General features: G+C 36.6%; 1 protein-coding gene and 1 long non-coding RNA gene across 3 annotated transcripts; one reads left to right on the forward strand and one right to left on the reverse strand.

Annotated features, from left to right (window-relative positions):
• Positions 1-5,822: 5,822 nt before the first annotated feature.
• On the reverse strand, positions 5,823-85,241 carry LOC123253024. Of its 2 annotated transcripts, none has more exons than XR_006506535.1 (9): positions 84,743-85,241; positions 83,984-84,208; positions 79,112-79,181; positions 75,787-75,882; positions 46,497-46,554; positions 25,028-25,154; positions 13,448-13,524; positions 6,639-6,716; positions 5,823-5,980 (listed from the first exon to the last, which is right to left on the reverse strand). It is a non-coding gene; the product is annotated as an uncharacterized LOC123253024 (long non-coding RNA). The 2 variants fall into 2 exon arrangements; XR_006506534.1 differs by having other exon boundaries at positions 25,023-25,154.
• A 214-nt stretch (positions 85,242-85,455) lies between these two features.
• On the forward strand, positions 85,456-106,642 carry NAF1 (nuclear assembly factor 1 ribonucleoprotein). The gene is made up of 10 exons (XM_044681687.1): positions 85,456-86,031; positions 89,655-89,817; positions 94,820-94,913; positions 96,392-96,474; positions 96,638-96,795; positions 96,987-97,038; positions 97,488-98,356; positions 98,388-98,523; positions 99,160-99,379; positions 104,816-106,642. Exons 1-10 carry the CDS (start codon positions 85,529-85,531, stop codon positions 104,863-104,865), a joined length of 2,328 nt encoding a protein of 775 aa, XP_044537622.1. The 5' UTR covers positions 85,456-85,528; the 3' UTR covers positions 104,866-106,642.
• Positions 106,643-144,179: the final 37,537 nt, after the last annotated feature.

A 144,179-nucleotide genomic window follows, 5' to 3' on the forward strand; every position in this document is an offset into this window, starting at 1 on the left:
CTAGTAAAAAAAAAAAAAAGGAAAATAGATTCTATTTTCTTGAAGATTAAGTTGCCAAGTATATGTCACTTTGTTCTTAAAGTCAATTTAAAATTTAAATAAGGTGCAAAACCGGAAAACTGAGGTAGGTGCCATGTCAAAAATATCATCTAAATATCAAGAGCAGGGCAGCACAATCCAGATGAAAGAATGTTGGACTTGGAATCCAGTAGTCAGAGCTAGTACCTGGCTCTGATGTTTGCAGAATTTCTGTTTCCTCTTCTGGAAAATCAGGCTAATCAGAATTATAATACTTATAATATATGCTTATCATAATATATGCTTATCAGATTTATAATGTAAAGAAAGAGTTTGCTAATTTTTTTAAAACCCACAGTCACACCTAAATCACAAGTATATAAATTTGTAGTATGGAAAGCTAAAAAGATATTCTAGATAGTTGCTCTCCATCCCCCTTTGTCCTTCTTAAAATCATGCCATGTCAACATCAGTTGAGGGAATTAGGCAAGTTTAGAGTGGAGAAGGAAAGTCTTTATAGGGGCAAATGACAACTATCTCTAAGTATTTGAAGAGGGGTTGAACTTTTTCTAGTTGGCTCCAAAGGGAAGAATAAGGAGAAATTAGTGGAAGTTTCAGAGGTGTGGATTCGGGCATGGCTTAAAGAAATAATTCCTAAGAATTAGGGCTATTCCAAAAAAGGAATGTGTTGTGTCAAAGGGAGGTAGGGGGTTCCCTCTCTTTGAAGGTCTTCAATCAAAGACTGGATAACAATTTGTCAGTTATAAAAAAAATATGCCTCATTAGATATGGGCTGGACCAAATTGCCTCTGAAATAACTTCCATCTTAGAGAATCTATGAAGTCAGTGAAGATACTGGAGCCCAAAGAAGTTTAATTAAAAGTATATATAGTAATATTATAACAATCTCTGTCCTCCCCAAGGATTTGGTGGGAGGGAGGTTACAGAAAGCCTTTATGAGTTTGTCAAAGAAAACTCACATTAATGATGGAATTTTAAAAATAAAAGTAGATCATCAAATTCCTTTACAATATCTAAAACTTTTTCAAAACAAATTACATTTTTTATCTATAAATGTAAGGATTCAAAGATCCTAAAATTCTAAGATCAAGGGTAAGATCCCTTTGTTTGGTATTTAAAACTCTTTATCATTTGGCCTTTTTCTGCATCTCCAGGTTCCTTACACACCAAATACTCTGAAGACTAGTCATACTGTCCTATTTGCTCTCTCTAATAAGAGGAAAGTCAATCTCTAGGCCAGATGTTCCTTTGTACTGGCTGCCACTTATGCCTTTACATGCCATACTTTCCCTCTTCATTTTCACTTCCTGGAGTCCCTGGCTTCCTTTAGAACTTGGCTCAAGTGTTACCTTATGCAGAAGGACTATTCTGGTACCCTTAAGTGCCTTCCTATCCAAGGTTCTCTTGTCTTGGCTTTGTACAGGGTAAGCTTGTGTTGTTTTATCTGAGAGAATATAAACTACTTGAAGGCAGGGACTTTTTCATTTTTTGAATTTGTAATTCTAGCACTTAGCACAATGACTAGCACATAGCAGGTGCTTAGCAAATGCTTAATGATCAGATGAATGGGGAAACAAGAAAACAAAACAAAATTAAATTAATGAAAAAAGAGGAACCATAAATGACTGACATATGTCCACTTACTTCTGCTATTTACAGATGCAGAGTAGTGACCAAAGTTCCTGCTTTAGTCTTTAACTTTCACCAAAAATAAGAATACTAATCCAAAGTATAGCAAGTATATGCACCCAGCAGTACATAAATGATACAAAGAAGAAAGTTAACATTAAACACTTTGGATCTGATTTAGGGCAGTTAACCATAAAATGGTTAGAATTAATCCTCCAGTCTATCTATAGATTAGGTTTTCTCATCCGTAAAATGGGGACAATATCTGAATTGATGATGTTTAAAAATCATCATCAAAAATAGTCCTCCTACACATAGTAGTATATAGGAGCTGTCCAAAGGTTTCTTTGAATATGCTTTTCTAAAATATGTGATCTTTAGATGAAATCTTGCTACCGTGGTGTAAACCTCCAAGATCATATAGTCCTCTGCTTCCAGAGTGGCCTGGAATTATCCCAGAACAATGTGTGTTTACTCTATTTTGAAAGATCTAATAGAAAAGAGACTATCTTCTCTTAGCAAACCCTCAAAATCTAGAGAATTTAAGGTCTCATCTTTCTAGTCAGGAGAAACCTGATTTCAAAGCCTACCTCTCACTTTTTACTATGCAACCCTAGGCAAATTATTTAAGTCTCTGGACCTTATTTTCATCTTGGGTAAAATGGGGCTAATAGACCTGCCAAATTTACTTCTCAGGGTTGATGTGAGGCCAGCATGAGATCTGAGATTGTATATCTAAAGCATATTTTAAAACTTCTTGTTACTATCATGATCACTATTCTTCCTACTCCTGTTTGAACACTTGCTTGGATTCTGTCAAAGAAAATGAGGACTATTTGGCTTTTAATCTTAGTTTTGTAATTCTTGAAAAATAGGAGGAGAGGAGCATCCAAGAATCATTCAAAATGATCTGTCTCACTTTTCCAAACCAAACTACAAATAAATATACATATATATATATATATATATTTTTTTTTAAACCCTTAACTTCCATCTTAGAATCAATACCATGTATTGGTTCCAAGGCAGAAGAGCCAAGGCAGAAAGGGCTAGGCAATGGAGGTCAAGTGACTTGCCCAGGGTCACAAAGCTGGGAAGTATCTGAATTCAGATTTGAACCCAGGACCTCCCATCTCTAGGCTTAATTCTCAATCCATTGAGCCACCCAGCTGCCCCCTACAAGTATAGCTTTTTAATATTAGATTCTGCACAGTGCCCCAAAAAATAGTGCTTGCTAAATGGATGTGTGTTTTTAGCTTTTTGTGACCCTCTTCAGTTTTTCTTTTGCTATTTGGATCATTAAAAATAATGTCATCCCTTTTACTTAGTATATTATCTATTATAGTTATAAAATGGCAAAACTTTTTTCCACTATAGTTAACTGTTTTTTTTTTCCTTTTGGTAATCAATGACATTTCTTTTTGTTCATGGTATAATGGGAAGTAACCTGGATTTAAAGTAAGAAGACTGTCAGTTCAAGTCCCATCTCTTTGTATTATGACTGGGCAAGTCACTTAATGGTTAAAAGCTTCAGTTTCCTTAGCTTGAAAATGGAAATAATTACACTACCTACTACTCATAGTTACTGTAAAGAAAGCATTTTATAAACTACAAAATGCTATATGAAAGTGAACTATTGTTACATGGCAAAATGTTACAAAATTCTCATTTCCCCCTCGATTTGTTACCTCAAGTGCCCTCTATGTATCATATAGGAATGGAGAAGAGAAATGTATTCATAAACCCTATGTACTCAATTGATTCAGCAAATAGTTTTAGGGGCAAGCTCCTCTGCCATTTGGGAAGAAATTTTAATTGTTTGTGCTGCTTCCTATTTGCTTTTCCTGATAAGCTCACTTCTCGCCCTCCCAACTCAATAAGTAAAAAGGAGCTTGCTTGCTTCCTCGCTCTTGATAAGACTCTGGCTGTGTCTTTCCCAAAGCACTATTCAGAAGTCTTCTATGTTCTTCCCACCTTTGCCTTGAAGTGCATAACATCTTTGACTTATTCTTTGGGGGAATAAAGTAACCTCATTTTAACTCCAGGGAAACAAAAACCCCAAAGAGATGATTTCAGGACTGAAGTGTTTATCCCCATAAAACTCATTGGGTTTCTCAGATAACAGTGGCTTGGTCCTCAAGTATCCCCAGGTTTGGCTCATTAAGATGATTTCAAGCACAGTGCAGTTAAACAACACCAATTAGAAAACTGGAATTTAGGGAAAGGCCAGAAAAGCTATGGCAACCTATTGAAAAGCAAATTGAAGGGAATAAGGCCAAATTTCAACAAGCTATGCTAAGTGGAACATCCTCCTGATTGTCCCAATCATTTCTGAGCCTTCGTTTTTGCCATTAGTTTTGACTTCCTTTTCCAATCAATCCACAAGCATTTATTAAATACTTACAACGCACTAGGCATTGTGCTAGGTAGTGAAGAAACAAATAACAACTACGTATATTTATAGAGATCTTTAAGAATCGCAAAGTGCGTTAGATACAAAGGAGAACATTTCTACTTTTGAGTTTACGTGTTGTCACCCAAAAGGTAAAGGACTGAAGGTAGAGTCAAATTAATTGATGTGAATTTCAACCTAATTCCCCTCTCTTCAGAATGAAAAATGGAAGACTGCAAAACGAAGAGGTAGCATTCAAGGAAAAAAAAGGTTTTAGTAATCTACCAAGAATAAACTATTTTGTTGCACAGGTAGGGCTGTTCTAAGAATTCAAGCACTTACCCCAAAGCTGACATTGCGATGGTGAAAATCATTAGTTATCCACAGGTGGGGGAAGTTTGACAGCCCCCATACTTCATGATGCCTTTCTTCCAACACTGAATAAAGAGTTTCGTGAAAGGGAGTAAGGAGAGAATGGGAGACTGGCTGGTTGTGTACTCTAAAGAATGAAGAGTAAATACCAAAGTGGGATCATGCCACTCTTGTAAAATTTCATTCTGGTTCTCGTTATCCCAGAATGATCCACAGAGAAAACCTTGAAGCAAAATATTTCAGGAGGAAAAGAAATGCATTAGGAGTCAGAGGTCTTGGGTTCAAATCCCATCTCTACCACCTACTGTGTGACCATGAGCATGTCACTTAATTACAATAATTCTATTTCATCTGGAAAATGAAGAGTTTAACACTTGCACTACCTTAAAGATTATTCTGAGGAAAGAGCTATATAAAACTTAAAATCTAGAGAACTGTGAGCTATTATTATTTACTCTGGAGGAGAGGAAAAGGAAGAGAAGATAGGAAGAACAAGGATGGAAGCCAGCTTGCAAGGTAAACCTATGCACAGCCTTGGGCCTTTTCCCCCAAAGGCTCATAATCTCCTCAAAGTCTGAGGAGAAAAGTCTCTTCTTGATCTGTCATCATGGAAATTTTGTTGTTTTGCTGGGCAGAGGTAGCACGACCCTGTAATCTCTCCTTCTAACAAAATTTACCTGCCCAGAAGTCAAAAGAAGGGAATTAGAGTTTAGGTTAAAATCTTTGGTACCTAATACAATTATTATTTTTAAATATACCTGTGAACCTTTAGCCTCATGTCTAGTGCCTAGTTCCTTATCCATTAAACAACCCATATGTTGTCACTTGGAAATTTCTTGGCAGCTTCTAGATATTTCTAGATAATCTCTCTGAAAATGGAACACAAATTCTCTCTCATTCCCTGTTATTGAGCAACATGTGACTTTTAATAAATAATATGCAATACAAAGAAGTAAAACCATATGTTCTGGTTGAATGTGGATGGGAAGGTGGGTGTGTCAGGGGTGATGGAGATGGAGAGAAGTCACAAGTTGGCTTGTTCTTGCATGCTGTAGGAAGGTCCAGCTTATGTGCTGTGTGGCAAGACAGGCTCATGCACGTCCAATCATGCAGTGAAATTCTCAGTGTGTAGCAGATTGTTCAGTCAGTTGGGTACCAGGTGTCATTTGATAAACATCATTATTTTTTCTAATTCCATTGTCTAAGAGAGTTTGAAGATGCTGATATGCATTCCTTAAATTCTCACAAACGTATGCCTCACAAATGCATTAGTCATCTGAATTGTTATATATATATATATATTTACATATATACACATACATGTACACATATATATATACATACATATATATATACACATATACCATAAACTAACTTTTAACTCCAGAGATGAAACTTTATTCTTCTAGTTAGGAAAGCACTTGAACTTTATTTTGGTGATAAAATAGGTGCTCAGGATAAGGCTTGAACCCCTCACTTGTTCTGTATCTCTTGTTAGATTACTAACTGGCTGGATACATGGATCTTGTCACATGCCGTTTGTAGTTCCTATGATTTGGAGAGAACAGAAAAACCATTCAACAGATTGCTATATTTGCTTAACGAATATATCAGGAATTCCTCCAAATCTAAACATACTATACAAATCCAAATCTACCATAAACTCTAAGATCTCTCTCTACATAGTGAAGAACTACTCATATTGAGACCACCAGAAACTTGGAAATTGGATGAAGATAAAATTGATGATTTATATTATACTGATGAGGCTCAGCATGACCAACAATGTGGTGATTCTCCCATTTGAAGTAACCTTTCCATCCTCAGTTCCTCATTGAATAGTTTAAGCATACCTAAGGGATTCACTCATATTCTTTACTCATTAAAAAAAAAAAAAGCTAAACCTTTAGCTTCTATAGAAAAAGGATAGAATCTCCTGAAAGAAGGCACTTCTCTCAAGGAGCATTAAATTTTAAAAGTATTTTTGGCATATCAGTGGAGATCTGAAAGTGACTGCTATTTTTCTAGGATTATAACCTGGGTATGTCTAACACTGCTGCTTCGTGAATGGGAGAGCAGTGACAAAAAATAACCACTATGTTAAAAAAAAATGGCAAAAATACTGGCCTCAAAAGAAAGAACCAATTTCCAGAAAGGAAAAATGTGGTAAGTTAACCACTGGTTAGTCCTGAAAAAGTTTTCTTACCACTGTTGCCCATTAAACTTGGTTTTAATGAAAAATTTTGTCAAGACGATGGATCGAAATGGTGCAGGTTTTCTTTATCTGAAAAATAAATTTCCAAGAATCAGTGAGGCTAAAAACAAAGTGGGGATATTTGTGGGTCCTCAAATAACGGGAGTGATGGAAAGCAATCATTCTGAAGAAAAGATGGATAAAGTTGAAGTAGATGCATGGAAATCATTTTAAAAAACAAAGCAAAACTGTTTGGGAAAATGCAAGATAGTAAATTACCAAGAAATTAAATGGTCTTCTTAAAAAACTACCAAGTTATGGACTATAATAAGTTGCTCAAGACCCATTTCTTAGATTTAGATTTGGATTTCTTCCCTGAAAACCTAGGTGTTTACAGGTATGAACATAGGGAAAACTTCCATCAAGAAATCTCCACGATGGGAAAACAAAACCCGGGCATACTAGCTGAATACTGCCAGATGTTGAAGAAAAGACATTTCATAGGTGAAATATCGGAAGAAATCTTCAATAATTATATTTTAGGCAAGTGAAATGAGTAGGATTTCTAGGTGGGTGGGGGAGATTTTAAGAAAAGATTCCAGTAAAAAGCCATGGGAGAAAATCTGAAGTCATAGTTTCATTCAAAAAAAAGTTTCACCTATTTTTATGGGTGTGACAAAAAACCCTAAATTGTCATCTCATGTAATCCACTACTTCACCAACAGGCTGGGCCTGGGATAAAGGTGAACTTTGGCTGGCCCAGACCTCACAGGGTTTGTGCATTGGCAGTTTTTAGTTATTGTCTGAATACTATGGTGGGGATGTTGTTTTCTAAACTCAATCACTATTGTTAGTTGAATGGAAGCCACAGGTAGTCCCCCTCCTTTTGGGGGTGGGGATCTTAAGTATGTCCTTACATATGAATGGTTACCCTGGAGGGATGGATAGTCACAAAGACTTCTTTCTTTGTTCACAAGATTCATCATTAACATGTATGACTTGCCCTCCTTAAAGAGGATAAGTCAAAGAAGGGGCTGGGAGAAAAGAGGAGTGGAAGCCTTCTTATGGCCACAGCCTTTGTGTCACTTGGCTGTGAGTTGTACCAGACAGGCCACAGAGCTCATAAGATCCAAGATTTAAAGCTACATATTTACATCCTTTCAAAGCAGGCAGCAGTCATATCCTGGACCCCCCGGCTTGCTATTCTTGGGATAAAAAGGCTACCACCATGTACCCCAATGAACCAAGAATCCCACACCTGACTGGGGTCTGGTGGGAGCTGTCCTGCCACTGAGCCACCTATGGAACACTGCCTGGGTATCACGACTGGTTCAGCTGCCCAGCCCTGCCATTTGGGCTGTGTCACTTTGGGTAAGTCGCTTTCTTTCTCTGGATCAAATTTCCTCATCTGTTAAATGAAGGGGTAAATAATTTTAGGTCCCTTCTAGCCCTGAATGTATAAGTTCATATTTGGGGGGTGGGAATGCTTCAGGAGATTTAAACTTTTTTTTTGTAGACTCCTCTCTTGTAGTGAAAACTACATCCTTCTACTCATAGAATTTAAAATACTGAGGAAAAGCAAGGGAGGCATCCAGGCATGGTGGATCAGAGATCTGGCCTTAGAGTTAGGAAAACAGGTTCGGATCCTGTCTTAGCTATATATAGTACTAAAGGTTCTAGGCAAGTCTGCTAGATTCTTAATACCCTCTAGACAACTTGAGGCACAATGAAGATTTGCGAAGTGCAGAAGAGAAGCCACCTAGGGATTTCCTTACTGGCAGCTTTTCCAGGGTGGAGGGGGAAAGGAAAAAAAAAAAAACTTGAGGAAAAACTGAAATGGCTCAACTCTGCATATTTGTAATATTTGCCCCAAATACATGAGGTAGTATGCTAGACTTGGGGCAGAATCCTAGGTATGACTCCCAGCTTCTACATTCAGCTGCTATGTAGCTGTATTGTATGAGCCACTTAAAATCTCAGTTCCAATGTCCTCATTTTTAAAATAGAGATGAGAATCCTTGTATTAACTACTTCACAGATCTGGAAGGAATGCTCTTTGAAAATCTTAAGAAAGAAATAGTGAAAAAAGGGAATTATTATCTAGAAGAGATCCTATCTCAAAGTTAGGGTCAAATCCCTGAGAGGTATATTGTACATGTCATTTTTATGCTACTAAAAAAAAAAAGAAAACCAACATAAACTTGGTTTGTTTATTCTCTTGGAAATGATTACGATGCAAAATCTGTGAGAAGTTTTATTAGAACAAAGTAAGGCAGCAATGTTTTGTGGAGTTCTTAGACTTTGGGGGCTCCAAATCCTTATATAGTTTTACAAACACAGGAATCAGGATCTGAAAACCTAGGGCTGAGTCCCAATCTTGCTACATACTTGCTGTGTGACTTTTTATAACTCAGTTAACTTCTCTGAGCCTCAATTTCTCAATTTGTAAAATAGGAATAGGGAGTAATATAGTATTATACCTCTTAGAAGTATGAGATTCAAACTGACTACAAAGAGCTTTATAAACCCTAAAGCAACATACAAATAAACATAATCATATATATATATATATATATTTTCCCAATAATTATAAAAAAAATCTTACATAAATAAAGGATATCTATGTAATGAGCAAGCCAAATCTTTGGAAGTAGGAAGTCAAAGCGGGATTAGAGCTTTACTACCTTGTTTCTTTTTATCATTTTTTTCCTATTTCCTGAAATCTACTCCTCCTCTGGTAAGCTTTATGTCCTTCATATTTCCTTTGAAATTGAAGGTTATTTGTTTTATTTCCATAAAACAGTTTGTTATCTGTTAGGGTCAATATGTTCTACCAAATTTTTCCTCAAGAGTCACAGCTAGGAGATTGTCATTTCTATATTTACATAGACTGGGTCTTTCAAACTCAGGAAATTTTCAAGTTAACCTTTTTATTTATAGCAAATAGCCACCTTTTCTGTTTGGTTTTTCTTTCTTTTGTTTCTTTTTATTCACTCATCCACTCTCACTGACCCAGATTCTCTAAAGTGAGGCCAGAACCAGAGGAAGTGGAGGGGGAGGGAGGCATTGAATTCTATGGGAGGGAAAGGAAGGGGAGAGAAATAGACTGACAGAGACCAGGACCCAGACAGATAGGAGAAGACACAGTCTAAGTGGTAGGTCAAAAATTGAGTCTAACTGTGGGTTTAGGTTTAAGTAATGTTGACCATTTAGCAAGTCAGAATCCCCATTCCAGAAGGTTGGGACTTGGCTTTAAAGCATCACATGGAAAATAACTTTAAAAAAAAAAAGATGTTTTAATTCTCTAGTCTCTATTAGTGCTCCTAGGTAGTTCTGGTGGGATGGGAAAAAAGTACTGGACTGGGAGCCAGGTAGCAGTTTTATTCTTGGTTCTAACTTGTCATGGGCTTCACTTCCCTTAGCTTTCTCATCTGTAAAGTGACCATTCTCCTAAACCATGTGTAAAAGGCTGATCAGGAGATCCCCATCCACTGGATGAGACTACTGGGAAGAGGCCATTGTTTGGGACTTCAATCTAGAAGGAATGTACCCCATAGGTCAAACATCTCTATAGAGAGATTTAACATCAGATAAGCCAAAATCTAAGGGCAAGAGCTTCCTCAGGGGTATGGGGAGGGGTAGAGAATTTGGGATTATTAGAGACACACCCCATTTGCCACCTGACCACTGTATATTGCAAAATCTACCTTTGCTGCTTGGATCCCCCTCAGGTCTTCAGGGCCACTGATTGTTTTATTTGGAGGCAGGGAGAGGAGGGTTAGGTTTTTCTTTTTCCTGCTCCACTAATGCCTCTGGCTGAGAGATTCTTTCTCTGCCTTTCCAAAACTGCATCCACACACTTCTCTATTCTCCTAAGGAAGATTTAGGCTTTTTCTTCCTTCTCTCGCCGCCTTCTCCAGCCCTGGGCACCTTTCAGGTCTTCTGCTATGTAGCTGAGGGCATGTTTAACTGCATCTTGCCTCTTCCATGTCTTAGGGAATGGACTCAATCATCTCCTCGTGAAGAAGCTTTGATGTCACTGCTTCTCCATGACAATCCTTAGCAGTAGCCTGAAGGAAGCTTATGCTGCTACTCAAGAACCCCTATTCCAGGGATGTAGATCTAGTCTTAGCTCTAGATTGGTGCTGGTGGGTCTGTATATCCGTTCCTTTAGAAGAACACTACAGAAGGGGGTCTCTGTTCTGAGCAGGGGGCTGGAAGCCATCAAATTGGCCTTGATGTATATAGAATCTTTCAGTGAGGGTCTTCCTACCTACCAAAGAGATAGCATCATCAAAATCCTTTGCCTCTCCTCAGTCTTTCCTTGGGAAATTGGAGGGAAATCCATCTTGTACAATGAGACTCAACCTTATCAAGTTGATCAGTTTCTCCTGATCAGATTAAGCCTCTACATATAAAATGCAAAACCCCATGTCTCTTCTCCTCTCTCTTCTCTATCACATGAGCATAAGATCATAGGCATGATGTCATTTGTTCTTGAACAGTTGACTTATAAAATCAAATATATTATTTTGTGTTTTACTAGCACATAATTGCTATTTCCTAAGTTTGGGGCAAGTAGGAAGACTCCCCTCTCCCAGGTCAATTTTGCCCCTCTGTCCCCAGTTCAATGGCTTCAGAGAATTCTGCTTTAGGTTTTTTCTATAGTGACTATATTTTCCAAAAGGACAACATTAAGAACAACACCGAGGAAGCAACAACCACCATCACCACCACTACCACTGAATGGGGACACACAGCCTGATAAGGGACATTCCTTTACAAAACTTTAAGTTAAGAGGTTGTTTGTTTGTTTTTTAACTGGGGCTATCCTACCCAATCTAAGGTGTAGAGACCCTCTAGATAACTTTAGAAAGTATCAATATGGCAATAATGGAAGAAAGCCTGATCATGGATAATCTATAAAAAACATAAATGATAAACACACTTGAACATTTCCTCCTGAACCCAAATCAGAATACATGACCCAACAAAGTGTATTCCTTTTTATAAAACATTTTCATTTCTTGAGTTCAAGGATAGTCCTTGAAAATCCAGAAAATATGATCATCAGAAGTATGGATGAATGACTTTGGAACAAACTAACTTTTAAATTATTATTTCAGATTTACTTTTCTAACTACATTTTGCTTAGGCTAATGTTAAAATTCATTTTCATTCCTTGAGCACACACTGACTGGTAAAAGGCCAGGGAAACAACTGGGTGTGTGCTAGGGAGCAAAGGAAGCTGTCTGGGAAAGTGGCAGTGCTGTTTGGTTACCATGCCATATGTCCCAGATTTCCTGGGACAGTCCCAATTTCAAGGAGAGAATGGGCACTTTTAACTAGGGCTTACCAACTAATATCCTTTGTCAAACCACAAATTCTGATTTTGGGCATGGGAAAATGTGTTTCCAATAGGTATAGAAGAAGAAGCAACAAAGCAAGAGCACATAGATCTGAATTCTAGTCCCCATTCCGCCAAAGGTTAATTTTTCTGTTCAATACACAATTTGCTACATTGGGGATTTTAAGTTCTCTTTGTGCTAATTTTTTTTAAATTGCAGTTGATATTTGTTTATCACCCACTATTGAATGACACGTGAATTTTGATATAAACCATGCAATAGGAGGCAGTAGTAACGCAGTGTGATTTTTGGAAGGGGGCTGCAGGGGTGGAGGAGGAGAGAAGTCACAAGTTGGCTTGTTCTTGCATGCTGTAGGAAGGTCCAGCTTATGTGCTGTGTGGCAAGACAGGCTCATGCACGTCCAATCATGCAGTGAAATTCTCAATGTGTAGCAGATTGTTCAGTCAGTTGAGTGCCAGGTGTCACTTGGTAAATATCATTATTTTTTTCTAATCCCATTGCCTAAGATGTTTTGTAGTTTGAAGATGCTGATATACGTTCCTTAAATTCTTACAAATGTATGCCTCTCAAATGCATTGATCCTCTGAATAATTATAGAGCTATCTTTTAAGTGCAGAGATGAAACTTTATTCTTCTAGTTAAGAAAGCACATGAACTTTATTTTGGTGATAAAATAGATGCTCACGATAAGGCTTGGACCCCTCACTTGTTCTGTGTGTCTTGTATTAAATTACTAACTGGCTGGACACATGGATCTTGTCACATAACATTTGTAGTTCCTATGATTTGGAGAGAACAGAAAGACTATTCAACAGATTGCTATATTTGCTTAACAAATTTATCAGGAATTTCCTCCAATCTAAACATACTATAAAAATCCAAATCTACCATAAGCTTTAAGATCTCTGTTTTACACAGTGAAGAACTACCTGTATTGAAACTACTAGAAACTTGGAACTTGGATGAAGATGAAACCGATGATTCAGATTATACTGATGAGGCTTGGCATGACAAGGTAGAAGACCAGCAATATGGTGATTCTCCCATTTGAAGTAACTTTTCCATCCTCAGATCCTCATTGAATAACTCAAACAGACCTCAGTAACCTTGCTCATGATCTTATCCAAAAAACATCAAGCTAAACCTTTAGCTTCTATAGAAAAGGGATGGAAACTCCTATAAGAGGGCACCAAAATATGTTCCAAGCATGACATTTCTGTCAAGGACAAAGCAGGGAAATATTCTTGGTACATCTGGAGACTTGAAAGTGACTGTTCTTTCCTACTATTATAACTAGAGTGTACCAAATACTGCTGTATTATCTATGACTGGGAGAGCAGTGACAGAAATAACCACTCCATTAAAAAAAACTAGCCTCAAAAGAAAGAACCAATTCCCCAAACGAAAATTGTGGTAAGTCAACCACTAGTAGTCCTGAACAAATTTTCTTACCACCGTTGCACATTAAACTTGGTTTAATGAAAAATTTTGTCAAGGCGATGGATCGAAATGGTGCAGGTTTTCTTTATCTGAAAAATAAATTTCCAAGAATCAGTGAAGCTAAAAACAAAGTGGGGGTATTTGTGGGTCCTCAAGTAAGGGAAGTGATGAAAGACAAACATTTGGAAGAACAGTTGAATAAAGTTGAAGGAACTATATAGAAATCATTTAAAAAAGGAAACCAAAACTTCTTTGGGAAGCTACAAGGCAGAAAATTACCAAGAAGTTATCAACAAATCTCAAAATCTATAGTTATGAGATGCAACATGTCACTCAAGATCCATTTCTTGGATTCACATTTGGATTTTTTCCCAGAAAACCTACATGCTATTAGTGATAAGCACAGGTAAGGCTTCTATCAGGAAATCTCCACAGTGGAAAAGTAATACCAGGAAAGTATATTGGCTGACTACTATTAAATGGCTGAGGAGGAATTTTCCTCAGGTGAGATGAGGCGCAACAGAAAATCATCAGAAACTATATTGTAGGTAAGTTAAATAGCATAGTTGTTTAATAAAAACTATTTTCAAAAATACCAAATTGTTTCCTGTGAAAACTAGATAGAAGACAAAATCTGAAGCCACTCTTTAAACAAATACTGATGATATTGTATATGGTTCTCATGATTTTATGAGAATGACAGAAAAAAAGCCCAATTGATTTATTTTGGTGGTCCGGTTTTGTGTGGTCCCAGGTTGGCCACTTCCCTGCTCTAAGGCAATACTTGCAATGAAGGGGTTGAGTGAGATGATCTCAAGGATTCTTTCCAGCTTTAAAGTCTTTTGTCTAATATTTTATCACAGATATTTGTGTGTGACTAAAAGTTGCCTGTAGTTAAGATGTGCAATGCCATAGGAGATGGATTATAGCTCTGGGGCTTTTCAGAAAGCCATGCAGTACCGGATACAAAATTTGAAGTAAAACATGAGGCCACCCCTTTCCTCTTTTAATCCTCATAACAACTCCATGAGGCAAGCACTGAATGTATAGCTGCCCTAATGTTCATATGATTTTGAGGTCATCTGGCCAAGCCTCTCACATTTTACAGAACAAAAAGCCCAGAACTTAGGATGTTAAGTGACTTGAGGTCTCACAGACAGCAAGAAGCAAAGTCAAAAGTCAAATCTAAAACCTACATGGGGAAAATGAGGCTGGAAAGGGCAATGTCATTGGCTTAAGTTCACACAACTAATAAAAGACAAAAAAGTGGAACTGAAAGCTTTTTTCAATTCATTAAAAAATAACGATAATAAATTTGGGGTCCCTCCCATCCAAGCAGTTGGTGGCCCAGTGGATAGAGTGCTAGGCCAGAGTTAGGAAGCCCTGAGTTCAAATTCATCTTCAGATGATTACTAGCTGAGTGATCCTAGGCAAGTCACTTTACTATTTGCTGCAGTTTCTTCAACTATAAAATGTGGGTAAATAAATAATAGTATCTACCTCTCAGGGTTGTTGTGAGGCACTCTATAAATGCTGATTCCCTTCCTCTCCATCTACATTGCCTGACACCTCCTGTCTCTTTTCATAGCCAATAAGTCACTTGTAAGGTAATACTCAATAAACTAAAAAATGTTAAAGTGCTAATCTTCTAGTTTCTTCATTGCTTTAATAAGGAATTCAAAAAGGAAAACCTTCTAAGATTCGAAGAAAAACTATCTGAAGACAGCACTAAGGCTGATGGCTACTTTTGAGGAGGAAGTTCTTCCTGGCACTTCCTAACTCCTACCCCTCCTCTCCCGGAGACGCTAGGCTGCTGTTCATTTGATTTCTGACTTTGCCACTGCCAACTGTGTGACCTTAGACAAGTCACTTTTTCCTTCCTTCAACTATGAGTGAATGGACTAGCTGAACTCTAAGATCCCTGTTGCTGTTGGGTTTGTCCTTGACACCATTTTCTCCTCCATCCTTTGCTGAACTCTTTTTAGCTGAAGAAAAAGGAAGGCTAATGGAGAGAGTGGGGGAAATGATGAATGTAGAGCTAGAAAGTCATGTGATCCGAGGTCCTCATCTCACAGATGATGAAGCTGCAGACCAGAGAGGTTATATTTACATGTATGTTAAGTTTATGACTTACCCAAAGTCATAGGTTGGGTCTGACTGAACCCAAGCCTTCTGACTCCCAATCCAACACTCTCGATGCCAGGCTACCTGGAGTTTTACCCTCATTCTGCCACTATCTCAGACTCCCCCCACTCCAAGTCTACTCTTGCAACTGTGGTTGCTAGTACCTCCCCTCCTGAGCACTCTGTATATATTTGGTATTTACTTATCTGCACGCTTGTTCTTTTCCTTCAATAGAATATATACTCCTTGAGGGCAGATATTATTTCCTTTTCTTCTTCCTCTCCCCAGAGAGACTGCTCCACCTGAGGTACATAATGTGTGTTTATTGAGTCAGTAGTAAATGAATGTTTCTTTGCTCCAACAACAGCTGTCTTCTTTAAACTGGCCAAAGTACCAGGGCTGTAAAAGGCAGTTCCTTACACCTAACCAATCTGTCTCTGAAGGCCCTGCCTCAACTCACACATCCCAAGCTCGGAATGGCAGCACAGCAGATTCTGGATTGGCTGTTCAGGGTTAAACAGAAAGAGCATTCAGGGCTTCATTCAAAGGTTAGACTTTACTATCTCCCAAGGCCTTATCCTAGCACCTGTTATTATTATTATTATTAATCACAGTTAACTTGCTTTCCTTATGCATTTTTCTTTTGCTTCCATCACTTTTTCCAGCCAAAGATATATATTTAAAATAATTTATTTACAAAACTGTATCTTAGCAACAGTGAGTGGCACAGTGTTATCTAAAGCAAACCAAAGCACTTGGTCATAAACTATATAAGCAAAGCCATTTAATGTGATCAGCTCAGTTTTCCTGAGATACTAGGAGTCCAAGGTGTTGCTGAAGATTAAAGGCAAATTTTTCAGACCTAAAATGTTTCATCATTGAACCTGATATTCAACAGATGGTATATAGGGAACTCCTGTCCTTTCTAATCTTAAATTCATACAATTTTAGAGTAGGGCAAGACCTTAGGGATAATCTGATGTTGGCTCCTCATGATACAGATGAGAAAACTGAGGCTGCAAAGGATTGATCTGACTTAGCCAAGGTCACACAGCTAATTAGAAGCCAACCTGGAAGTAGAAGCCTGGACTCCTCACTCTTAAGACCAGTTACCCCAGTGGCTATTTTGTATGAAGACATACATCTCTTGCTTCACTGGGGTTGGGGGAAAATATCTCCTTAAAAGGAGGCTTCTAAGAATTTAAGTGTTAATTAACATGTCCTTAGTAAAAGCTTTAATGAATGCATTGTTAAGTGATGAGTCTACCTTCTTTTCTTCCTGAGAACTTGTAGTGGGAGGCCCAGACCTCCATCTCCCTGTCCCCATTCTAGTAGTGGGACCTGACCCACCCCATTGCAGGCTGGCCCACCATTAAGCACTGGCAATGGATTTTCACCGATCTATGCCACTTTCTCAGGCTTAATCCCCCTTGTGACCAAGGGCACTCGTTTTTTCGAACTTGAGTTCCAGCCTATATCCATTGAACAGAGTGCAACTAATTGTCCCAGGTGCTGATGGATCCCGTGCCCTCAGCCTCATTAGCATGACGTTCTAACAAACTCAGCTAACCACTTTAAACAAGGGGCTCAGCAATCATTTCATTATAAGTACAAAGGAGGCGAAACCCAGGTCCTGAGACGGAAACCACTTGCTCAAAAAGTCATAGAACATCAGACAACAATCTCACACTCACTAAAGCAGTGACTGACAAGGGATTAAGTCTCTGAGACTGAATTTTCAGTCCATTATTCTGACCACTCATCCCGCCTTGCTCATGTTTTTATAACTATATATTGCAGGCAAGATTTGAAATCAAGCATTCAGTCTGTTATGGCTATTAGACAATCTATTTAATGACTGAAAGCCACAGATAATGTGAGAAATATGATGATGTGATCAAAGCATTCCATGAAAAGAATGCTTGGTTATTTTACACACTCTTGATAAATGGTTGTTAGGGAGTCTGCACTATCACTATAGGAACTCTGTGTGTTTGTTTTAAGAAAAAATTAATTCATATGAAATCATGAATAACTTTAGGTACTAAACAGAACAAAGACAATATAAGTAATTGTAAAACAAAAGCAATTATATCATTTTCAGCATGATAGGTATGAAGTGACTGAAAAAGAAAGTGTATTGTTACAAAAAAAGATAAATTCAGATAGTAGCTAACATCAACCAAAACTTTTACGCTTTGGCCCTTAGTCACATTCTGACCATGCCAGACCCCTGCTAAGGAAGCTTCTATGGCTCCCTATTGCCTTCCAATTATCTCTGAGATAAAACACAATCTTCTGTCTGGAATTGGCTTTAAACCCCTCTGCAATGTGGTTTTAGACTACCTTACCAGATTGATTTCACATTTCCCCCCTCACAAGCAACATTCCAAACAAACTGACCCAGTTGGCCCTTGAATCAGACATTCTTCCTCCTACTTTTCTGCCTTTTGTACAGGCGGCCCAGGACCTAGACTGCTTTCTTCCATATCACCTTCACTTCTAGGAACCTTTGGAATGGAATTCTTCAAGGCTCAGCTTAAGTTAACCATCCTGCTACATGCTTTCCTGATCTCTCCGGTTTTAGAGCTCTCCCCCACCAAATTACTTTGTATTTTGCATTTCCTTATTCATATAAGTACCAGCCAATCAAATATAAACTTCTTGAGGACAAGGACTGTTCTGATTCTGGTCCTATATCTCCAATTCCAAGAAATGATTTACAGATAGTAGAGAAATTTTGAGCACGAATTCTTAATCTGATCTATATTGTTGCATGATAACATGTCCTGTAATTATATGTCTTGCATTAGACAATAATGTTTTTCTAAAGCATTCCGATTGGATTCATAGTTTTCCAATGACTCCACCAAACTCCTTCTCCCAAGCCTCATCATGGTGTAGTGATAACTTGGGATTTTTGAAAACTGCCAGTAGAGCACTAACTTTTGGAGGGCCTACCAGCCTGGAAAGACTTCAAATATGGCTCTTCATAGGACTCTTGGTCCATGGAAACCCAGCCTGGCTAAGTTTGGAGAGGTTCATTAGTGGAAGGGCTAGATACCATGTAATAAAGTTTGGATCATGGCAGCAGTTCATTACACCATTCTATATCAGTAGAGGTATGGTAGACTCAAGCTGACTCAGGCCTGTCCCTCATTAGTTTAGGTCTGATACTGGAACAAAATGAGACACTCATAGGGCATTCAACTCTTAACAAAAGCCAGATCATAGAAAGGATAAGCGCTCAGCCTGGGGAGATAGTCTCCTTCATCTCCAAACACAAAACTAGGAGAGCAGGATGTGATGACTGATGTGATCTGGGGATATCTGCCAAGTCAGAAGCACCTTGATTCCACAGAATTGGGACTTTTTAAGTGACCAGGATGTCATAATACCATGGGCTGAGGCCATTAGAAAGCTGCTAACAACTCTGTGGTTTGAGTGTAGGCCCTGTGAACCATAAAGTCTTGATGACGGCTTCTTTGTCTTGTATAGAAAGAAATAGCTTAACCTACATACAAGCCTAGGGGAGGAGGAATCTATTACAGGAAGAAGTATCCACACGAATGAAATAATGGATCTGTTGCCATATCAAAATACATTTTCTAATAATAACCTTCTGAGGTACGGTAGTTATTACCAGTTATTCTTCCCATCCACAAACTATGCTCCAGACACAATGACCTATTTGCTTTTCCTCAAACAGACATCTCCATGCTTTCCTACTTGCTGTTTCCTATGCTCGGAATTCACTTCGTCACCATAACCTTTTGGAACCTTGGTTTCCTTCAGGGTTCAGCTCAAATTCACCTTCTACATGAAGTGTTCCTGAACTCCTTCTCCTCAGTTATTAATGTCCTCCCTCTAAAAACTACTTTTTTTACGTTCTCCATATGCTTTTTCTAGTGCAGGTCCTGTTCGTTTCTCTTTTGTTGTTACGTTCTGAATGCTTAGCATAGTACCAGCCTGGCAGATAGTAGGTGCTTAGTAAATGCTGAGTGAGTGATTGGCAAAGAGGTATTTGAGGGTGTGACAAGAACAAGTCTCTTCACCTTTGTATGCCTTCCAACTCAAAATCCTCCATTTCTTTATTGGGGAGGAAAAACTTCCCCCTAGGGGGAAGGTGACTTGTTCCAGGTCACACAGCCCATTAGTGGAAGCATTTAGCCAAGAAATGAGATAGGTATTCTCACTCCTGGCCCAACCTGCTTTCCACCAGACTCCATAGGATCCTAAATGTCTGCAAACATATTGGGCTCTTCAATGGATTGTAAGGACGCACTTGCAGCCATAGACTTTGATCACATGCAATGTCACTCTTTAACAATGACAACCTTAACATGAAAATATGCAATCCATTACAAATTAGTCACATTTACACACACATTTTCAGAGTTTATGTTGACTTCATGATTAGGAAACAACAGTTTGATCCACAACTGCCAGGGTATGGAAGGAATCAGATCATAGATGTTTTTCTTCATTTCTCCACCCCTTTCCCATCTCCCACCTTTTAGGAGGCAATTCTGAACTCCACGGATAGATAATAATAATAATAATAGCTTGCATCTAAAAAATACATTGTAGTTACAAAGCACTTTACCTCATCTGATCCTCACAAAAATTAAATAAGGTAGGTTCATATTATAAAATTTAGAACTGAAACAGACTTTATAAATTTCTTTCTCATTTAACAAAGGAGGGAACTGAGGCCTAGAGAAGTTAAATTAATTTCTCCAAGTTCAATGTTCTATTGACTACATCATTATTTAAGTATTATTATTACTCCATTTTACAGGTAGAGAAAATGAGTGTCGGGTGAAGTGACTTATCTAATGTGGTAGAGCTGATAGGTTGTAAAGACAGAATTCAAATCCAGTTGTTCTGGCTACAGACCTAGTCCTCTTCCCACTGTACCATCAAAAACTGTCATAGCCTCAATGGCATTTGAACTCATACACTCTTGTTTCCAAGGCTATTGGCTTTAACCTCTGAGCTACCAGTTAAAGGTATTCAACTTTTCAATGATTTTCCTTGATCTTAGCTCTAAATATATGAGGTTGGGTGACCAGCTCCATTATGGATGGCCTTTTCTAGTCTCTTCTCTTATGACCAGGATAATTATCTGCTGATTTATGTTATGTGAGTTCTTTTAAAAAAAATTAAAACTAAGAAGACTATTTTCCACTTTTTTTTTCCTAATTTTTTAGTGGGGAACCTATAAAATACCCATCACCAATACGATATTTTACTTTCAATATGTAATACCTATCATTTCTAGATAAGACGTATTTCTCCTGAGCATTCTTAGAATTGCCACTTTCATTTTCTAAGGAATGTCTGTGTCAGGAATAATAGCTTGTATACCTTCACATCTGTCCTTTCTTTATTGAAAACCAAGGAATGTGGACTGCATGGGAGAAGAGGCCATAAAAACAAGAAGAAAGAATCTCAAATTTGATCAAATCTTGAGGAAGGGTTGGAGATGATAAGAAATGTCTAGGCCCTGAGGAGGCCATTGTTGGCTATCTTTATGAAGCCCAAGTTGGCAGATGCCAATAGAAATGAAAGGAGTAAAGAAGGAAAATGTGGGGGAGTGTTAGAAACAGTGGGAATATAGAATTTATTTGTAAAATTTGGATATGAATGAGGTAAATTAGTATCTAATTTATTTACTACTAAAAGAATTAAAATTAAATTAAAAGACTACAGAGGCTTCTCAGAATCTTCTCTCCTACCTGTTCATATCACTTCTTTTGAACACTACCCACTGTGCCCTCTAAGCACCCATTCTATTAGACATGGGTCTTCCCTTGAGAAACTGACTTATACTTAATTTTATCTGTTACCTGTTTTTTTTTTCTCTGAATAGACTATAAGATCATTATAGGAAGGATCTGTGTCATTTTTGTCTTTGCAAGCCCAATGGCTGGCACAAAATAGGCACTTAATAAATGCTTGTTCAAGTGAACCGAATGAGGGGAAAGATATAGTTTTAATATGAAAGACTGAACTAGTAGAGCTTTTTGAGATGGAAGAATATCTAAGCTATGCAAGAATAGTTTATGGAGAAGAAAATTAATTAATGATATTTAAAGAACAAAGGTGATTATGGGGGTAGGGCTAATAAGAGGGGGAAAAGGGATAGGGGATGGGGTTGATGTGAATGACATAAAAGCTGGTGTTTCAAGGAGAAGGACCAGCCTTTGATCTGACATAGTCACCTCCATGTTCAACAAGGGAATTACTTTCCTTCCTTACTGGCACTATTAGCACCACTATCCTTTTCACCAGTGACCATATCAACTCTCAACCTTGGATCATTTTTTTTTATTCTTTTTCTTCTGCATATGAATTCTCAAGCATCTTAAGAGTAGATGCTTAATAAATGTTTATTGATGGATTAAAAATATAGAACTCAGGTCTTCCCAGCTCTAAAATTAGTAGTACCACTAAATAAAAAGCTGTTGATAGTACATAAGAATGAAAGGGCCTCTGTGTGATCTGCAGTCAATCTTCCCTCTACAGACAGCTTCTTTCATATCACTACATCATCTTATTTCTGTTCTCTCTGTCTTAGATGATTACCACTAGGCATAGTGTTTCAGGCTGTGCTTTGCAGTGTTTTTATGATAAAACTCAATTGAATAATCAAACTGCTGAGAAATGCAGAATAAGAATGTGAATGAACTAAACTTATGAGTTTATTGATAGTAATGCTTTCTACATTTTTAGCAAGTTTTAGAATCTATAACAACAAGGGTTATTAGAAATCATTTAACCCAACCTCTAGATTCAAGAGTTTAAAAAATTTTTTTAATTGAAGCCCAGAAAATTTAAATGACTTCAGAGGATCATAAATTTAGACTTGGAAAGAGATCTGAGATGACAGTTAGCTAAATCCTACAGTCAAGAGACCTACAGAGGTTAGTTAAGTGACTTGACCAACAGCCTAAAGGAAGCAGGGCTGGGATCTAAATTTCCAGATTTCTTTCTGCTGCATAGTGCTTTCATGTGGATGAACCACAGCCATATTCTTGATTTTGAGAGTCTAGAAACCTACTGTCACTCAATGAAATGAAAAAAAAAAAAAGAATGCTTGTTTTTGTAACATAACAATTCACTTTTAAAAAGGAAGTGTATCTAAGCCATTGTATTAACAATGACTTAAAACAATTTCATCCAACTGTAGCTACAAAATAAAGATATGAAAGGTATCATGTCTCTTGTCTATCTAATCAACTCCGTTGTGTTTATTTTGATACTCTATAAATAAGTCTTTGATTGGATTAATCACAATACCACCAGGGGGCACATCAAGTCTTGCAGAGAGTCCTTTTGCAGAGTCCAGTAACACACATCGAGTCAATAACAGTGTTGGAGCCATTTGAGTTGAAGCTTTAGCTCAAACTGAATTTTTAATCCATGCAACTTTGCTGAGAGTGGTGTTCTCTGTGGTCTCATTCACAATTTTCTCCCTGTTTTTCATGGTCAGTGCTTGGATTGTTCATTCACAGACAAACATCATTGTGACTGATTTAACAGAAAGATCAGAAGCTGTGATTTGCCCTCCTCTAATTAATTCTTAAACTTTTAATAGAATGAAACAGAATTGAATTAACTTGCCTGAGCAAAATGGAATGCAAGTCTAAGACTCCTGCCTACTAGAGTTACAATGGGAATTTCCAGTTTGATGTTCTTTAAAAACTGTACTAAGCGAATATGTTTATTAGTTCTATGCTGAGTGCCACATGCAGTCATCGATCATAACCCCCCTGAAAATGCACTTTCTTTTACAATTGTGTTATAAAAATACAAGACATCTACCATTTGCCAACCCTAATTATTAGGACTATATTCCATTTGATGTTTCAAATTCAGTGTTAAGTGAGGTAATCTAGAAGCACAATCCTACTTTGTGGACATATGTGTTCCACGGAGGTAGAATGATGTGCATCACTTTTCAAATATATTAAATATTTTTTTAGATGTTGTTGACATGTTCCTTTATTCAGTGATTGAAGAAAAAATATGCTTCTCAATCTAGGATAAAATTATTTTAGGAAGAATTGTCTGACTTTAAGACACTAAAATGCATTATCAAAGGATCATAGGACCATAGATTTAAAGGAAGAAAAGATTTTGGAAATCATCTAGTCCAACCTGGGCATTCCAGACCCTGCTTCTTTGGATTGAAGAATTCAAAAAACAACCATTTGTTGCCTACTATATAAAGATCCCACAACTAGTCTAGGGGAGGAACAGAGTGGAGTTAGGGAGAAGCCATATAAAATAGTGGTTCAGATATGAGATTAGACTTAAAATACTGTTGTGGCCCTTGAAGATAGTGGTGGTTCTTGGGAAGACAAAGAGATCAAATCTGAAGAAAAAGAAGAGGAGAAGACTACTAACAGTGGTCACTTTTGACCAAAAGATTCATTTTATTAAGGCCTACCCTTAGTCTAAGGCAGTGTTGGTGAAGTATTGGCACCTGTGCAGAGTCAGCACTCAGGGACCTACTCTGTTCCCCCTCTTCCCAGCACCCAAGGACATTTTTTGCATGCCCTGCCCCTCTGTCCAGTCACCCAAAGTGAGCACTTCCTCCCTCCACTCTCTGGGATAAAGGGGGAGGTAAGGGGTCGGGGAGCTCACAGGCAGCTTGAAATTGCAGTCTGAGCATGCAAACTTGAAAACCTTTGCCAACATTGGTCTAAGGTAACTTATCTCTGATCTAGTTTCTCCTTTTAAGATTGGACATTTGGGATAGTGATATATTTTTAAAATGTTATCGTTGCCTTTTGTTTTTATACTACAGTAATTTTCCTCTTAATCACTTGTCTTGACAAAAAGAAAAATATTTAAACAAAGTCAAAAGACATGGTGACCATGGCTGATCATAGTTTTTTACCTTGTTCTACATAGCCCCCTACCCTGTTTCGTGTTCAGTTCTATTTAGAAACAAGGTTGTTTAATACAATTAAGAAAGTACTTTATTCAACTATATGATCTTTTGGTTCAAAAGTATAGTGGAAAGAGATGTGGATAAGGAAGCAGAAGAATTGGGTGAAGTCCAGCTGCCTTGTGACTTTAGATAAGTCTCTTCACTTCACGAGCTCCCATTTTTTATAAGTAAATGGGTATAATAATACTAACTTCACAGAGATATCATGAGGAAAGTGCTTTATGAACTGCAACCTATTGTACACAATGAGTTATTATTATTATGGTCTTGATTCATCTATAAGTGATCATTGATTCGGTTAGAGTTGATGCTTGGTTGATTTCTGTGCAAGCCAATTAGCTATTCACCTTAACCCCAAACCAGTTGTGGGTCAAATATGTGCCATTGGTCGTGAGTTTTGATCAATCAACCTAAATCCCAAATCACTAGTAGAAATGCATGCCCTGCTAATCATTGCTCACATGATTAATCTGTACACAAAAGCCAGCATGTTCTTACCTCACCTCCTACTCAAAGCCAGTCCAGTTCTAACCCAGCGCTAGAGATGCAAGGCCTGATCCTAGCAGGTGTTGGGGATGGGGCGTCCTCTGGGATGTCCAGCAGCACAGGCCGCGTGTGGCTGACCCAAGCCTGAGGTACAAAATCAAAAAATCATAGAATTTTAGAGTTAGAAGAGACCTTAATGGTCATCTATTACATTCCATGCATAAACAAGAATCTTGTTTATGACATAGCTAAAAATTGTCAGTGGTCTAGCTTGTTTGAAGAATCCCCAGTGAGAGGGACCCTCCTGCCTTTCAAGATAGCCCTTTTCACTCATGCAGAACTCTGACAGGAAGCACCTCCTCAAAGCAAGCTTAATTTGGTCTCTTTTTAACTTCTACCAATTGCTTCTTGCTTTACCATCTGGGGCCAAAGAGAATCAAATAAATCCCTTTTCCAATGTGACTGCCTTTCAGAAACTTGAGGATACCAATCCTGTCACTCTGAAGGGCTAAGCATCCTCCTTGGTTCCTTTAGCTAAGCCACAGATGGCATTGATTCATCCTGTTTGGCATATTCTTGATTGCTCTCTTTTGGATGCTCTTTAGCTTACTGATGTCATTGACAGTTCTCTGAATATGATGGTATCAGGGCAGACTATATAAGAACTATCACCTCCTTATTACTGAAGCTGTGGCCACATCCATGTGGAGGTTACATTGTTGAAGCAACTATCGAGCAATCAGTCCACTAAAGTCCCAGACTTTTAAGCATGTCTCTTTAAGCATGTCTTTGTCATAAGCTTGAGGTTGATTTTGGGAACCCACATGTTAGAGAGTTTGCACTTATCCTAATTTAGATTTTATCTGGGTTGATTTTCTCCAAAGTTCTAGTCTATGGAACTTTTGGGATCCTGACTCTTATCAGCTTGGGGTCATCTGAAAATTTGACTAGACTATCATGTCATCTTTGCCTTTATCAATGTCAGTGATTAGGATTGAGGGTTGCACCTGTGATTTTCATGGTACCCAGTAAACTCCTGGGCGAGGAATCTTCCCCCGCAAGATTACCTTTGCTGCAACTTCCAGTCCTACAGAGTTGTCCAAAGCACTAAGAGGTCTCAGGACTTGCCAAATATCACATAGCCATTCTGTGTCAGAGGCAACTCTCAAACCCAAGTCTTCCTCTTGGTTTTAAGGCCAACTCCCTCTCCATTTAACCAATGCAGATATTCTCATTGCCAACAGTTAACTAAAGGCTGAGCACAGATCCCTGGGACTGCACTGGAGGCCTCCTGACAAATTCTTAGATTTCATAGATTTTGAGTCAGAAAGGATCTAAAATCATCCAGCCCAACCTCCTCATCTTACAGATAAAGAAAATGAGTTCCTGATAGGCTAAATGAATTGCCTGAAATCACACTAAGTAGTAAGTGGCAGGATTCTACCCAGGGCCTCTTAATTGTCAAACCCAGTGTTCTAAGGCTAAAAGGAAACTCATGTCAATTCGTTCAATACCCCAATTTTACAAATAAGGAAACTGAGTGTTGGGAAATTAAATGATGTGGCAAAGTTACAAAAGTCATATCAGAGGTAGAATTTGAACCCAGTCATCTGACTAGAACCAGCACTTCTCTGACTTGACACTGAGCCATGAGAAATTATTGAGTCTAATCATTCAACTAATTTAAAGTTCATCTACTAAATCCATTCAACCCATGGCTTTCTACCTTTTCCATAAGAAGAGTTACAGAGAAGTTCATTTAGTTACTTAGGTGAATATATTATAAAAGATTTTCTTATCTAGTATTTACAAACTTCTGGAATAATTGATTAATTTTATTCATTATTTTCTGGGAAGATCAAATTTTACCTAAATGACCCATTAGATGATACCATTATATGTGTCTTCCAAAGCAATGTTCTCAGAACTGTGATAATTGAATTAAATCTAAAGATGGGCAGTTTTATCACAGAACAATGACTATTTGAAATCTGAAGGACAAATCACTAGTATCTGGTAAGTCAACATGCCCTATATTTGGTTCTGGGACTTCCTCAGGGGCTCAGCTACACTATAGGTTGTACCCTGACCTAACCAGTCATATAGGCTAATCTTCAAATGAAATAATACTAATTCTCAAGCCCATACATAGGTTCATGAAATGCAATATGTTGTACAGTATTAGATTTGTATTCAAAAGACTTTGGTTCAAACCCTAGTCAATTACTACCTGTATGACCTTGAATAAGTCATATCCTCCCTTTAGGTATGCCTCCTTAGTTGTAAAATGATAATGGGATGGATTTTGCCTAAGATTCACACACACTCTCTCTCTCTCTCTCTCCTCTCCCACTCACTCATAAAACTTCTCTGATTCTTTAATTCTTTGCTCTTCATTCAGCTTCCTCTTTGTTATTGTGTGAAAATCTGTAGGATCATGGAAGTCTGAACCCTACTTCAAAGGGAGAAAAATCAAATTGATCATTCTAGTGCATCATTCAGAAGACATCATTCCTATTTCACTGTCTCCTCATTAAGCTCCAAATTTGCCAATGGGTTCTCTCTCAACCACAACTGGAGTATAGAAAACGTGTTCTCTAAAAGCTAAAGTAACTTTCCACTTCTAAGCAATTAGTCACAAGTGTTGGGAAAGTAGAATGGGTTCCAGTTGATTAGGTACCTGCAATTCATAGCTCTGTCCACTGGGAGTGCAAAACTAACCCCTACTGTTGTAAATCATCAGGAAATCCTGCCCTTTTGTGTGCTCCTTGCAGGAGTATAGAGTAGCTTTTAAAGTTTTTAACTTTGAATGCTGGCTTCTTACTCTACCCTCCTCCACCAATTTAGATTCTTTAATCTGACAGATACCTTTACAAATTTAGACTTTCATTAGTTCCTAAGCACCTAAGGGAAATAACATTCATTAAATCTTTTTTTTTAAAACAGTTAATAACCAGATCCTGTAAAAGTATAAGGTAATTACAAATCTATCTCCAGGAAAAGGATAATTAAAATAATAGTCTTTTTCATTTTTAATAAAAATAGGAAAGTTATTAGTATTCATTCAGGATTCGAAACCCAATTGACTCAAAATTTAGCTCTGATGGAATACTGTTAAGGAAGAAACAAGGGAAAGGTGCCTTAAACAGTAAATATGGGTCCAGGTGGGTGTGTGGGAGATAGGAATGACGGGAAGGGGCCCAACAAGTAGGGAGACTGGGTTATAATGGCTGTTTGGATGTCTGTAACAGAAATGGCTGTTGGCTTCCAACTGCCACCCAGCATCAAAAAGAAGAGCCTATGGAAGCTGATAAGTAAAGGCAAGAGTTTAATAACACATTTTAATCAGGGACAAACTAAGGTAAGGGAATAGAGTTTTTCTACACTAACAGACTAAGGGCAAACCACAGGGTCAAGGGAAAGGGACTTAACTAAACTCTTCTAAGATCTAAGCAAGACAGGGCCCAAAGAAAGCAATACTGGAGACACAAGGGGAAAGTTCCTCCCAACCTGGTTCCAGCCAGGTTTGGTCAGTTTAGCCACCTGAGGGTGGCTTTACTTGGGATCTCATGGCTAATCCAGGGATGGTTTCAGGATACCAGGAGACAACTCCACCGGATCAGGTGATCCAAGGTATCCAGGCAGGGAGAGAAAGTTTGTAATGCTGTCCACCAGATCACAAACCACTTCCTACTCAGTGCTGCTCTGCAGGTCTGATGTCCTCTGCTGTAAGCCTTCACCACTCTCCAGGATCCCAGGGAATCTGGATACAACTCCCCTAGCTCTGAGATCTCCCAGGGTCAGCCACAGTTTTTTTTTGTCCCAACCCCCAGGGAGTCTCTCTCAGGCACAAGCCACTCTCTCCTTCCCCTGCATTCCATTCAGAATGTCCATGACCTCCAGATAAGGCTTTTCCTAGCCTGCTTACTCATCTACTTTTAAACTTATGCCTATTACAATACACAAAATAGTGATGGCTGTTTTGTTTGAGTTTGTTATATGACTGAACTCTTGGGATAAGGTGAAAAGGGAATCAAACTCAAAGCCAGTGAGGCACACAGGTGTAGGGGCATGCCTGATGCCTATCCCGGGCTTTATCACTTACTCTATGACCAAGGGCAACTCACTTGAGTGTTTGGGGACTAAGTTTCTCCATTTTTAAAAGGAAGGGGTTGAGCCAGATAAAGCCCCCTTTAGTCCTAAATTAATGATTATAGTAATGAAACCAAAAGAACAATATCTGACTGACAAATTATTTTTCAATAAGAAGATTGTTGTTGTGTTCAGGCACATCCAACTCTTCTTGGACCCTTTTTAGGGTTTTCTTGGCAAAGATACTAGAGTGGTTTTGCCATTTCCTTTTCCAGTTCATTTTATAGATGAGGAAACTGAGGCAAACAGGGTTGAGTGACTTGCCCTAAGTCACCCAGATAGTGCCTGAAATCAAATATAAATTCAGGTCTTCCTGACTCAAAGCCCAAAGTTGTACTCTCATGCTGTCTAGCTTCCAGTAAGGAGATTAGTGAGGCTGAAATTTGAGGAATGTCAAAGGTAAAGTCACATAATTTAAGAGACTGGAAAAGTTTTTGAACAACTATATTGTGAAATGTCAGGAGGAACCAATAAGAAATGAAATAAAAAAAGATGAAGTGAAATATCACAATTCTGTAACAGTTCAGTAAGCAGAGTTTTGGTTATTATTATTGTTGCTGTTAATTTCCAGGAACACTTAGGAAGCCAGAACTATAAGCAAGTAGTTGGCACAGTTTATAGAGTGCTCCACCTGAGGTCAGGAAGACCTGAGTTTGAATGTGTACTTAGCTGAGCAAATCACTTACCCTCTTTCGGTCGCAATTCTCCCATATGTAAAATGTGGGTAATAGCACCTATTATGTGTTATGTGGATGCTATTATTACTATCTAAAGCTAAAATGAAAATTAAACTTTAATAAATTAATTTTTCCTTGAGAAAATAGGTTAAATGACTTGCCCAATGCTATACAGCTAGTGTCTGAAGCCAGATTTTAACTCGGGACTTCCTGACTCCTGAGCCAGGGATCTATTCATTCATTGTGTCACCAGCTGACAGACTGGATGGGTCAAAGGGATACAGGTTAAGAAGATGAAGAACTCATTCTTCATGGATGTTAAAGCCATTCACAACAGTGGCATTGTGTAACATATAAAGGAAGATCCTTTTGAGGATCATTCAATTATCTGATTGTTAAAAGTGCAGAGAGAGGGTCTAAGCTGAGATGAAGCCCAGCAGAAGGTGGGACACTCAGAGCACTCAGAGCTTCAGAAAAAGAAAGGATGCCAAATAATTTCAGCCACAGATCAAATGGGTTCAACTAGACCAGGTAATCCCTCCTTAATGAGATATTCCCATACAACCTCTTGATAATATCTGCCTAAGAAACTAGGAATGAAAAATGGAAAACACCATTTTTCTGTATTCAGAAGAGTAGTATATGACAGAAAATAAATTTCCTCAGAAAGTAATACCTATGATACAGCAATGGGCAATTTCTTTCCTTTATAATTTTTTTTCAAGATACAACCTTAGTGGTTTCTTTTATCAACTTTATAACAAAAGACAGATCTTAGCTCAGATGTTTCCTTAGGATTAAAGAGAAGATCACAGGGTATTAGCAATACAGCTGTTTGCAAAAGTGTCTTTCAAAAACTTAGAAAGAAACCCTTTCTCTTGATGGACCCATTCTATTTCTTGTTGAAAGAGAAGCAAATTGTTTAATGAGGAATAAGTGTTTACCATATGCCAAACACTTTTCAAGGTACTGAAAATACCAAAACAAAAAAACAAAAATAAAAACAGCATTACCCTCAAGGAGTTTATGTTCTATTGGAGAAGGGGAATAATACATGTACACAGTAAGTTTAGTGAGATATACAAAATGAATATAAATCAATTATTGGGGGTTTGTTGTTCAATCATTTTCTGTCATGTCTGACTCTTTATGACCCCATTTGGGGTTTTCTTGGCAGAGATCCTGGAAGGGTTTGCCATTTCCTTCTCCAACTCATTTTACAGAGGAGAAAACTAAGGCATACAGGGTTAAGTAACTTGCCCAGGGTCACACAGCTACTAAGTGTTTGAGGCCAGATTTAACTCCAGAAGAGGAATCTTCTGACTTCAGGCCCAACACTCTATCCACTGAACCATCTGGCTGTCATTATTGAGTACCAGGCACTAATAATTAGGGGAAATCAGTAAAGATATTTTGCCTGAGATGGCTTGAACTAAAACTTCAAAAAAGCTTTCAGTTCTAAGAAGTGAAAGTGAGGAAGGAAGGTGTCTGTCATGGATAGCCTTGTGCAAAGGGATGAAGATGGGTACAAATATATCAGTTTGGCTGGAAAGTGAATATATGAGGGAGGCAGTAATGAGGGATTAGTTTAGGAAGAGAGGTTAGGGCCAGATTTTCAGATTTAACTCACCAGAGAAGTTTGCATTTTATCCATTAGAGTATAGTAGGGAGCCAGTGAGCTTCCTGGGTAAAGAACTAACATGGTCAGATCAATGCTTTAGAATAGTGATGGGCAAACTATGGCCCACAGGCCAGATGAGGCTCCCTGAAGTGTTCTATCCAGCTGTGCAACATTATTCCTAATCTGACGAATACAATGAGTACAATACAATACAATGAAACTTCAAAAGATTTGCCTAGACACAGACTGACAGATGAGCATTTCCTTTCCTTTGGCCCCCTCTTTAAAAAGTTTGCCCATCACTGCTTTAGAAATATCAATTTGACTGCTGGATACAGCAAATTCAATTAGGAAAACTACTGAAAAAAGTCTAGGCAAGAGGTGATGGGGGCCTGAACTAAGTTGATGGTGAAGGGCAGGGGTCAGCAAGGTATGGCTCTCGAGCCATATCGGGTTCTTTTGAGGGCCAGATATGGCTCTTTCTGCAGGAGCCATAAAGTCAGTTTTTTTTTTTCAGGTGCTGTTACAGGAGCGCACTGTGAGCACTGTACGGCTCTCATGAAATTACATTTTAAAAAATGTGGTGTTTATGGCTCTCATGGCCAAAAAGGTTGCCAACCCCTGGTGAAGGGAGTCATGAAGATTTGAAAGCAAGAGATCCTGGAAGGCAGAATTAGCAAATCTTGGCCACTGGCTGTGGGAGGAAGTGGAGAACAGAAGCTGAAGACAAATGATGGGAAGAACAGCAGCATCCTTTGTAGAGATGGGAAAGAAAAGAACCAGAGAAGCTTCAGGGAAAGGAAAAGGAGTTGCTTTGGACACTTGGGGTTTGGGCAGTCTCTGGCTGTTAGAATGCAGATGTCCAGGTGGCAGGGGGAGATGTGTGCCTAAGTAGGGAAGATGGGTAACCAAAGGTCCAAGTAGTGTGAAGAGGATTTAATGAAGTAGAAAGTGGGCCAGACAGGAAGCTTCCATTCTATTGCTGTCTCTTCCCCAAACTCATTCTGTTGCTTTAGAAAATAATTTCCTCTCTCTCAGGCTCGTCTTATAGGATAAAGGGTGTAAACTAGATAATTTCTGGGGAGACAGAAGCTTAAAAACTATTGAATCCAATGCAACACAAGCAATTAAGTGCTGACCACATACTGCTGGAAATACAAAGACAAAATGAAAAGCATTTCCTCTCTGGGATGCTGGTTCATTATACTTTTTTCATATATTTTCAAAATATTTTGAAAAGTATAATATGCTATCCAGGTGGAAAAGGACCATTGAGAAAAAGTGGCTCTATATCTTTGTCAAGCACAAATTTTATATTCCTTTTGCTCAACTTTTTTTTAAGCCCTTACCTTCTGTCTTAGTATCAATTCTAAGACAGAAGAGTGATACAGGCTAGGCATTGGGAATTAAGTGACTTGTCCAGGTTCACACAGCTAAGAAGTATGTGAGGCCAGATTTTAACCAATAATCTCCTGTCTCCAGGCCTGGCCCTCTATCCATTGTGCTATCTAGTTGCTCCTCTCAATTTCTTTTTAGAACTGATATAATTTTACCTGCTCCGGCACAAAATGCTGCTTTCCTCAGCTGATAGTTGATAATATTTCTTAACAAAAAAAAAAAAAAAAAAAGGTCCCTAGATTCCCATACTTGGAAGCTCAGTACTCAGTACAATACCTGGAATTCACTCCATAATTATCCAAGTAAGGATATATGATCTCTGTATAGGTAAATTTAAAGTTGATTTCTTTAAAAAAAAAAAACAAAAAACTTCTGGATAATCAAGGCCCTAGTATAGAATCTAAAAAAACTCTTGAAGGGAAGGTCTGTCTCACTGTTTCCAATACCTGGTACATAAGAAGCACTTAATAAAATGTAAATTTATTGCTTTAATTTACCATTGAAATGGCTAAAAACTAAGCCAGTTGATTTTTTTGGACTCATTTCAAGGTATCTATATAATTGAACTCAATGTTTTTGTAAGCTGGGTGGATTACATAGCAAGAGCGAAGGACAGACAACCTGGATACTCCCTAGTTATTCCCTTCATGTAAAGAGAACTTGAGGAAGACTATCAGCAGAATAGATGGACCATTGTGGCAAATCTATGAGAGGATATGAGCAGGCCTGGATAGGTTTTGAAGTGCATTATCAAATCAATGTGCTCACAAATTTATTGTGTACTGGAGGTCATCTCAAATTTATTTTTATATACACTATGGGATTTAAGATTTCTATCTAATTTTGAGGAAATAAATCTGTTAGAATGATTAATCCTATTTGACTTCTCAGACCTTAACTTGCCCTTCTCTCTTAATTTCAAACAGGGATTGAGGCAAGAACAATCCTAATTCTGTTTAGATTTTTTAAACAAAACATTATGATTATTTATATTTTTAATCATCAAAATATATAACAGCCATAAATGAGAAGTATCAGTTATTCCCTTTATGCCTTACAGAATATTAAAGCTAGAAGTCACCTGGAAGATCATCAGGTTCATATTACATATGATGGAACTAAAGACCTAGAAAGGCAAAGTGACTTAAATCCAAGTCTCATAACTATACTACAACAATTATTCATGATCATTTCTTCATTCTGATTTTGTTGTATCCATTTCTTCTATTACAGAGTAGTGGTTAATACATATGTTATTGCACTGAGCATTTTTTTACTTTAGTTATTTCATATGTCTTGCCAAATTTATCCGTATACCCCACATTGACATTACTTGTATTACAGTATTCCATTACTTTAATATACTAGTTTATTCAGTCATTTTCCAATGTTCGACAATTACATTGATCAAATGATTCTATTCTGGCATTCTTCCTTACATAGATATGGTCAGGAGGACTGAGGGTGGTTGATCTCAAAGAAAACTATTAAATTCATCTATTAGCTTTTGCCTAAGAAGTCATAAGGATTCTCTTTTATAAGTTATACACAAAGGAAAATAACATTGCCACCTTTCATTTAACAGACATCTGAAATTCACTTTATGCTCCCTGGATTAGACGTACTATATAAGTATGAAGTACCACTATTACATATTATGACACTGTTGTCTGGGGTCTACTTCTCATCATATATGAGATTGTGTATATATTTGCATTCTTTCACAGACTAAGCTCTCCAGACATTAACTTGACAAATAACATGATCAAGCCATCAGTTTCAGTGTGGTTCAGTAAGTTTTAAACTTCTTAATGGAAATATTTCCATATGTATTCAGCCTTAAAAAAATGTCCATTTCTCCCTTTCATAAGACATTTTATCACTGACTGATCTATAGATCAAACACATACATTTTCAAGAAAAAATTACATAGCCAATTATATATGTAAAGGAGCCTTTTCCAAAGATTGCCCATATAAAATTAAGACTGGAGTGCAAATTGTTTTAGGAAGTTTACATAAAAGTCATGCGAATGGCTTTAATAATAGGACAGAGCAAAAAAAAAAAAGTGGGCAGCTTGATGATTCAGTGGATTGAGAGCCAGGCCTAGAGATGGGAGGTCCTGGATTCAAATCCGACTTCAGACATCCTAGCAGTGTGACCCTGGACAAGTCACTTGCCTAGCCTTTACCACTCTTCTACCTTGTAACCAATACAAGCATTGATTCTAAGACAGAAGATAAGGGTTTAAAAAAGAAAAAAAAAAAGAATGGGATGTAGCATCATCAAGTGGCAGATGTGATGCTATGCCACCTCCTAAGGTAAGCTGAGTTATAGAACAGAAGGCACACATGGGGCCCCAATTTTAGTCTCAGTTTTGCTATTTTGCTGGGTAACCTTGGAGAAGTCATATCTCATCTCTGAGATGTTTTCAGTTCCTTCATTCTAGCTCTGACCTTTCCTATTTTAATGGTACTTTAAATATCTTTGTCACCTGATGGAGTATCCCAATGTTTCATAGGTCTGTGCTAAAGAGGAGGAAGAGGGAGAGGCAGAGGAGGAACTCTGATTCTCTAACTCTCCATTCTCATAATCACTCCCCAGTTCAGGGCTTCTTCTCCTTTCTCCCCACATTAGTCTCTTCTCCCTCCAAGCTAACATGATGATCCTACCAGAAGAGATGTCTTTTCACTCAGCACACTTACTTCTGACCCATGAAATACTTTGTCTTTGCTGGGCACTGGGGATACAGTACAAAGAAAGGGCAAAAGCAGGCCTCATCCTCAAGGAGCATACTTGCAATGGGAGAGAAAATCTATCAATTATTAGATGCCTAGCAGTGGTCTGCAGAATAAATAGAAGTGATCTCTCAGGGGAAGTTATTGACAAATTGAAGGATTAGGAAAGTGATCCTGTACCTGGTAGAGTTTGATCCAAGCCCTGAATGAAGTCAAACAAGGAGACAGAATAGGGTCTAGACAGGGTGACACAGTCAGTGCAAAAGGATGGAGAAGAATGTTGTATTTGAGGAACTGCAAGGTGCAAGAAAAAAACAAGGTATGTGATGACTAGAAAAGCAGGAAAGGACCAGAATATGAAGAACCTTAAAGACCTTTAAATGTATTTAATCTTGGAAGTAAGGGGGAGCCACTGAAGTTCATTGAAAGCAGAAAGGATGAGGTCACAGCACATTTTAGAAAAATCACCTTGGCAGCCAAATGATGGATGGATGGATTGGAAGGAGGCAAGACTTGAGGCAAGGAATCCATGGACTGAAGCAGTCAAGATAAGAGGTGATAGGGTCTGAACTGCAGTTGTAACTGTATGAGTAGAGAGAAAAGAATGTAGAGAGAAGATGAAGGTAGAAATGTCATGATTTGAAAACAGATTGGGTATGTGGAATGGAAGTCAAGTAACAGAGAAGTTTGGAAGGTGGGAGATAGGATTTTTTGGGGAAAGATAAGTTCTGTTTTAGACATGGGGAGTTTGAGATGCTGACAGAACATCCAGTTCAAGCTGTCCAAGGATCAGTTAAAGATGAGTGATTGTAAGTCAGAGAGATGATCAAGTGAGATTGGATAGAACAAAAAATGAAGTGGACTCAGGAGAAAACTTTGAGGGATATTCAGGCTTAAGAGAGCATGACATGGATAGTTAAATAGACAGGAGGAAAAACAGAATACAGTAGTGTTACAAAAACTGGAAGTATACAGGAGGAAGAAATCATCAGTATCAGAGACTTACAAAGAGGTCAAGGACAGGATTGCAGAAAGGTCATTATATTTAACAAGAGATGATTATAGCAGACAGTTTTAGTTAAATGACAAGATCAGAAGCCAAATTATAGAGAGTTTAGAAGATAAGAAGATACACATGAAAAGCATGAAAGAATATGAAAATATTCAAATAAAGCACCACAGTAATATCTGCAAAACCAGGACTGCAGAAATTAAAAACAATATGAATTTTTTTTCAAATGGGGCTTTCCTATTGACATAACTCCATTATACTGTGGAACCTAGAACCTGGCAGACAGTCTATGATTCATAAATATTTGCAGAAAGAGCCTCAAATGGATGGTAGTGAAGAATGGAATGTTGTTAAAATAAGATTGATCCACAAATCAAACTGTTTGGTTTCTTATAATTACTAAGACTAGCAGAGCCATACATAGGCACTTTTGCACCTAGGGCAAGCATAACAAATGACACAAAAAGTGTTCTAAGGTAGAGAGTGACTTGGACCCCACCCCATGGAAAGGGAAAGAGGTGTCTGGGTATACCAGTAGTAAAGGAAACAAACTATCTAGAAACTTTTTGTATGTAATTAAATCTTTAAAAATTGATACTATAGTCAGTTATTTCTTCATATTTGACATTCAAGGAGCCTGATAATAGGGGGTGGGGTATTACTGTTAATTCCCACTAAAAAAATTGGGGAAGGGGAGAGCTAAGAGCTTGCAGTCTATTCCCCCCTTTAAAAAACCCTCAAAGTATAATAAAATTTTAGAGTTGGAAGGCATTTTAGGGGAAATAATTAATTCAACTCCTTCATGTTGCCAAGGGAGAAACTGAGATCCCAAATTAGAGAAGATATTTGTCCAGGATCTCAAAGTAGAGTTGAACAACTCTTACTGAAATGAAGTTGGTCATTAAGACAGTTAAATGGAGCCAAAATCTCAGATTTACCTATTAGAACTAAACAAGACCTTAGAGACCATCTTGCTCAATTTCCTCATTTTATAGAGAAATCTTTATGCAAAAGATTTCCAGATATATATATATATCCAGCCCTCATCTCTCTGAGTTATAGTCACACATATGTAACTGTTTCTTGGACATCTTGAATTGGATGTTCCATAGAGCTTTAGAGTTAGTGGCAGAGCAGGAACTAGAAGCTAAGCACCCTGACTCTCACCATAGTATTCTTTCAGCCCAGTTACTGAAATATGTTTTTTTTGAGATCTGGCCAAGGCTTATTATAAGACAGTGACCCTTCCTAAAATAAGGCACCCTGGTCTACAACCAAGGATGAGAAGCCGAGAAGAGAGGTGCCTCCTTGATCCTTCCCAGGTATAATCTAGCCCCAAGCTCATTGACCCTAGGAAGGGGAGCTTAATAGCCTCCTATATGAAGTACAAAGTACTTGGATCTGGCCCATTCTAGAGGGTAAAATGAGGTGAGATATGGGTGATAAGATAGCATTCCCTATTTGGTCTAGTGTTGGATGGTGAAGGATTTGTGTCCAGAAGAGGCAAAATCCGAGATCTCCAAGTGAGCCCTAAGGTTAAGTCAGAAAGATCCAAACTTGTCAAAAAACCTCAAGGTTAAGAAATTGGAATCTCCCAGGAATAAAAGTGACAGGTTCAGGGGTTCTAAAATGATATACCATAAAGGGCTCTGGTGATCCAATTCTTTGAACCTCAAAATGCCAGAAGATCCTACCCCAAAAAAGGTATAAGTCAACACAGGAACCCATAGTAAGTACAAGCTAAGCCAACCACATTTCCCAAAAAGACAGGAAGGGGTAAACCTCACTGACATAAAGCCCCAAATTCAAGAAGTAAAGAGAGAATGAGTAAACCAAAGAAGTTTCTGAGTAGCAGTGTAAAACACCACTGTAAATAAAGAGGTCCCCAAACAGAAGATAAGAGACCCTAAAAATAATTTTTTGCAAAGACTACATGAATTAGAAGAAATTAAGCAAGAAACAAGAAAGAGAAAAAATATTCTAGAGAAAAGAATGAAGGGAGAATAGAGATCTTAGAAGAGTAGATGGTAAATCTTATCCAAAGAATGGACTCGCAGAATAGACCAATCAGAAATAGTAATACATAGAAGAATAAAAAGTTGAAAGATTGAAGGAAAAGGTAAGCTGCTATAAAAAAAAAAAAACTTCCTTGAAAAATAAGTCAAGGAGAGAAAAATTTAAGAACCACTAGAAACCTATGAGGGGGTGGGGGAGATAGAAAAGCCTAGATGCCAAATTGCAAGAAATTATAAGTAAAAACTGCCCAGATTTATTAGGAGAGGAAAAAGTTAAGACAGTATGAATTCACAAATCAATTCCTGAAATGAATCCCAAAAGGAAAAATCCCAAAATCTCAGAGGAAAAGTAAGAGTTTCCAAAAAATACTGCACATGTTCCAGAAAGAAGCAACTTAAGTACCAAGCAATCACACTCAAGATCACACAAGACCTAGTAACTTCCATCTAAAATGAAAGGAAACCTTGTAATAAAATGTTCCAAAAGGCAAAAGTTTTAGTGTCATAACCAAGAATAATAACTTGATCTGAAAGCAGAGCATAATTCTATAAGGGAAAAGAATGGATCTTTAATAGACTAAAGAACTTTCAAGTACCTCTAATAAAAAGATCAAAGCTATGTACATACACAGTGACTCAACTAAATGTTCATTTCATCAAATCCTACAGTTCTTAACCAAAAGCCACTGACCTTTCTGATAGTTATCTTTTCATCAAAGGCAAAATAAAGTAGTTCTGATTTGGCTGTATCAAAAAATGCCTCAGAATTGTTGCTTTAACACTAACATTAATTAACGTTCTTCCTTCACATTGGTGGAAAGTTTTTGATTTTCAGCCTATGTTTATGCATAGAAATTATGGAATGTTAGAGATGAAAAGGCTCTTAGCGATCACCTGGTGTAACTCCCTCATTGTACAAAGGTAGAAACTGAGGCTCAGAAAGAGTTGTAAACCCAATCAAAAAGTTATAAATTATTTATATAATCATAATACACATAATAGTTGTATATTATGACCACAAGTAATCTTAATGATGTCATTAAAATTATTATTTGACCTTTGCCTCTCATCATTATGATGATAACTTTTCCTCCATTGCTGTAGTTTGATTCCAGCTTTTTTTTTATGTTACCAATTCATTTGACCATTATTATTCATTATCTTTTCCTTATGGATGTTAGCTACAAGAATTGGCTAGTATTTTCTATTATAGTTGTGAAGTTCATCTTCAGCTGTACTAAAATATAGACCATTCTTCTTAAATCCTGAGATCTCTGACAAACTTACTGTCTAAATACGTCTCCTGACAACTTCCTCAGCTGCAACAGTCTTCTTAAAGGTCTTTTTCCTGTCATCCCTCCAATACATTTTTTATACTGCAGCTCTACCCAATTACCTTTCCTTTGCATAGATGCACTCGTGTAATTTCCTTGTTCAAAGATCTTCACTGATTTACTATTGCTTCACAAAATTCAAACTTCTCTGCTAGGCACTGAGGTCCTCCAAAACCAATTCCCCAACGTCTTTTCAGATTAATTTCATATTTCTCTCCTCCATCCCTCTCCTATATGTTTTGATAACTCTGATCCCTGAACATGCACTGTATTCTTACCTCCGTGCCCATAATTCATATATGTGGAATGCCCTCCCCTTTCATCTGTGTTCATGCCCATCCTGTAAAGCCTAAAGCAAGTGTTATTTCTACAGGAAGCCTTACCCTGATCTCTCTAGTTAGTAATGATGATCACCCTAGGGCTTCCCATCGCACTTTGTTTTATCTTTTATATCACACATCATGGCAACATTTGTATATCTTATTGCCCTAACAGACTGTAAGCTTCTCAAGGCAAAAATTCCATCTTATTTATATTTTCCATTTCCTCAAGTGCCCAGCATAGTGTTGTTCACATATAAGGAGCCTAATGAGTATGAGCTGATTGATTGTTCTAAAACTGGCAGACCCAAGTGATACTCATATCCGAAATAAAAGGGCAAGGTTCTATAGAGTATAAAAGAATTTGCAATCCCAAAGGCATTCTTATCTGAACAACACCAAAGGTCTTCAGTGACTTGTTGGAAACTCAGTTGTTGCAAAGAGCAGACTGTGCTAAATTGCTCCATTTTTATCAATTAAGGCAAAATTGCATTCCCCTTGCAACTGCAAAACAGCACAAATTGGTAACAGTTGTTTTGGCAATAATATTTATTTTCATGAATTCAAAGTAAAAGAGTGAACATATGTTGGAGACTGCAAACTTGAAAATAGTTAATAACTTACCTACTCTTTTTTAAATTTAAAGTGTTATTAAAACTCATTTTTGAAGATCAATGTAATCCACTAAAATTCCTACTTGCGTTCAAGTTAATTTCAATATATAAAGTATAAGAACTTTTCAGGCATTCCTTAAATGCTTTGAGTTGTTTTATACCTAACTCTCTTTCCTTGCTATTTGCTCACATTGAAAATATGAGAAGAAGGGGTGGGTGACTTCTTTTTATTCCTTGTTCTGCTGAGGAGGGGCAGGAGTCAAGAGAGGGGAAGCTACATGAGCAACTCCCTCAGTTTCATTATCTCCTTCCACTTCTCCTTTTCCAAGCTGTTCCTGGTCTGCTCCTCTCCCCTTCTTTTCACCCTCAACCATGTGATTGGGTAAGGTGAGCTGAGGCAGCTGTGAAAGGAGAAGGGGGTTATTTAATTGCTCTCTCACTGCCTTCAGGAAAGTGCTTATCTTCCACCTGTTGTCTTGAGTTTAGCCTACTACTTAGGATGTTTGGGATATATGTTGGGGGAGCCTGCAAATGGAACGAGGGTAGGTTTTTTGGTTATGCTTCCTCTACTTGTTTATTACTGTTCGTGATTCTCTTAATCTTTTTATCAGAAATAATAAAATAGACTTGAAATGTTTCAAAATCTTATAATTAGATAAGGTACAGGTACTGTTCTTAATACAGGCAAATGATTCAAAGATTTCTTCCTTTTCCTAAGCCAGCCCTTCATCTTTAAGTTGACTTCAAAACCTACCATGGCTGGGAGATTCATGCCTGTCATTACTGGGTCATTTAAAAAATTACCAACTACCTACTTTTTCCTATTATTCTCAAATTTCCTACTTTTAAAATTGGGCATTTTTGCAATTTGGTTAATTTGCTTACTTTTGCCAACACTCTTATTAAATTGGCTATAAATGCAAAATGGAATTAGAGGTGTCATTTTAATGCTGCAATAGCTGATATAAAGATTTTTGCAGTCACTGGCTAATTTGTGCACACTGAAATGAAGACTATAATTTCCTTAACTATAATTATCAAGTCTTTCCTGAGCCTTAGGACTTCTGTGTATCATTGGCCCATCACTACTTGACCTTTGCTAAATTAGAATAGGAATTTTGGAGTGTAGAACCCTTCAGGCACTGAGATTCTAGGCTTTATCAACCCACATTAAGTTAAAGCACAAGTTGTTTCTTATTCTAGATGTCTACACCTCAGAATTTACTCTTGTTTTTTAACACTTGTGAAAGGTTACTAAGTCAAATAGAACACTGGCTATATAAAATATATGCTAAAACTAAGATATGAAAGAGATTTGTGTTTATTTTCTCTTTTTAAATTTTTAATAAAGGAAGAAACTCAACTGGATATCCTTAATAGGTCACTGACCAAAACAGAAAGAAAACAACTCTTCTATGTCAATGACAAAGGAATGACAGCAACTACTCAGAAAAACAGAAATAAACATTTCTTCATAAAAAAGGTAACAGAGTTTTGTTCTAGAATTCTTTTTAAAAAATTAATATGCATTGTCTTAAATATTTGTTCATCTGGAAAAACTGAGATGAAGAAATTAGACAAATATTAGTAATGGAAGATTCTCTCTCTCTACAACCTTCAACCGTTCTGTGATCTTATTGTGGGGTACCCTCGCCTTCAGTTCATAGTCATTCCATCCTGTGCCATTCTTTTCTATGGTTTTAAGCAGATCCTTTACAGAAAGTCCACACAACATACTTAAGCCTTTCCTCTAGATCTTTTAACATTTTATGAATACCATAAATAGCAGACTTTTTTTAAAATGTGTTTTATTGGCTCTTTTCTTAAGATAGGAATGTTTTTTATTCTTGCAAGTAATATATATTGTTTCTGATGTTCAGGTCTCTCAAACTTGTTAATTCCTAAATTGTATTTGTTACCCCCTTGCAAAAGGCCTTGGATTTGAAGCCAAAGGTTCTGGGTTAGTATCCTAGCTCTCTCTCACTAGGCTTGTGGGTGCCTCTATCTTCCTCTGTCTCAGGCATCTATAGAGTGGACTAGATAGTGTCTGACTCACCTTTGAGCTCTAAATCTAAATGGGCCTTTAATCTCAGTGAACACCATTAAGTTCAAAAAACTGTGGGAGCTTGATAATTTTCTCTGAGATAGAGTGACAAGAGAACAAAGGACCATGGGATCATAGCTGGAGAGCTAGAAAGGTCCAACAGCTCAAACCCTGAATTTAACAGATGAGAATACTGAGGCCAAGAAAGGTGAAATAGATTACAATAAGCAGCAGAAGCATGATTAGAACATTGCTCCTCTGACTCCAGAGCCAGTGGGTTTTTCATTGTGCCACTTACTTGGAAGGAACCTTGCATTTTGAATCTGAGGATCTATTTCAGAACTTTGTCTTGTTACTGTGTACCCTGGGGACAGTAACACAAAGTCTCTAGACTAGTTACCATTCATTTAAAATTAGAAAGGCCAACTACATGGCCTTCTGGATCCTGGGCTCTACAACCTTTCAGGAATTTTTTTTTTTTAGGACACTAGGGGTGGAATTTAAGAATATCTTGAAGGACCGTGCAATTTTCTAATTTTATGTCAATTGACTCATCTAGTCTCTCTAATTTAGAATTTCTAAGTTCAGTATTTGTAAGTTTTATGGTTGGAAAACATATTAATGTCTACCCCTGAAAAATATAAGACAAATTTCAGATCTTATTTAAAAAATAATCATTTTTGCAACAACTGCCCCAGTTTCATATACCAGTCAGCAGACAGAACATGGGTCCAACTGAATTCCTGACCCAATGTAAATCAGAACCCAAGATTATTTAGTGGTTTTGATAACTCATCAGGAAATTGGTATTTAATGACTAAAAACCCTGAAAATATGTTTTAATTTTTTGAATGATAAATGCATACATTTGAGTAAAGCAGACATAAACCAATAACCAAAATTTGCTAAGAACAAATTGATTTTTGCTAGTAGAGTTTAAGATGAAATTCCCATAAGATGTCGTTTCTTTGATGGCAGAGGTTGGTCTTACATAAATTGTTCACAGAAACCTAGAAAGACAGGTGTGTATTTTCAATTATCTATTGTTAAGCATTGAGTAGATGGTCTCACTTAAGATGAATGAAAAGAAGTAGGGCAAGTATATTTAATGAAGTATCCTTTTTACAATATTATAATGATTGTGTGGGAAGGGAAAACTGCCTTTGATATAACTAATGACTGACAGTGCACTTATGTCAAAAGTTTAATTCATTCTCCTGTGGCACAGGATATATTATAATTTTTCTTTTGAAAACTGAATCTCCAAATTTAAAGGTGTTCCTTTAAAAATCCAAGGGCTGTCAAGCCTGTATTCAACATATAAAAAAATGTTTCCCAGCCCCTGAATTCAACTTTGATTTATTACCTTAAATGTATAAACATTTCTATAGGTTTGGCCAATATAATGTTTCCTCTTAGGAACTTTTAGATCAGTTAAAATCATTCAAAAAAACTTACACTAAAATAGAATATAAATTGAACAGCATGCAGTGGTATCTCAGATCAGCTCCTTTTGACAATAGGAAATTCATTTTCCCAAGGCATGATGAGTAGACTGGATATTTTTCTTTAGGTCACTAAACCTTGATTTTTAAAGTTCCTAGACTTAAAAATCTAGGGACTAAGAACATGATATCTATATGCTTACATATATGAGTGGATATATGTGTGTGCAAATGTACCCTATTTTCATATTCCATAGAATTTTTAGACCAAGAAATGCAAGGTTTTTTCTTCAATATATCATTACCAGCCTAAAACTGAACAACCTTTTCATTTTTTTAAAAGAGAAAATTAAGTCCCAAAGAGATTTACTGATCAACCCAAGGTCATAATGGTACTAATCATCAGAGATAGGATTTGAACCCAAGTCTTCAGACTTCAGAACAAGTGTTCTTTTCACTGTATCACATGCCCTCTCAGCATGACACAGCAGAATAAGCTTTGAATCTGGAGCTTAAGGAGCAATCGGTACTCAGATCTCAGCATTGCTGCCTTAGATTAATTTGAGCAAATAACTCTGACCCTAGTTTTAATTTATAAAATGAAGAGGATAGACTAGATGATCTTGAAAGCTCCTTTGAATCTAACATTAGGCCCTTAATGGTAGCAAAATGACTATTAGGAGAGAAGATTTCAACTGTAATCTTCATTTTTCCATTGAATGTATGATCCTGGAGAAGTAATTGAACTCTTTTGTGCTTGAGATCATCCATCTATAAAAATGGGAATGTCTGCCTCTTCCTTCTTAGGTATGATTGAAAAATAAAATTAATAATGAATTCTAAAATGTTAAAATTGAAATATTCACTACGAAATCATTTTGTGCAACAATTTAGAAACCATTTTCTGAACATTCAAATTGTGCTTTGGAACTTGTAGATGACTATTTAGTAAGTGGTACAACTGTGGTCCAAAACCAAGTCTTCTGATTCTGAAATCTATTGCTCAATCACTGTACTAAGCCACTAGACTAGAGTGTAGTAGATCTTAGAATATTTCAAAGTTTATTCATTTATCTATTCTGCACAATTCCATGAAAGGAACTATATTATATAATATAAGGGTAGGGGATATAAAGAAGAAATGTTCTCAACATTCTCCAGCTTACACTAATTATTTTGTAGAAGAAATCAGAAGCCTAAACAAATCACTATCATCCTAATAATTTACATTTAAATAGTTCCTTAAGGTTTATAAAGTACTTTCTTCCAAATAACTCTCTGAAATAAATGGTAGAAAAGGCAGAGTATTATCTCAAGACTCAAAAAAAAAAAGTTCAATGAGTATTCTGAAGAGGGCAAGATCTCGTGTAGAGGGAAGAGGATCATGGAAACCTCTTTTTGAAAGAGGTTTGAGCTTAATCTCAAAAGATGGCTACTATTTTCATAGGTCGATATAAAGGAGGTACTTACAGCAAAAGCAGAAGGGAAATGAAGGATGATTGTGGGTTCTATTTAGGCAATGCCTACTAACCCACTTTAACCCAAGCATGTATCCTTAATAGAGCCCTAGGAAATGGGCATGGAAAAATACATAAAGCTACATCGTCAGAGGCCTTAAAAGTCAGGTTCAGATGTTTTTGTTCATTGAAAAAAGATTTGGCTATATAAAAACAACTCTTTATAATGTGAATATTCTTGAGCTGTTATCCTTTTACACATAAAAACATAGAAGTTTCATATTTGAACCAAAAAAAATTTGGCCTAAATACATGTAAATAATGTCTTAATTGACAGAAAAAATTCAGTTATCCAACTAGCCCCCAGGTTTTAACATAAGAATTGGGGAAATTTGTCTCACTAGGTATATATTAATTACTTTTGTTGTTGTTATATAGTACCTTAAGGTTTGTTTACAAAATATTCTCTTTGCCACAATGAATGTGATGCCTGAGAAATGCAGATCCTAATCAAGTTGTCAGGGCACTTAAATACCATGTGCTTTTTTGCAGAATTCAGTTTTTTGACCATTAGAATAAATACTATTTTATACAAGTATGGATACATAGAAAGGACTAGGGATAATCTTTTAAACCAAATTGTTTTTACACATATTTACCTTAGTTTTTGAAGCTCAGGCTTTCATCAACTTCAGCCATCTTGAATAAGGGTCGAATCTAGATATAAAATAAAGACATAATCTCTGAGAAGAAAGCAATAAGAAAAGTCAAAGACCTGGAAATTATTATGATCTAAGTCATGGAACTATAGATTTTTGAGAATTAGAAGGAATTTCAAAGTTCATCTAATCTGACCTCCTCATTTTACAGATCAGGACACTGAATCTCACAGTGAGGTGAAATGACTTACCCAAGATTGTAAAAGCACAGTGTGTAGTTAGTGACAGAGCCAGAATTTGAATCCATGTCTTCAAGTTCTAAAACCAATGCTTTTCCCACTACAATAAGCTGCTCGAAATGAATAGGTACAATAGATGGAAGCACAAATAACCAAGAAAGATCTTTTTTTTAAAAGCATAAAGTCCTAGATAAAGTGTCAAGTAGGATAAAGCCAAGAATAAGTAGAGGTTTGTCTAAAAGGGCTCAGAACAACAAAAGGGTGTTTTGAGCTTTCTCAAAAAAAAAAAAAAATGAAAAACAAGAGATAGGTTCACTGTATGAATAGATAGTATGCAATTACAATGAGAAAGTAGAACTATTTTTTTTCCTTATCAAGGAGAATAATATCCAAACTAAAAAGGATAGAGCTAAAAGGGTTAAGGACAAATCATAACCTAAGACAGGTAAAATGCTGGTAATTGTTAGAAATAACTCCAAGTAACCTTACCCATATGAATTATAAAATACAAAAGACCATGTTAATAGTGACCTTTGAGAAATCATGCAGATTAGATAGGTCTCACTGAAGATAGAGAAATATCTTAGTTTTAGATGGGAATAAGGTTGATTCCATAAACCATAATCTGGAAAATTAATAATTTTCTAACCCAATTCAATCACCAGGAGTTAGCTTGGATTCACTGAGAACAAAAAATTGTAGATTAACTTAATTTCTTTTCTTTTTTAATATCACTGGATAGAGATCATAGGAAAGGCAATAATATAGAATATCTTTCTGCAAATTATCTAAAAAAACCATTGCAAACATGGATTTTTGAACTGTGGCTCAAACTGACTCATGGGTGCTCACTGTTAAATTTTCATGTGATCATGTATGCTTCAGAAATTGACAAATGTTACAAATCAGGGCTTGATTTATTATTTTGTTGGTTATCTAGCCTTAAGAAAGTGATAGAAAAATATAATGATGTAGATTAAGATTAAAGGTATGTCATGTGTACATATGCTCAGTTCTTCTCCACTCATTTCAAGACCTTTCACGATCCTGTTTGCTCTCTCTTAGCTACAGAAACTTATCAATGTCCTTCTTCAACTGTGACATACAGAAATGACTATAATTCTCTAGTGGTTTGATGAGAGCAGAATACAATGGGATTTTCTTCTAGCAGTATTTCCCAACCCTAAGAACCAATCTCTCCACTGAGAGATGGAAAGAGTGTTTCATCTTTTGTTCTTTGGGACCAAAACTATTCTGAACTTATATAGACTTTTTTTAGTGTTATTGTCACTTACATTATTGTAGTCACCGTTCTCCTAGTTCATTTTGTTAACAGTTTGCACAAATTTTGCTAAGTTTTCTAAATTCTTCATATTCACAATTTCTTAACACTGAAATGATATTCCATTATGTTCAGATCTCACAATTTTTTTCAACAATTTTCCAATTATTGGGCACCCACTTGGTTTTCAGTTGTTGTTTTCCCCTGCCACAAAAAGTGCTGCTTACAAGTATTTTGGTATGTTTGTTACCTTTCTTTTTTTGGCCTATTTGAAATACATACCTAATAGTGGGATATCCGGGATAATGATTTACCAGAATGGCTTAAGCAACTAATAGTTCCACCAATAATTCATTAGTGTGCTTGTCTTTCCATAGTCTCCTCAACAAAGACTATTTCTGACTTCTATCATTTCTCCCAATTTTATGGGTGTGGCAGGAAACCCAGATTGAGGAAAGAGATAGTTTGGCTTTTATCTTTCTATCTCCAGTCTAGCACAACAGCTTACATATGGCAAACATTTAATACTGTCAATTTTAATTTTACCTCAATTTTTATTTGTTGTGGCCATTTAGTAATCTCTAGACTAATCGACATTATACAATTATATATTATAATTGGCATTATACATTAAGTTCAATTCAACAAATATTTATTAAGCACATAAAAGAAGCACTGAATAGAAAGACAAAAATGAAATAGTTTAGCCAGGAGTTTACATTCATTTTAGGTTATACAACAGATATATGGGTTAAACAAAAGAAATATAATTTGAGAAGGGAGCTATCACTAACAACTAGCTAAATCAGGAGACCTTTCCAATAGGAAGAATCCATGAGATAAGATTTGATGAAAGTTAAGGATTCTAAAGAGGCACTGATGAGAAGGGAATAAATCCAAGGCATAGGGTGAAGTCACGAGCCTTAAGGAAAGACTATGCAAAGGAAACAGACATCAGGTAGAATGCCATTTGATACCAGTGGGTCAGTTTTATTATGATATAAGCATGAAGGGGATTAATGAGAAATCTCTGGGAAGGCAAAAAGGCAGGTTGGTGCCAAATAGTAGTATAAAGTAACCAATGTTTCCCTCACTTAGAGAGACATACACTATATCTAAGTATGTTGTTTTAAAATAATTGTTATTCAATATTTTTCCACATTGTGCTCAAAGTTCTAAACTTCAAGCAAATTTTAAAGAATGTTGTAATCTAATGTGATTGTATTGGAATCAAATATTCTGGGACAATATAAGGTGGTAGAGGAAGATACAATATCAAAATATTATGGTTAAAGACACAAGGCACTTAGAAGTCCTAGTACATAATGTGTTGAGTAGAGAAATTATCCTTTGTTTTTTCCATGGTCATTTTGGATATATTCTGCATATGCTTATATATGTAAATGTATCCCATTAGAATGTAAGCTTCTTAAGGGCAGACACTTACCTTTTTCATTATATCCCTAAGCATTTAACATGATAAGCTTATTAAACACATGCACTTTAAAATGCTCAGTGACTGATTCATAATAACCTATTAAGAAGAAGCCTGGGGCTTCTTATTGCTCACTTTTCATACTTCATAATATTTATATCAGTCATTCAGTCAAGCATTTATTAAATATTAGATTATTACACAATTGGTAATTTAAAGGGTTAATAATAATTTATAACTATTATATCTACTTAAAATATAAACAGCTGAAAATGCACATGTGTATGACTGGGAAAATGTCAAATGCTGGAGAGAAGGCAGAAAAACTGGGACCCTAATATACTGCTAGTGGAATTATGAACTGGTCCAACCATTCTGGAGAGTAATCTGGAACAATGACCAAAGAGCTATAAAACTGTGCGAACCCTTTAACCCAGCAGTATTAGGTCTGTATCTTAGAGACCAAAGGAAGAGGACAAGGACTTATAAGTGCAAAAATACTTCTAGCAGCTCTTTTTTTGTGGTGGCAAAGAATTGGAAAGAGATCCATTGATTAGAGAAATGGTTGAACAAACTATGGCATATGATTATGATGGAATACTATTGTGTTATAATGAATGATAAATAGGATGGTTTCAGAAAAAGTTGGGAAGATTTATGTGAACTGATAAAGTAAAATGAGCAGAACGAGAAGATCGTAACATACATTAAAAGCAATATTATAAGATCAAGTGTGAATAACTTTGTTATTTTCAGCAGTACAATGATCAAAGACAATTCAGAAATACATAATGAAAAATGTTATCCTCCTCCAAAAAAAGAACAGATAAAGTTTAAGTACAGATTCAAGCATAATTTTTTTTCACTTTCTTGTTTTTCTTCCTTTTTTTTTTTTGGCAACATGGATAATATGAAAACATTTTGCAAGATTTCAAATGTATAATTGATTCCACATTTCTTGCCTTCTCAATGAGTTGGGGATCAGGATGGAGGAAGAGAACTTTAAACTCAATTTTCTAAAGTTAAAAATAAATAATAAATGTGAATTTTTCTAGTTGATTTTTTAAAAAGAAAGAAAAAGAAAGTGTCCATGTAGAACTCTTTCTGCGTAGGAAAGCCAACACTAAAGAAACCTTTCCTATGCTCCTTTATCCCTAGATAGTGATTGATACTAGAAAGCTAATTTATGCAAGGATTTGTAGAAAGAACAGATCCTACAAAAGAAAGAAATATTTACTGATTCTAATGAAGATTTTTATTGCACACAAACATCATTAAAATAAATTTTTCAGAAAGCAAATTTGTATAACAAATTTTATTTACACTAAAGTAATATGTCCATGATATACCTAATAAATTTTCATTCCAACTGTGGAGAGTTAATGTATGCACCATTCCTGCTATATTGGTGAGTTTTTTCCTTAATTTCAATTTTATGTACGAGTAAGACATATGGTAGTTCTTTATATCCACTCAAATGGGAGGGATGAAAAAAGAGAAAGGGGAAAAAATGGAAAAGAAAAGAGAAGGAAAAGATAAAATCTCAGACTTTTAGTTCTTTCAACAAGTGATAAAGGAGCCTTAATTCTGAACTCTCTTTGGACAGATGACAACTGACAATAAAACAATGTCAGGTGGGACTATATTCTGGCAAGATTCTATGGTCTGAGTTCTCTTCTGGTCAGTAGCACAGGCATTGCTAAGTAGTCAATATTCTGATTATAACTATGAGGCTTTCTTAAGGGTGGTCCCTACCAGTTTTTTCTGCAGTTTGATAAATTTCCCTTTTTAAAAAATGGAGTTAAAGAATTTACAAATATGAAAACATTTTTGATACCAATTTCTATGGTCCTCTGACTTTTATAACTTGAGTAGGTCATATTTTTAGTTAACATGTTTTAAAATAAATAAAAACAAGGAAACAATAGTTTCCTTTGTGTTGTATTTTATTCTAGTTTCCATTTTAAAATTGTTTAATTCAGAGCAAAAGGTATATACCACCCCCATGAAAAAAAAATTCAAACCCAAGAACAAAGTCCTAAATTTAATGAATCTTAGTGTTTTCCACATCTGGAGAATACTACAGGTTGCCCTTCAGTGAAAAAAAAAAACGGAGTTATATATCCAACATGACCTTTTCCCATGCTTCAGAAACATATGGCAGGCTACTAGAAACTGATTGTATAAAGAATGGACCCAGCTGCTTTTCTAATTTCATTTAAAACTTCAGAAAGACTAAAAGACAAAGTACAGAAATTCCAAGATATTATTTTGTTGCTTAAAATCTATCACATAGATTCTTTAATATATCTCAATTTCAAATTTGTAGAAGGCAAAGTTTTATAAGGAAGTGACCATTAGAGTATTTTTCTTCCCTTCCATGTGGTGGTTTCATGCTGTCCTTCTTTCTCCTTCCCCCATCTTCAAATTTTATGTATCATTCTTCCAGAGTTTAACCTCCTTGGGCACCATCTGTGCTCGGGATCTCTCTCCTCATTTGTCCACATAAAAGCCTATTTTTCCTGGGTCCTATTACCCCAGAAAAATACTTCAGAAAAGCAATGTGGTCTAGCAAGAACTGGATTTGAGTCAGAAAAGATCCTCTTTTGAATATTGTTTCTGACACAATGTATGATCATGGGCCGGTCACTTCATTTTTCTGAGTCTGTTTCCTTTTCTGTAAAATGATGATGATAATACCTGTAGTATTTACCTCGTAGGAATTTTGTGAAGATCAAATGAAATGTTTTTAAAGTACTTTATAAACCTTAGAGTGCTACATAAGTGATAGTTATTATAGACGTTTTGTGTATTTTCCTTTCCTTTCTGTCTCCCACATCAGATCAAGTAGTCTACTTTATATGGAGCAATGAGTGAAATTAAAGTAATCCATGCTAAAGTACTACTTGCTAATTCAATACAATTGAAGGCAACAAATACACCCCTCTAGAAATGTTTATATTTCAGCAGGGAATTACTAGAAATGCTTCAACCAAAAGGGAAAAAAAATAGCAATAAAGCCTCTACTGATAAGATTTTCTGGTAAATTGTAGGAAAATCATGTGGGAGGGAAGCATTTGAAGGCAAATGGGTCTTTTGATAGTCTCCAAATCACAAAAGATAGGCAACTACCTATTCTTTATAAAATGGAAGATTTCTCCTGTTGGCTAGAATATGCAACTTGAAATGCCAAAGGGAAAAAGAGTTAATGTTTCAAGGTAATTCATTTAAGAAGTACACTTGCCAGTAGCAACAATGTGCATTGATTTGTTTTAAAATTACAATCTATGTAATTCAGAAAGGAAATGTGGCATAGGTGGTAAAGCACTTGAACCAAATTGCCAAACCAAAACGAACCCCACAAATGAACCCCATACCATACCCAAATACCAATTTCTATTCTGAAATATGAACTGATTAAAAACAAAACCACCCATGTATCAAGTGAACCAGATTTGTATCCTATAGTTTATGCACACACACACACACACACACACACACACACATTTTATATAAAATGGAAGACTTTAAATTATACATGACTATTTAGAGGGAAGATGTCCTTCTCTGTTCCTCTGGAGAACATAATATGGACTCTCAAATGATAAAGGGACTATTAGAATATCTCCAAAAGAAGAAATTAGTATGTAATTATATGTAATCTTTTGTAGTTTCCACACATGCACACACAAATAAAGAAAACAGAAACATCAAAGCCATATCTACATTGAACTTGAAAAATTATCCTCAAGAATTCCATGTGAACTGGAATGACCTCCAGGAATTGATGCAGAGTGAAACAAGCAGAACCAGGAGAATATTGTACACAGAGACTGATACACTGGTAAAATCGAATGTAATTGACTTCTCTACTAGCAGCAATGCAATGACCCAGGACAATTCTGAGAGATTTATGGAAAAGAGCACTATCCACATTCAGAGGAAGAACTATGGGAGTAGAAACACTGAAGAAAAACAACTACTTGGACACATGGGTTGATGCAGATATGATTTGAGATGTAGACTCTAAAAAACCACCCCAGGGCAACTATCAACAATATGGAAATAGGTCTTGATCAATGACACATGTAAAACCAGTGGAAATGTGAGTTGGCTGGGGGGGGGGGGTAAAGGGAAAGGGGAGGGATGGAGGGAAGAATAAGAACATGAATCATGGAACCATGGAAAAATATTTTATTATAAAATAAAAATTAAAAAAAAAAAGAAAAATGATCCTCAAATGTGTTTTCTTTGGGCTCCTATAGGTGTCCTGATGACTCATGGCTACCTGCCATGGCTATGTTGGAAACTAAGAGCATAATCAGTTGGTCAGGATCCAATAATCACTAGAGAAGCTGAAAAAAATGACATGTAAAGTATCAATGGAAGAGCTAAATTAAAAACAACTTTCTGAGAGATTTTGAAGTTACATATTACATATTCAGGAGTGAAACAACATAGGGATTCACAACAGAACCAGGAAGAAGAAAGCAGGATTGTTGATAAGAGTAGCAGAAAACATCTTGCATTTCCCTAGTTCTTTGAGATACGCATGAGGAAATTGAGGTTCATGTTCTCATGAACACGCAATAAATGTCAGTTCTGGGAATAATAGCATTATCTCTTCTGAGAATCAAAGGATATATCTGGGCTGAGCTATAGGTTCATATTTTTGAAGCTCATCCTGAGGAACCTGAACCACATGAACTATTGGCTTTGGTCTCAACAATAGTAGTAACAATGAACTTGATTTTCAGAATCATGATGACAGATTAGCTAATCAGAATCATGGGATTTGGAGTAGGGTGGGCCTTCAAGATATCATCTTATCTAGTTTAGCAGTTCCTAACCTATTCTAATGTGAGATCCTTCTTTATCAAACACTTGTATGGATGCCTATTAGTATATATCCCATAATGATTTACATTGTGTGCTTCCTGTACAGCGATATACAAAAAATTTTCAATGTAGGTATTAAAATTTAATGAACCTCTGACCAAATGTTGCACTTTCATGACTATTTTTTTATATAAAATGGAAGACTTTAAATTAAACATGACTATTTAGAGGGAAGATGTCCTTCTCTGTTCCTCTGGAGAACATAATATGGACTCTCAAATGATAAAGGAACTATTAGAATATCTCCAAAAGAAGAAATTAGTATCCTATGATTATTGAGCCAAATATGCTTAAATATAGAAATAAATGTGTTTATATGTAATCTTTTGTAGTTTCAAAACTATTAATATTTTATTCTGAGTTTAGAACATCATTATGCATAAGAAGACAGTATGGTACAATGGAAATAATTCTGGATTTTGAGTCAAATCGTAGCCCATAATCTACAATGCTAAATTGAAAGAAATATTCCCACTAAGTATAGCATTTTTGTTCTGGTATTCAGATTGGTGTGAGACATTACAATTCCATGTATGAAGAAGGTTTTCCACTCTGTGATTCTGGAATGGACATTACTATGCCTTAATTAGTAACTTACTTTTTGAGAAATCCTAAGCATCAATATAAAGTTCACTGTACTTAACCATTGCTCTAAGCTTTCCCTCCCAGCCAAACAATGGCAAACAAACAAGTAGACAACTATCATTCTCTTGTATTCAACATGAACAGGGAAGGCAAGGGCCATTTATGTGTTATGGTAAATAGGGCCCCATTTGGGAAGTGGAAGGAGGAGTATTTAAGAAATTGTTGGGATATTACTTTATACTCAACATGATCAAAGTTTAATTTATTAGGGGCAGCTAGGTAGCTCAATGGATTGAGAACCAGGCCTAGAGACAGGAGGTCCTACCTAGGTTCAATTCTGTCCTCAAACACTTCCTAGCTGTGTGACCCTGGGCAAGCCACTTAACTCCTATTGCATAGCCCTTATCACTCTCCTGCTTTGGAACCCATACACAGTATTGATCTAAAATGAAAGAATAAGGGGTTTAATTTTTTTTTAAATTTATCATCTACCCTTACTCCTCTAAATTAATTTTTCAAAAAATTTTTCCTCTAACCCAGTGATTCCCAAACCTTTTTGGCCTACTACCCCCTTTCCAGAAAAAATATTACTTAGCCCCCTAGAAATTAATTTTTAATTTTAATAGCAATTAATAGGAAAGATAAATGTACCTGTGGCCATCACCGCTCCCCTGGATCGCTGCAGCACCCACCAGGGGGTGATGGTGCCCACTTTGGGAATCACTGCTCTAACCTCTCTCTAAAACTGATAAATCTCCATTTCCCCAGTTACTCAGGGTCTTATATTTTTTAATTCCTTTCCTGGATTGTGCTTCCCATTAAAATGTAAGCTCCTCGAAGGCAGAGACTTTCTGCTTATATTTGGATTCCCATTGCTTAGCATGGTGCCTGCCACATAGTGTTTAATAAATTCTCTACCTATCCCCTATTTTATCTGTCTATCTATATCTATACTCACCTCCCTTATGTATTTTTAATAAACCTCCAGAACAGGCAATTTTCCCTTCAGAATATTTCTTGCATCTATCCAGTCCCCCAACCACTACCCAGGTCACCATTATCCTTGGATTACTGGAAAATCATCTTTGTTGACTTTGCTGCCATTAGGTTCTCCCTAATCCAGTCTTTGCACACCATTACCATACTTTTAAGGCAATTTACTTCACAACATTCTTTTTCTCCTTGTATAGAGTTCCCAATTTCTTGTCTCATTAAGTCATATTTGTTTTCATGGCCCTCATAATATGATTTTCTTCTGTCAATTCAATATTTTCCCCTCTTCTACCCCACCCTCCTCTTTGATATACAGATAACGTCTTCCATGCTAATCAAGCTGGTATCTTCACTGTCATACAAAGATATTGTTCATGCTCTTCCTCTGGCCTAATAAACCTTCCTTTCTTCCTGTTTCCAAAATCTATTCATCTTTTGAGCATCATTTGTCTCTTCCTCCATGAAATCTTCACCTACTTCTTTAGTGCCCACTATTTTATCTTGAGTCCTACACAATTTAGTCATTCTACAACAATTATTATGTGTTCTATATTTTATTACATATATTATAATGTATATAATATACAATATATAATAACATGTTATTTACACTAAGTATAACAACGTAACCAAATTTTCTGAAAATTGAAATATATAGTTTTTTTGTTCTGGTTTATGTTTATATGTTTTTTAAAAGTGTTTTATAAAAAAATTTTATAAAAAATATTTAAAAGGCACATTTAATTATACATTTAAAAGCTACTTCCCAAAGTGTGTGGATATCTGTACATCTGTATTATAACTATGATATTAGTGGTATAGGAAGAAAACTCTACCAATACAATTCCACAACAGCTCGTGAATTTATAGTCTTATAGAGTTGTCTGGGACACTGAGAGGCTAAATAACTTACTCTAGGTCAAAATTATAGGTCTAGAGCTTGAATAGAGGACATTTAATCCAAGCAGTTCCTTTTACAGATGAAGAAATTGAAGCTCAGTGAATCCTAGCAGGCAGTTACAAAACCAATATTTGTTAAGAAGCAGTACCTGAAACTAGGTCTTTCTGATTCTAGTGTTGGTTCTCTGTCTGGCATTAGTCTAACACACTCCCCTCCTGAATCTCTACACCCTCAATTTCTGTCCAGCGTTCTAGGAATATTTCAAATCCTTTCTGGCTATCTCTACCTTGCTATCTCAATGGTGCCTCCAAATCAACATGTCCAAAACCGAGTTTGTTATTTTCTCCCCCAAATTTTCTCCTATTATCCTACCTTTTTTTCTATTTTTCTGATTAGCAGCATTATTCTCCTTTTCATACAAGTTCAAATCCCATAGTTATCTTTGAATCTTCCTTTTCTTTCAACCTTCAGATCCAAACAATTGCCAAGCCTTATAAAGTTTATCTGTGAAACATTCCACATCTGTCCCCACCATTAAGTACTTACTACAAACACCAAAGTTCTGCTTCTCATCTCTTCTTACTCAGGCTACTATAACTAAGCAAGCATTTATCAATGCTTTGTTCAGGATGGAAAACAACAAAAATAAAGAAAGGAAGAAAAACAGTACCTGGCCTCAAGAATTTTACATTCTAGTGAGAGGATAAATACAATTTGAGGAGGAAGAGTTATGACAGCTAAGAGAATAAGAAAAGGATTCCCATAAAAGTTGGCACTTGAGCCATGAGGGAAGCTAAGGATTCTAAGGTATGAGGGGAAAAGCACTAAAAATTGAGGTGGAGTGAGACTGAGATAACCTCTGTGAAGTAACAGAAATGAGATGAAATGTCGAACTCATGGAACAGAAAGTTGGCCAACATGGCTGGACCTTGAATTATGGAAGTCTGAAAAGGTAGAATTAGGAAAGGTTAGATTAGAAAAGACTTTACTCATTAGTCTTTTCTATCCTTTCTCAAATCTAACCTTCCCATTGTTGCCAAAGTTACCTTTACAATGCATAAACCTGAACAAATTTGCCATCATTTGACATTTGGTTCATGCTGATGAAAATTTAGACTAGAACCTCTAAAATTACTTTAGTACAACAGAAACATATGAAATTTTGATTTTTTCAGTGATATAAATTTGCTTTCTTTGCATTGCATTTCATCTTCATAGAATACTCTTTTAGGAAAGATATTTTTCAACCAAATACTAGAAAGTATAGAGCTAGCAACCAACAGATTGCTCTTTGAATATGTGAAGTGATGCCAAATATATAACCACATTAGGTATAATATATTGTATTCATTAAGCTTTTTTGAGAAAGTGGGGGGGGGTTCGGCCAAGTCCTATTAAAAGTTTACTTCCCTTGACCCTGACACTACTTTTTTTGCCTAAAACAAAAGTGTATAGTTAAATAATTTCAAATACATTTAAGCAATTTCTAATTATAGACACAATACCCCCAATAGTCCCTGGAAATATTCAGCATCATTACTACCATTGCTTTGTGATTTTAGTTGCTGGTTTTGCAACAATCTCAGGGCAATATTAAATCTTTAGGAATAGAACCATCAGAAACATTGTGTCTGCCACCTCAAAAGAGGACCCCCTATTAGCTACATACATAACTATATATGCAGGTATAGACTTACAAAAACCTTAATGGCCATCATGCATGATTTTCATGAGCAATCGTACAGTTTCTTCAACATTTGATTCTCTGTCTTTTTTGACTTTCAACCTTTTTAAATGTAGAATATATCATTGCTGACTTGACTGATGGTTACTGGTTGCCAACAGATTATTTTGGTTTTGAGAATAATCTTGTTGACCAACTAAAACATGTTTGAAGACCCAGTTCAACAAGTTGGACACCAACTGATGACCTTTTTCTTGGTCACACCAAAAATGAATCAAAGATGAAGGCTATCTACTAATGCATGAAGGGGTTGGGAAATGCATTGATGAAAGGAGAACCTAGATGAAATCAGAAGATCTTCAAACAGCCATATTTTGCTGTTTATGCATAACCCTAAAGTTACTAGCTTTTGACACTAGGTGGCAATATTCAAGGGAAAAAATGCTTTGGCAGTGTTATAGGGACAACTGCATACATTCCAACTATTTTGGAGTTGAGGGAAACTTGAGAAGTAATAAAATTGAAGTGTGATAAAGTTAAGACCATGTGGTTAGCATATTTGTGAAATTTGATATCATGAAAAGTATATTCTTGGAGTACCTAGATAGTATGAAGTCAAGAAATACTTGACGGGCAAGAAAAAGAGGATAATTTGGGAAAGAAGATAGACAGGTTTTGGGTGGGAGAAAATGAAGGGGCATGATTTTATTTTATATCACATGTCATTATTTGGGCCTTTACCCCTTTTTCTGAATTCTGACATTTGGTTCTTTGGTTTGAAGTTCCAGACACTAGTCAAGAACATCTGTTACATTAAGGAAGTGCAGTGCATTAACATTGACTTTCTAGTCAAGGAATATCATCCATACACCTAACCCACATGAAGAGTTTATTATCTGGTCATATCTATATAAACACAATTACCTAGCTAAATGGAAGGAGGGAAAGGTGGCATAATGACATTGTTTTATCCCTAATAATTAAGAGGAAATAGAGATCTTGACATGAATTACTTGAATATTTGTTTGCACCTGAACGGTGACTAACTTTCCCTCTTTACCACACATTTTTTGCTTCAGAAATTTGGTCTCAGATTACATGAAATACTTTTTACTATGCAGCTTTGGCTAAAGTTCCAAATATTTGTAGATTCTTTAAAAAACAAATTCCATTTAATATAGCATATCTATATAATTGTAAAAATAAGGCCTTTCAAACAAATACATATAGTCATTACTTCTGTCACTTGGATTCTTAGGAAAGGTATTAGAAGTTGAAATGTCAAATCTAATTTCCCCATTAAAATAATCATGCCAAAAAAGATGTTTCTGACTGAAGATGTGCTACCCAATATTTTATCAAAATCGGTCTCCAAATTATAATCACATGTTTAACACCCTATGAATTGTGTGTGTATGTATATATACATGTATCAAATAAGAGAACACAGTAATCAAGCCCAAAGATTTCATTTAATATATTTAAAACTCTTGATCATGGACAAACCATTTTCCTCATGTAAAACAAAGCTTTGAACTAGATCTTCAACATTTAACTTTCAATCTTGTGATCTTTAACAGTCTGTCCTATGCTTGCATTTCTAGCACCTAGCACAATACTTTGTACATAGTAGGTATTTAATGTTTGCCCAAATAAAACTTGGAGTATCACATTCAAGTTTGGGGGAAGGATTTTTTTTTTCATAGGCATCACTGAGGATTTTAAGATAGGTTCCTTCACTTTTTGTAAAACTAATGTCCATTTTGATACCATCTTTTTGGGGGTGGTTATAAGAAAGCATAAATGTTAGAATGTTGGTTGTTCTGAAGCCCTGGGAACAGCTTTCTTGTGATATCACTACTTTTTTTTTTTAACTTTCCATCTTAGTACCATGTATTGGTTCCAAGACAGAAGAACAGTAAGTGCTAGGCAATAGGGATGAGGAGACTTGTCCAGGGCCACACAGCTGGGAAGTGTCCATTTAGCTGCCCCCTCCATCACTACTTTTTGGCTTCACAAATCTCAATGTTTGGGTTTAAATAATGGTCAAACATTAAGTCCTACAATAATGATTTTGAGCCAAAATCCACAAAATCTAATTATTATATTTCTCAAATGTTCCACTGTGTTGTCTAACAGAGGATTATGACCATCAATAGAAAGCTATTTTCCTTTTATCAGTCATTTTAAAGGGTTGAGTAAAGTAATGATGACAAGGATTTTTAAAAAAAAGTATATAAAATTTTATAAATCTAAATCCTCCCTTGGGAGGTGATAATTATTCAAATGATGCTATCATCATTCAAAACCTTTTAAATACCTTTTTTAGAATTGCCTTTAGAAATCATTTCCAACATCAAAAAAAAGTAGCTCATTACTTAACGGGATATTCTTCCTTTCTTCAATACCTTGAATAAATCTCTACTCACTTTATTTAATTTAGCTTACCTTTACCCCCTTCCTCCTTCCTCTGCCACTTGAGCCAATAAGCCAAGACTCCACAGAATGTATTGCTCAGACATTTGGGAAGAGAGGCTGTTCAGTGTAGAAGATAGCTGTGGTGCCAAACTCAATTTGATAGGCAGGGAGAGTCTTGTGCATAACACATTAGGAACATACTAAATGACCTAAGTTTATCATGTACTCTATGCTTCTTGTAATTTGATAATATGAGTAGAATTGGCTAAATACTAAATGTGCATTATCAAATAAGTTGAGGACTGCCTAAATTATCTTCCAGTTGGATCCAGATGTTTATAATAAGTATTTGTTATATTGTATTTGTTGAAAAATGTTATAATAGACAATAAATAAGAATATCATTTGCACTTATATGTATTATATGGTCTAGACAGTGATGGGCAAACTACGGCCCGTGGGCCAGATGCTACCCCCTGAAATGTTCTATCCAGCTGCTTGACATTATTCCTAATCTGACAAATACAATGAGTAGGATACAATACAATGAAACTTCGAAAGAGTTGCCTTAGAAACAGACTGGCAGATGAACATTTCCTTTCCTTTGGCCCCCTCTTTAAAAAGTTTGCCCATCACTGGTCTAGAATGAAAATTGGAAATTTAGATATGTCACTATGAACAATTTCTAGAAAATTGTGAAATAATTTGATTTTGAAAAAGAATTTTTACATTTCAAATTTTTGAAAATTCAAAAGAAACACAGGAGTGATACTTTTAAAGTACCTTTTCTGTTTAAACTCAAGAAATAAAAAAATGGATTAACATCCTAAATAAGAACATATCCAACTAGTGAAACTCATAAAACATCATAGGCATATAAGGTTGATTTTTTCCCTTTGTGTTTATCAGGACATTTATAATATTAATACTTCAACATTATACTTCTACAATAATGTTTCTACAATCCTTCTATGAGCTAACAGTCCTAGAAACCTGGTGGCTGTGACCAACCTTCTAGTTAATGGACTCTCAAAAGTCAACTGGGCTGATCCTTAGACAGATTACACATTCTTGTTTCCAAGACAGTAATGGAAGCCTTTCTAATTTAGTAAAACTGGCTTTTGCTCCAGTTATAGTCTTGATAATCTCTATGCTACAATGGAGCAACCAAATGGAGGAGGTCTTTTCACAAAGTTGGAGAATGTGATCCATTGAAGGAATTGAAGAGATCTGGTCCACATCTCATTTATAAATGAGGAAACTGAAGTGGAGAAATCCAAAATGACTTACTTAAGGTCATATAGCCAGCCAACATTGGGAATAATATCTAAGTTTTCTGTCTCTTCAGTATAATCTTTTTCCCCTCTCTTGAAACTACTACTTTTGTGCGGCCCTAAAAAGCAGTAGGAAATTATATACCAACCTACTTGAGATACTAAAAAGTTGTTAATCTTACATTTTTCATTTTTACCTTCAAGACTAATATATCAAGACCATAATCTTCTTTATCCCCTTCCATATTATTCTAGACAACCAGGGACCTACATAAAATTAGTAAAAGAACTAGTGTTTCAGAAGTGGCAAAATATGCAAATGTTCAGTTGCAGGGAGTTACCCATTATATAAAGAATAGTGTTGCTATTCACACATTGTTATTCAGAAGTATGCTGTGCTACTTGAAACATTTCTTCTTTTACAATTACAATGTAATCATGGGCTCAAGAAATTTGTTTTGGTAGAGAAAAAGAAGTAATATTTTCAATTCAAGTGAATTCAATAAGCATTTATTAAACACCTACTATGTGCAAACATTATGTTTGGACAGTAGGAATATAAACATGAAAAATAATAGTTCTTGCCCACAAGGAAGAAGTCTACAAATCACAGTTTGACTTACATTCTGAGTATAATTCTACCCTATATTATTATAAGAGATGCTTGTGAATTCTTGGAAATGAAGTTTCCTAAAAACCAACATGACTTCATCTAGAAAATGTCATTCCCGAGTAAATACATTTCCTTAAAAAAAGAATTTTAAGTTTTATTGGTCCCTTTTTATATTAGTCATCTGATCTATCTCCAGAATGAACCTTTTCTTGTGAGAAAGAAAAATAATCCCAAACAATAAAATGACTGTATATTGCAAGCTCTCCTAAGCCCCAGTCTTTCTGCCACAAAAGGGGCAATATGATTCTTAAAATATTTTTGATGTTTTGTTTTTACATTGCCTAGATTTCTCCTTGAATTCCTCCCTCCCTCCTAAAAATCCAGTTCTTAATAACCAAGAATTTAGGGGTAAAAAAGGGCAAGGGGAGACAGTAAAATACATTTAAATAAATCTGACAACATATGAAATGTTCAACAGTCTCAGACCCTGACCTTTATAAATGAGTGGGAAGGTATATCTTCTCATATCTCTTCTTTGGGGGTTGTTTTATTTTCACAACATTCATTTTTAATTTTTTTGTGGCTACTATTTTTTTCATTTATATTGTAGTCATTATATACTGTTTTCCTAACCATAGTTCTTTTAATTTGTATCATTTTGAATAAATTTTCCCATAATTCTTTGTATTCATCATGTTTGTTTTTTATAGCACAATAATATTCTTCTTAATGCATACAATTTATTTTCCCAATTGATAAGCATCTACTTTGCTGAGGTTTTTTTGTTTTTGTTTTTGTTTTTGCTATCACAAAAACGTGTTGCTACAAGTATTTTGATGTATATGGACCTTAAAAAAAAAGTGCCTTAGAGCACATGCCTAGCAGCAGAATCTGAGTCAAAAGGTATGGTAATTTGCTAATTTTATTTGCATAATTCCAGTTTACTTTAAATAGGTGGGCCAATTCACCTCTCCACCAAGGACAAATTTATAGTATTCCAGGACCTTTACTAATTTTTCAGTTACTCAGTTTGACTTTTCACAATACCTTCATTTACATTGTAGTAGTCCTATATATTATTTTCTTCATTCCGCTTAGTTTGTTCAGCATCAATTCAAACAAATCTTCACATTTCTCTGAATTCTTCATATTTGTCATTTCTAACTGATGGTAACAATATTCTATAACATTCATATATCAGACTATTATTTTTTTTCAGTCATTACCCAATTGATAGGTACCTGCTTTGTCTCCAGTTCTTAGCTACCAGTATACTGCTACATGTTGGAATATAGTGAGCCTTTATTTCTGTTTTTTACTTCCTTCTAGTATATATTTAGTAGTGGAGTTGCTAGGTCCAAAGGAACATATCATCTCATTACTTTTATGGGATAAATCCAAACTGTTATCCAAAATGGTGGGGGTACTTCACAGCACAACCAGGAGTGTATCTATGTGCCTGTCTTGCCCCAGTTCTTCCAACACTTATTGTTCTCATGCCATGTTTGCCAGTCTGCATCATCAGAGTTTTGTAAAACCTCAGAGTTGTTTTTATTTTAATTTCTTGCCATTATTTCTATTTCTTTAAAAATATTTATAACTTAAGACATAAAATGAGTATTTTAATACACATAGTATAGGAAGATTGTACATGACACAGTAAATGTTATTTCCTAATTAACTTCCTTTCTTTTTTCACTTCCTTAGCTCTATCCTTTATCGTCCTTCCACCAATCCCCAAGAGCTGGAAGGAGTTGTTCATTAAGCAAAACAATCCTCAAATTGGCTTCATCCAAAAATACGTCTTATGTTCTATCTTGGAACCATCATTTTTTAGTCAAAAAGTGCTTCACTATTAGACTTCTGGAATCTGGTTGGTGACTGCATTGATCAAAGTTGTTGCTGAAAGTCGTTTTCTTTTATATTAGTGTTATTTTATGAATTGTTCTGGTTCTGGTCATTTTGTTCTGTATTAATTTATACAAGGCCCCCATGTGTCTTTAAAACTATATATTTCAGCATTTCTTATGATTCATAGTATTCCATTACATTCACATGTCATAATTTATTAGCCATATCCCAACCGATGAACATCTCTTCCCCTTAGTTTCCCACTCTACTATAACAAATGGAATTGTTATACTCATGTATATATGAGTTCTTTTTCTCCTTTATTTCTATGAGCTATAGGCAGGAGTTTGCAGTGGCTCTCAAACAAACATGTATGCATGAAATGTTTTTAGGTTTAATGTGCACCATTAACATTTTTTCATCCCTCTAAACCAGTGGTTCCCAAACATTTTTGGCCTACCGCCCCCTTTCCAGAAAAAAAATATTACTTAGCGCCTCCTGGAAATTGTGAAACTATTTATTGAACTCAGAATAGAATGTAATACAAAAAAAGTGTGGCCATCACCACCTCCCTGGATCGCTGCAGCACCCACCAGGGGGCAGTAGCACCCACTTTGGGAATCACTGCTCTAAACAATCAACAAAACAATAATTTATGCTGATTTGTAGCATTTGCCAATTGCTGAGTTGTAAATGCTCACACAATTTAATAACTGGTTCACATGAGTTGGTTTAAGCTGGTTCTAGCATATATCACTTATATATGCCTAGTAGTGGTATTGCTGGGTCAAAGGGTATGCACAATTTAAGGTTTTGGGAGGGAGCACAGTTTCAGGCTGTTTTCCAAAATTAGAGCAGTTCATAACCCCAACAGCACTGTGTTGGTTTCATCATAGCACCTCGAATTACACTTTTTGGAGGGGGCTAAGGGAGCATCTTTGCCAAGCTGGTAGATTTGAGGTAGAATCTCAAGAGTTGCTTTAATTTACATTCCTTTAATTATTAGTGACTGGAACATTTTTTTCATACAGTTGTTGATAGATTTATTCCTCTGGAAATTGCCTCTTCATATCCTTTGACCATTTGTTTTGGGGGAAATGACTCTTTTTCTTATAAATTTGAATTAGTTCCTTATATAGAGTTGGGAAATTGTTATCAAAAGAACTTAATACCAAAATTCATTTTCCTTCTAATTTTAACTATGTTGGCTTTGTGGTGGGTTTTTTTTTTCATATTGGGTGATAAAAATTGTCTATTTTGCCTTCTATCATCTTTTCTATCCTTTCTTTGGTGAAAAACTCCTACTCCTACATTTGAAAAGCATGTTTATCTTTGTTTCTGTAATTTGGGTATATCATCTTTTATGTCTAAGTAATATATTCATTGTGTTTAATGTGGCATGAGATGTTAGTCTATACATAATTTCCATCAGACTGCTTTCTAGTACTTTTAAGAATATTTACTGAATGCCTTATCTCAGGGGTTAGGGTCTTTGGGGTTACTGAATATTTTGATACTGAATTCATATGCTTTTGCATGTTATGTAATTAATCTGTCCCACTGATCAACCTATATATAAACCAGCACCAAATAGGCTTAAAGATCTGATATTGATATACCCACCTTTTTTTTATTATTATTTCCTCAGGATGCTTGATCTTTTTTTCTCTAAATATCACTATTATTGTTCCTGTTTAATAACAACAAAAACTAGGATTTAAAGAGTATTTTAAAGCTTACAAAGTGCTTTACAACTATTAGTTCACCCTATTATCACAACAACCTTGGGAGATAAGTGCTGTTATTATTCTAAATTTACAGATGAGGAACCTGAGACAGACAGAAACTACAACACATTTAGTGGTATATTTGAATATATTTGAATTCAGGTACCCTTGACTCTAGGCCCAATCTTTACCTACTCCTTGTATCACTCAACTGACATGTTATAAATCTTTTGGTTATTTGTTTGGGACCACACTAATTAACTTGATAAATATTTGTAGTATTTCATGTGGTCATATAAAGTTTGAATTTTTTTTAACAGAGTTGAAGTATTGGAGAAGGCCCTTGGGGTTGTCTTCATAGATTTAGTTCATACTAAAGTGATATTTTATGTAGTTAAAATTACCTATTTTATTTTTATACTTTTTCCTTTGTTTAAGAATTTTCCCTATAGTTATGAAAAGTATCTGATGTTTTTCTTCAAATTTTTAACAATGGTTTTGCATTTTAAAGTCATCACATGGTCATTTTGATTTCGGTATTAGATTTAAGAATTTGGTCTAACCCTAATTTGTGTCAAATTATTTTCAATTTTCCCCAATAGTTCTTTTAAAAAAGGGATTCCTTTCCCCAGTAATTTATGCTTTCAGGTTAAGTTTTGGATAAACTCTTTGGTTATTAAATACAGAGCTGCTGGGTTTTGACCAATTTCTGTTTTAGACTATTCAATTATTCCTTTTTTTTAAAGCAGTACTAGATAGTTTTGATGACCACTGCTATATTAATTTAAAATTTGGCTGTATTATACTACCTTCCTTAATATTTCTAAAACTTTTACCCCAAAACTCCCAAATTTGAGGGAGTATTATTTTGTCTAGATCTTTCAAGTATTTCTTCTAGAATTTGATGAGTATAGTACCAAATTTATAGATCAGTTTAAGTACTAACCATGAAGTCAATCTTTTTTCAGTTTTATTTACCTAAATCTTATGTATCTTTGCAAGTAAATTCAGATGTTTTATTCATTTTGTGGTCTAGTTTTTATTAGGACTATATAGAAGTGTTGATGATTTTGCATATCTATTATTTACCATGCCACTTTATAGAATCTATTTCTATTTTCAGTGATTCTGTGGGGTTTTCTAAGTAAACCAACATATTATTTGATGACTTAATTGATCTGTTCCATACCAGTTTCTATCTTTAATTTTATCTTACTACTACAATTAATATCTTTTCATCTATATGATAGGATAGTGAGTTTGGAACCTCATTTTCTTTGACAGGTTTCTTGACTGGTAGCTTAATAGAATACTATGTAGTTTACCTTACTTAAAGTATAACTGCCCTTATCTGGATGGTAGCTGCTATAACCCTTGTAATGTGTGTAATTATGTTTCCTTCTTAGAGTTTTTGTAACTATCAATTCTTCCTCTAACACTAAAATGCATTGATACTGCTTGCTAGAAAATGTATGCATGCATACAAGTCTTAACCTGTGTTGGGACCTTGGAGCTCTGGAAGTTTGTTACCCATTCCCTGCAGAATTGTTACAAGCCGAGAACCCCTGTTTCCCCCACTTTGTCTCCCCAATTATAATTTCATTAGATAATTGTTTGTGAAGATCCAAGTGGCCCTTTGGACATCTGAGATTATAGATTAGGTATCTGAGTTTTCCTTTTTCCATTGTTAGCAAATCTAAAGTAGTTTGGGGAAGGGGGTAGTATTCCAATCTCATCTCATCTCATCTCCATCAACCATAAGAATGCTGAAAGATCACAAAGAATATAGCTGGAAGGGGTGGCAACAGAAGACATCTGATTTCCCCACCAATGGGCATCCTAAAGTCCCTAGGAACAAGATAGTATGGTAGATAGGGCTTCTATACAAAAGGGGAAAGCTGGACCTATTGAAAGATGCTATACGATCATACCAATTTGGGCAGACTTAAATTCATACCATCCTCCTTTTACAAGTGGTAAAAAACTCTGGTTGTATGGAGTCAAGTGTTTAGATTCCAATCCTGCCTCTCATCTTTAGTCACCTAACCATTCTGAGCCTCAGTTTCCTGATCTATAAAAAGGCGTGGTTGGACTTAAATAGCTGATCTAAATTTTGAAGCCCAGCTTTTAATCTATGAGTTCATGAACCTGTCCTGAGGCCCCCATCCATTAACTGTAAAGAATATGTCCTAATAGATCACATTTGGGCAAGTAAATCTTATATGTGGATTTTCTTTTCTTCTCCCAAGGATGAATGCTGATTTTACCATATCTTTTCATATGGAGATGCTTCCACCAAATTTGATTAGAGAAACTGATCAAAATTAAGATCTTATTAAAATTATTAGAAATTACCTGTGTTCAAACTGCTTCAGTGAATGGCTCTAGTTCAGAGAAACAACTGTACAAGAAAGTCAGAATTCAAAAAGACCTTCATTGTCTAATAGAATGAGCCAAATCTAATAAGATGGAATTAAATAGAGGTAAGAAATAGGAGCAATGGGTATTAGCTGTATAGGTAAATTTTCACCCATTTTAAGAAAAAAAAATCCTAATGATTAGTAATACTCAAAAGTAAAACGAACTGTTTTGGGAGGTGCAGTAGTTTGTCAGCAGAAATCTTCAAACCAAGGCTGGATAATTCACCTGTTGGGAATGGTTCCTATATGGCTATAGATTAGACCAGATGGTCTCTGAAGTTCCTTCTAACTCTGAATGTTTATGAATCTATGAAATAGTATTGAATCTAATCTGAGGGAAGGGAATTAGTTAAGAGGGGAGCAAATAAATGTGACAAAAAGTAAATTGTGAAAAGGGTAGAGAAGTCTTGACAAAATGATCTAGAAAAATTAAAGGATAGAGAGATTGACTTCATTTGAAGGGAAATCTTCATAGAAGTGGAACTTGATCTGCTTCTTAAAGGAAGATAAGGATTTCAATAACTAGAAACCCAGTAGATACAAGGTCTTTGAAGGTAGGCTTTAATTCTTGTCTTTATATTCTCAAAGCATAGCATAATGATATTTTAAATGAATTGAAATGAGGAAATGTATTTGAGATATGAGGGATAGACTACAAAAATGTATGAAATGTGGGAGAGTACAAAATGAGATCAAGGATCAGCTAAGTAGTTCAAGCTAACAAATGTAGAACTGATATAAAGTAAGTCTGGAAAGAGAGGTTGGAGCCAGATTGTGGAGAGCCTTATATGTCATGGTACAAATATTTTACTTAATCCTAAAGGCAATAGGGAAACAAAAGGTTTTTTTTAATGTTTTATTGATGCTTTATTTTACATTGCTGTCACTTTCCAAAAAACCCACCCCCAGAAAACCTTCCCTTATAACAAAGAAATGCAAATAATCAAACCAATACAGGAATAGTATGTGACAACAATTACCTTATGATGCAATGGTAGTATACTACCTTTACTAAAACACCTGAGGTTTTTCCACAGAAGAAATGGTCAGGTCCATGCAATATTCTCAGAACTATCCATCAGGAAAATTATTTTGGAAGCAATTTGAATAATGAGTTGGAGACAAAGGAGAGACTGTAGGCAGTAAGGATATACTGCAGTAGTCCAATGGAGATGAGACCCTAACTGGGGGTGGTAGGAGGAATCACAAGATTAAGAACTTGGAAGTACCCTTGGATAACATCATCATCCTCCTGCGTAAGATTACATGGATAGTAAGTTGTAGAGATAGGACACTTACTACCTGTGAGGCCTTAGGCAAGCCTCTTAACTTCCATGGGCATATTTCTTCATGTGTCAAATGAGAGAGTTGAACTAGATGGATTCTGTGGTCCTTCATGCTCTAGATCCATGTTCAAATGATTCAAATTCAGGATCTACATGATTAAATGATCAACAGATTTAGGAATAACAGATCATCTAGTCTAATAGTTTCATGTAACAGATGTGGGAACTTAGGGCTATAGAAGTTGGTTGATTTTTTTATGGTCAGTCACATGTCTACTGAGGAACACAGCTAAAGTTGAAATTAAGGCATCTGACTCCAAGTGCTATTTCCCCTATATCATGTTATTCACATATGAGATAATATGGAAGGGAAAGTAAAAGGTCATGGAATCAAAATGAATATGAAGGGTGACCAAGTAGAAAATGTCAAAAATAAATCTGGGATTTTGAGTCTGGGTGACCAAAGAAATAGGGATGCCATGAAGTAAGTTGGGAAGGATGACAGTTTGGCAGGGGGAAGATGCCTTCTCTTAACCAGGTTTTGATATGACTCAAACACCCAGATATAGAGGTACGACAGGCAAATGGTGATGCCAGACTAAAGTTTCAGAAAGGATTGGAGCTGAATAGATATTTGTGATTCATCTACATAGAGGGTAATAAGTGAAACTATGAATAGGATTAATACAGGTGAGAATTTAAAGAAGAGTTAAGGACAGAACCCAGCGGGATTCCTACAGTTTGAGGTTCAGAAGGAAGGCACTATAAACCAAACTGATAGCCAAGGAGTGTGGTCAAGCCAGTGGGAGGAGAACGAGGAGAAAGCAGTGGTACAGAAAATCAAGGGAAAAGAGAAGAAAAAAGGAAGGACTTAAGAGTGTCAAATGCTGCAGAACAATTAAGGAGAATGAAGACTGAGGAAAGGCCTCTGGAATTGCCAATTAAAAGGTTTTTGGTGATGTTGGAGAAAGCAATTTCAGAATCAAGTGAAGTCAGAAGCCAGATTTTAAGAGACTGTGAAGAGTCAATGGCAAGGCAGTGGAGTAGTAAGTGCATACTAATCTTTCTAGATGATTAGCAGTGAAGGAGAGAATGGAGGAAAGAAGGATGTAGGACAACTTCTTGAAGGGATTACAGGATCAAGGGATGGTGTCTGTTTTAAAGGATAGGAGAAACTGAAGTATATTCGTTTTCAGGAAAGAGCTAAGAGAGAGGAAGAAATTGAGATGAGAGAGAACCACTGATATATAGCAAGACCCCTAGAGGAGACCAGAACAAATGGGATCAAGTCCACAAGTGTCAGGGTTAGCCTTGGCAAAGAGGAGGGCCACTTTTTCATCTGAGATGGGAGCAAGGAAAAGAGGATAAATGATGACACAGAGTTCTTCAGCTTCTGTCACTCTTTATTCTATTCTTCCATTTGTCAGAGGAAACCCCTCAAGAAAATCCATTTTCTACCTTTCCCTCCCTCACCCCTGCCTTCCCACCTTACCTTTTCATCCTTCACTCCTCTTCTCCCTCCACATAGTTTGAAGTAGTGGATGGTTTGGAGCGAGTGCAAGAAGGGAAAGTCAAATGGTAGTTAGAGGATGGTAGGAGTCCCAGTTAGTTCCCACCTTTATCTACCACAAGCCCTTATATGAAGTGCTTGAAAATAGGCATGTGTGGAAGTTATAATGATTTAGGTTTATGTATATATTTCTATGTGTTTATAAAAGTTAAAACATGCTTCTGAATGTAATTGGACTATTTTTCTGGTCTCAACCAAGTAAGAGCCTATTTAGAAATCAACTTTATCTTAATTCTATGGCATGCAGATGACCTAAAAATGATAATTCATCTTCAAAATTTTAGTAGTTTTCTCTTCTCATTGGCACAATTATTAGGCTCACTGTTTAAATGATAAAGTATGTTCTACTTTTTTTTTTATCACATTGCCACTGATGGACATTTATTGCTACTAGTAGTTAGGTTTTCTAGATAAAATGTACAAATATATGCACTTCATTAATGAAAACATTTAGTGATATTAATAATAATTACTGACCTCATGTTTATAGCAGCTAACTTGTAACATCTATCTTTAATTAGAATTTTGAACAAATTTCAATTTTCTAGTTCTATGTAGTAGAAACACTCTTTATAATTTTTCAAAGAAGATTTATTAATGAAATTAATAAAATGACCCAGCAATATGAGAGAGTATGTGTGTATGTGTGTGTTATTTCACAATCCATACATATGTGAATAACAAATAAAAGCCTCCCATGTTCTAGGACAGGAAAATACAGTGAGGTACAATTTTCAAAACTTTTTAGGGCAAACAAATGCTTCTTCCCAGTTATGCTAGGAATCCATACTTTCACCCATAAATAGGCACTTTTTCATTGAATAAACAAGGAACCATTTCCTGGTCTGCACTAGGCTTAAAAAGGATTTTTCATTGTTTCCCAGTCTATTTGAAGCAACTATAGCCTTTTAATGAACTTTTGCGATGATTAGTGAAAATATTATTCAAACTATCCAGAACTTTTTCAATTAATATGGATATTAAATAACATATCACACTGGAGGCCAGGTGTGCTTTTTTTCTTCTTTGTTATGAACAAAGGAAACAGCTGGTAAACATATAGGTCAAAGCAATGACTTTATACATCTTCTAGAAAATGGAGCTAATATCCCTGAGCCATCAAATGATTGCTTTATCAAAGAAAAAATTAGTAATAAAGATTTGTCGAATAGATGAATTACTAAATGAAGAGATGAGTATGTATTTTTTAAAATGAGTACATCTGTTAAAAACAGTTATATTTCTATTTAGAATCTGCCTATCATTTTTTTGGTAAACTATTACTATATTAAATATCAAGTACTCGTGATATTTTTTGCATGTGTTTGATTGAAGGCAATACTAACTTATTAAATACCTACTATGTGCAAGGCACATATATTAAAAATGACATAATTTCCACCTTTAAGGAGTTTATAATCTCATATGGAGATGAGACCTGTACTCAAGTAACTCTGTTAGAAAAGTTTTAACTCTGTTGAGGATATGAGAATTCTTTGAAGGAGGAAGAGAGAAAGAAAAAGAAAAGAGAAGGAGGGATTGATGGATCACTTATAGCCACAGAGATCTAAGAACACGTCATGGGGGGAGTGCCACCTGAACTGTACAGTCTCCATTGGATATAGTATAAACTATAACTTATATTAAGGATCATAGAAAATTGGTGGTCAGAAACAATGGTTTTACAAGCCATTTTCTCTAGAAAATTAGGTGAATATTATTGAGCCATTAAACAATTGCTTTTAATGGTCAAAGAAAAACAAAACTGATATATATGAAACACAAATTGTGCAAATTCGTGAGAGGAGGAAATAATTACAAAATGTTCTTAAGTCTCGTTAGCTTTGTTCAAATATAAGAAAACTAGGTTTCGTTTGTTCAGGTTATCAGTAATAGAGTTAGAGTTAGCAATATGGAATAAAAGAAGAGAACTAATAGTTGTATTTATGTCTTAAAATGCATGTTAGGATTCTAACAGTCATTAAGTTTTTAAAAGAATTTCCAGAAATTGTAATAACATGTATTAATACTATGCCAAGTCAAACTTAAGATATTCTTCTCTAATAGTGTTTCATTTCTTTGGAATTATGATCAACTTATGCAGTTGTTAACCTGCCACAATGTAGCTATGGAAACATGTCATGCAACAAAAAATTGGTTAGTAAACCTAGCTAAATGAGGGAAAAGCTGTGAAAATTTGGGAAATATTCAATTCATTTTATTTTCCTTAAGAATCGTTATGTTATTTGGATGCTGACGTGTCCTATTCTGCTCTTTCTAACATTTCTATACAATCCATAAAAAAGATAATAAGTAATTAAGGAAAACTCATACTTTGACAGATTAAATCTAGGGTGCTTGTTGCAATTTACAGGTAATTTAAAAATTAACAATTTTTTTCAAGAGGCCTTCTGCATATTGCTATTACATTAAAAAGTAATGTAATATTTAATTGACTTTGAATTAGCAAAAGATTGAAAATCGTTGTGAATATCATTTTCTTTGCATCAGCACAGTTCTAGGCTAGAAATGGGAAAGTCATCCTAAATTCTTCCCTTTCCTTCAACTCCATATCCAATTTCTTCTTTTCTTTATATCTACACTGACACCACCCTAATTTACATTTTCAAAACCTCTCACCTGTATTATACTAGCCACTTGACTAGTTTCATGTCACCAGCTTCTACCTCTTCCAATCCATCCTTTTTGCCAAAATAATTTTCCTAATGTAGAAATGTGAACAGATCATTCTCCTGTTTATAAAGCTTCAGTGGCTTTCCATTGTCTATCTGAATAAAACACAAAACAGAGCTGGGCATTGAAGGCCTCTAATAGTCAGACTCAGCCATATTTCCTATTGTATAATCTATATTCTAACCAATACCTATTCTCTGATCTCATCCCACTCTACTGTGTCTGTATGTATACAAATGTTGTGTTCTGATCCTGATAGATTTCTCATTTAGTGAAATCATTTCCCTAATACTAGGGACTGGGATAAGAACTGGTTCTGTGATTTCTTTGGTACAGGGAACTCCCCTAACAATGTCAGGTAGCCCCTTCTCCAGAATTTATTCATCTTATATAGTTGTCTAGAACACTGAGAGGTTAAGGTACTTAGGGTCACAGGGCCAGTATCAGAGACAAGACACAAACTAAGTCTTCCAGGTTCTGAGGTCAGTTCTTTATCTTCTATATCAGATTTGTTTTGACTGGAATAACACTGGTTAATGTGAGTCCTGGTTACAATAGTGTACAGCAGGTCATTATGGTTGTTTCAAGCAGACTGGGAAATATTGGAAAATCTTCTCATACTAGCACAGATCAGGAACTGAATCTAAATCTCCAAATGGAAAGGGGCTGGTTTATGAGCAAAAGCATGAGATCTTAACAAAAGATTAGGCAATGCATACAAATACTCCAAACAAATTTTTTTAATTGTATTTCCCCCATATGTTTTTGTCTATAGTTGGCTTTGAGCCTTCACTGTAACACATGAGATGGGGTATGGAATTTGGAAATATCAAAAGTATAGGCATTTATAAGTATTAATATTTAAACCCTTCATTAAATATCAGGCCCTGGATTCTTGAAGAACAAAAAGGGGAACAAAAGCTCTGGCAGGCCCTACCAAGCTAGAAACTTCAAATATGAGCTAATGTTGGACTATGTGTCTGTCATTTGAGAAACAGCTAAGTTCAAGGAGGCTTCTCAGAAAGATGGCTCCCAGTTTTGTTTTATTTTTTTTTTTACCACAACTCATCAAGCCATCTATTAAAGCACACATGGGCTTACAACTTGCATCACTAGAGGGAGTACCCATACATTGATGATAGCACAGATATTTTGAACTACATTCAAATATATCTTTTATTGTACCTTATTGCATTTTATGCTCTAGACCCCATCTAATTTGCCTATTACTAGTTTGGACTCAACCCCCCAAAATATATGAAATAGATGATACATCTGGATCCAAATGTGATGGTATCTGCATTGATCATATTTCAATATTTTGGTCTGCTTTTCAATTATCTGGTTAGACAAATACAATAACAATGAATTATTAAAGCTTCTTGCTCTGCCTAGCTACAATCAATAACTATAAGTTACCTGGAGAAGCCATTCTTGAAGGTAGACCAATTCAGCTCCTGTTCCAGAGCCCAAATCACTGGCTCATCCGGCTGCAATCAAACCACTGGAAGCCACCTGAGGGATTGATTAGTGAAGGCTCCATCATATAAACAGTCTAATTAGAACTATGAAATTGATTTACTGTCCACCCACTTCTCTTCCTTTCCTGTAGCTAACACATCCCTCCACAATACCTTAACTGCCTAACTTCCTATCTCTGTCATCTTGCTTATCCCAATGGGTACAAGTTCCATTCTTTATTACTTTTCCCCATAGTACCCATCTCAGCAAACTGCTCCATATTTTCCATCTCCCTTTGCAATACCCATTTTACTGTCAACAGACTCCATTTTATTCTCTGACTCCTCCTTTTAAGCTCTACTTTCTGGTACTAAATAAAACCCAGCACTTCCATAAGGGTACCATATCCTTTAGCAGTATCCAATTCTGGCCATTCCTCTTATTTCTCTTGCCTCATTTGTGCCAGAAGGAGGAATTTACTCTCCCACTGTCAATTTCAGACCTTTACTCTGACACTATCTTCAAAAACCTATTTTCCTCTAAAGTTCAAACTATTCAATTAAATCATTCTGATCTTTGTCATTAACACCAACTACCCTACAAATTCTTGCCTTCTTCAACAACACTCTCTTTTCCCTATGCTATACTATCATCCTTGATGACTTTGCTAGTTATACTGAGGACTCCTCAAATGCTTGGCCTCTCCATTCTCTAACCTCTTCAATTTTTACTGACCTCCATCTTCACTGTTTCAATCATTCACTGGTATAACATTTGAAATGATTGAACCTCAGTTACTGAATTCTCAGATGTCTTTTTCTGAGCATCAGTGTCCTGTCCTTTCACCTTTCACATGCTCACTCCTTTTGACCTTACTATTCCCTCCTTATGACCAACAATTCCTTAAACTCTATTTTCCTAGTCCATCACCACTATTCTGGTGTCATTTCCCTCCCTCTTTAGTCTTGATTCTATGTTCAGGCTATTTTGTTCATAAACCCTCCTCCATCCTTGAATCCCCATCCCTTTTAATATTCTATTGTTTACTTCCTCATGATTTCAGCCCTGGAAAAAATTCTCCTTTTAAAAGTATTTTGAGGAGAAGTTCAGACCCCTGAACAAACTGATTTTCTCAACTTTTTCATCACTCCCCTTACTACCCAAACCATATAAGCAATTGCTAAGAACCACTGATTCTGTTTCTTATCTCTCTCTCTTTCATCCATCCCTCCTTCTGATTGTCACCACAATTATCCTTCTTTAGGTCCCCATTACATCTTTCTTATGCTATAGCCTCCTATCTTCTTCCTTTGCTGGCTACCTTTGTTGGCTTCTCAGGGCCTATTGGGACACTGTTCTCTTTAGCTTGGAAGTCAAGGTCCTCCATAATCTGGTCAACTTGCCTTTCTTCACATTATCCCCCTTTGGGTTTTCTATGCTTTTGACAAACTAGATTATTTACTATTCTCAGCTCCTGTCCTATTATTCTCCCCAAAATGCCCTTTCATGTTTGAAATGGATCCCCAACCTAATCCTAACATGCACAATACAATCCCAACCTTTTAAATTCTTTTCCTATAAAATCTTCCAATGTCTTATCATCCTATGATATGCCTCCTCACACCCTGCTCCCATTCCAAACAAGATGTGATCTGTTCTAAATTTTTTCATGCCCACTTACCTCTCCTATGGACTCAAGGGCTACCTTTGGAATCAGGAAGACCTGAGTCCAAGTTCCAGCTCTGATACATGCTCGCTGTGTGACCCTGACCAATTCACTTAGCCTTTTAATGCCTTCAAATAACTCTCAAAGAGAGTAAAGAACTTAAAAGGTGCTAAAGAGGGAATTTCCTTAGAAGTAATTCCCTACTAAAATAAAATCACAAGTCTGAAAAAGCTCCCCCCAACAAAAAGATTTGTATTACAATTATTTGTTTATATTTCTATGTCCCTTAATAGATGTTAAGCTTCTTGAGAGCAAGGACTATGTTGTGGGTAATTTTTAAATTTCTAACAACTACCAAAGTATTATGTATGAGCATTCTTGATCCATGTAGGTTTAATGAATAAAATATCAATTGACATATCACAAAGAGAAATACAATGATTTGATAAGGCTTTTTCAGAAACTAAGATAATCTTTAGCTATCAAATAACTTTTCTTAACAACTGAAAAAATAAGATTAGAGATATAATTTGAATGCATTGAACACTTCAAATGTTGTAAGAAAAGTCCTCAGAAGATCTTTCTCAAAGCTGCAATATGATATAGTAGAATGAATTCTGTGCTGGGAATCAGAGTATCTGATATGGGTTCCATCCACTGTGTGATACTGGATAACTTTACCTCTCTAGAATTCTCTTTTGTAATCTTTCAAATGATGGGGTAGGATTGTTCAGCCTTGGTCTACAAAGCCAAGCTAATAAAAACCAAAGTCAGGATCATAGTTATTTAAAGCTATAAGAGGCAGTAGAGGGCATCAAATACAGTTGTGACTATCTGAGTCTATAGTTCAGCCTTTTATAGTCTATAGATTCTTTTATACTAATATAAAACTATAATTTAAAAGCTTACCTGACTTGCCAGGAAGTACTCAATGTTACATTATGTTATATCTCATAATTAAAAGTGTGCTAATATAAAGTGTAACTAAATATAAATATTCTCATTTCAAAGTGTTACATGTAATCACCCTCCTAAGGAGATCATGTTTAAACAAATGGAAGAAACATTCATTCCTCAATTTTTGTCAACCAAACAGTAAAATATGTTATGACCTTTACCTGCAGGGAGTCAACTGATTCCCAAAGTGGGCATTACTGCCCCCTGGTGAGTGCTACAGCGATCCAGGGAAGTGGTGATGTCCACAGGTGCATTTATCTTTCCTATTAATTGCTATTAAAATTTTAAAAAACTTAATTTCCAGGGGGCTAAGTAATATTTTTTCTGGAAAAGGGGGCGGTAGGCCAAAAATGTTTGGGAACCACTGGTTTAAAGCAACAAATATGGAATGGTTAGACTAAGCTGGGGCTTGGAAGAAAGAATATAAAGACCATTGAACCCAAGGCCCAGGGCTTTTTTTGGTATGTGAAAAGGATTGTTTTTGAGCCATCAGGTCTTCACACACTCACAGCTTTAGAATACGAGCTAAAAATACAATACTGTCAACTCTACAGAGGTACATACATTTACATTTGCAAACATCTAGGTAAGATCTAATTAAGCAATATAATTTCCTTCCCAAATCTAACTGGTTATTTCCAGACGGCCAGAAACACCTACCTCAAAGAGAACAAGTTCTCAATGTCTTCCTCCTGAAAGAGTTCCTATGTCCGTATTAAGGTGCAATTGCCTAAAAAGAAAAAAAAAATCCTTGCTTTTGTTAAGTTTTTTAAAAGTATTTTGAAATTTTTAATGAAATATTCATATTTGGAGGGTTAGCTCTTCTTTTAATGAGTTGATAGGGAAAAAATTGTTAAAATATTTTCTCAGGCAATCAATTTTCTTTTTCGTAATTAGGGAAACTAAGTGGGATCAAAGTGTTAGCTTTAGGAACAGATAAAAGATGATACGATATAAAAATCAAGAAGACTATGTTGCTGGTTCATGTCACAGGTGGTATTATGACTGAGGATTTGAAAGATATTGTATAAAGTAGGTCATGCAAATCTTTGAATTAGGAAAGAGGTCTTTCCCAGAGACTTTAACATATCATTTGGATAAAATCAGAATTGTTTGAGTTAATAAACACAATATTATCAGTATTAGTTCCAAAAAAACAAAATAAATATTTGCAAGTATTTTCACATAAACTTTCAAGGTCAGCAAAATACAAGTAACTTGAACCTTATATGTATAAGATCTTGAAGTACAGGAAAAGATGTAAATTTGTTTACCTAAATATATAAATCTAATGAGATTGTAAAATGTATTTATTTTTTAACCTTCCATTTTAACTGTTTACAAATATCAAATAGATCATCAGCTCTCCAGTGTTTAGGTAGGGCTAATCTAATAGAGTTTTAATATATTTACAGTAATAAGGAGCATAGTGGTTAATTTAAACTACAACAATCTTCTAGAGGTCAAAATTCTAAATGAAAAAAATTAATTATTATGAGATGATTAATACATTGTACCCATCATATATGAAAGATTAATTCAATAGTAAAAGGATACAACTTATAGACAAAATACTGTTACACATTTATCAGTTCACTTGGATTTAGATTTAATTAAATATAATAAGCATTTTTAAAGTGCCTACTCAGTGCAAAGCATTGAGTTAAGCTAATGATTTTACTCTTATTAGATAACTACAAAAAGGCAAAGTATTTATACATGAACCCTTCTTTGGTCTTCCTCACAAATATGATCCAACTGCTTTCAAAATGGTCGTCTTTGGCAAGAACAAAGCATTTGCTTTAAAACATTTCTTTCAGGAACAACAAATTGTGACATCTATAATGATCTAATTCTTAAGATTCTCAACTACTGGCTCTCTTTCATACAATTTCCATCTCATTTTATTAAAAGTAAAACCTTTTTTTTAAAAGTTCCATTTATATAACTGCAAATATGAAACATGGACAACAATGGAAAGGTATAGTTCTAAGAAATGGATCTGTTGGCAAAAGTGGAAAAGAGGGAGAGAAATATTTGCTTCAGACAAAATGTAAATAAACTAAAATTAAGCAAAATAGGCATTTAAACTTGTTGCTTTTAGCCATAGTATCCAGAAAAAAAAGCTGTTTATACCACAATTTCATTCTGCTCTATGCAATTGGTTGGTAAATGGTGGTAACAAGATAACAGATTGCAATAAGAGGTCTGAAAGAAAAATTTTTAAGTCTCTGCAAACTATGAAATAATTGAGATTTTTAGATTTAAAGAATCATCTGTCTTGGTAGCTTTTGGGGATGAGAATTGGGTTGACTAGGGGGGAGGATAGGCAAAGGGTTAGGTAAGGACTTGCTGGGTAAGGAACAAGTGGCACTGCAGTTGGTTACATAAGCACATATATATGCATGTCAGGTTCCCATGTCGCCCTCTCCTGAATTTCATGCAGACGGTTGGTAAACACTCAGTCTAACGCCCCCACTGTCTTCATCCCTGCCTCCATCTTGGGTCCCTAGATTCCACATATGCATATTCTCTCAATATATACTCTACGAAACTAAAAGATATAAATAATGACTATACTTAATAGAAAATCAGACTTTCATAGTAGGAAAGGGCCTCAGAAGTTATCTAAACCAACCCTACCTAAATAGTAATCCCTTCTATGATTATCCCCAATAAATAGCCTCAATTTGAAGAAAAAAACTATAAAAAATATTTAAGGTAAGAACATGATTAACCAACCACTATTCTCTATACAGATGGTCAATCCATTATTATAGAAATATACGTCTAGCAAATGTTGCACAATATTTTGCAGTATTCAATGCCAAAGAGTAAATCAGTTCTTCCTACCGAACTAGGGTACACTCTAGTGGAGCTTTGCCTGAACGACTGAATTATGTAAGGATCAATGATCTATGCAAGGGTTTCTGAGAGACTTGGTTTCTCTTCCTTTTAAGAAATTCTATATTACCATCATCATTACTGCTGGAATTCTAGAATTATAGTAACATGATTAATAAACATCTTCCTTTGAATATTTAATTTAAAAAACAAAGGACAATTTTAACACATACCATGAAGACCATAAATGCCAAAGAGGAAAATCAGGGTGGGGCAAAGTTCAATTTCAAGTTCAACCCTATGAATAAAGGCATATCTTCAATACACAGCAATCCTTGACCTTGCCTTTTCTAGCTCTACACCAAAATCTTATTAATTCTACTAGTGAAATAGTTCTGGCATCTATCCCTTCCTTTTTCATTTCCCCCACTATTTTTCAGGCCCTAATGAGTATAACAGTCTCTGAGCTGATCTGCCTTTCTCCAATCCATATACTTGGACACCAGATGAATCTTTAAGTAGATTTCTGCTTATGGCATTCTCATACTTGAAAACCTTTAATGGTTCCTATTGTCTAAACTTCATAGGCTGCTGCCATTCAAAGCCCTATCATTTATTAGTTTTATGACCTTGAGCAAAAATCTCCTTAACAGCCATCACTTAAAAATAAATCATTTATTTCATCACCAGAGCACATCTTCCTCTTCCTTTACTTAATTTAATTTTCTGCCATATTTTAAGACCCCAACTCAAAAACCACCTTCTGCAAGACATCTTTCCTAACAACTTTTCCCTGTATACCACACACAGAATTTTGTAACTCTATAATGCAGCACATATCATGTTACAATATGTATCAGAACTACTTGTATTATTTTATTCCATTACTAGGCTTTAAATTCTTTGAGTGCAGGAACTATATCCTTTTGTCTCTCAAGACCTAGCAACAAGTACTTAATAAATTACCTGTTGCATTACATGTATTTTTACATAGTATCCAATTTGCAGCCCCCACCTTCATAAATGCCCAAAGAACATCAATCCTTATTTATCCCTTACCTTCAAAAGCAAGCAAGCTAAAAGGTAAGAATGGCAAATTTCATATCATCCAGGGCCTAGGACCCAAATGAGCACCTACTACGTAGGTGGTTTTTTTGCCTTGAGTCACACATCAACATCTAGCCTCCATTTAAATTAGCATTTTTTTCTTCCAGATGCCTAATCCATACTAAAATAAACATTAAAATTCTTTCATATTTACTACTCTAACTTAAATTATTGAGTCTTGTAAATGACCTATGAAGATCAATAATTCTCTATGCTAATCAATCGACTGGTTTCAAATTATACTAACAAACAAGAAAATAACATTAGATTCTGGGGGTCTTTAGAAGACAAAAGTAATGTTGATTTACCATTTCTTTTCTGTGGGTGGCATATATCAGATCTATCTAGAAATCTGAAACATACCAAAGAAAGATATAGAGTTAACCTTAATGCAGGTGCAATTTAACAAAATCTCTGCCATTAATATTATTCCTCCACAGGAACTACAAAGGCTTATTCTATCACAAGTAAAATATTAATTGTTGCTTTGTTACTTTTGTTAGACAAACCCCTATAACCAATGGAAGAACAATTCTATTTCCAGTATTATCAAATCTGACATCTTTATAACCAAAAATTCATAGTTACTTTTCATAACTCAAATTTCCTTTTTCAATACCTCTTATCCTATCTGGAGAGTAAGGAAAGGGATTTCAAATTGGACCAAGAACAAGTTTTTTTTTTCTTTGTTTAGGTGATCTAATCTTGAGAGATCCCATTTCTTTTTCATTGTCAGCCTTAGATTAAATCCATTCCAATCTTTTCTACTCTCTAATCCAGACAACAATACTTAACCAGATGCAATTTTCCAATCCATCATTTCATTAACTCGAGCAAACAATAATTTCCTTAGAATACTTGGATTTTTATTCAGTACTTATCATATTCTACTTTATAACAGTGTGATCTTTCCATTAGTTTATAATCCCCTAAATGTTTGATACTTCATACATATTGTTAAAGTGAAAATTTAATTGTCTAACATAAAAGAAGCATTCAGTCACTCACCTTTTCAATAATCTATAAAAACCTATAGCAAATGCATCAAATCTTATCTCCCTTCCCTAACTTTCCAGGTTTTGCTTTTTTTTAAATAACCTGGCCCAACCCATCCATAGATGGGTGGACAGCTTTATTTACTACTATTGCCCAACAGGAAGCTTTCACTCCAGTTGGCTTGTTCTCATTATTTCATGAATGTGCTATATTTGGTTCTGCCTTTGCTGAAGATATTTTTCTTTACCCAAAATAATCTGACTCTCCTTATCTCTCCCAATTCTAGCCATTCTTCAAAGTCTTTTGGGAAAGAAACAATTTTTCTTAAGGAAAACAAAACAAATAAACCACAACTGTTTACTATTCCATTAAACTCTCTAAAGCTCCCTTTTTCTTGGCTCCTAAAGAGCAGCATCACCGTTATATTCTATGTAGCACAATTTTCCCTTTTCCCGTTATCATTACTTCAATTACTCAAGAATCACGTCTTTATGCGTCTCTTGAGTTCCCTTCTCCCCTCCCCAGTGCAAAGCTGGGCATAGAATAACCGCTCAATAAGTATTCATTTTGTGGTCGCTGACATACCTGTGGCCGGAATGATGCCCTGACAGGGAACCAGAAAGTGCTGCCCTCACCACGTAAGCACTTCTCAGCTTCCCCTACTAAGCGTCCATATTTACGTTTCCTAGGCAACGGCATCCCACCCATTCTGCGTAAGAGGGGTCGCTGGAAAAAGGCGGCCTACCAATCTCCACACTCCCGGCAAGCTTCCAAGATCCCATCGGACGCCGCTGCTCTTCTCTATAGATTCTGAAAGAAAGGTACACACTGTCAATATAGCGGCATCGGAAAAATTTTGAGGAAATAAGCTACAAAAACGGTTTACAGCATAGTGGTCAGGCCTCTAAAAAACCACCGACTCATTGCCATCTTTCCCAGAAGCTCCAGCTTCTAGCGTGATGATGCCATTACGTTTTTCAACGTGACCTTACGTTGGGGACCACCAGCGACGTGCTGCCAGCTCAGCAGTCATTACATCACCGCGTTCTACCGCAACGTACTGCCGTATTGCGGCAACGTACTGCGTATTCTATAACATAAAATTTCCCCAGCAACAGCCCGGCCAGCCATATCGTGCCAGGTCACAGATTACGTCACCTTTTCCGGAAACTTTTCTGGCAGGACAGGTTAGGCAGTAGGGGTGCCGTAAACTTTTGGAGGAAGTAAAGTAGATCATAGCGAGTACCATTTTTGGGTGCCCAGGGTTGTACCAGTGTTGTGTGGTATCATTACCGGCTTGTTTTAACCCATTAAATGCCAGTAATACTCCTTGAAATGACCTACTTGAATGCTTTCCGGTTCTCAGGTTTCCGCTTCCGCCTTCTTTAACTCCCCTCCCTACCCCTAGTGCTTAGGCCGGTTTGAGCTGGTTGAGGCTGGTTCCATTCCTTCAGGCGGTGTGTAGGAGACTCTGGTTACCCTGCTGCCCTCGTGAGTCTAACCGCTTCCCCGAGTTTTCCCCCTCTCATCCTTCCTCCTTTTTGGGGAGTATTTTTACCATTTATCTTTGTTAGCCTGAGGCCGCGGGGCCTGAGTTTTCACCCATTTGACTGATTCTTCCTAATTCTTTTTCTCCTCCCTTTCCCTCTCCTCCATCCTCTCTTTAGGCTCCTGGCGGTTTGTTCTCTCCACTCCTCCGAGCCCCGCCCGGAAGTGGATCGCCTTTCGGTGTGGCGCGTGGCGCGTGTCTGTGTGTGGCCGGCAGAGGGCGCCCGGCTCCCACGGTCCCGCTCGGCGGGTTTGCACGCGCCCGCTCGCCTGTTCTCCCGCCCTCCCTCCTCCCCAGTGCCCTCCCGCCCGCCCGCCCGCGTGGCTGTTACCGGGTGAACGCGTGAGCTCCTGAGCTCTTAAAAGAGTCCTCCTCCCCGAGCTCTTTGCGCAGACGTTCCACTTTGGGGCGTCTGTGTCCGAGGGCAAGCGGGGTGGGTCCTTGGGACCCAAGGAAGGAGGAAGGGGGGAGAAGAAAGTTAAGGGGGGGGGGTTAACCAAAGGGAAAGAAGACGGACCACAGCGGAAAAGTGAGGGAAACAAGAGCAAAAAGTAAGGAAAGTGGCCCAACTTGGGCCCGGGATGGACGGGCCAGAAGGGAAGGAGATGGAAGGGACTGAAGGGAAAGAGATGGAAGGGACTGAAGGGAAAGAGATGGACGGGACAGAAGGGAAGGAGATGGAGCCCGAGATGGACAACAAAACGATTAAAGTAGAACCCACCGAATCCGGTGAGACCCTTCTCAGGGAGAACAGCCCTGACCCTGACCCTGGCCACGACACTGACCCTGACCCTGACCCAGGAGAGGGACCGTCCTCCTTGATCAGGGACCCCAAGTTAGGACTGTGCGAGCCTAAACCAGGACCCAGCCGCAAGATCATAGACGACGATGATGATGATGACAGTGATGATGAAGATGAGGACGATGATGAGGATGAAGATGAGGATGAAGATGATTCCCACTTGCCCCTGGTGGTCTGGGAGCAGCCTCTCAAAGTGGGGAAAGAAGAGCCCATGGACTACGATGATGACTGCATGCCAGGACCCAGCCGAGCCAAACCCCTGCACAACTGGGACTCAGACAGGTGTGAAAGGGAGGCCCCCCCCTGCCCCTCGAGGCAGGGGCATGTGTGTGCCTGGGCGGGGTGGGCGGGGAGGGACTCTGGGCGTTTTGAGGCTGGGGGCATGGGCTGCATGCCGTGAAAATGGCACTGGGCTTGTGCCGGGGAACTGGCGTCTTTGCCCCTCTCCGCTTATACCTTTAACTTGTTGATATTTCTGCTCTCACTTCCTCCACGTGTGCCCCCCCCCAAAAAAGTGTCTGAACCCCGCTTTCAGAGCGCTGAGGAATGAAATAGCCATATGTAACTTTTTTCGCTACAAAGTTTCTCTTCCTCTACAGAAAAATATGTTTTATGCCCTTTTCCCTGCTTAAGTTTCTGGGCTTGAGTAGTCAGTAACTTTGGGCAAAAAAACCTTGGCAGTCTTTAAACTCAATGACTTGCCCATAAAATCGCTGGTCTTTAGCAGCAATTTTGGATGGCTCCTGCCACTCTCATTTCTTCCCTTAAAAAAAGTGTTATTCAACCACTGAATTTCTGCGCCTCACAGTCTCTTTCCTCAAGTCACAAATGAGCGGATAGCAATTTTTGCCCTTTCCGTCGCCGACATTTCTCAAAAAGTACTTTATATTGTGAATCGGAGTGATTTGTTCTCTACTTTCTCCTCTCTAGGCTTGAGTATTTAGCAACAACTTTGTTTTGCTTTACTTGCCTCTTGAGGTGATGAGTGCTCTTTGCTGCTTCTTTCCCTGTGATAAAAGTATTTAGCGGTAAATTTTGAGCATCAGCTAACCCTTTCCCGTCCAGTTGCTCAAATGCTTTATTATTCTTAATTAATTGGAGTAATTAAATCTTCCCCTTCAAGTCAAAATATTGCGCTTGAAAAGCGCTTTTCTGTTTTTAATGTAGTGATTGGCTTCATGCCCTCTCACCGCCCCTCCTCCCACGTTTAGCAATGTCTTTTGACACCCCTTCCTTCCGGAAAATAGTTTTTGGGCGACCTTAATCTGGGGGATTTGTCCTTATTTCCTCATCCCAAAGGCAAAAGAATTTATGATAATTTTTTATGTTTATGCATTAATGGCCCCAATGCCAAAAGCGCTTTTTGATTTTTAATAGAGTGATAAGTCTAACTGTTCCTCGGGCATAACTATTTAGTTTTGTAGATATATATGTATATGTATTTTTGATATATATGTATATATGTATATGTATTTTTCCCCTCCTTGCAGCACTTGCTCTCTATCCCGCCCTGAAAAAATGCATTGCGTTGATCCTTAATTGGGTTGATTAGTCTTCCTTTTCTCTCCAAATTACAGTATGCATATGTATTCATTTTTAACGCTCAAAAAGTTCTTTGCCATTCTCGATCAGAATGATGTCTGTCCTCTCTTCTTTCTCTCAGATTAGGGATATTTAAGTTGTATCTTTTGACTCTTTACTTCCTCCCCCAAAAAATGCTTTGCAGCCCAAAATTGGGGTGACGCTTTCCCAAGTCTTGAGTACTTAGCAATAATATTTTACGCTCTTGACTTTTAATTCCTTTCCTCGAAATTCGCTTTTTGATTCTTAATGGAGCAATTAGTATTTGTTTTTCTTAGTCACAGCTAGTTTTACTCTTCCCCCGCAAAATGCTGTATGATGCTTTATTGGGGTGACTACATGTTTTTCTATACCTCCTAAGTCTTCCCCACTCAAAAAATTGGTTTGCAAACCTTAATTGGTGTTATTAGTTCTTTCTTCCCTCACCTGAGGTCTTATATATATTTAGCAATAATTTTTAACCCCCCACCCCACTTTAAATCTCATCTATATGAAAAAGGAGTCATGGATTCTTAGTGGGGTGATTTGGTCCTATACTTACACTGTCATAAATTACCTTTTCCCTCCTGCGGCAATTCCCCCCCCCCCCTCCAAAAAATATATATAGAGAGAGAGGGAGAGAGAGAGAGAGAGAGAGGGAGAGAGAGAGAGAGAGGGAGAGAGAGAGTAACAGAGAGAGACAGAGAGAGACAGAGAGAGACAGAGAGAGAGAGGGGATGCTTAATCCGAGGGACTAGTTTGCCTCTTCTCCAAAGTTGAAGATAATTAGTCATTTTTCAGCCATCTAACGGATTCTACCTCCACCAAAAAAAGTGCTCTTTGATCCTTAATCGTTAACTCCTCCCCTTTTCCCCTTAGTTATTGGTTAAGCTTCAGTCAGAGCTGTACATTTATATGGTAGCAGATACTTTGAGCAGATTGAAAAGGAGGGAGAGAGGAATCTAGTCTAGACCCACGATATTGATACTTTATTCTTTAAGCTTATTTCAGAGCTCTAGCTTTGCACCTAGCCCTACCGAAAACCCTGGATGCTTGAGTATCTAGAGCATTCCTTCTTTGCCGAATTTGTTGAATTTTACTTTGAGGTTTATATTGGGCTGTGAAAGTTAATATTTTTCTTCTGCATAATTGCATTGTGATTTAATGTCTTGGGGCAGAAGTGGACAGAATTAATAGCTAACAGCATTCTTATTTAGGACTTAATTATTTTTTCAAAATGCTTTATATATGTTTTCTCATTTTGTTCCTACAAGAGAGGATTGTTGTGCTAGTACTTGTATTAGTACTTCCTACAGATTCTAGTTTCCTCATTTGATGAAGAAATTTTATCTCAGAGAAGCTACATCTTAACTGATAAAAAGTATTGCAAGGATTTTTTGTTTTTTGTTTTTTTCTTTTTATTATTCCCAAATGCCGTGCTCTTTCCACTGCAAGGAGATAGATTTTTGTGTAGGTTAGGGGGCGTGGTCCAGGATTGGCACTTCACCCTGATTGACTAGTGGGATGGGGGCGAGGAGGAGGTTGGGCAGGATGAGGGGGCTGGGCGTGATGAGGGGGCTGGGCTAGAGATAGTATATATTGCCAGTGCAGTACTGCAGTATACTCCACTCATTCTTTGGGAAGAGAAGGAAACTTTCCTTATCTCTCCCTCCCCCTACTCTTGGGCTAGATGATTTCTAACACTCCTTCTAGCTCTGATTTCGATCTTAACAAATTCAAAAATACTTCCCCGAAACTTAGCCGATGTGATGGTACTAGGAAAAAAGTGAGATTTCACTAGTTTAGTTCTTAAGCTTTTTGCATTATTAAATGCTACCGATGGTACCCTGCAAAGTCTACGAAATCTCTGCAGCCGTTGCTTTTATCGGGATGGGGTGTGCATATGCCTACCTAAGAATCCGAGTCCCTGAAGATTCCAGCAGGTGAGTTAAAGGGACTTCAAACTTTTTTAGGTAAAAGCGCCCAATGTTTGTGAGGAAAAAATATCATGGTTTTGCTGTTTTTGACTAGATTTGGTGCACAGAAATGAGGAGTGAAAAATTGAAAATGGAGGTGGAAGGTAGGTGTTAATTGAGAAATGCTCAGCAAGTTGGAAAAAGGCTTCAAAAACTAGCCCAGCAGGAGACTATTCCTCTTGACTGAGAATACCAGTCTATTTGTTAGAAATAGTCACCAAAAATGGATTTTGGAGGGAGTCTAATACATAAAATTCTCTTAAGGTGAGAAATAGATATAAATTTGCCTTAGATTGGACTTAGGGAAAAGTCTTTTGTGATTTAATTTTGTAGGAAGAGTTTATTAAATTTCTGACTTTTTTCCTGCAGCGACTCGGATTCTGACAGCTCGAACACATCCTGTAGGATTCGAGAACTTCCCGTGCAAGATGACGAGGAAGAAGATGATCAGGCTCAAGCCCAGGCTCAGGCGCCAGCTCCAAAGCAGAAAAGCATTTTCTGCTTCAAAAAGAAAGATATACCTGCCATTGACGTAAGACTGAATCCCTTTATCTCTTAACACAATTTTCTAAACAAATTGAGCCCATTTCTCACCTTCCTACCAAAAAAAAAAGAAAAAAGGCTCAAAAATGTCCCTTGTCTTGGTTTCCTAATCTTTGAAATTAAGACTTGAGTTGGACTGGTGATCTTTAAAGATCCCCCAACTCTCAAAAGGCTCAAAAAATGCACCTTTTAAAGGTGCTGATATCATTGCCTTTGCCTTAGTTTCCTAATCTTTGAAATTAAGACTGGTGGTCTAAAGATCTTCCAGCTCTCAAAAGGCTCAAAAAATGCACCTTTTAAAGGTGTTGATATCATTGCCTTTGCCTTAGTTTCCTAATCTTTGAAATTAAGACTGGTGGTCTCTAAGGACCCTCCAGCTGAAACACTCTGTGTTTCTTATTCTAAATTTCCCAATGTTGAAACATCAGAAATGTATCCCTCCTCTTGCCTTTTAGCTGTTGGTAACACTTTCCCCAGGCACATTTGCAACATAAGTGCAACAAATGCTCTCTGATCCACAGGTTAGGGAATTGGGCTCAATAATGATGGGAAATCATTGTTTTAGTTAAGACATTTCAAGAAACAGAAGTAGAATTGATTAGGTCTTAGTATTTATCATTCTTTTACTCCACCAGTGCCTCTTAAGAGACTTGGAGTATATCTTGAGCTGACCAGGACTCAGTGAGAATATGGTCCTGACTGTCATTTCTTTGGGAAGTATTAAAACTAGCCCTAATGAGGCTGTTTATTTCCTGTCTGGCTATTTGCAGTTACACTTTCATATAAAAATACATAACTTTTAAAATCATTAATGAGAGACCCTAACTCGTATTTTCCACCTATGGGAATTGGGGTTTTAAATACCCTGGTTTCTAACAGACCATTTGCAGTTTTTTTATATGATTGTCATTTTTTCCTTCAAATGTTTAAAAAGCATAAACAGTACACATAACAAATAGCTGAGTTTTTTTTTTTAATGCTTCACTGGGGGAATATTTGTTTAAGGGATGTTATTTAAGTAAATCTGGCTTAATTTCATCTTCTAAACCAACGTGACAGTCTATTTCCTTTTGTTACATGCCTTGGAGAACAGGGTTACATGAAAGGTGGTTAGTAATTTGTTTGCACAGGACACACTGCAATCGAGGTTGTGGCAAAGTCTAACCATCAAACTACTTAACTGCTTAATGGAGAGTTTATTTGAAGGATATGGTGATGGATTATGACTTAATAAAGGTCCTGTGCTTTTTTAATTTGGAAGAATCTAGAACCTTGTGTTATCTTCTTGGATGGAGGGATGGGGCAGTAGTTTAAAGTTTACTCTTGTGAATTATTTGCTTGATTTTCATAGTTGTAGTGGAAACTGCTTTAATTTCCTGTTGCCACTCCACTGGTATGGTTGGTACTTCTTAGAGATACTTGGCATTGCACAATACAGTGCCTTACAATCAGAATTTATTTAATAAATACTTGTTGAGTTACAGTAATTTCAGGCGCACTTTCATCTATCAGAAGCTAAGATGAGTTCTTGTCTTTGTCTAAATAGATTTTGCTTTTTATTAAACTTTGATCTTTTAAATGGGTTTATTTTTAGAAAAAACTTAACTATGGCTATTTTTCTGGACACTAAGTTCATAAAATCCTTATTTGTCTAAAGATCATATGTCCTTCCAACTATATACCCTTGCCCTTGATGTCATGGATGACTTCTATGGCAGTCTCAGGCAAGAGGGGAAAAGGGTGGGGCTTCATTAGGAGGGAAAAGGAAATTTTTCCATTTGAGAACTGGATTCCATTCCTGATATCAGTGGATGGGATGGAAGTAATGGCTCAAAGAAATGAAAAACAAACTAAAAGAAAAATGTCCAGAAAGGCCAGCAAGATACCATAGTTAAGTGGACTCTAGGGAAATGTCTGAGACTCACTGGACTTGCTGAGAGAAGTCTATATATTAGACGTATGAAAACCAATGTGACTTAAAAGGAAGGAGAGCCTAGCAGAAAGCTCAAAGTACACTCATTTTGGTAGATGTTTTAGTGGCTTTTTTTGGGTTGACTTATCTTTATTGCGTCTCTGGATATGACAGATGTGTTGAATGAATAATAATAATGTCACATTGATATGGCTTGCAAAGTGCTTTCCTCACTACAACACTATAAGTTAGGCAGTTTAAGTATTTATCCCCATTTTACTGAAGAAATGAGAGGTAAGAGAATTCAAGTGAATTGTCTGACTAGGTCTTTGGCCTATTCAAATCTATTTTTTCACACTTATAAAGTGGCCTATTACTCTATCAATAGAGCCAGAAATATTTAAGATTTTAGTGGAAGTATTCCAATTCAAGAAAAAAAATAAGCAAACAAGATTAATTTCATTTATCATCAAACAAAGGATTTTAGATCAGTCTAGTCTAATCAAACAGTTATTAATAAGCGCCAGTAATATTCCAGGTGCTTTGATAGATGCAGATCAAAAATATGTACCCTGCCCCCCCCCAAATAAACAATAACCACCAAATCCTGCCCTTATAAGAGCTGTGTTGGATGGAGAAAATTCCATAAAGCCTATTGTATTGTATCTTCTCCCTCCTCCCCCCCGCCCCAAAATCATCAATATTTTGAACATCTTTAAAAGTGATATTAGAAACCAGAGCGGGTTTTGCCTATCAGAAATATTATCACATACCTGCTCAGAAATCTCAAAGGTCTCCATATGATCTGCTAATTAATATCCAAATGGCTTAGCTGAGCATTTAGGCCCTCTACTCTTGTCCCCAAACACTTTGCATCCTGCTGTTAACTCTCTAATGCAAAAAAGTATATACATTTACAATATATTCCTTAGATCATGAAGTGATGGTACAAACAAGTCCCTTGGTATCATTAGCTGTTGCATCATGGGATTGGAGCAATGTGTCATTTCTTAAGAAAAATAAAATTCTAATAAAAAAAATAGGGCACACATCCTATTAATGATAAATCAATAACATCATATTCTAGATGAAAAAAAGCATCTTTGTTCTGAGAAAAGCACTTTTTAAACTTTAAAGCACTATTGAAATGTAAAATTTTTTAAAAATACTCTTGGGAATTTTATGTAAACTGTAAAAAATACAATGCAAATGTGGGGATTTTAATGATTGGTATTATTTTTTCAGGGTGTGGTTCATTTGTGAGTGACCATATACTTTGTACCCTTGCTGCCTTCTGTTTTTTCAATATCACATTGCTTAATATGCTATGAGATTTTATCTCTTAAAACAGAAGCCTTCATGAACATCATGTACTCTTAACAGAAAAAAATTAATTACATTCTCCATAGGAAAATGGAAATTAACCCTAGTGGCTAATCAATCATAAGTGATATAGGGTAACTATTACTTACCTTTGTATGTCTTAAAATAGGGTTAGATATGAGTTAATTTGACTCAAATTGACCTAAGAAAAATAACATTTAAATGCACAAACTGCTCCAAAAATTTACTAGCAGCTGAACCAGAATGGAACTTTTTCAGTTAGTGTTAAGGACTGACATTTCTGACCATTAGAATCACAATTAACTATATAACTATATAATCAACTCTTGTTGCTGCCATAATTAGTAGCCCAACTAGAAGTTGGTCTCTTCCAACTAAATGGGAAGAAAAGCTCATTTTTCTTAGTTTATTGCAAAACCATAATTATTCTTGGGCAAGAACATTTAAAACATGAAATATCCTGCCCCAAGTCTTTAGAGACTTAAAGTTAATTATGAGATGCGTTTGTGTAGTAATAAATTTGACTTCCATAATGGAGGTACAGTCAATGCCCCCAGTCATTTGTGCCCAAGATAAGTCCCAGGCTATGTTCTGGTCATAGGCACAAAAGGAAATGATGGATTTTGTTGATGAAAAGACATTTGAGTAGGATTAGAAGAGTAGCAAGCAGAGGTCTATACTTTTTATAACTATTCTTTGCAATTGAAATAAACACATTGGGTAATTAAGATTTTAGTACCTGTTACCCAGAGTTAGATAGATAGTACATTAAAAGGTGGTATTTTAGTAAGTGGAAAAAGACTGGGGAAAAAGCAATGTTACTTCTATATCCCCTTTAAAATAAAAATACAAGCACATCTTGCTCATTGAGAATACTTTACATAATAGATAATTTAGAGAATGATTCTCTATAGTCCAAAAGCAGTAATTTTCAAGATTCACTTCAATAAGGAGCTCCTTTTGTGCACTTAAAATTTGATTCAATTTGGGAAAAGCCATTTTTCAGGAGCATTTCAGGAAATCAATGAATTACAGAAAATTAATCCTTTGGATTACTTTTGATACACTGAATTTTTTTGTTTCAGTTTTAGATTTTTGTGAGCTAACTCTTAAATTCATTCTCCTGGTTTTTGGTCTAATGACAGTAATTTTAGAGAAAATAAGGAGAGAACATGGAGAGAGGCTTACCTCCCTTAGTTCAAATAAGAGTTCAAATAATAAGCATTGTCTTTTAAGAGGAAAATTTAATGGTGTAGTCTGGTCCTGTTGGCACAATGCCTAACAGTGTCATGCACAATTAAACATTTAATTAATTAATGCTTTTTGGTGATGATGTCTAGACAATCAAGGGATTTTCCAAGGGAGCTTATTAAAGTGCTCTCTCTAGAATTGTTGATAAATTAAGATTAATTGTGTGGTTAAAGTTGAAATGCAAGGTCCAGACCGAATTCTTTCTCTCTGTGTTTTTTAATCAGCTCTTGGGTAGGATAGGATGGGGGAAAGTAATTGATCCATAGCTCTAGGGACATTTGGATCCAATTGTACCCAGTGTAATGAAGGATCTCATCATTTTATTAGGAAGATGTCTGTAAAATGAGGGAGGATAGCATGACTTGAATTATTTTATTAGGATCATAGGATATCATGTAATTTTGTTTAAATGTTCTTAAAAATGTGAGTGGTAGGTTTCCCCTTTTTCTTTAGCTGCTAAAAGGTTAACACTTTTTTTTTGTAGACACCTCTTCCAATAGATGACATGACTCTGATTCTACCTGAAAGTGTTGAACTACAGCCCTTTGGGAGGGTTTCAGGTATTATCGAAAAACTAGGTATGTAAAATGCTTTATTGACAATATTCGCTATTTACCCTTAACTGTTTGACACATTTTCTTAGTGATCTATATTTTCTTTGTTATTTCATCTTGCAATCAATTAAGGAAAAGGTAAAAAGGATTTTCTTTATATTTAAGTACTGTGATTTTTGTACTGCTCTTTAGGGAATCATTATGAAATTCTTGGATTCTCTTGGTTTTGTCAGTACTTTGCATAAAGTTGCACAATTTTCAAAATATATTAAAATTTAATAGACTGTTTACCCCAAAATAGGAAGAAAAATGAGTAGTAATGAAGTAATTTGTTATCCCTGTGGCCTATGAGGTAGGTAAGAAGTACCTAATTACACTTTGACTTGGAAGCACAAAGAGGCTTACACAATATCACCTGGCAAGTCAGAGTTAGAAATAGAATTCAGAGCTTGAGAATTTCAGTTCTCCCTTTTATTATTCCATGTCATTAGAGAGAAGTCATAGATTCAGAAGTAGACTGCCAGGACATAGGGATTCCTTTCAGATTTGATAGTGATTTGGTAGTGATAAATGTCCAAAGAGGTCCTTCAACTTATGGCATATAAAACATTTTAATTGTCATCTAAGGCAAAATACTTATTCCCTAACCCTTAATTTTGTTCTTTGGAAAGTGAGACCCAGCTCCAAATTTGTTAAGTCACTAATCTTATTACCTATGAATAAATTGGATATATTTACTACCACATGTAAATAATTTATCTAATAAAATTAAAACAATTCCCCTTTTCAAGTGGATTAACTTATTACATGTTCACATGTAATAGTATTATTTGTTCTTTTACATTTTCTTGTCAGGATTTTATTAGATTTACTAGCTCATGAGAGATTCCAGTGGGTCTGTTGGATTCATTGTTTTGCTTTTTTAAGAAAAAAAGTACAATATAATCAATAGAATCTGGGAAGTTCAAAGAGATGGCTGTGATAAAAGACCATATTGTGCAATCCATACCTGCTATACCACTTGTGCCAGCAGAAGATGCTTTGAGTCCTGTAAAAGCTTTTCATGTGTCATCAAATTATGCCTGAGGGCAGGATAAAGGGAAATGCTTTGGGGGAGAAGGGATAAAAAAAAGTCTTAAGAATGGGAGGAACCTCTAAAATGGGGATGTTGGTGATATCCTAAAATGTCCATATTTGCTTTTTGTGTATGCCCAAAGCTAAAATTTGGTGATATAATATGGTTGAAGTTCATACCTTTAAAAAATGGGTGATTTGTAGAGTTGGCTCTGCCTTATAAAAAAAAAAATACAAGTTCTCTTAGCTAAGAATGCACTTCCCACATCCAAGAATAGGTTTAAGGTGTAAGATCCTGCCTTCAAATTCTCGTTTAACTTGCATTGAAAATTATCAGCTTTGACATTACATTAACATTTACATCTAAACTACCTTTGGCTAAAGCCTCTTATAAGTTCAACAAATTACTATTCTGTCTGGTTTTTCAGTAATCATTGAATCTGTGACTGACCTACCACCAGTTTGCGAAGATAGCATGATCTTCAAGAGCAATCGACATGCTGCTGGAAAGGTTTGTAAAAACTTAAGAGAAAAAAAAATTACCTAATACAGTTGATAATGTATCAGTACCAAATATTGCCAAATCTAAACTGACCCTTCTTTTTTGGCTTAGTTAAATCAGTTTGTCATCTATTTCACCCTAACCCATTGCTTCCTCCTCCTAAACCCTCCAGATTTTTGAAATCTTTGGGCCGGTTGCACATCCCTTTTATGTCCTGCGGTTCAGTTGCATGGAACACATCAAGAGGAAGGACATCAAAATAAGGGACATTATGTATTTTGCCCCCTCAATCCAGCATTTCACTCGCTACATCTTCACAGACAGAATCCGGTAAATCCTTTAGCATGATTTTAATGGCATAGCTAAATTTCAGAGTTTCTGTACTTATATTCTTTTATGCTCTTTCCCATTTGTCTTCTTAATGTTTTCTCTCTTCCTTGAAGGGGTATGTCTTTATATTTCTGACTTCCAGTATACCTAAATATATATTGTTTGCATTGCTTTATTTTTTGCATTTCTAGGGATAGGGGTTCTGATGCTTCATGGAAGAATGACCTTGAGCCACCTCCTGAAGTAAGTCCATTTCTTCTGATTTGTCACATGTTTAGGGACTGGACCAGGGATTTCATTAGTATTAACTGGATTAGAAAATTTGCCTCAGCCAATGAGGGTAAACACCTTCTCTGCAATTTTTGAGCCTTAGAGAATTGCCCACAACACTGAGAGATTCTAAGTATCTTGACCAGACTATCAGAGGCAGGAAGTATGAGGCCAGGTTTTACAACTCACCTTGTTATATTATCATCAAATATGAACTACTAACAAACAAAATCAACAAGCTAATAGTTCTCATCACTAAAACCAAAATGAACACTGTTGAACTTGGTGGCATCCATTTTGTTTATTAAATTAAAATAAAGCATTCTTAAAATATGATCAGCGTGATCCCTAATATGCAGTAATTGCTTCAGGCATCAATAGGGATATCATGTAGTATGGTTATGTACTTTTTTCCTCTCTAGGCTGTTGATTTCAGTGATGATGAAAAAGAAAAAGCAGCCAAAAGCAAGAAGAAGTACTACGGACGTAATCGGAAGAAGCAGAGGGCAGAGTACAGATCAAAGAGCAGATCCAGTTACAGCAGGGATAGGAAGGGTTACAGACCAGAAAGCAGGCAGCTAGCCCTTGAGGATGGCAGGGAGGAGGAGACCCAGGAGGAGGCCAAAGTAGAGGAGGTCCAGGAGGAGGCCAAGGTGGAGGAAGTGCAGGAGGAGGCCAAAGTGGAGGAGGCCAAGGTGGAAGAGGTCCAGGAGGAGGCCAAAGTGGAAGAGGCCAAGGTGGAAGAGGTCCAGGAGGAGGCCAAAGTGGAGGAGGAGGCCAAGGTGGAGGAGGCCAAGCAGGAGGACAGGGAGGAAGCCAAGCAGGAGCCCAAACAGGAGAATAGGCAGGGCTCCCGCCAGGAGAGCCGACAGGGCTCCCGCCAGGACAACAGGCAGGCTTCCCGAAGCCAGGAGAATAGACAGGGTGCCAGGGAGAGATCAGTTTCCCAGCAGGAAAACAGACAGAGCACCCACAGGGATCAGAGGAAGGGTGGCCGACAGGATCAGAGAAAAGGTGGCCGACACGATCACAGGCATTCCAGCCGACATGATCGCAGACAGGATCGCAGGCAGCTGGTCCAGCATGACCACAGGCAGCTCATGCAGCAGGATTTCCGACAGGAATACTGCCATGAGTTCGGCCAGGAATTTGGCCAGGGGTTCGGCCAGGGATTCGGCCAGGAGTTCGGCCAGGGGTTCGGCCAGGAGTTCGGCCAGGAGTTTGGTGGTCAGGATTACGGGCAGCTAGAATTTGGGCAGCTGGAATTTGGGCAGCAGGAGTTTGCGCAGGAGTATGCGCAGGAGTACCAGGAATTCCGACAGGAATACCACCAGGAGTACCACCAGGAGTACCGCCCTGCCGCTGCCGCCGCCGCTGCCGCCGCCGCTGCCGCTGCCGCTGAGTACCACCAGGAATACAGACCTGTTGCTGAGTACCGGCCTGACTATCAGAATCTTGGTGTGTAAATGGTGTCACTTATTAATTGCTTAGTCCAACTCCAGGAATATAGATTTCACTATGGTTTTAAAAGCAGTACCCCAAACCCATGGCTCTCTTGAATTCTTTCCCATTTGGATCCTTCTATCCCATATGCTATCTACTCTGTAGCTTCTTTATTGATGTGGGAAATTCGACAGGAAAAAATCCATTTCTAGCACTTTCATTACCTTTTGAGTAAATACAAAAGGGCCATTGGGAAGAAAAGAAATGCCAAAAAAGAATAGGACTGTTTTCTTCAAAAAATATTTTTATCAATTTTTTTCTATTTTCATTGCTCCCATTTCCAGAACACAGATTCTTTCTATCTTTCTCAATTCTTGTTCATTAAATAACTACTCATTTGTTTACTAGCTTTTTTCTAGGACTTTAACAAGTATTTGGAGTACAAATTGGGGGTTCTTTCTGCCTGCCTTTTTTTTTTCTCTTCCCTAATTATTTCAAATCTGAAATTACTAACTTCTGAGATCCAGAAAGAAAGTATAACAATTGAGAAATGCAGGTCAGAGTTTGCCCTTAAGGGTTATACAATGTTGAAAATGGAATTTTGTCTTGTTTTTGCTTTTGTGTGTATATGGCTATTTTTCCCTTATGTAGGTGCTTATGGAGGAGAAGCTCCTGCTCACTGGTGCCCTCAGCCTCGTGAGGCTGGAAGAGGCTGCTACAGCAAACGGGAGTACCACAGAGAATTCTCCCGGGCCCGGCACCACAAGGCCAGCCACACCAGGACCCAGGCCGCCGCCGCCGCGCAGTTCTACAATGCTGACCACAGGGGGAACCAGGATGCTCCTCCCTCTCTGTTTGCGCCTCAGCACAGGCAAGACAATTCTCTTATGCAGCATTCCTATCAGCTGGCTCCTCAGTACTTTGACATGCACCATTACCAGGCTCACCCCCAGCATGTGGCTTGGGCTGGGCTGACCCAGCATGTGCAAAACGCACACTACCAGCACTTCCAGGCCCCTCACGCTCGAGGCGGCGGTCACTGCTCCCAGTACAGACCTTACTACTAGACAGAACATGTTAATGAGCTCTCTTTAGAAAAAGATGACATAGAGCTCCCCCAAAACATGATTCCTTAAGTCTAGTCAAAGAAAGCAAAGCAAACCTGATACAAATGAAAACACTTACTGTAAAATAATCCATTATTCAAGTGTTCAAATGGTAAAATTTTGTGAACTTTAGTGAAACAGTGACATACTCTCCTAACAAAAAATTAGGTCTGAGATTGAAAACTGAAAGGGAAAAAAAACAAAATACCGTAACCCTTCAAATTATGTATCACTTAACCAAAATTTTAATTATAATCCAAAGGAATTTTTTTCTTTTTTTCTCCCCACAGTATAGATCTAAGTAGCAAAATAGACCAATTTTCAATTAAAGCATATTGAAGCATTGATTGATTTAGGATATTTGTTAAGTCCAGCAAGATAAGATTTTGATGTCCAATTGAGCAGCCATGGGGAAAAAAAATATGTTGTTTTGGGTTGTCTTTTTTTTTTTTTTTTTTAACTAAATGTCCTTGTTTGAAATTTTTCAAAAATCTTCAACAACATTGGTTTTTAAAATTTAGCAAATGGAAATGACAGAGGAAAAAACATGCATTCTTTGGCATTAAAAGTTAGCATGAGGTTGTGTAAATTAAGTATTGTGGTTCTGAATAAATAAGAGCATAAAGCTGACATTTAGGAATTCTTAAAGAAGAGCATTGCAAATTCCCTTAATTTCTGGTAAGTGCCCAGAAATTCTCTTCATCCTCACTGAGTTGGCCAATTTTTAGAAAAACTTCTACAGATGAAACGTACTATCCATTCCCCAGTGAAATCATTACAGAATTTACTTGTTGGCTATTGTCAGTTCATTGAGCATATTACTTTATAACATGTGTGAGATTAAAAAGTAAGAGTGCAGGCTTTAGGGTTAGTCAAAACCTCTCTGTTTTTAGGTTCCACATATTGAAAATGCTAGTTTGACTTGGGAGGTAGTTGATAAGGTCCCTCTAGAGCTGAGAGCCCTCAGGGGCCATCTAAGACAATACCCTCATTTTACTGATGTGAAAACCATGGCCCTCAGGGTTAAATGACTTGCCCAAGGCCACACATGTAGTACAATATCTATGCAAACAAACTAAAACAAAAATTGGAATTTACAACAAACACAATCCAGACAGTACTATCTATGTGACTTTGGACTAGTCAGTTAACTTCTCTGGGTCTCATTGGTGAAATGAGATTGGACTAGGTGGTCTCTGATCAGCTCTGGATCAATGTTCCTAAAGGAGCCTCATAAGTTATCTCTTTAGCCCAATCCTCTCATTTTATACTTGAGGAATCTATAGCCCAGACAGATTATAATTTATGTTTAAAGTTATTAGCACAACCAAAAAACCTAATCATACAATTTAATTGGAAATCCTGGTCCTAAATTCTATCAAAAATGGTGATTTTGTCAAAATAGCTAGTTTTATACCTCCCCACCCCAATTGAAATACAGTGGTAATAGAATAGTACAAAGGACCTGCCTTGCATTCAAGATTAAATTTATTTTCATGTTATTTCCATAGTCAAATGAAATCTGACATATTTTCTTTTAAAACATGAGTTAAGGGTTCATAGATAAGGGTTCATGTATACTGAAGGTGTCTGAATATAGCCAGTTTGAATCTTTGCAGGGCAAATGCACAGCTGTAAAGGTAAGTTAGTAATTATCCAGGCAGGCAACAAAGTAGTAGCCTAATTGTGCTGTAAGATGAGGTTTTTTTTCATACATTCATCTGCAGGACAAATATATATATGTATATACATATCAGTTCATTGTTTATAGATCTTGGATACCAAACTCATATTGAAGAAATTCGATGCAAGATTCCCTCCTTCCCCCCCCCCCCCCATTCAACTACTATACTCTCCTTATCTTGGATGTACAGTGCATCTTCATTTACCAGTATACAATATTTCATTTGACATCCTAATAGCATTTACTTCAAAACTAAATAGAAAGAGTTGCCCTGTAGTACAGGTGAAAGGGGATGTGCAAGGTAAGAAAATTACTGAATTGAGTTTGAATAAATATAAACAAGTAAATTATGTAAGATAAATTTATATTCTATTCATTAAGAAAGAACCTTCTTAGTCCAACCAAAGTCCATCTTTAAAAGAAAACTGATGAGGTGAAATTATCCTGAGGCAAATCAAATTGTTGGTTGAATCTTGGAATTTATACTTAATTAGATTCAACATTTAGTAAATCAAATAAAATGATTTAAATGTCCATACATATGTGGAAAAGGAATTTTCTTTTTAAAAATCTAACATGAGAGTATAAGGTCTTTGAGACTAAATTTAAAGTCTTCCCTCAGAAGTCTGACAATTCACAAGTAATACATTTTAGACATCTGCCCTCAAGAAATATAAATATCATTATATACTTATGATAAAAAGCCTTTTTTTCTCATTTAAATTCTTTCCTTTTCACTATCAATTTTTTTTTCCATGCATGCCATGGTAAAGAGTATATCCTTAAGGTAGTACTACAGCGTGCTAAATGCTTAATGTCATCAGAGCATTGTGAGAGGCGAGGCAAGGCATCTTGTCCCTCTTTTAAGCCTCTAGTTTCCTCATCCTTAAGATGGGGATACTAATACCTGTAGTACTTACCTCACAGGGTTGTTGTGAGGGTCCAAAGATTACATAAGCGCAATTGACATCCTAATATCTTAAAGTGTTACACAATGGCTAATTAACTAAAGTATATTAAATATTATTCACGCTGCAGTGGGAAGACAGTTACATGGCATGCATATAGTATTTGTGATCATGAATTCCTAAATTGTAAGGGGGTTCCTATATGTCCCTCTTGATCCCTAAACTATTCAAATAAAAATTAATCTCTCTAGTAATTACCAAATCTAATTTGAATCAAATGCATATCAACTCCTCAGGCTCCTAGTTAAGTTCATATCTTTTTTTTTTTCTAAGAAAGATACCACATATCATTCATGTCTAATACATAAAGTTGAAAAACCTTTAAAACAACAACACAACAAAATTGAGACATATAGTGATTTCCTCAACACCCTCCCTCACCAGGATGACCATAACTATAATGCAATGTATTTCATTACCTGTACCAACTTAGTAAACACCTATTAAAGTGGATGGTCAGTTGGACTCCCTAGCAACTATTCTCTTGTATGCTATAGAATTAGGGGCATCTTGGTTTATGTGTTGAGTGTCATAGCTGCCAACTTTTGACTGTTGCTTTATAAGATTGAGTGGATGCTGGGTCAAAAATACCTATATTGGAAATACAATATTTTATCTGGTTCAAACAAACAAACAAAACCTATTAAAAGTTAGTCTAACCAAGAAGGCTCCTCATTCCTGAAAGGGGCTCTAATTCTTCAAAGAGACTAAGTAAAGATTGGGCAAACTCTAGGAAAGGAGTGATTAGCAAGTGCTAGAGAGGTAGATGGGGTGTACTAGAGGGAAAAGGAAATATAAAATCAGATAAGTATTCTGTGATCAAATTTTCTTTTGAAGTAGATACTGCATATAGTGTGACATGTCTGAACTCAGAAGAATAAAAATCAAGTCATTTTGTTGATTATGTGGTAACCTCTCTCATACGTACTTCTTTTTTCTTGTGGTATCGGATGCTGTGCCAGACAGAGAGATGATCCTAGGATCATAAATGACTTGGATACTAATGGAAAGAACAAACAAACAAAAACAAGCCCAAAGCAAAAAATCTGCTTGTTAGCATAGAACCCCAATTAAAGAGTGATGGTTAGATGAAGATGGTTTCTAACAGATAGATTTGGGGAAAGAACTACTCTAAAGGGTTCTCAATAGTCTGCTGGAGTGAATGTGTTTTATTCTACATCCCACTGCTATTGTAAAGCTTCCTGCAGTCAAACAATATCCCTTCTAAGAGATGGTTTGACATGGTTGAACTCAGTTAAGTTATACAGATTGTGATGAATGTTGCTACCCATTCAAAGCTAGGTAATTTTTATTTAACGTATAATTTTCTTTTTGGCCAACTGTAAATACCAAACATTACCAATATTAAATATGTTGTAGAGTATATGTATTCAAATGAAATTTTAATAATATTAAAAAGTTAAAGAAAATAGCTAGGCATTAATTTGATCAATACTGTCAAGTTTTGTATGTTTGTAAATATATTGAATCAGAAAAATGCATAATACCACAATCCCAGGTACAGTCGTTTTTTCATGGATGGCAGCTACTCAGCCGTGTTCAGATAGTGTGTCACATCCACTTGGTTAGAAGCTGTGTGTGATTTCTTAAAAGTGATCAGGAAAACTGAAAGTATACAGATGCCTCTAGTTCAGTCTGCTGCTAAGGAATAAGAGTTCAGTTGAATGTTTGGACCCAACATCTTTCAGTTAGTACAAGCTTTCCAAATTCTTAATATGCACCAAACTGTTAATGCCAGTCAGTTATGTAGCAATGATCCAATGCCTCAGTCCACCAACTTTAGAAATATTCTTAAATTTCTATCAATCTATTCGATTTCCTAGATTGTTCAGCTTGAATGCATCTATTGCATCTAAATTTCATTAGTTTGGTGATTATAAAAGAGGGCAACCTTAATTCAAGAAGCAATTTGATGTCCCACTGATGTAATTACTCTACGTGATAATTAGGGAAAAAAACCTACTTATATTTTCTTAACTTTATTGCCAAAGATTGCAGAGATCCAGATTTCCAGGAACAGAATAACAAAAGTAATTTTAAACTATTCTAAGATGAAAGCATTATCTATAAAATTAGGTTTTACACCTAAAGAAAGAAAACATGCAAATTTAAGAAATCTAAAACTCTTAAGCAAATTTAATATATCATAATTGCTAGGTTTTTCTTCATCACTTCTCCTTTTGTCTTTTTAGTCCAACATTATACAAGTATAACAAAAAATTAATCTGAACCCATAGGACATTTGTCCAGTACATAAAATATTTCGATTTATACTAAAACTATTTTCCTTGGAAATATTTTACAGTAAGTTTTTTTTCCCTTAGAACCTACATTTATCAAGGCCCAGCCCAAACCCACTTCCCTCATGAAGGCTTCTTTGACCATTTTAAAGGACAATGATGTAAATTCATAATGCATTCTTCATACCATTCATCTGTTACTTAATTGTGTGCTGCCTTACAGGAATTTCTTTTTTTGAGTTATTACTTAATCTTTTCTGTATGTATGTATCTTTTTTCCCCAACTAGATTTTAAACTTCTTGAGGGCCAGGACCAGACATTGTACTTCTGTACATAACCCCACAGCACCTAGATTGGTACTATGTACATAGTAACCACTCCGTGAAATTCATTGGCTAATTCGAGCATATTTATGGCCTTAAAACTAAAGGATTGTGCATAGGTGCTGAGGGGTTTGTACATAACCTCTGGAGCCATCCACAGAAGGTGGCTGTGTGCCAGAAAATTGTGAAAGAGAAGTCAGTGAGTATCTTCTCGAGTGCTCCCTTTGGGCGGTTTTGCTCCTTCTAACAACATTACCATGCAACGAGGATCCCAGATGCAGATGGCTCACTTCATTCTTTAAATGGAGTCCACTTGCCCTATTGAATGGGAAAGGGAGATGTGGGCTGGACTAGTTGGCTTCCTGAGGACTCTTCTGACGAGGAGATTCTCTGAAGTGGAGGGAAACATGGCTTAGTGTCTTGAATATGAGAGAAAAAACTGAGATATGAATACTTTGAACCATTTGTCTATTCTACAGAATGCACAGCAGTTGATATGAGAAAGAGTGACTCGGGTCTCTACCTCATACACTGCTAGTCTAAATTACAGTACTGTGAAATACAAGTATTTTTATAATTTTCAACAATGATGTAGCATCTTAACCACAGCAGTTGATTCAAGACAGAGTAACTCGGGCCTCTGTCTCATGTACTGCTAGTCTAAATTACAGCACTGAAATATAAATATTTTATAATTTTCAATGATTATGTACTATCTTTTCCCCCAAAGATTTCAAATCACTTTGCAGATATCCCATTCTCATAACCACATGAGATAAATGGGTAGCAAGTCTTAAATGTTAAATTTTCCTGAACATCATGTCTAAGAATTATCTTTGGACCATACTGAATTTAGAGGTCGTTGTAGAGGAGCAAAGAGTGAAGACCACTGAGTGAAGCAAATGCTTTCTCAAGTCACTTAGCACCTCTCAGGACCCCAGGGTCCTACAAAATTGTTACAATGTTAGGATGTCACTCAAATGTAAATTGTGTGTCTGTAAAAGAAGGGTCTACGGTCCCTTCCAGTGATAATAATGTGTAATTCATAAAATGTAAAAATGCCAAAAAAAATCTGTGAGTAAATGTAGTTTATTAATAAGTATGCCAAAAAAAAAAAAGTATATACACCTTTACCTTTAATGTTTTCTTCCTGTTTAAGCGCCAGTAGTTTTAAATGATATGTAGATTCCTTCATAGATTCCTTCGTAGATACCTTCTTAGATACTTCGTAGATACCTTCTTAGATACTTCGTAGATACCTTCTTAGAAACTTCGTAGATACCTTCTTAGAAACTTCGTAGATACCTTCTTAGATACTTCGTAGATACCTGTATCTTAGATACTTCGTAGATACCTTCTTAGATTCCTCCTTAGATTGTCATGCTTAGATTGTAATTCTTAAGAATTCTTAGATTAGATTAACAATAACTAATATATTCTTGGCGCTACTTAAATCTTAAACTGATACTAATAGGTTAAATGTATCTTTCTCTATTTGATGTTATTTCTCTATTTTTAACTATAGTAGGATAAGTAACTATAGAGTAAACAATAGAGTAAAACTCTATAAACTCTAGAGTTAAACACCATTGGGGCTAAGGGCTATATCGAGATTGGTGCTGTGAAATTTGTCCCGTAAAAGACTTAGTTGAATTTATTCAACTAAGTTATTGTCCCCGTAAACCTATTGTGGTGTGCCGTAACCAATTTATATTATGCATGTACATGTTGATATCTTAAATGTTTATCTATGTATCTCTTAAATGTTAAAATAAATGTTTGCAAAATTAATAAAACTGAGTAGCGTCATTTTTATGTCTTTTTGCTTTTTCTCTTCCATACATCCAAATCAATTCCCTCCCTAATTAAATGGATAGTTAACCATATAATTCTCAGTTTTTGCAATTTAATGTTACTCAGGCACTTTCAACTAATTTCAGATCTTTAAAACAGTAGCTAGAAACTGATCTCAACTCATAAATGAAAGTTCCCTGGAAAAAAAGGAAAAGGCTTTAACATCTTATTCTTAAGCCACATCATATAGCTTTTAATGTCAGAACAGTTTTTTTGGTTGAAAATCCTATAAATATAGAAATATTCCCTTATATACATCTCTTCATCCAAATTTGGAATGGCAGGATATGAAAATCTATCAGAGGTGCCTTGCCTCGTTTCTTACGCAGTTTTTTATAATCGGTGAAGTAGGGCATGGTTAACATTATCACATACAACGTTGAAGTCATGATTAATTAATACATCTCAGCTTTGGGTGGTACAATATTTACTCATGAGGGGCCACACCGAGATACCCAGGAAGGAGTTGCATAAGGAAAATGGTTTGTTTATTTTTTTTTAATAGGTAAGGGATCATTAGTGTTGAATTGTGATTAATTGGGAAGCATAATGGAAATGCTTATTTTGCTTATTTCTCATTCCCTTGGTGGAAGAGACCAATGTATTGTCTGGGATGTGTGGAGGTCTTAAAAAATAAAAGAGCATTCATTTCATAAAGCTCTCTGAGTGAAAATTCATCTGGCATTATAGAATGAAGCTAAGAATTTAATCCAATTCTAAATGAAAGGATCCCCAAATTGCCTTGTCTATATTCAGTGGCAAATAATAGTATCATCCTCCAAGTTAAACAGGAAGCCATGTTATGATACAATCTGAATTGTACCCAGGGGCCCATATGGTTAGACATGCTGCTATACCCCAGGATCTTATGGCCATCACCCAACTCAAATATGGTCAGCTTTTCCACTGGGGTGAACAGATTTTCATAACTACTACCTAGACAGGAGAGAGTAATGAAGACAAAGATGACTTGGCGGCCATGCACTGCCCTTGTTCCCACCCCTTCCTCCATAGGAAATAACCATAACTTTCCTCAGTCCCTAACCTATGCCCTTTTTAAAATTGTATCCACTGCAGCCCTTCTGTCATTGATATGGCCATTACCCTAGAACCCCATTCCCTCGGTCTACATTGTTTAGGTCTAGTCTTGGGAGTTGGGGGGAAAGGGGAAACAGTTCTTCAAAATCATAACTCATTGGCTTGTAGTTCCATTCAAAGTTACCAGTTACTTTTAAGGGAAATAGTATGGGAAATTTGACTTTGGAGTAGGTCTCCACAGATGTGAGTAACCTGGTCCCTAGCTCTCAAAAACACTTGAGGTAATAATTTGGACAAAGTATACAAAAGACTACTTTAGTTGGTCATAAAAAAAAGCAGTGGAATTTTACCCCCTCACTCTAGTGAGTCCACTTTCCCCAGAGCTAATTCTTAATAGTTCTCTGGAGCCCTGGCCACCCTGTGAATTGGCCTTAGCTCAGAAGGGAAATGAACTTGGAGTTGTTCTAGGGATGTCTACATTACTGAGTACTTTTGTCACCCAAGAAATCCATCAGACTTCCAGGCTCATATTTCCCCAAGGGTTTTGACTCCCTACGAAGACCTGGGTCTCTAGACAAGTAGTGCTCAGACATTCAAGTGAATCCCATGTCTGGGGCAGGAGGCATATCCATTATCCTTTGGTTTCTAACTATAATGCTTCCCAGGAAGCCTCTTCTCTCACCAGAAGGCTAAATCCTAGAACTCTGACACTCAATTGGGCCATGAGGCAAAGTGCTGCTGGTTCTCTCAAAAACTGAGAAGGCCATAATTGTGGAATTCTACTTGGCAAGGCCTTTCTGCTTGGGCAATATAATTGAGAGAATCTAGGCTTTCAGCATAGAGGAACTCATTTCTTGAGTCTTATGGGTGAGGGTAAATGCAATTCCTATGTCTTCTTCAAGGCAGAAATTAGCACTTCTCAGAGCAAAAGAAAATTAACCCTGACCTTGGGAGTTGAGGTCTGACCTTTGTTCTGTTACATTCAGATCTGTCCTCTTGAAAGGGAAAATAGAAAGGGTACTTTGGTTTTAGAGGAATACAGCTGTTTATAGTCCTAGTAGAATTCCTGATAGCCCAAGTCAGGCAAAACATGACCAATCATCCCCAATGAGTTTCAAATAGACCAAATGGCCATTTGTAATTTCATCATAGCGGAAAGCAATAAAAACTTGAAAATCAGGCTTACCACCTTATCAAGTTGATGAGAGAAGTCTTCTGATCAAATCTCTCACCTATCCCTATAACCTATTTAGGAATTTTTTGAGGTCCTAAAAATTAAAGCAAGTTTCTTCCAGGTCATTGGTTATTCTCTGACCCCAGTTCTGTATAGCTGTCTTGAGGACCTAGGAAAAAGGACATATTTGACAGCTCACACAAAGAAATAGTTGGCTTGTTTTCTAATTGCATTTCTCAGGACCAAACATCTCCCACCATTCCAATGAGTCTTCTTCAGTGTCCACAATGCACAGTTCTTAGAAGCTTTCCAAGTTAACAATCATGCATGAAGATCCAGAACTTCCACAAATGGGTAGACCTTGTATTTACTCTTCTCACCCAATGCTTGATTATACAAAGTCTGTTAAGGCTCACATGTATGCCTTGATACTGGCTGAAGACTGTCCCATATCTGGGCGGGTGGGAGGCGGGGGTGAGGAATGAAAGAAAACAACAGAAAGCATAATAAAGGGGGGAGGGGGGGAATTAAGCTTCTTGCAAGGAAAGGAAAGGATTCAACTGCTAGAAAATAAAGAAGCCCCCTTCCTATGAACCACAGGGATCCTGGATATAACCCTTCAAAATGCAACCTAGAGTCTCCAGGCTCTGGTCTTAAATAGCTAAGATCCATTCTCAAGAGTGAGCTACAATTGTCTCTAGGAAAACTCAGAATATTGCTTGAATATACCTCATATTTAACTCTGCACAGATTAAGACTCAGGTCCTATAAAGGGTTCATCACTCCAGTAAAAGCATTCAATATAATAATGTATTTTGGATCTGGTATAGTCAATTCCACCTCTTAGAAAACAGGGAAGAGAAAGTATTTGAAGTAGCCCACAATCAATACAATTCTGTTTCTTTAGTGAGCTCCACTTTCCTCAGGATATTATAAAATTACTTTTACTTATAAACATTCTATAGATGGAAAGAAAGTGAATTCAAGGATGATGGAGGCACCTCTCTAGGAACCAGAAGCATCTAGATAGTGCAGAGTTGATAGAGCACTAGATCTGGAGTCAAAAATATTCAAGTCCAATTCTTTCCTAAATGCTTAATAGCTGTGGGACCCTGAGCAACTTACTTAACCTCTGCTTCAGTTTCTTCAACTGTAAAATATACCTAAAAATAACATCTACCTCTCAGAGTTGTGAGCATCCAATACGATAATAATTGTAATGTACTTAGCACAGTGCCTGGCACATAATAGGTACTTAATGTTTCCTTCCTTCCTTTCTTCCTTCCTTCCTCCTTTTTTAGGAATCCATAGAGAACTCCACATGAATAGCTCCTCCTAGGTCTTGGAATCCCATAGTTAGGAAATGCACTTAGAATTGTTACAATGAGTTGCTTAGAATTTTCCTCATCACCCCAGAAAGCCATTTAGGTATCTAGCCTTATGGTGCTACCCAGAGGGCATGGATTCTCCTGGAAAGAAAATAAATTTTGGATTTTCCAGAGTCACTTCTGTTTCCCACTAGATCTGTAATGTTCAAATACCTCCATAGTAAATGAAGAGAGAAAGTTCAAATATTTCCAGCCTCCCTGTGTTGTGCCTTGGGTTCTTTGCTGGTCCTTCATATTTGGAGTCAGAAATAGAATCCCTCTCCATCCCTACTCAGAAACTGCTTTTGCTGTCCATGAGTTCCCATGTTCTCTCTTGCAGACTGGGTCCGAGAATTCTCAAATCAGGAGTTACTAGCAAGATGTCTTTAGGGCCTATGAACTTCTTCTTCTCTAGAAGTTGATGCCCCAGAATTCTTGAACTTGGAATTGCTATGGAGGAAGCCCTGAAGCTGTCACTGCTCTACTATTTCCTTTCCTCTAAAGGTTGTGATAGAGGAATTTCCGCTACTTGCTTTGTCTCTTATAGTCATATAATTGAGAGTATCATACTTGGATAATGATTCTCTGAAAACTTGGCTACTCTCAGCAAAACAATGATCTGGAACAATCCTGAAAGACCAGATGGAAAACGCTCTCCATCTCCAGAGAAAGAACTGTGGGAGTTGTCTTTCACATCAGTGTTTCTTTGGTTTTATTTTGGGGTTTTGGTTATGTATGAGTGTGCTCTTACAATAATGACCAATATAGAAGTGTGTTTTGCATGACAATAAAAAATGGGAGGAAAACTTAAAAAAAAATCTCTCCTATCCAAAGGTCTGATCTTTTAATTCTGCTAATCTCTGATCTGTCCTCTGAAAAGGGGACAAAGGCAAAAAAAAGGCAAGAAGATTCCCTTTGACAGAGATATAAAGACCAAAGCACACATTCACCTCACTATAATCTCAATCAACCTCCTATAGTACCAACCCCACTTTTATCTAAAACTCTTGCATTCTCTGCATCATATACAGATCACTAAAATCTAGGGTTGTGCCCCAAAGGCTCTATATCTGTTGACACTCTTCTGGTCTCTTGATACTCTTTCTCACACCCCAGGACACAGCACCAAGAGGAGATGGCATGCTCATTGTTCCTCCCTGCCACTTTCAGGCCATTCTGCCACCATCACTCAATAATCACTTTTCTTTTAAGAGTTCATTCCATCTTGGCAAGATCTTTATTACTATCATCTAGGGAACTCCAGATCAATATCTGTATTTCACAATAAGTTCACCTGGTTCAAATGACAATCCTCAACCACAACACTTGCCTCTGGCCTACCAGTTCTTCTAGTCTGTCTCAAGCTTTCACAGGTTACATAGATGTCTCTGATTACATTTAACCTTGGGTGTGAGAATTCCTAGATGCGTCACAGCTAGATGTTCTAACTTGAAAACAACAAAATAGGTCATGATAGAGCCAGGTATCTATCAGGGGAATCTAAGTACAGTGGCACCTAGTCTTAACACTGAAATTCACACTACTAATGACTTTATTCTGTTGTGTTATTTTTTATAAATTAACTCTAGAATAAATACTTGGTTTAAAGAAGAGAGAGACAAGCAAGGGGAAGGGAAGGAGAGTAAACAATTAAAGTTCAAACCAAGAAACAACAGCAAAGAGGACAATTAGGTTCTGAGTACAAAAGTGTGTGAATTCAAGAGAAAGGACAAGTAAGCTTGGGGATGTAGGAAGTTAGAGAGTTTAGGATGTTGAATTAGGGCTCAGTGAATGGTAAAGATATGGGAAGTTATACATGGTTTTGAAATTCCTAGAGTCAAAAGCAAAGATGTCTTACACAGGTTTCAAAGAAGAAGTGGTAATACAGAATATTAATGCTGTGCAATAGGATCTCAGTCCCAAGGTTGAATCTTTTGCATGTAGTTGACTGCTATGCAAAATCCTACCAGAAGAATGAGAAATTTAGTATAGATAATTTTAATAGATAATAATTTAGTGATAGAATGAAGAATTCAACTTGCTGTAGACACTGGAAAAGAAAGTATCCATGGTAGCATGTTCATGATCTGAGTAGAAGAAATTCCACCTTTTAGAAAAATCAGGAAGGTGAGTAGCCCTACACTGACAGATGACCAGTGGGGTAGATAAAGGATTTTAACATGAATAGAAAAAAGAGATATTGGGGTTGCTTAGCTAAGTCAATTTGCTCCATAATAAGGAAGCACTTGGTGGGTAAAGAATGGTTTAAGAAAACAATCTTTCTGAAAATAAGCAACCTTCAACTAGGATACTATATACTTTAAAAGAGATTGTCCTGGGGAACAGAGCCAAGATGAATGAGTAAATGGAGGGATTTGTCTGATCCCCTTCTAAACTCCCTTTCAAACAATTTTAAAATAATGCCTCAAAATGAATTCTGGATCAACAAAACCAACAAAAAGATGGGGTGCAGCAAATTTCTACCCAAGACAATACTGAAGATCAGCAGAAAAGGTCTGTCTCACTGGGGTCAGAGAGGAATCAGTTGATTTCAGGTCATATCTGGCAAAGCCAGCATCAGGATGTACCTTAGTAAGCCAGCAGTCAGCATTGGAGGCAACAGAGCCAGCGGCAGCAGTTTCCAATGTGCTCAACTCATCTGTGGTAAGGGAGTTGGACAGCTAGTCAGAAGATTAGAGGAGACTCTTTTCTGGCACTGGGTGTAGGAGTGTGTTGCATGCCAATATGTGGTCCCTAGTCATAGTCTCAGGCCTATGAGTACTAGAATACTAGGGCATGAGGCCATAAGGGTGCAAAGATGCTGGTCATAAAAGCACTCCTGGCTGATCACAGACCAGAGCCCAGTCTAGGAAAGCAGTGACCAAACCTCTCCTTAGATCTTACCACCTTGAAAGAAATGAAAATGTATAGACTCCCACAACCATCTCAGAAAACCCTGAAGCTTGAGATAATGTCTCCTTCACCAAAGGAATAAAGCCCAGAGTTTTCCAGGGGTGGAGCCAAGATGTCAGAGTAATTCTCAGCAGCTCTGCCACTATGAGAATCCTCCCTAATCAAAATTAAAATATTGCCACAAAATGAATACAGATGTGAAAGAACCAACTAACAAGGAGACAGAATGAAACAACTTTCAAGAAAAGAAAAACCCAAAAGATAGGCAACAGACATCTGGAGCACGGGGGTGAGAGAAGAGCAGACCCCATCAAGAAGCTGTAGCAAAGAGGGAAGAGCAAGCCCCCTCTCCCACTCCACATCTGCTTTCCAAGTTCAGGAATGTATGCTCGAGCAAGCATCCAGACAACAAGACCCTGCCCAACAAATAGAAATAAAAAACAACCCATAGCCCTTAACATTTAATACCTGTGGAAAAGTCTAGAACCCCAGCCAAGGAAATTGTAGTCTGGGCTTCCACAAGGACTTAATTCACACCTTAGGTTTTGATAGAACTAAGTACTAAGTACTGATCGTTTTGCCTAAAGCTCAAGGCAGAGCTCCAAGATGCACAATCAAGGGTATGTCTGATTGGATCAAGTACACACACACACACACACACACACACACACACACACACACACACACACACACTGAGAACAAAAACTTGACCCTAAGCCTGAGGCTAGAATTTTATTAGTCCCTGAGATCAAGATCTGAATGAGATAAAAAAAAAAAAAAAAAAAACTTACACCTAAGCCTAAGGCAAGTCTTTAAGCTATCAGCATCACAAGGGCCAATTAAATCAGCAGGGGGAGGGGGCACTCAGAGCTCTCAGGCCTTAGACCATCACATCAACCCCACCAAGCCTACCTATAATTAGATAGAAAAAATGAGCAAAAAACAACAACAACAAAAAAAACACCTAACTCTAAAGAATTTTTATGGAGACAAAGAGCAAGGTACAGACACAGAACGTGACAGTGAAAGCAAAGCAAACACACCCAAAGTCCAAAAGAAAACTATGGATTGGACACAGATTCTGGAAGAACTCAAAAAGGACTTCAGAAACCAATTAAGAAAGGCAGAGGAAAAGTGGAAAAGAGAAATGAAAGGGATGCAAGGAGAAAGGGAAGAGATGCAAGGAGAAAGGAAAGTAATGCAAGAAAAAATGGGTTAATTGAAAAAGGAGAACAAAAAACTAACAGAGGAAAATCAGTTCTTAAAAATCAGAGTTGACCATCTAGAAACTAATGATTTCATGAGAAACCAAGAAACAATAAAACAAAATCAAAGAAATGAAAAAATAGAGAAAAATATGAAATATCTTTTTTTTAATTTAAAATATTTTTCCTTGGTTACATGATTCATGATTCCATCTTACCTTCTCTTCCCTCCCCCACTCCAGGAGATGATAAGAGTTCTACTGGGTTATACATGTATCATTGTTTAACACCTATTTCCATGTTATTCATATTTGCAATGGAGAGTTCTTTTAACATCAAGATCCTAATCATATCCATATCGAACTATGTGATTAATCATATGTTTTTCTTCTACCTTTCTGTTTCCACAGTTCTTTCTCTGGATGTGGATAGCATTCTTTCTCATAAATTCCTCTGGATTATCCTGGGTCATTGCATTTCTGCTAGTAGAAAAGTCTATTACATCCAATTGTGCCATATCAGTCTCTTTGTACAATCTTCTCCTGGTTCTGCTCCTCTCAACAATGCATCAATTCCTGGAGGTCTTTCCAGTTCACATAGGATTCCTCCAGTTCATTATTCCTTTCAGCAAAATAATATTCCATCACCATCAGATACCACAATTTATTCAGTCATTCCCCAATCATTTTCCAATTTTTTTCCACTACAAAGAATGCAGCTATAAATATTTTTGTAAAAGTCTTTTTCCTTATGAGCTCTTTGGTGGTACAAACCCAGCAGTGGTAGGGCTGAGTCAAAGGGTAGGCATTCTTTTAAAGCCCTTTGGGCATAGTTCCAAATTGCCCTCCAGAATGACTTGACAATTCACAATTCCACCAGGAGTGTATTAGTGTCCCAATTTTGCCACATCCCCTCCAACATTTATTACTTTCCTTTGCTGCCATATTGGCCAGTCTGATAGTTATAAGGTGGTACCTCAGAGTTGTTTTAATTTGCATGTCTCTAATCAGGAGGGATTTAGAATACTTTTTCATGTGCTTATTGATAGTTTTGATTTCATCATGTGAAAACTGCCTATTCATGTCCCTTGACCATTTGTCAATTGGGGAATGGCTTGCTTTTTCGTAAATTTGACTTAGTTCCTTATATATTTGGGAAATTAGACTTTTGTCAGAGAGTTTTATTATAAAAATATTTTTTCCAGTTTTTTACTTTCCTTCTAATTTTGGTTGCATTGGTTTTGTTTACACAAAATCTTTTTAATTTGATATAGTCAGAGTCATTCATTTTACATTTTGCAATGTTCTCTATCTCTTGCTTGGTCTTAAATTCTTTGCTTTCCCACAAATCTGACAGGTATATTATTCTATGTGTAATGCAAGGTGGCTAACAGAAACTTTTTGTTTCTGTAACTTCTAACTTGCAGGCATTCACTTCTCAGAGATTATCACGATACCAAGCAATCTTGTTGGCTAGTGAAAATATAACTTTTCACTGGTGCAGAAATTTAAATCCTGCTATCTGATTCCAGATTTACCTCTGGAAGGAGAAATTCTACACATCTGTGAAGAAGCACTTAACATCGTACATAAAACAAGATCTGATTTAGACGATAAGCCAATGAAAGACCCCGATATTACCTTATTCACAGATGGATCGTCATATATAGTAGACAATCAGAGATATACTGGAGCCGCTGTAGTGACAGCCTCCAAGACCCTTTGGTACTCATCATTACTATCTACCATGAGTGCTCAAGGAGCAGAATTAGTTGGTTTGATACACGCTCTGAAACTTGCAGAAAATCACAAAGCTAACATTTTTACCAATTCTCCTTATACTTTTACAGTCACGCATCATTCCAGTGAAATCTGGAAAAATCGAGGCTTCATTACTTCCAATGGCAAACAGATCGCATATAAGAATTTAATCAATCAGTTGTTGGACGCAATCCAATTACCAGCCCAAGTGTCAGTCATTCATTGCAAGGCTCATACTAAGATCCAAGGGCCAGTGAAGTCAGGGAACAAACATGCAGATATAACAGCCAAATACACAGTGAGGTATGGAGCACTTACAATTCCGAACTTTTCTTTGGTGGAGGAAGATGATCTCAAAAATGCATACTCCCCAAAGGAAGTGAAGAATTGGAAGAAACATCATGGTGCATACTTAGCTAATGGAGTTTGGCTGGGGGCAAATGGGAAACCTATGTTGCCTAAATCCCTATATTTCACCTTTTGCAATGCACTACACCAAAAAGGGCATTATGGAAGTCTAGGCATGGCAGATTCCATCAATAGGTATTGGAATGCAAGGGGCATATATGAAGTTGCTATGAGAGTTTCACAGAGGTGCAGAATTTGTATGCAATATAACCAGACAATTACAAAAGTCCACAGTCTGGGAGGCAAACCACTAGCCTATACACCATTTGAATGCTTACAAATTGATTACATCACAATGCCAAGGAGTCAAGGTTATAGATATGCTTTAGTAATAGTGGATAGATTAACTAAATGGCCAGAAGCTTTTCCAGCAAAATGTAACACCTCAGCTTTTGTTGTGAAAATCTTACTGAGAGAATTAATACTTAGATTCTCTATACCATTACATATTGTGTCAGATTCTGGGTCCTATTTTGTGAATAAGATTTTAGCTACAGTTTATGAAATATTAGGAATTAAAAGACATCTTCACTCAATATTTAGACCCCAGTAGAATGGACAGATTGAACGGGTAAATAAATCTCTGAAAAATCTTGTAGCAAAATTATGTGTAGAATCTCACATGAAATGGCCTGATGCATTACCATTAGCACTATTCCACCTAAGAAGCCAACCCAACAACATCAAACACATTTCACCATTTGAAATGCTGTATGGACATCCACCATTCCATGGCAAAGCACCTCAAAGCATTCACAAATTATCACACCTAGGTATGGAATGCAAACTCTACGAATATATCAAATTACTCAAGCAACAATTAAATCAACTCCACAAACTAGGCTTGATACATCGAAGAGTACTCTTTGATTTTAATCTACATAACTTCCAACCCGGAGATTATGTTTACACCAGAAACTTCGCTAGGAAGTCTGTGTTAGAACCCAAGTGGCTTGGACCTTTCCAAATTATTTTAACAACTCCAAGTGCAATCAAAATTGAAGGAAAGGATCCTTGGTTTCATGTTACCTATGTCAAACCAGCAAAAGACATGCCCCAACAACAACCACAAGACCTAGTTATTATATACAGCACAAAGATCAATTAGCACCAACCAATCAGTCAAATAAATCCTTAGAAAGTCCACAGCCTATACCTGAGACCATAGAACCAGAACAGCAATTAGAACAACAATCAAAGCATGAATCAGAACCATAATTAGACCAAGAACCAGTGAACAATCAGATATTACTCCAAATTTTACACCCAAATGATGATCCCAATCCCAATTACATCTTAAAAGGATCATCAGTAAACCATTATGACAATGAAAAAGAATCAATGGCAGAAGAAGACACAACATTTGATTTGCAATCAATCCAAGACCTAGACATTGACACTGACAAATAAATGAAAGCACAAAAGACTTTATCACAAACTCTTTTGTTACCTGTAATTATCTTTATTAAACAACAACAACAATAAAAAAGGAGAAAAGATTAATCACGTTTCATAGACATTTGAACTTTGTTCCTGACACAAGTCAACACACCAGAATATCAGTTCCAGTGCAAGATGACAAGTGCGGGTACATCGAATGACACAAGTCAACACAACAGAACATCAGTTCCAGTGTGCAAGTTAACAAGCACGTGGATAACATCAAAAGACACAAGTGAGGCATTGCTGACTTCACAGATCAACACAAGGACAGCAAACCTGAGGACTACAAAAAACATCCATGATCAAATACACAATCAGAGTATGGGACAACAAACCACACTGTGAAGAAGAGCATTGGAACAGCGTTGGACGCATGCATTTGAAAAACATAACTTACACCCAACAGAATTCTCACTGCATCCAACACTTTAGATTCCATCCACACAGTATTGCAGAGGAATTCCGGTGGAATAAGTATGTAACACTTCATTACATGAAAAGGTCACACTAGACAACACATAGAACATTTTCTGACTTCATTTCTACGTATGAAACATAAACTTACACTTAAGAGAGAAGAACTTGTCTGCCTTAGCACAGAATTTTCCTCTTTGGTTCAGACACCTTCTACTCAAATCACCTAACATTTCTTGTAAATAATGTATATATGTATATGTTTGCTTACTAACCCTTAGCAATAAGTTTTACTAACACACAGGGATAGTTAGTTAGCTTGATAAGTTAGAACAGGGACAGAATTTTCTAAACTTTCTTTGTAAATACTGTACATAGCTTAAGCCTATAGTTTAAGCAAAAGACTTACAAAGAATATTAGTCTTCCTTATTCTGACTAATATTTCTAACATAGGCATAAGTGTACTAACATATCCATATACTAACTTTAGGAAGATGAATTAGAATTTGGAAATTTAGATTGCAAAAATTTTTCTTAATTGATACTTTTGTTGCTAGTTCATAAAATTAGATAGATACATAGATAGAATTTATTACTTTGTTTTAGTTAGCAAATGTTAACTTTGAGACTGTTTGTGAATGTTTGCATTTAATCTGCTTTTCTTTTCTGTTCAAAATTTTTGCAAAACTGAAACCCCATTACTTTCCTATGCCTTTCCCATAACCCATCTTAGTTTTAACTTAGACTAGTCTTAGCATAGTTTAAGAGTAAGCTACTCTTTTTATTATTTTACAAAACTTAGATAGGGATAAGAGCATAGTTATAATTTAGCTTAAAATAAGAGTAGTAACCCCTTAGATCTTAGCAAGCAGAAAATGTTGCAAGCTGCAAATTTTCCAAAAAACATATGAGCAAATCTGTAATGCAAGGTGGCTAAGAGAAACTTTTTGCTTCTGTAATTTCTAACGGTCACAAAAAGTCACTTAAACATCTTAGAATCTTCAGTAAGTCAGTTAGAACTTAAAGCTATAAATAGAGGTGAAGTTCCAACAGAGGGGGCTTTTGCTTTGGCCTTTCGGCTTTGGCCTAATTGCTTCGGCCTTGGCCTGTGCTTATTTTGTTTTGGGGAAATTTGGACCTATCTCATTTCTCTGGACCTCTCCCTGATCTCCCATCTCCATCCCTCCCCTTCCCTGATTTTCCTTTGGGTTCTGGTTGGAAGGGAGGGCTTGATGATTGAACATTGTGGGTTTTAGTTTTTTTTTTGATAATTGGAGTATCCTCAAATAAATTACCCCCTAGGTTTGATAAAGACTTTACTTAAAAGGCAGTCAAATCTCCCTGACTAGGAGAGCCAGTCTCTCTCTCTGTCTAAACCTCTCCGCGACCCATCCCCCACCCTTAACCCTCTCCCTAGCAGCAGTTAGAAAATCCTGAACCTCCTCCCTTTCTGACTGACCCTGGTATTAACAAATCCCCTTGTTACCTATTCAAACCCTGTGGTGAGTCATTGTGTCAAAAATTAAGACAAGGGCTCAAGAGGAAGGAATCATTTTCTTTTATTTCTTGAGACAACTGGGGCATCCATCTTGACAGGAAGTACCCACCTTCAAGACTTCCTCCAGCCATCAGTTTGACTGGCAGGGAGGAGCCCTCTCGACCCCTCCCTCAAGAGACTTTGAAACTAACAAGAGAAACTCTCCAGTCAAACCTAAACATTTCTTAATGGCCCTGGTTTCCTCCCTGTATTCTCTGTCTCAAGCCTCTGGGAATAAACCTGTTTGAGGTGCCCTCTCCTACATACCCCATTTCCCTTATCTCCTAAATACCTTCCCATACCTTCATTCCTCCTCCAATCATCTTACAATCCCAATATCCGCTTTTATCCTTCCTCACACCCAAATTGCATTCATTTGACCCTATTCAGGTTATTTACTTTTTATTTCTTTATAACATATGTTACCTAATTTATTTATTATTTTACACTTTATATTTAAATCATTTACTCATTTTGAATTTATCTTGGTATAGTATATAAGATGTTGATCTAAACCTAATTTTTCCCACACTTTTTCAATTTTCCCAGAATTTTTTGTCAAATAGTTCTTGTCCTCAAAGCTGGCATTTTGGGATTTGAAGTATCTTATTGAAAAAACAACTGCTCTAGAAAATAAATATGAGAGACAATTTGAGAATTATTGGACTACCTGAAAGCTTTGATCAAGAAAAAACCTTGGACATCATATTATAATAAATTATCAAAGATAGAACTGCCCATAGATTCTCAAACAAGAAAATAAAATTGAAATTGATAGAATTCACAGATCACCTCCTGAAAGAAATCCTCAAATGGCATCTTCCAGGAATATAATGAGTCACCAAGCCAAGAAAAATTACTTCAAGCAGCCAAAAAGAAACCACTCAAATACCATGGAGCTACAATTAGAATTACATAGGACCTATAGGCTTCTACATTAAAGTATCAAAAGGCATGGAATATGATATTCAGGAAGGCAAAAGATTTGGGTTTACAACTCAGAGTCACCTATCCAGCAAAATGATATTTTTTTGATTGAGATAATTATTCTTCATATATGTTCAATATAAAAATATTCAAAAATATTCTTTCGGGGGGGAAATAGACACTAAATAAGATAGAAGATTTCCAAGCATTCCTGAGCTGGTACTTTGAAAAAAACAAATAAAATAGTTAATGTACAGGTTAATCTAAATAAAAAAAAAAAGAAAGAAGAGAATCAAATTAACACTATGAAAGATGAGAAGAGTGATCTCACCTCTAATGAAGAGGAAATTAAGATAATTATTAAGAACTGTTTTGTCTAAATATGTGGCAATAAATGAGACAATCTAGGTGAAATAGATGGATATTTACAAAAAATATAAATTGCCTAGATAACAAAAGAGGAAATAGAATACTTAAATCCAGTCTCAGAAAAAGAAATGGAATAAGCCATCAAGGAACTTCCTAAGAAAAAATCCCCAGGGCCAGTTGAAGTCACAATTGAATTCTATCAACCATTTAAAGGACAACTAATCCCAATACTATACAAATTATTTGACAAAATAAGCAAAGAAGGATTCTTACCAAATTCTTTTTTATGACACAAATACAGTACTGATTTCAAAGACAGGCAGACCAAAAACAGAGAAATAAAACTAGAGACGAATTTCCTTACTTCATATAGATACAGTACTAGCAGAAAGACTACAGCAAGTTATCAAAAGGATTATCCACTATTACCAGGTGGGATTTATACCAGGATTACAAGGATGGTTTAATATTAGGAAAACCATCCACATAATTGACTATATCAATAATCAAACCATCAGAGATCACATGATTATCTCAATAGAAGCAGAAAAAGCCTTTGACAAAATACAACGCCCATTCCTATTGAAAACATTATAAAGTATAGGAATAGAAGGGCCTTTCCTCAGAATAATAGACAGTATATATTTAAAACCATCAGCAAGTATCATCTGCAATGGGGACAAAGAATTCTAGAGAATTGACTAAAAAGCTAGTGGAAATAATTAACAACTTTAGCAAAGTTGCAGGATATAAAGTAAACCCACATAAATCATCAACATTTCTACATATTTCCAACACAACTCAGCAGCAAGAGTTAGAAAGAGAAATTCCATTTAAAATCGCTCTAGTCTAGACAATATAAAATATTTAGGAATCTATTTGCCAAGACAAACACAGAAATTACATGAACATAACTACAAAACACTTTCCACACAATTAAAACTAGATCTAAATAATTGGATAAATATTAATTGCTCCTGCGTAGGATGAACTAATATAAAAATGACAATCCTACCCAAATTAATTTACTTATTCAGTGCCATACCTATCAAACTACCAAGAAATTTTTTTTATTGAATTAGAAAAAAATTATAACAAAGTTCATTTGGAAGAACAAAAGATCAAGAATATCAAGGGAAATAATTTTTTAAAAATATGGGATGGGGGCCTAGCAGTACCAGATATTAAACTGTAGTATAAAGCAGTGGTCATCAAAACAATATGGTACTGGCTAAGAAACAGAAGGGAGTATCAATGGAATAGACTTGGGGTAAAGGACTTCAGTAAGATAGTGTATAATAAACCCAAAGATCCTAGCTTTGGGGACAAGAGCCAATTATTTGACAAAAATTGCTGGGAAAATTGGAAAACAGTATGGGAGAGATCAGGTTTAGATCAACATCTTACACCCTACACCAAGATTAACTTAGAGTGGTTAAGTGACTTAAATATAAAGAGTGAAACCATAAGTAAATTACATGAACATAGAATAGTATACCTGTCAGATCTATGGGAAAGCAAAGAATTTATGACCAAGCAAGAGACAGAGAATATTAAAAATGTAAATTGAATAATTTTTATTACATTAAATTAAAAAGGTTTTGTACAAAAAAAAAACAATGCAACCAACAATTGAAGGGAATCAGCAAGTTGGGAAAACATTTTTATAACAAAAACCTCTGGGGGCAGCTGGGTGGCTCAGTGGATTGAGAACCAGGCCTAGAGAAGGGAGGGTCTAGGTTCAAATCTGGCCTCAGACACTTCCCAGCTATGTGACCCTGGGCAAGGTCACTTACCACTCTTCTACCTTAGAATCATTCTAAGATGGAAGGTAAACAAACAAACAAAGGAACAAAAAAATGCCTCTGACAAAGGTCTTATTTCTCAAATTTATAAGGAGCTAAATCAATTGTACAAAAAATCAAGTCATGCCCCAATTGATAAATGGGCAAGGGACATTAATAGGCAGTTTCACATGATGAAATCAAAACTATCAATAAGCACATAAAAAGTGTTCTAAATCTCTCATAATTAGAGAAATGCACATTAAAACAACTCACCCTAGCAGACTGGCCAATATAAAGCATACTTAAAAAAAAACAACTATATTTCTCTTGAGTTTTTTTGGCTTATTTTCTTTCACACTATGGAACTGTTTTCAATAACTGCTTATGTATAATCTATATCAAATTGCATGCCTTCTCAATGAGGATGGATAAGAGGGAGGAAGGGACAGAATTTGGAACTCAATATTTAATAAAAACAAATGTTAACAGTTTTTTTACATATAATTGGAAAAAAATTTAATACAAATATTGTCCCCAATATGAAAGGAAACCTATAACAGCTTCTATAGATAACTTAAGGATTTTAAAATAAACTCTCACTTTGGTCCATACTAATTGTCCGCTTCTCTGTCTCTTTGCCTAGAGTAGAAATTGTGCTGAATTAGTAATCAGACATCTTAAATTTGAATAGTAGTTAATTAATTTATTGTTTGCATGGCTATGGACTACTTACTCTCTCTGGGCCTTGGTTTCCTCACATGTAAAAAAAATATAATCAAACTGGCTTTGAATTTATATTCTTATGACTTGTGCTACAAATTTTTAGCACTTAAATATACTCTTTAATATTATTCAAATAAAGTGAATTATCCTTCCTCAGGGAAAAGGAACAGTGAACTTTGAATGGAAAGGAATGTAAAAGAATAAGGTAGAATTTTGAGATTTTCTCAGGCCATGTTTGAAAGGCCAACTCTCAAAGAAGTTTTTAATTGGAAAGTACTGAAGAACAACTTATAGCTTAAACAACTTATCATAAGAACAAGGCTAAGGAAATTATAGTTTCTGTTGGACCTAGACATCATTCAATCCCAGAGGACAGATTTCCTGTTTGGGAGCTATATGGCAAAATGTGAACATTTTATCACTCAAAGAAGGCAGAAATCAACCAGAGCCTAGACACTTGGACACTTTGGTTTGAGGAGATGGTTTCTAGTTATTGTGGGAAATGCAGAAGCAGTGCTGACTTATGGTTAAACCAAATGCTCTTTTAATGAGAAGATTGATCAATGAAGGATCAGTCCTTAGGATATTCTTCCTGGTAGGTTCTGTAGAACACGTGCTGATATTTCCCTATATGCTTCTCATCCAACATTGTGTGGAGACTTGGGGCACCTGCTTTTGACCATAAGTGACTAATGGGGGATATTTCATGTTGGCCAAATATCTTCTGAGTTAGCACAGAGCTGAAGAAGCTAAGACTTGGAGACACTGAGCCAGAAGTGTCTTTTAATAAAAGAATCATATATGCATGTGTGTATGTATTTATAGTTTATATATTTATAGGTATGAATTCTTAAGTCTTTTAAATACATTTATTACTTTCGATAAACAAACATACATACCCATGTATATACATACCCATGTATATATATAATGATATTTATATATATATATATCATTAAAGTTCTTAAGTCTTTCAAAATTATAGTTTAATAAATGCTTGTTGATTGGTTTGGGGCAGTAGATTTTGCAGTTTCATCAGTTTATATGGCCTTACTGATTAGAACTGTGAAACATTTTAAGTGGTTTGATTTGGTTTCATTCAAGAGGATTAGGTCATGTTAGGTATACGTGGTGTTGTGTTATATGTGTGTTTCTTGTTTTCAGATCACATATGACCACATTTGGACACAGAACAGACCAGTAACCACTTTGTAAATTTTGAAAGGTCTTAAGAACCCAAAGAAGTCATCCTGGCAACCAGAGCTGGTAGTTGTTAGCAGATGATGGGGGTAGTAGCTTTTACAGACAGAAGTAGGAAGACAGGAATCAGAGGAGTGTGAGGGCTTCAGAAACTCTTATAATGGAAAGAAGTTCTGGATATGTACCCTAGAACCTAGCAGAGAGCTGCAGCTGAGGGAAGACCTCCATCAAGGGAGTAAAGGACTTCCAGAGCCAAGAGTTTTGACACATCCCTCGGCCACAAGTGTTTTTTCTCCTAGTGCTGGACAACTTTAGTACTTTATGTTTGGGTCTACTCCCCCCAGGAACCTATGAATTAGACAGGGAGACTGTGCACTTTGGTTTAGGGAGATGTTTTCAGAGTTATTGTTCTTGCTATAGCTCTTTAGTAGATACTCTTTTCTCTTCTTTCTTCTTTTTTAAAAACTCTTACCTTATATCTTGGAATCGATATTTGGTATTAAGTTCCAAGGCAGAAGAGCAGTAAGGGCTAAACAATGGAGGGTTAAGTGACTTGCCCAGGGTCAGACAGTGAGAACGTGTGTGAGTCCAGATTTGAGCCCAGGACTTCCCATTTTCAGTCCTGGTTCTCTATCCATTGGACCACCCAGCTGCCCTTAAGATGCTCTTTTCTAAAAGCTAAGAGTTCACTGGGAGATTGCTCTTGGGAAATACATTGGGTGAGAGTTTGTGAGTGTCAGTAATTACGAGGGCTCCCAAGCCTTCAGAATCCTGGGATGGGGAGGAGAAGTAATATTCTCCTCACTGGGAGCCTAACTTGTTAGCCCAGGGTGAGTTTAGGGAGGCAGGCCAGAGGGCATGGTACAATGGAACCCTTGGGAGATAAAGAGATCACAAATGAGAAAGGCTAGCCCACAGAGACAGAGACAGTGGGAGCAAACACGTGCAACAAACCCACAATTAGTGGCTATGGAATGTTGGATATCCAAAAAAGGAAACAGAAAAGCTGCCTTTTGATTTGTTCATTTTCTGTAATATTTTTTTAAATTAAGATTTTTACTATTTTTATGGACTTTTGGGGGAGGAGATAAATATTAGTCATCATATGATTCTCATTTGAAGATATCTCTGAGCCACTCAATGCTAGTATGAAAGAGAAGGTGATATTAGGAGAATGGTCTGACTGTAACGCCCTTGTTGTTGGCTGTGAACTGAGGATGCTATTTGGCCACCAGAGGCCCTTCACCTGGTTCTTCCTTGGTTTATTTTGGACTCTGAGACAGGAGAACCTTGGTTCAGATCCAACCTCTGACATTTTCTAGCTGTTTGACCCTGAGAAAGATCACTTCCCATCTCTATTCCTTAGTTGCTTCATCTGTAAAATAAAGGGCTTGGACTTGATTCAGTGGGATTGAGAGCAGTTGTGGGTCCTTTTTTACCCCTCAGTCGGGGTGGCCCCTAGTGACCTCTCTCTCTACATGGTCAATCCTTCCTCACCTCAGCCAGAAACTGAATCAAATGGCACTTCTAGTCTCTTCCTCTGTATGGGTGCCAGTGTCCGATGTAATACAAGCTTCTCTCTCTCTCTCTCTCTCTCTCTCTCTCTCTCTCTCTCTCTCTCTCGCTATTTTTAAAAAGAATTCTTGTGTGTTTATCTTCTTCTTTTCTTGGGGTTATTATTTATTTGTGTCATTTTCATCAGGGGGTAGGAGTGGAATGCAGCTGGGTTCCCTGGTTTCTTTTTATTTTACCATCTTCTCAGAAGTCTTATCAATAAGACTTCTTCACTTAGGCTTTATTACCATTTCTATGGCAAGAAAATGCCTGTTGGTGAAACATGCCTTCTAACTCTCAGAGGGGAGGCAGGAGATCAGAGGTGTAAGATGAGACATATATTGTCAGATGTGGGCAATGTATTGGTTTCTTTTGTTTAGCTATACTTTTATTTATTTTTTAGAAGGCAGTGAGGTGGGCAGGGAGCCTTTGGAAGGTGACAGTAATGTTAATGAAAATTGAAAAAAATGTTTTTAAATGTTTTGAAAGTATATCCTTTGGAGAATACACAATAGTTGAGCAAGTTTTATTTTCCTGTTCTATATGAGGTGGTGAAGGGGTGCAGGTTTTAGAGCACTGAACCTGGAACCAGGAAGGCCAGAGTTCATATCCTGCATCCTGAGGGGAGTCTCTTCACCTCTGCCTGCCTCAGTTTCCTCAGCTGTAAAAAGAGGAAAGTAACAGCACCTACCTCACAGGGTTGTAGGAGTCAATAAATATCAAGTACTTAGCACAATGGCTCTTAGTAGGCACAATATAGCTTATTCCTTTCCCTTCATTAATGATCACTAAGCAGGCAAAGAGTATTAAGGATATCTACATGAAGCAGGTTAAAGAGCCCATTCTTAATTAATCAATTCTCAATTTTCCCTTATTTTGGGATAATCCACTCCTTTTCTCAACCCATTTTGTTTACAGTTTCATAAGTGTTGAACTAAGTTAGGGATTGTAGTGTTTCTTTCTTTATTTGATTACTTAAACAGGGAAGTAAAGTAGTATTATCTCTCTTCCAGAAGTCCCAATTTGTTTCCCAATTTGTTGTTCTTTCAATAGAGCCCTCAGTCACTTTATGGGGAGGAAATCTAGATGATGATTTTGGCAAATCTTAGCCATAGCAGTATTATCTATAGTCCCTCCTCCTGTGTTGGAGCCACATTTACAGTATCCTTTAGAAGGCAATCTTCTTGAAGAGTTATTATTCAGTCATTCAAATAATGTTCAATTCAGTATAACCATATGGAGTTGTCCATTGGGTTTTCTTGGTGAAGTTACTAGAGTGGTTTTCCATTTACAAATCTAGCATCTCTTCATTTTATGGATGACGAACTAAGGCAAATAGGAGTCAAGTGATTTTCCCAGGGTCATACAGCAAATAAGTATTTGAAGTCAAATTTGAGCTCCTGACTCCAGGCCTGCTGCTCTATTCCTGAACCACCTAGGGAATATTTTCACTTTCTCTCTCTCTCTCTCCAGTTCTTATCCTCATTCCTGTTACATAGTAATATTTATTCTTTAAGTTAAATTTTCTAATGAATAAAATTTAGTCCCCATCCCCTTCAAACCAGTGGGGAAGAGAGAGAAGAAAAACAAAAGCTTGTTATAAATATGCATAATCAAAACAAAACAAAACAAATCCTCACTGTGTAATCATGTCCAAAAAATAAATGTTTTATTTTGTACCTCTGTTTTGAAGTAGCTAGTATGGTTCATGATCCAACTTCTAGAGTTACGAGTGATCATTTCATTAATTAGCTCTTACATCTTTCAAAGTTGTTTATTTAATAAATGCTTGTATATTGATTGATTTGGGGCCGTTGATTGTGCAGTTTCCTCACTTAATAGAATCTCAGTAGCTAGAATCTTAAATCATTACAAAATTTGATTTTGTTTCATTCAAGAGGCATGTTAGGTCTACCCTACCAAGCCCTCTAAGAAATTTATAAAATCATAGCATTAGGACTAGTGGTAGGTACCATCTCTGGAACATAAACTACCATGCCTTTCATCAAGTTCTTGTGAATTTTAACCTGAGACTCATGGCATGACTGATGATGCTGGAGAACTTTGTGCTTGCAACAGTCCTACCTGTTCATCAAGCCCCTTAGTTTTGGGTGAGGCAAAGTAGGTGAGTAATCTTATTAAGAGAAATGTTTAGGGTACATACATTGCCTGGGAAACTGCATGATTACTTCCAGTTCCTTCTGATGTGTTTTCTTAAAAATAAAATTAAAGCCTCTCAGTATATTAATCTCAAGAACTGGACTGACTGACAGCAAAATATTTGATACATCCCAAGGCAACCATTTGAATCATAATCTAAGGTGTCGGATAAATTTGGTTTATTACTTGGTGTGCCTGTCGGTAGATTTCCAATGCTGCCAGTTGTCCAGCTGTTTCTTTTTTTCTTTCTTTTCTAAACAGGATCCCAAGCGCAGAACTTAAACCCTAGAAGATCGGGTTAAATATCTGTGTGACCCTGGGACAAGTCATTTAACCTCTTGGGGTCTCGGTTTCCATATCTGTAAAAGGAATTGGACTCAATCCCTTCTGAGTTTTCTTCCAATATTAAATCAATGAGCCCATTTGTTGAGTAGCAATAAGGGAAGAGTTGAGGAATGACCAACTTTAAGGAACATTATTGCCCTAAAACTATAGGATTTCCAAAGAAATGTTGTTTTAGAAAAGGAACTAAACAATATTCCCAGTATCATAACAAGAAAGAAGATAAGATATTCATATAAGAAACTATTTTATCTAGTTATTTGACCCAAGCAATATTTCTCATCTAGATTAATTTCATTAACTTGTCTATGTCTACGTCTAGTACTTCTACTACTATGAAGATTTTTAAAGTCTTTAAAAATAATAACTATTTGAAATAAGTGATATAAGAATTACTATCATCATTTTCTAGTGGAGGAAACTGAAGACTATAGAAGTTAAATAACTTGCCTCTCTATGGTTAGTCACATCAGAAACATTAGTAATCAGCATTCCAATCTTATTCTTTCCTTACTCCACATCCAAGATGCTTTCCACTATATATACTATCTCTTTTCTACCTGGAAAAGAGAAAATGGAAGGAAGCAAGCATTAAAAACCTTTATTTAGGCATAGCTGATTTCATAAATAAATCATTTCTAGTCTGTTTATAGTAATATTTCAATATCAACTAAATCTGCACAAAAAGTTGAATACTTTGTATTATTATCAAGCAAAAAAAAGCATTTTAACAGAAAAAGACAAAATCAGGATGATAGAACATGGTAGGCTTAATCAGTTTCGCCACTAAGGAAGGATTATGTAATTTTATCATTTTTTAATAAGAAATGAATATGAAAAATATAGGGAAGCAAGGGAAAAATGTGAACTGATAGTGAAGTTTAAAAAAATCAGGAAAACAAAATTATAATGATTAAACAATGCAAATGGAAAGAACAACATCAAATCTAAATTGATCATTGTATAAACTTGTCCCTGGAGAAGAGATATGAAAATGTACCTCCTATCTTTCTTTTTCAGAGATGGGGAACTATGATGTGGAACATTACACATACTGTCAGACTTGATCGATGTATTGGTTGGTTTTGCTAAACTACTTTCCTTCTCTTTTTTGTATTTGCTATAAGGGATAGCTCTCTAGGAGCAAGGGATCTATAGATAATTATCAATTTATCTATCTACACACACACACTTATATATGTATGTATATATCTGTGTATATACATAAGAAATAAGACTAAGTAAATATATATATATTTTTTAAATAGAGGTGGTATTTAAAAATATTTTTTTCCCTCAAAAATATTGTCCAGACAAGTCACTTAGCCCCTCCTTGCTTAGCCCTTACCATTCTTCTGCCTTGGAACCAATACACAGTTTTGATCCCAAGAGAGAAGGTAAGGGTTTAAAGAAAAATATTGCCTGGACCCTGAGGCAGGTGTACTGCCCTTGTTAAATGAAGGAGAGTAATCCCTAGATCCAGACTTTTCAATGTTTGACTTTTCTCAGAGATTCTCTTAATGTCATTTGTAAGTGATCCTGTACATGGTGTATATGAAAGTGTGGAATGGAAGAAAACTCAGAAATAAAACTAAACTAAAACAAACATCTTTGTTAATGACAAGAGTTCTTCTATTCTATTCTATTCTATTCTATTCTATTCTATTCTATTCTATTCATTCATTTGCTCATTTATTTCTTCATTCAAAAAGTATCTGATGAGCTCCTACTAGGTACAGGAGATGCTAAAGTGCTAGGTGCTAGGGAGTATACAAAGATGAATAGAAGAGGATGCTGAAGCAGCCAGGCATCCTGAAGGAGAGATAAGAGTCAGATGTGCTAAGCAAGTCAAACACCAATATCACCTTGACCATGATCCTATCTCAGACCAAAGAGTGGATAGCCCAGAATTCTGAACCCAAGAGTCTTGGAAATGGCATTGCTCCTGACCAAGAGCTTTCAGCTATTGTCTAAGGAAGATGCATCTCTTTGGAGATGCAGTCTGGCAACTGCTCTCACAGGTACTATATCCATAGCTACTGAAGATGCAGAAATGAAAGTTCTTGCCATCAAAGTCCTTGGCATTCAGATTGTCCTACATGAGAAATTGATATGATTTTATCAATAGAAATTACATTAAGGAAGAAGTATTAGTATTTGCTTTGCTGATATACTTTAAGATTCTTGGAACATTTCCCATGATCTATAGCTGAAATCTTCCATATATTTTGTCTCTTTCGCTAGAAAGAGCTCCTAGAGAGCAACAACTATCTTAATTTTCTATATGTATCTCTAGGACTTAACTTACACAGAGTAAGAGTGTAATAAATGCTTCATTCATTTCTTCATTGATAGTGGAAAGAACACAGGCATTGGTTTCAAATTCAGCTAACAATTATCTATGTTACCTTGGATGAGTCACCAAACCTTTCTTGGCCTTAATGTCCTCTCTCCATCTCACTCCAGTCTCCTAGAGCAAAATGAGAGATTTGGAATTTTTTTGAGTCTTGCCCTCATGGAGTATGAAGGCTAATGAGGAAGGTGATGCATTACTCCAAAAAAATTGTCCCATAAGGAACAGATATAACATGAACAATAAGACTGTGTACAAGAGAGATCACTGGTCATTTTATGTCTGGAACATAGACACATCTCAGCACAAAGGCAACTTTGTACCCAGCAAACCCTCCAAAACACCATTTGATCTTTACTGACATTTACTTGGTAGACACCAAATTAAGCTGCATGTGCTGCGTCATTGTTTGATCTTTGCTCCTTAAACAACAACCAAATAGTATCCAGAAATTAAAAAACCTTTATCTTTCGCTGTCTTGTTTGTCTTCCCTTCCTACTTTTCATGTGGTGTGCTTGTGTTTTTATAAGGTCAAGGCAAAGTTGGTGATTAAATAAACTTTGTGATACCTGCGGTAATGCTTGCAAAGGAGTTACGAGTCTACAGAAAGCTTTGGCAAAAGCTCTGATGTTTGACTAAGACCATAATGGAGATTGCCAACATGAGTGATTCTGACGTCTACTCCTCAAGGCTGCTTTAGCATTGAGGATGTCTTAGCCACAGGAGCTCATGTTTTCAGGGCCCAGATCTCTGAATCTCTATCCTTGTCTCTCTGCCTCTGTTTCTAGATCGTACTCTCTCTTATTCTGTCTCTCATTGACTCTGTCCCCATTTGTCTCTGTCTCTTTGTCCCTATCTGTCTGTCTTCCTCTGTTTCTCCACTCCCTCCCACCATCACCACCTTAAGAGAAGTACAAAGTTCCAATGAAGCAGAGACATATGTTTCCATTAATTCTTTTTTCCTATGAATACAGTGATTTACCATTTCATGGGGAGAGTAAAAAGAAACAATCCTGACAGAATGCAAGATATATGTCTGGGTAAAATTTTGTGAATTGTTCTAAATCTGAAGTAGTTTTCTTTATTTTCCAGTTTCCCAATTCAAAATGTTCATGTCTAATCTTTTTTTTTTCCTTTCAGAAAATCATAAGAAATTGAATAGTTCCTTTTACAGCAAGACAGTGTTTCTCTAAAGGTTCAGACCAAAGGGGTAGTCATTCTGACTGTTAACCTAAGCGGGATGGAGGTCTGGAGAGTGAGTTATGCAACTCCTATATTCAACACTCCAATTAACTCCCTTGCTCTCCTGCAGTTCATATAGATATGGATGTAGATATAGATATAGATATGGATATAGACATAGACATAGATAGATAGATAGATAGATAGATAGATAGATAGATAGATAGATAGATAGATAGATAGATAGATAGAGCTCTTCTGCAGTTCATGTATGTAGATATATAGATATATAGATATAGATAGCCCGAGAATTTTTTCAAATTTTTGTGTAGCTGTTGAGTCTTCACAGCTAGACTGTTGAGAAAACTTATAAAAGTCTTCTATTTAAACAATGATGCCAGGAACTGTGCTGGACTATAGTATATTATATAAGTTTAAAATCTTTCATTAATTGAGAAATAAAATTTACTTGAAATACCTTTGTTAAGATTATCTTACAAAATGAGGTAGAACTTTTATCACAGTTATTTATCTGTCCTTCTTTCTTCCCAGAACCCTTACTCTCACATTAAGCTGCAGTCACCTTGAGACCATGGTCTGTGTTGAATATATATGGGCAAAGGAAGAGATTGTGACATACAGACAGATAAACAGACAAACAGAGAGATGGACAGAAAGCAGAGTTACTTAGTGGACAGAGGACCAGCCATAAAATTGGGAAGACCCTAGCTTCAAGTCCTCCTTCTGATACATACTAGTTGTATAAATATAGGCAAGCAGGCAATAAGCATTTATTTATTAAATGTTTGCTATGTGCCAGGCATTGTGCAAAGGACTTGGGGTACAAATACAAGCCAAAAAAAAAGTTATTGCCCTCTAGGAGCTTATATTCTAATGAAGGAAGATACCATATAAAAGAGATCTGAAAGGGTAAAGAAAGGAATATAAATTAATAGGAGGCAAAATGGTAAAGAGAGTGAAAAGTACAGTCAAGAGGGAAATTATACATGGCCAGATTGGGCTGGCACCCAAAACAGAGAACTTAGGAACAGCTCGCCAATGAAAGAAGGGGACTGGCATAGCCAAAGGATATCCCTTGACGAGAAGGCTCCATGAACCAAGGGAAGTTGAAGGATGATGTCCTGGGCAAAAAAAAAAAAAAAAGCTGGATTTGTAGTCAGAGATCTGGGTTCAAATCACTCACTATTTGTGTGACCTCAGACAAATCACTTGGCTTCTATGTACCTCAGTGTCTTCAAATGTAAAAACAGAGGATCAGACTAAATGACCTCCAAGGTCTCTTTCAGCTTTAAATCTATGTTCTTTATAATCATAATCCCAAACTCTTAGTATCCCAGGCAACTCTCCAAGATTTATAATGTAGAGAAAAATAGCAGAGCTTTGTATACTGCATAGTCTTTAAAGTGATGAAATCACATTTCGGGAGCAAAAAAAAAAAACAACCTAAGAAATGTTCTTTTTAAAAATGATATCCCTATCACAGTGCTTTCTATGTAGGAAGCACCGAGCAAGTGTTTGATGAGTGAATCTTATAGTGATGTATATTTTTGTCATGTGACCTCCCTTTATGAGTTTTTCTTCCAATTCAAATAAAACCAGGACACATCTAGAGATAAACATTTTCATTACTGAAGGGAGTTAATTGCATTAAAGCTGCCTGGGATGGACAGCCATTTAGGAGTTCATATCTAAACCACCCTAGGCTCTGAGCTCATTAGCTCACTATCTATTGAGTGATGCTATGTCTGGTCAATGATTGAAGGAAGGACCTCCAAGAAAAATTCATGGTGCAATGGGAACGGTCTGGGTGAATGATAGCCTTCTCCCTTAGTGATAGCAGAGCTAGCAGCCCAAGAATAGCTGGAGGAGGTGTCTTTCCCATTAGACCTAAAATCTCAATAGCGATCACTTAGCCCTTATGAGAGTCCATGACACTTGAGTCTTAGTGATTAGGAAAACGATTGTTTGTGCCAATTTGCTGAAATCCAATTTATATAATTACATTCAGTAGCACCACAAATTTACCCAGTGGCTTGTTTTCAGCATTTTTTTGTCACATTGGAATTTTTCAGGCCTCGGTGAAACAAAAGTTCAGTTAAACTTTTAATGATTGGCCTCAAAATAAAATAGCATCCCCTCCTGGGTTGTATTACTGCAGAGATTAGGAAACTTCTTCCTTTGTATTTATAGTAGACAGTCTTCATTCTCCTGCCCAGTATGTCCTAGTATATTCTGGGGTGGTCCCAGGTGTGCCAAAGACTGAAAAACATATTGGCAAATGCTAATCTTATTCAAAAAAATTATCAATTCTTAATTCGAAGGGATATACAGGCTGAGTGCTCAAAATACCCTGAATGTGTTATGTTAAACCCTGAGTAAATAGTCTGCTTATTCACTATTCAGTTCCAAGGCAACAGCTCCCATTGTATCTTAAAACCCACTCTACTCCTCAATAGAAATTAGACTCTGTCTTCTATTCAGAGGATGTTCCACTATCCTCCAATCCATATTGTAGGGCTTTAGGATCTTTATTAAATTCTCTGGATCCAATGAATAGAGAAGAATCAAATTTTCAGTATCTTATTCCAATTCATCTGAAGGACATTCTATCCATTGTTCTCTGACTACCTCTCAGAACATTCCTCTTTAAGAGTGTAGTAACCTAAGGTAGCCTAATACAGCAGGAAGAGAATTGAGTTTGGTGTCAAAAGTCCTCAGTTCAAATCCTGCCTTTCCTGCTCAATTCTTGTACAATCTTGGACGATCACTTCTTGAGCTTTAGTTTCCTCGTCTATAAAATAAGGGAGTTGGACTGGATGCCCTCTGAGGTGCATTCCAGCTGTAGATTTAGGAACCCATGATCCCTCTCTTAAGGTGATGCTATCTTTGATGGGCTCTCAAAAGCCTGACCAAGATGGCAGTCCTCCATTGGTGCAACTCACCCATCCAGGTAATCATTAGGTCTTTAGCCCAATTCTGTTTCCTATCGCTTTCCTTTAGCTTTGGGATTCTGATACCTACTCCTAGCCACATCTATCATAATGTGAATGGAGGAGAGAATAATCATTTGTGAAATGCCAACTTCATGTGCCCAGCATTATGCTAAATGATTTATAGATCTCATCTCATTTGGTTCTCACAACAGCCCTGGGAAGCAGGTGCCTCTCATTAGTCCTATTTTATAATTTTTTTGAGGAAACTGAGGCAAACAGAAGTATATGGCTCTTTTTTCAGTCCTCAGTTCTGTTTGATTCCTTCTATGATTCCTTTCCATCCACCTCCATTATCCCACCATCTGTGCCCATCTTCTCAGTCTGAATTTCTTTTATTAAAGCACATGGTCCTTTCTCTTCTAAGCACAGATGACCCGGCTCATACTGGGTTCTCTGATTATTTGTCACACCTGTCCCAGCTGGGTCTATCAGCTAGCTCTTGCCCACCTGTGATTTTACAATTGCTGCCATGGACAGTCACCTGCTAGCTGACTTAACTAAAGCCTGTGCATCCTTCTCTGGTTCTTTCTACTTCCCAGATAAGACATTCACTTTTGCACCTCCTCTTGGGAGCTCTTAGTGGAAAAATAATGAATCTGGCCAACTCCTCCACACGAACTCCTCTCTCAGTTTAATTGTGAAGTGGAATGTTTTAATTGATTTTATTTAAATTTGAAATTCATTTAGATAAGAGAACACTAATGTAAATGAAATGTTGTATGCTGCAGAGCTTTTTTTTTTTAAATAATTTTCATAGTACTTTGTAGCCTCAATAGCAGTCAAGTAATTTTCAAAGTACTTCAAAAACAAAGGGTTATTTTCAGATGGGTCATTAGACTAAATCATTGGAGAAATTCACTCTGGCTGTCACTAGCACCCATACTTTGGCTTATGGAAATTGAAATCCAGGGAACAGTGGCTATTTTCAAGTCCCTTCCCTTGGGTAAGGAGTGGAAATCTATTAATTTGTGCTAGGCCAACTAGCAAAATAGTTGGATTGTGGGAAATTTCAAAGTGAAAACAAGGGTCCCAGGAGGTGAGTCCTTTACATTATTTTGCTTAACAGAGAAAACGAAGCTGATTCCCACCTCCCCAGGAAGGTACACTATAAATCTCAGGCAATGTCTCAGCAACATTCCTGGAGGGGAAAAGGGAAAATTCATCAGGAATACCTGTAGCCCTGAATTTTACAATATATCATTTAAGAAAGTTCTAATTCACTCTGATGTAGCAGCACGGGCCTTTTTTGCTATTGCCCGCATCCCGGATCTCCCAACTTGGTGCCTTTTCACTGACTGCACCCCTCTCTTCCCCCGGCCAGGAATGCCTACCCTCACCTCTAGGCTTCCCTAGTTTTCTTCAAAATAACTCAAATTCATCTTCTGAAAGAGCCCTTTACCAGTCTTGCACACTGCTAGTGCCTTTCTCCTGATCACACACACACACACACACACACACACACACACACACACACACACACACACACAAAACACCACGCATAATCCATTCTGTCTCCTTCCCTAGGAAGTGAACTTTGACACAAAGTACTCTATTTGGGGCCTCTCTTTGTATCCCCAGTGCTTAGCCCTATATCTGGCAACTAGTATTTAATAAATGCTTGTTGATTGACTGAATGATTGATCCACTGTGTCACTACATTTGTAGAGCAAAGAATTGCCCTTTTACAGGTCTTGCATGATGTCGATTACCTCTTGTTTTCTCTCCTTTCACAGCTGGTGCCTCTGTGCATTTCATTAGGATATTATTTTTAGTGACTGACAATCATAGGAATCACTGAAAGCAATTTAAAAATTAAAAGGCAGCTGGACTTTACCATCCTTCCCCTCCTTAAAACTTACTAAAACGACCTTTAAAAGGTCTTTTATTAAGTTGGTATTGAGTTACCTTCAGTAGAGCAAAAGCCATTTGTTGGCCTTAATTAGCAAAGCTCTAAGAGTTCACTGCACCTGCACTGGCCACATTCACTTTATTTTCTTAGATTATTTGAGCTGAAAGGGACTTGTAGAGAGCATTTAGTCTAATTCCTCTATTTCATGGACGAATGAGATAGTTTGTCCCTATAGAAAGTTGCTATAGGAGGCCCCTAATGGGGTCCTGGGTGCAGCATCTGTGGGGGAGGGTGCTGTTAGAGTTCAGTGAAGGGGGAAATAATTGAGTTGTTATTTAGTCTATTTGTAAGGTTTAGTGTATTTAGCCTGCAGCAAAATCAGTGTGGGGGGTAATATTCAGATCATTTTATGCTCCACACACTAGAGATTTGGTGGTGAAATTATTTTCCCCATTCCCACCCCCAGCCAGAAACATAACCGTAAAGCTTAGAAGAGATCTTAGAAGTAATTTAGTACAATCCTTTTCTTTAACAGATGAAGAAATGAAAGCCCAGAGAATTTAAACACTTTCTCCCATGTCACACAGGTAGCCGAGCTAGATCTTGAGCTCACTTTATCTGACTCCAAATCTAGTACTTTTCTCCCCTATATTCGTATTTCTTTTTTAGACATACAGAGACTGAAATGATAGTGGGGGGAAACAAGTAAGAAATTTCTATCTGTGCCTAGAGCTTGAGTGAAAGATTAGAACTAGAGTAATATGGGTTGGCTCTTTAGGAGGTACAAGGGGAAGGGATTCTGGGAGAAATTCTGATGATGTAAAAAGCAAAAGATACTAATAAAAATTTATTTTTAAAGAGAACTGGAATTATAGAATTGGGTGCCATCTTAATGGGAGAAATGGAAGATAGAGTCTCTTAGAGGAATTTCTATGAGTTGGTATCATGATTATTGACCCAGTGTCATTCAGCACATAGGAAATTCTGGCAAAAGTGTTACATCTAAGGCTGAGTTGGAACAGCAGGCACAAAGCAAGGGTGATAAACCCATTACTCTTTTTCCCCTTCGTGACCTTCCGATTGTACGTGATGATGGCATTTTCCATGTGAGGCAACATACAAGGTTTAGGTCTGAAGATGTGGAAATTTTAAAAAGAAAGATCCCAAATTTCCACGATGGTTCTGGGAAGTTTGTTAAGATCTTTAAGGTATTTATAAAAGCCCATGACCCAGACTTTGAAGATTGCTGGTATGTGTTGGGGGGAGATCTTGTTGAATCATGATAGGGCCAAGTTTGTTGAGGAGACCAGGAACACAGAGGGGATAACACCATGGCCAGTAGCCTGGGAGGAACTGGACCTCAATTCAGTTCCAATATACTGAATGTTAAAACAGGCAAGAAAGTCATTAATAAAAATCATGGAGAAAAATTCACGGCGTCCAAATGCATGGTCTAAATTTGAGAGAATTCGGCAGATAGCACAAGAGACCCCAGCAACATTCCTAGATAGAATAATTAAGGCAGCCGAGATGTATTTAAATATGAATATATTGGAGGATACCACCGTGGACCATGTAAAAAGAATATTTGTTAGGAATTCTGTTCCCCAGGTTAAAAAGTTCTTTATAGATAATTACCCTGACTGGGAACTTTTGAGCCTGGATGAGTTAAAACAGAAAGCCACTTATGTGTTCGCACAGGAGAAAGAAAGGGGAAGTGATGAAAAAGATACCATAATTGAAAGCCTTGGGAAGCAGTTAAGGGAGGCAAATTCTAGAGCCAAAGAGAAGGAGATAAATGAAATCAAGTTATGAATTTGGAGGATTTATGGGAGAAATGGAAGATAGAATCTCTTGGAGGAATTTCTATGAGCTGTTATCATGACCCAATGTCATTCAGCTCTTAATTTAGGGGGGTAACATGCAGAATAGTTAGGGGGGGAGAAAGGGATGTGAGGAAGACAATCCCTGAGTTATGAATGTGGAGGGTTTATGGGAGAAATGGAAAATACAGTCTCTTGGAGGAATTTCTATGAGTTGGTATCATGATTATTGACCCAATGTCATTCAGCTATTAATTTAGGGGAGTAACGTGCAGAATAGCTAGGGGGGAATAAAGGGATGTGAGGAAGAAAATCCCAGAGTTATGAATTTGGAGGATTTAAGTACAATAGTAAGGAAAAATAGCATTATGGACAGCTAGGTGGCTCAGTAGATTGAGTGTCATGCCTGGAGTTGGGAGAGTTTGGGTTCAAATCTGGCCTCAGATACTTTCTAGTTGTGTGACCCTAGGCAAGTCACTTAACCCTGTTTGCCTAGCCCTTGTTCTTTTGTTTTAGAGTGGTAACTAAGACAGAAAGGCAGGGTAAAAAAAAAAGAGTAGGATTAAAGAAAGTATGGAAGGATCATATGATTATGAATAGAGAGTTGGAATGGACCTTGAAGGTAGTCTAGTCCAAGACTCTTATTTTACAGATGAGGTAACTGAGGCTTCAACCAACTAAATGTGTGATCACACAAGTGTTAAGTGGAAGAGCTAGACTTCAAAGCCAGGTCTTTTGGTTTCAAATGCACTGGAATATATATAAAAGATATTCTGTATGCACAGTCTCTCATGTCTGCTAAGCTGAAGAAAATGTGCTTCATTATTAGTTCTTCAAGTAGAAATTGGTCATTCCAATGAATCAGGATTCTATTGGTGACATAGTAACTTTTTCTTTTCTCCAACTTCTCAATTCAGGATTTTTTCCTTGAGAACACAGTTCAAATCTGATCATGGAGGTGAATGGAAAGAGGGGGTTGAGATTTACTTTATAGAATTTCATTTTATGGCCAAATTTTCTGGAATGTCACTTTTGTTGAAACCAGTTTAAAGTCATTTAAAATTTTGCCAGGAGTTTGTTTTGAAGACATCCAGAAACAGAAATGCTCTCTGGCCAATGAGACAAAGGGTTTTAGAATTGTCTGTATCTAAGGCTAGCTGGCAAAGTTCCTAGCTGTTCAGAATGTGCTAAGGGAAATGTTTAATGAGTTTTAAAACTTAACCTTTATTTGCTAATAAGGTATTGATTAGGAAGGTGGAGGGAAGCTTGGAGCCCTATAGTTCAAAAAGAAAAAAAAATCCTCCTACTCCCTGAGAAAGCTTCTCATACTGGGGAAGAAAAAAATCCAATAGCTGTTTTTTGAATTTTCAGATTGAAGATGCAGTTACATAATTTGTTTTCTCTCTTACTCCTGCTTCTGCCTTGTACATGGAAAGTTAGGAGAAGCAAAAGTTGGAAAAAAGAAACTAAGTATTAATTTTTCTCTCCCTTTCCTCCTCCATCTCCTATTCATCCTCTGAAATGGAAGGAATGAAGCAGAAATCATATCAAAGCTATGGAAGAAGCTATGGGAGCCTTTACTTCAAATGAGATGAACTCACAAGATCTGGAGCTCAGAGGATATTTAGAAGAAATTTTTTTCCAATTCTCTCATTTTGCAGATGAATAAACTGAGGTTTAAAGAAGCAAAATTACTTACCCAAGGTCACACAGGAAATATATAGCACAGCTTGTAATTAAGCTGAGGCCATCTGACTTCAGAGGTTTCCATTAGACCAGACATGTCAAACTCAAATAGAAATTTGGGTCACTAAACGATACATAAGGTTCCCTGTAGGCCGCATATTGACTTGGAAAACCATATGCTAGCATTATTTATGTTTTACATTCTAATCTGGGTTGTACAGCACTTGGGAATGTTGAGGGCAACCCAGATGTGGTGCATTTGACACATCTTTACTGCATCAGGACTCTGAATTATTCTGAAGATGTCGACATTAAAAGCATGTGAAAGAGAGAGAAAAACAAAATTAAAAGATCTATATCTTCAGAACTAAACTCATGTAGCAACCCTACCTGGACCACTTTCTCCACTTGGCTCTTGAATTGTCAGGTTGCTTCTTCAAGTTCTAGTGGTAGTGGAGAGAGTGTGTTTGCTCATATACCCCCATCATTAGGCTTCCCATCTAAGAGTCTATCAATAGATACAATTAGCTGTCAAAAAAGGTATTTACTAAAATGGCATGGTTAAAGGAAAAAAAGTAGTTTAAAAACATACCCTCCCTATATAAACTTTGAGGAATAATCTTGGGCAAATACACTTAGTATCTATAGGAAAAGTAGGCACATACTTAAGAGTACAATATAAGAAAAACTTAGGGAACATATTTTGCCAAGGAAATTCACACCTCAAGAACAATAGGTTCTTGAGGTTCTTTCTCTCATTGTATAGTCCTTTCTATGGTACAACTCTTGATAGCTATGGCTTCCTTCTATCTAACTCACAGCTACTCTTTTCTCTGCTGCCACCAGACACTTTCCTGGAAACTGCTTCTAGCCTGGAGTGACTGCTTCTATGTATCTCAGTCTGTCACAAGTGTCTATATCTTTGATGGAGAGCATGTCTCCTTCTGGTAAAAAGCTCCACAGGTAGATGCCATGACCATTGGGAGGGAGAGAAAATATTCTTTCTCTTCCATCCCAAGAAAGATTTCCTCCTAGGGATGAAGTTTTACTTGATTATTGGTTACTTCCAGAATGTCCTTGACTCTCCTGAACTCTCAAAGTTGTTAACTGCTTCCAGGTTTAGCTATTTGAATACCTTCATACAATATAAAAAGAAAAGTAAAAATTCTTTTTAATTGCATCAGGGAAAAGTGTTCACTTTTCATAAAGATCTAATTAGGTGTTAACTCTTTTACATATTAACACTTTGTCATTTATGATTATACGCTGTGATTATATCAGGTGAATGGGTTGGTAGAGGAGAAGGAGAAATCAAATCTCCTCTCCCTTATACTTAAAAATATGAGCAGAGAAAACATTGATCATGTATTTAACAAAACATTAACTACTTTTTCTAAAACATGGAATTAGTTTCCAATATTTCTTTAGAAATAGGTGATTAGAATGTACCTTTCCTATGCTGGAAAGAGGAGGAAAAAAAAAAAAAAGAAAGTCTATTGATGAGGATGTATACTTTCCTTAAACTTCCTTGAATGGCCAGAAGAGAGATAAAGGAGACTAGGTCAAATTAAAGAAAGTATATCTTCATATCTATCTATCTGTCTATCTGTCTATCTATCTATCTATCTATCTATCTATCTATCTATCTATCTAAAAAAAAGTACATCTGGTCCAACTAGCAGAGTCATTTTTCAGAGTAGGAAATTGAGGCTCAGGTAGATGAAAAAATTTTCCTCTTGTCATATTACAAGAATATGATTGGTATCGATTTCAAACTCAGATCACTTGACTCCATCTTACTTTCAACTATGCCATATTACCTAGACATTCAGTATGCATATATATTGCATACTTTGTATGAAGGACATCTTTGAATGGATTGTGTCAAGAGGATAGAATGGCAGCAATAGAGAGAGGAGATCATGAGACAGGAGGAAGGGTGATATCCCCTCCCACTGCCCCCTGGACTGCCCCCCCCCCCCGTGGGTGGCCAAGGCAAAATAGAAAGTCACAGTTGGCTCCTGAGATGTAATGTGTAAGAGTTCGTGGGTGGAGAAAATTTTTGATAAACTGAGGCAAGAGTAGATTTCACTCTCTTCTCTTCTGTGTTTGTTGCTGGCTGGAGTAGGCTAAATGGAGTAGCAAGAAAAATAATCTATATATCTCTCCCATTTTTCCATCTTTTTTCCCTACTACTTTTGAATTAATAAAATATTAATTTATAGGCACTCATAATTTTCCCTCTTACAACTTAGAAGAGTAATAATAATAGATAGCATTCATACAGGGCTTCAAGGTTTGTGAAATAATTTGTATATGTTATTGAGCTTGAGTCTTACAACAACCTCAAGAGGTAAATGCTATAGATTAAATTATTCCTATTTTATAGATGAGGAAATTGAATCCTCTAGTGATTAAATTACTTTCCCATGGTCATATGCTAATATTTAGTAAAGGTGTGTTTTGAAGCCAGGTTCCCTTATTCAAAGACCATACTTTTTCTAATGGTTTAATATGTCCCACATCCATTGTTTAGCCCATGTGATTTGTCTATTTTCTTATACATCCTGGAAAATGGATCTACTCAATATTCTAGTGACTTCCTTTAAACATTTCATGAGTACCAATGTAACATTCGGATTGTCTATCTGTTACCATCTGTCCTACTATATCCACTTTTCCTGTCTTGTTTTTCTTGAAGGACATAAATCTATTCCATAGAATCTCTCTATAAAAGCAAACCAAAGAGAAAAAAATCAAATACATCCATATATTTATTTATTTATTTTAAAAAAGGAAGAAAAAACCCTTACTTTTCATCTTAGAATTAGTTCCAAGGCTGAAGAGTGGTAAAGGCTAGGAAGGGAAAAGGTGTTAAGTGACATATTCAAGGTCACATAGCTAGGGACTGTGTGATGTCAAATTTGAATCCAGGACCTCCCATCTCTATCCACTGAGCTGTCCCTAATATATTCATTTAAATGAAGAAAAAAATCAACAACCTAGGCATCTAGACTCATCTATAACAGGTCCAGGACTGTAGTTAAATAATATAGAAGCAAAATAACATACAATCTAAAATGGAAGATGGCAACTTAACAAGAAAAATCAGACTGAATAATTTTAGGTCCCTGAAGAGCAGTTTTTCCTTTTCTTATATTAATCAATATTTTTGCCTGAATTACCTTGATAATTGAAATCGGCCTGATCCAGGTCTCCCTGAACTACTCCATCTCCCCTCAACC

This window comes from Gracilinanus agilis, chromosome 6 (genome assembly GCF_016433145.1).
Source record: "Gracilinanus agilis isolate LMUSP501 chromosome 6, AgileGrace, whole genome shotgun sequence".
In the NCBI taxonomy this organism is placed as follows: domain Eukaryota; kingdom Metazoa; phylum Chordata; class Mammalia; order Didelphimorphia; family Didelphidae; genus Gracilinanus; species Gracilinanus agilis.

Excerpts from the sequence above, each read along its gene's own strand:
- NAF1 (XM_044681687.1), top strand. The coding sequence starts at position 85,529 with ATGGACGGGCCAGAAGGGAAGGAGATGGAAGGGACTGAAGGGAAAGAG. Across the intron at positions 97,039-97,487 it reads ACCTTGAGCCACCTCCTGAA|GCTGTTGATTTCAGTGATGA; the intron begins GTAAGTCCATTT and ends TTTCCTCTCTAG. Across the intron at positions 98,357-98,387 it reads CAGCAGGAGTTTGCGCAGGA|GAATACCACCAGGAGTACCA; the intron begins GTATGCGCAGGA and ends GAATTCCGACAG.